At 37.4% G+C, this 144,179-nt stretch overlaps 1 protein-coding gene and 1 long non-coding RNA gene across 5 annotated transcripts; both read left to right on the forward strand.

Moving 5' to 3' along the window:
- The first annotated feature begins 518 nt into the window (after positions 1-518).
- RSU1 (Ras suppressor protein 1) lies at positions 519-92,578 on the forward strand. 4 transcript variants are annotated; one of them, XM_087947102.1, is made up of 10 exons: positions 575-651; positions 1,272-1,367; positions 2,297-2,432; positions 9,252-9,302; positions 22,529-22,649; positions 23,975-24,093; positions 26,501-26,583; positions 27,096-27,210; positions 50,035-50,167; positions 92,110-92,578. In XM_087947102.1, exons 3-10 carry the CDS (start codon positions 2,324-2,326, stop codon positions 92,210-92,212), a joined length of 834 nt encoding a protein of 277 aa, XP_087803228.1. In that variant the 5' UTR covers positions 575-651; positions 1,272-1,367; positions 2,297-2,323; the 3' UTR covers positions 92,213-92,578. The 4 variants fall into 4 exon arrangements, with proteins under 4 accessions (XP_026541986.1, XP_087803228.1, XP_026541988.1 ...); XM_026686201.2 differs by lacking the exon at positions 1,272-1,367 and having other exon boundaries at positions 519-651; XM_026686203.2 differs by lacking the exon at positions 1,272-1,367 and having other exon boundaries at positions 613-846.
- A 783-nt stretch (positions 92,579-93,361) lies between these two features.
- Positions 93,362-95,968, forward strand: LOC148128848 (uncharacterized). The gene is made up of 2 exons (XR_015745634.1): positions 93,362-94,837; positions 95,024-95,968. It is a non-coding gene; the product is annotated as an uncharacterized LOC148128848 (long non-coding RNA).
- Positions 95,969-144,179: the final 48,211 nt, after the last annotated feature.

A 144,179-nucleotide genomic window follows, 5' to 3' on the forward strand; every position in this document is an offset into this window, starting at 1 on the left:
TACGAAGTTTATTCTTAATTTTAGGGTATCTGTTTTACACCACCAACACGGATATACTAACCCAGTGTTCCTCAATCTTGACAGTTTGAAAACTAGCCTATTTTCTTATGCCAAGTACAATAAGCGTGCGCGTAAAGAGACAGAGACCGCGTTCAGTTTTGATTGCATTGCCACTTGCCCCATGTAACACCCCCGCTCCCTCCCCCGGATCCTACTTTCCTGCACGAGCCAAGCTTTCCTCAACTCGCCGCACGCTCTTGAATCACTTCGCACGGACTTCCAACTGCAGAACCGAGGGCACTCGGTTCCTCAACTCATTTGCCCGCTTTTGAGATCTTCCCGCCAATAGCCATCGCCCAAAGGCCAAGGAACTTTGAGGATTGGCTAGCCGCCGGCCTCATATTCCGAGAGATGGGCGGGCTTTTCGCTCTTCTCAGGCAATTCACCTTACTTGGAGCGGAGCGTCCCCGTCTCCCTCGAGCCCCCTCCTTTTCGGGCGCCGGGGTATGGAAGCGCCTGCGCACTTCGAGGGAGGCAATGACGGGACCCGACGGCGGGAGGCGGACCTTGTGCAGGGTGTGTGCGCTGAAGTCCGTGGGCTGCGCCGCTTCCGTACGCCTGGTGCCTCCGATCTTCTGGTCGCTCTTCACGGTGAGCTGCTGTGCCCTCCCCCTCCCCACCTCCTTTAAACCGGAATGCCCCCCCACGCCCGACATCATCTCCACCCCCCTTGGAGAAATGTCTTTTGGTGCTTTGGCCGCTTGGAAGCATGAAGCGGTGGCCTCGCCCAAGGAACAATTCCCTTCAGAGAAGAGCAAGTAGTCATAAGCGGGCAGTAGCCAGCAGGTAGTCCCCACGCCTGGCTCTTGTGATGAGAAAGAAAAGTTTTCACCTATGGATTTCTGTCGTTTGGCCCCATTCTTCAAAAAAGTCCTGGCGGTGCCATCTTACAAGTTGCCTCTTATCCCTTGCTGAGAATAAAGTTAGATATTCTGAGGGCTAAGGGTAAAGTTAGTTCCCATGTCTCTTCTGATAATGATAGGACGGATCATGGCCAGTTGATAGTATGAGGTATGGCCTGAGTGATCCTCTTCTTTGCTTTTATGTGTTGATGTATGTGGCACGCATTTACTGCTAAGACTTGACATGTCCTTACTCTGTTATAAATGCTTCTGGATCTGTCCCGAGATTTCACCTCTTCCAGCAGTTTTTCCTTTCTTTCTTTTTTTCTCCTCTATTTCCTTCTTTCTCTAACTATTCCTGCCCTGCAGTTGGACGTTGTCTCCTGGGAGAGATGAAATCAAAACTGGTGTGAGACACAGAAAAGTTATATCCCCTTTTATAATGGATGCTTGAGTGGCTCCCAGGTAGGTTTATGATATTTCCTCAAAATAGGTACTTTCATTAAACCTACCTTAGGTTTCTTCCCCCACCTAAAAATCATGCATACCTGTACATTAAAACCTATTTGCCATCCAACTCTCAAAAATTATGTCCACTCACTAAGAGAACTAGGTGAAAATACCACATGACTGGGGCCATACATCATGTTAAACCATATTTTAATTATTGTGCCTTATAGACTAATAGTTGACTGACTAAACTATATGTTTTGGGGCTGAAACCATTTCCTATTCCGGACAGTTGCTGTCAAAACACATAGAGCAGAAAAATGGAATTTTCTGTAGAAAAACTGAAAGCTGTGGAATTTGATTGTACCTTTGTAGATTCCATCTCTTGTTATTTGATACTTTAATTAGAAATGGAGGGAGCCCATTTTTATGGAAAGCAGATGGTCTCTTATTGTGATTTGCAGCCACTCATTTATAATCTGTACATTCAGGCAAGCAAATTAAGGTACTTGGACAACTTTAAGAGTTAAAATGAATTGATTATTGCACTTGTAATCAACTGCATTGATTACTTAGAAAAAATATGATTATAGAAAAAAATGTATGTTTTTTTTAGTATATCTGACTTTTTAGTACCTGAAAAATGCATATCATGAGGCTCCAAGATAATGTGTCAAAACCTTGGATGCAACTTCTCAACTTTGCTGCTATTTTTAAAATTACAGTTTAATCAGAGAAGGAACTTATTAAATGCATAAGACATAAACATGCATATGTAATTAATATACTTATATTTAAAGTTTTATTAAATCAAATTTCTTTTGCTTTGTCAAATGCAATTTTCAACATAAAAATCTTGCGCATTTCTAGGGTAAGTAATTGGAATTAACAGTAAAAATATCTGCTTCTTGCTGGTTGTGATAACTATATTTTTTATTCTACAGTGCACCCTGTTTGTTTCAGTTTAAACCATGTCGAAATCCTTGAAAAAGATTGTGGAGGAAAGTAGAGAAAAAAATATATTGGAAGTGGACATGTGTGAGCGTGGTATATCAAACATGTTGGATATACCTGGATTATGTAAGTATTTTGTGGCTTCTTTTGTCTTAGTGCAAGTTTAATAATTTCTGCAGGCATAAATATATTTCCATAAGGTTTTTGTAGGTAAGGTGCAGATTATCTTCCAGGGATAATATTGAAAACTATTTTGATTGTCTAATACATTTGAATAATACTTTCCTCTTATTGTGTAGTTTTGCCTCTTGATCACACTTTTAGTGAATCAGTCTCAAGAGCTGCTATTGCACAACAGCAAAGACTTAGGAAGTCTGAGTTTCAAAACTTAATTTGTTCAGAAATTCAACATGAGGTATAAATAAATCTTTTTCCTTCTAGGTGCCAAATGTGATATGGCAGTAAGTATAAATTACTGAACAAGGCATAAGGATTAGGTTATATTTATACAAATTTGTATGTAGATACATATTTATTGCTGTTAATAATAGTAATAAGAGTTGTGATGGTTTTATACCACATTTATACCACTCTTAGTAATAAGAGTTGTGATGGTTTTATACCACATCTAAGATTCAAGGCAGTATGTGCCCAGATTCTGGTTTCCAGCAAAATAGGAAAATAAGGCTTTTTGCATTGCCTTGCTTGTGAGTTTCCAAGGATATCTGGTTGGCCATTAAACAATGCATCAGACTAATTAGGTCTATGATTTCATTCCATAAATATCTGCTTGAAATTATTTTTTTAAAAACAATTCAAAGATTCACAACCTGAAGGCCAAGGTTCACACATATTACTTCCCTGAAAACCATCAAACATCTTTTTCCGTATTAGTTTTATAGTGAGATATGATGCACAAACTAAGTGTGACTTACAGCCTCATAAAAGATTTCAACCTTGGTCTAAAAAGTCTGTATAAATCCATATTATTAGGTTGAGTTAAATGACTTTTTCTTTTCTAACAAGACTTTCTAAGCTGAGTTTGGCTCAGTACACACTGGCTATGTACTAAATTGAGAATTTGTAAAGAAGATATATTAATTTGATATTACTGGATAGAAATAACTTCATCAGAGCTATTTTTTCAGGCTTAACTATAAACTCATGGGCTGATAGTCAGTGTTATGTAAACAGACTTTTCCGGTACAGCGTTTGTACAACTTACTCCCTAAACAACTATGACCAGATATGGAAGAGGAACTATTCCACAGTATGATGCTTTTTTGTCAGTCAGCATACACTATTGGAATCTGTTTGTGACTCACAACAGAATTAAAAAGAACATTCTTTGCTCTTTCCCATATTTTATAGCTCAATTTCTATATATATTTGAGCAATGCTTTTTGTGTCTTCTACACTGCCATTCTGTTGCTGACTTTGTGACTGACTTGAATATCTTGATATGAAGGTTGATTCCCTCCCCCCCCCCAAAAATGTATCTTTTAAATAAGACAGTTTCGTACATTTGTGCAGAATGGTATGAGAGGCAAGAATTTCTTAATATGACTTACAAAAGTAGTTCAAGAATTTTGAGATCTAAATATTGTAAAATAGATGACATCACAAAACTTCCAATTGATTAAAGTACTATAGTATTCTTTACAAAATTACATTAACAAAAGCTTTCTGAGAAAAACACTTCGAGTATACATACTGTCTCAGAATGAAATGCAGGACATATGTCATACAATAAAATATCAATATGTGATTTTCTGTTGATGTTTATATATGTTCATGAATACAGGTAATACTCTATTTACAACCACAATTAAGCCCCAGGATTTCTGTTGTTTAGCAAGACAGTTGTTAAATTTTGCTCATTTTATGATCTTTTTCTTTGGCCACGGTTGTTAATTACTGCAGTTGTTAGTCACCTGGTTGTTAATGAATCTGCCTTCCGCATTGTTTTTGCTTGTCAGAAGGTCACAAAAGTTGATCATACGATCCTGAGATATGCAAATCATAGTCATAGATACGTGTCAGTTGCCAATTGTGCCAGTTGCCAATTCCCGATCACTTGACCATGCAATCATAATTGTGAAAAATGATAGGTCGCTTTTTAAAGTGTCGTAATTTCGAACAATCACTAAAAAAATGGTTGTAAGTCAAGAACTACCTGCAATCTGATTAGTTGCTACCTTCTAAAGGACAGGAATGCATCAGTTGCTTGACAGAATAATTTCATGTTTTACTTCTATTGGTGCTAAGGATTAAAGGACTGAAAAATACTATTGTCTAAAGAACAGTTTATTTCATTGTACATTCTGTGAATATTACATAAATTAGTAACAATTTTCCTGATCGTAGAAAAATCAGGATGAAAAAAGTCTTTTGTGGATTACTAACCTATCCCAGACAAATTTTAACTCTATGCTAATTATCTTATAATTAATTCAGTGCTGCTGTAAGAAGCTTTCTTTTTCACAGTGTGACATTAGTAAAGCGCAACACCTGTCTCAGGAGTTCCCTTTGTTTGAAACATTAAATTATCCAATCAGAAATTATAATATTGTTTAATAATGCCAAAGATGTTTAAGTTATTTATTAGTTTAGTATAAAGCAGCTTATTAGGCAGCTGCTGCACTTCAGCCCTCCTTGTGGCATTTAGTTAATTAGATAGTTGTTGTAACCAATATTTAGACCACATGGAAAAAGAGTTCGCTCTTCTTGATCAAAAGAGAATTAAAACAGCATCAAATATTTTTCAGATGTTTAAAGAGAAATCCTAAAGCAGAAATACTGATTGGTTTTCAGGAACAGGTATCTTCAGCGTTAGCTGAAGAAATAGCAGAAATTACAATGCTTAGATTTTTATTCTATGGTTTAATTACTGTTGCAGTTTTAAGACAGGAAAGAGACAAAAGAAAAAAATAAAACTTAAAACTTTCCAAGGGATACATATGGTCCCCACATTTAAATTTTTTTTATCAGGATGTTAATATCTGAATATGCTAACATAGAATGTGCAATTTTATACACATTCATTGGAAAATCACAGCCATTGAATTCAGTAAATGTTATATCTTAATGAGAACATACAAGGTTATACTGATTATTTCAGCATAATTTAAAACATTATTTCTAGGGGCAAAAGTACATAAAATTTTCACATTGAAAATGAAGGTTAGATTGCATGATTTTCTACATCATGCAAACTTATTTCCGATACATAATCGACTGCAGCTTTGTTTAAAAGTAAAATTAAATAGGCCATAGATATCACATGTGGATTGTGGATTACATCCTGGATTGTAAAAATACATAATTCAGTTTCCTACAGCATGTGAAGCTAGTAAAGCTTACTAAATGGGGAAAAAGTTATAATTTATAATAAAACAAACACTAATTAATTGAAGCAGTATATTACTTATGAGAATTGGGATGTGTGAGAAATAGAAGCAAAAATGCAGTGTTTAAATGTGTGTTTAATATTTTGTATGTATATTCAATTGAATTCTATGACTAATGATCAAATAGAATAATAAATGGTGTAAATTAAATAAACAAAGCACATAAATAAGAAGTAAGTCTTCTATGGCATGCTTTCCTGGCAAACTTTTTACACAATTTCAGCAGTAAATAATTTATTTTTGCTATTTAAAAATTAATAAATAATTGCATTTGTAGAAAAACATTTGCTGGTTATGTTTTTTATCATCCTTGTCTCTAAATTACTCCAGAATAGTTCATGGATGCTGTAACTACCATTTTGAAATAAAGATCTGATTTGATTGGAAAACAGATTCAGTTTGGAAGTAAGAGTTTTATGCTCCCCTCCCCCTGCAAGTCCCATTTTAACGCAGTTCCTTTTTTAAAGACAACATGTGGCAAATGCATATCCTGGGTGTTAATCTCATTCCTGTTTGTTGTGGTTTGAGTAACCGCTTATTTTTATCAAACCTTCACATGGCTTTGTAATCTATAAAAGTTTTTTTTTCTAGCATTAACAGAGAAGACTGTTTTAAAGGGGAAAAAATGTCTAATGAGTCCTTCCCAGTCGCGCACCCCAAATGTAAACTCTAGGTCTTGCCATAGTGGTTGAGGATAATAGAGAAAATATTCCTCAGTAGAATGTCTAATAGAGATTATCCTTAGCCACTATGGCAACAGACTCATAAATCCAAGTCTAGCATATACTGATCTTTTCTCTTTTTTTTATTAATTTCTGTGATTGAGTTTTGAAATGGGTAATTCTCATTTTTAACATTTATTTTTGTTTATTTATTTTATTTATTTTATTTTGTCAAGCGATTGTTAGATAACAGGTATAAGTATAAACATGGTTATGAATACATGAAATGGATATGAATAAGAAAAAAAAAGAAACAATAGGACAGGGACGGTAGGCACTAGAATAAAATACAAAATAGAAAAATAAAAAAATGAACATTCAACACTAATAATGAAAAAAAAAAAAGATCTTGTGTGCCAAAAAAGGGAAAAGAAAAAAGCCAAATGTAAAATATATCAAACATTAAAGATAAAGAATCAACCCCAGCGGGATGCTGAAAAATAAACAAATTATAGATTCTTCTCCCTTAGATAACGAGTCTACAAATAGTTATAAGCTTTCCCATCCTTATTTGATAAAAATACTATACTAAATAAGTACATATTCCAGATTATCTAATAAGTAAAATAACCCAACATCTTACAGTAATATATGTGCTTGTTATTTTTGGCATAATTTGCATTCTCAAAAGAGATAGCTGAAAAGGTGGTGTATAGTGTCAGGGACAAGTATTTAAAGCGAAATAAAATCTTTGCAAACAAAATGGATAGAAACATTCTTTAACTCCTAGGAAGGAGACAGAGATTTGGAATGACATTTTCAAGAATGTTATTGTACAATGAGGTATAGTTTTCCGTGGAGTATGTTGCCTGATCTGGTCTACTTTGAAGGATTGTCAGGAGAATTGCATTCTGAAACCTTGCTCAACTCAGAATCCAGGAGATTAGTATTATTGGAAGAAATATTATTCTTTGCAATGGTGAGATTCAAAAAAATTTACTACTGGTTCTGCGGGTGTGGCTTGGTGGGTATGGCAGGGAAATGATATTGTAAAATCTTCATTCCCACCCTATTCCAGAGGAAGGATACTATAAAATCTCCATTACCTCCCCACCCCACTAACCTGCTTTCCAGCTCCGTTCTCCTGTGCAGGGAAACAAAAGAAGACCCAACCGATCAACTGGGACTTGAAAGGCAGAGAATAGATGGGGGCGGGACTAGTCAGAGGTGGTATTTGCCGGTTCTCTGAACTACTCAAAATTTCCACTACTGGTTCTCCAGAACTGGCCAGAACCTGCTGAATACCACCTCTGATTCTTTGATAACACACAAGTACTTACTTTTAAATGTGTGAATGGGCTATATACATAAGCAAAAACTGGGAAAAGCAGACATAGAGACAGTCCAGTAAGGCTGGATGTACTTATTGTATGTACTTATTTCATGATAAGGAAGGAAAACAAATATGCATTATGATGTGCCATTGAACTGGACATTTTTCAGTGATTTTTTTTCCTTTTCTTATTTAGGAAATTGAAAATACATTTTTTAAAATTAAAACAAGTTGTCACAGACTTCAGCTATACCTTTTTTTAAAAGATGGGAATATGCCATTTCCCCCTCTGTTTTTCCCCTGACTTACATGGGATTTACAGTTTCCTTTCTAAATGTTACGCACTGAATTAAAAATGAAGCTAGGATGCCATCTTGTGGATCTGAAAGCACAGTTTATTATAGTGTACCTATTAAAGAAGTTCTGCAGTAGTTCCAATTACATTTTTCTTCCTTATAATTCAGTCTCCCTGTTATTCTGTTTTTAGTCTTTAATTGAGAGTTAGTGGGAAAGATTTTTCCCCAAGGATGCAAATTCCATCTTCAAAAATGTTTTAAGTTGCCGAGAATGCAAAATAGTTCCTCTAATGTATATAATGCAATGGATAATGATAATTTATTCTTTTGTAATCTTGAAAAGCACAGATGTCAAGTTAACATTAAGTGAGGCCTGCTTAAGTATATGACCATATTAAAGCATCCTGTCTTTAATGTTATGTCATATATTTAATTAGTTTTTAAGTTGCTTCATAAACACATAGGTAAATCACTGTCAGCTGTTTTGTTATTTGTTACCATTATTATTGTTTTCCTCTTCATCTCTGTTCCCCAGAGTCTAACACAAATATGTGTTTCCTCTGAAGGATAGATAATTATTGCTACATTTAAGTTGATTGAGTTTATTCTTTGTGAACTAGTTGAATCTTTGAAATGTAGCCAAACTATTTTTTGTACTTAGTTGATCTTTAATATAGATAGATAGAATTCTTTATTGGCCAAGTGTGATTGGACACACAAGGAATTGTCTTGGTGCAAATGCTCTCAGTATACATAAAAGAAAAGATATATTCGTCAAGAATCAAGAATCATAAGGTATAACACTTAATGATAGTCATAGGGTACAAAAAGCAATCAAATCATACTAGGAAACAGTCAATATAAATTGTAAGGATATGAAATAAATCATATAAAAACCAATACAAAACATATACAAATATATATCTATACATTTTAATTAAATATGTTTTTTAAAAGATACCCAATTAAATAAAACTTGGATATTACTTGTGCAATGAATCATAATTCAAAACTTTAAAATGATATTTTGCAAAGCAATCTTGTTCTATGAAAAGTGTTATAGACTTATTCTAGTCAAACATACCTCACTAACAAGGTCTTTAGGGAAAGTCTACAATGTTTTGTATGTAAATCTTGCTAGGAAGCTATGTAAGAATAACTTCCAACCTGCTCTTTAGGTTTCTGCTTTGTAATTATAATGTGGGCTGTTTATTCATTCTTCATTTTTTTCTTTTTATTTACAGTCAGTCTGTCTCATATCACACAGCTGGTTCTCAGTCACAACAAGCTCACCTGTAAGTACATGTATATATATTTCTTTTCTTCCTCAATTAAATGAATTCCTGGCAATTAATTGATTTGAACACTGTCAAATATTACAGATTTTGTAAGTGATCTCCTGTATTGTTGATTGTTTCCATGCCATTTTATAGAATTTTCTTTCCATTCAGTGTTCAACATTTTATTGCCAAGAATAGTAGCACATTTCATTCAAATAATGCTATCAACACTGAAATAGCAAGTTAATATTTAATAGCATATTGCAAAAATCATCTTTCCTTTACAATCAATGTTTTATAGTCTTAGGGTAGAATCTAATTTTTACACTGATGGAACCTTTCTTCTCTCCACTAAATGAGAAGGGAGCTGAAGATTATATTTTCCTACATCTTACTACCTTTCCATGTCTAAGTTGGTAGATTGGCAGATTAGATCCAGAGTGGTCTGATATGTTTCATGTATTTATTTATTTGAATAGCTTGTGATAGTTTCTGAATTGTATGGTTTGTTGAATATATTTTCATATTTATATCACATTGTTATATATGATGACTTTTGAGGCTATTAGTATTGTTTTATTAGTACTTGAACCTTAAATTTCTAATTTTATGTAGAAAGTATTCTGTGATTAATTGATTATTTTTGTATGTTATTTAAACGTAATATACAGAATTTAGAAATGTATAATAATCACAATATTACGTTAACACAATAATGTTATTTTTAAAAAACTCAGACTATTGAAGTTGATGTGTGTCAGCCTGACTAGGTAGAGTAGACAAAGAAACCAATTCTTCAGGAAGTTTAAAGTTACCTTTATTGAAATTGGCTATAATAAATCAATATTGGATTGGTTGGATAATCTTAGACCTCCTCCAATTTATCGTTCTCTGAATGAGCTCTTCAAATGTTTTCTGTCTGTTGTAGACTTAAAATACGTTTTACCTTGTTCTGGTAACAGCTTGCATATATCTCTATCAGTGTCATCTTCCTTTCTATACATATACACAATTAAATAGAGTATGGTTCAGGATAATACAGAAGTCTTTGAGTGTACAGTGATGTACCATTTTATGCTACGTCGGAAGGCTTTTCTGCTGCAAGCAGTCATATTGTATTTGTGTATATTATATACGTGGGAGCATCTGTTCATCACTGCTTTCATAGTAAGCAGTACACATAAACACATGGGTTTTAGAGAAAGGTATTTTTTGATCTGACTTAGCAAAAGAGTGAGAGTCTAGTGGGATTATGTCATGGTTGATTGTGTGATACTTATTTTTTTACTTTCCAAAACAAGGAGATACTTGAATGAAAGGAATGTCTTCTTTCCATTTTCACATTGTTGATGTGGAAAACATTATCAGAGGTGTATTGGGTAGCAAAGATTATAGCAGCATGTGCAATCTCCCCTGCTCTGAAGGGGAGATCTCTGGAAATAATGGTTTTCACATGATAAAGAGATGTTGAGGCTAGAATAAGCAGGACTTGCCTCAAAGAAACTTTCTATTCATTGCTAAAAAGAAACATTTTGCTACTGCCTTTCAGCAGATTCACCATAGACCCTAGGTGTGGGAGGACCACAGATGAAATGCTAAGGTCATATGTTGCTGTGAGTTTCCCATTCCTACGCTATAATTTATTCAATAGTATCAGTGAATTTATTAGATATTCCCTATTTCCATTCTATAAGGATCCTCAAGCTGGTGAGCTCACAAAAAGGATCAAATATAAGTCATCCATGTAGATGACAAAAGTAATCTTAGTTCTACATTCCAGGTAAAAATAAATTTCCCAACATATTAAGACTTATGTCATGGTTTTTCTGTCATCTGATGAAATTAGTTGTAATGTTTCAATGTTTACATATATTTCATTCTAAGTCAACTTAGAAACTTTTTCTAGATAGTTTGCAATCCAGATAAATAAATAAAAATAAATAGTGTGTGTTTTAAAACCATTACTAAAAAACTGGATTTCAGTTTTCTTATTTGTCACATTTGGCATTCTTGACCTAATCCCTTAAAAAGATACAATTAATTGTCTGAGCAGATTGTTATCAAAATGACTTGGGAAAACAATGTCAGTGACATTTGATATGCTTCACTAAGGTCATATTAGCATCTCATACTAGTTTTCTGGCTTATAAATGAGCATGCTTGCTTTGTTGTTCCACTGTTTATAGTAAATATGTCTATTTTCTAGGGTGCTAAATTATTCATGAAAGGTAAGCAGATGTCCAGTGTTTTCTACAGTTAATGTTTGCAGCCTGACAAAAACCAACAAGCTTTATTACTACAATAAGTCATAGCTTCTTGCCTTCAGGTTATGCTACCACTTCACTATTGTATTTATTTCTAGCATATTTTTTTTACATTTCTATCCATAAACCTGTTAAAATTAGGTATACCAGTGGTCTATAGAAGTATGCATAAGGCAACAGTCTGTTCCTAAAGGTCTTTGGCTAGGGAAGCTTGTCAAATGAATGTGTCCTTCTCCTTCCAATTCTTAGCCACCCCAGAGCTTATCTGAGGAAAGACCGGAGTTATCCTGAAAGCAAAGGGGAATTTGACTTTGAAGGAGTGAGTGAGAATCTTCTTGTGTCGAATAGAAAACTGAACTCCCACTATCTATTCAAGCTGCCTTTTTCCTATTATTTCGTGCAATGAAATTGCCTAAGCTACCCCAGACAAGGAAGGAAATCTAAAACAGTGCTCAGGCAGACTACATGAGGGGGGGGGGGGACAACAAAATAATTTCTGTTTTCCCTCAAAAACTCTTGGTTAAAATGAAAATGTGGGAGAAACATTTTATTAGCAGTTTTAGCATTGGAAATGCTCTGTGTTGGAGCAGTGGGGCTATGAGCATGAGAATGGAGTGCTAGGTTAGGATTTTTTATGGTGCTGCAATTCAGTTCCAGAAAATTGAATTAAAAGACTGAATCATCCCATCTGGAGGAGAGGCAAAAACAGCCCTCTCTAAGCAGCACCCTCATGGACAAGAAGCAAAAAGAATTGCAATTGTTAAAAAAAAGTTAAGATTACAGGCCGCTGGAGAAACAGCCACTAATTAGATTACTATAATTATATCTTTTCTTATCTCTTCTCCACTTTCTGCTAGGTTATAGAGGAGGTTTTGTTTTGCATTCCCCATTTTGTTTATTGGGGGAGATTCCAGGCTGCAGACTTCAGAAGCAGTGGTGATTCAGTGTGTTGATGATTTATGGCTGTGTGCTGATGATATCCAGACACGTGCGCGGTTCACTATTTCTTGGTTGAATTTCTTCAGACAAACTGCAAAGTAAATCTGAGTAAAGTTTTAAACTTTTCAAGCACAAAGAAAGCTGCTGCAGCCTTCTGGAAATTAGAACAGAGGCTCACAAATCCCTTTCCTCATCTTCTAACAACAGATGACAGGCAGACATGGTGAGAGAGAATCTTGTAGTAGAGTCTGAAGAAGGAAACCTTTGAACGTAGGTAAAGTTGGGGCAGATAGAGGAGCAGCTTCACACACATGTCAAAAACTACATGCCAGATAGTAGGCAGAACATCTCAGCCATATGAATTTTGTTAGGATCATTCTTTGGGGAGGGTTGAAAAATGAATCTAGCAGATTTTGGTTTTCTCAGAAATGATGGATCCACTAATGGCAAGAAGTGATGGGGAGCAGAGAGAAAGCAGAACTTTTCAATCCCCTCTTTGCAGCTGTATTCACATTATTGGAAGAAATATCCTTCTGGGTTCAGTTCCAAATGGGGAAAAAGACACTGGAAACATGGAAGCTGTTTGGAAGGTTTAATGGTGGACAGCACCACATGGTCTGGAGCTCCAGAGTGAAAAGGAAGGATGATCACATGCTTCAAGGTGAATGAAGAGATCAAGACAGGGCTGAGGTGCTAAGAGTGCCTGGGTTTTATAACCTTTGTTGGGATTTGAATTGGAGCTTGTATTTTGATTGGTTGTCAGACTCCCAGGCACAACTCTGTAGCAGAGCAGGCACAACTCTGTAGGCTGTTCTGAGTTCCAGGCTTGGTTGAGCCTTGCTGGACGATGATGCATTGAAAGAGCTTTTGAGCAATTGCTATAGCTTTACCTGGAGATCTTTGTTATGTAAAGTAATCTGGCCCAGGCCTTAATGGCCCATCCATTAACAAAGGTGGGGGTGAGCTTCTGCTTCTGGGGTGAGTTTCTGCTTCTGAGTTTCTACTCTTTTTAGAGGAAATATTCTGCCTTTTAAATATTTCCCAGAATATTTCATTTTTCTAGGAGAGGGGTGGGTGCTAACTTCCTACAATCCCTCATTTTTTTTTTCAAACTTTCTATAACAGAGAAGGAAAAAAATAGTCCAGCTTACAAAAAACAGGAACACAGAAAATATGGGTACAGGAACACAGAAAATATGCAAGACATTGGTAAGAGATTCTAGATGAATTCAAACCTCCAGGATTAGAAAGATTACACTCTACATTGCATGAAGGAGTTTGCAGACGTGATCTCAGAACCATTGAATGAAGTCTTTCAAAGCTTCTGGAGCATGGGGAAACTGCAAGAGGATTGGAAAAGAGGTGATGAAGTTCCAATTTTCAAAAAGAGGAAGAAAGTGGATCTAGGAAACTACAGACTTGACACCAATGGCCAGAAAAATCCTGGAATAGATAAATAAGCAGCGGATTTATGACCACCTAGAAATGAAGAAGATTGATAAAAGCCAGCACGAGTTTGTTAAGAACAGATCATGCCAGACAAACATTATTGCCTTATTGTTGTGGTTAGCTGGCAGCAGGTGTAGATGGCTGAGGAGAGTGAGGACTCTGAGGCCAGGACCATCAGGGAGTGGACTGCTGCCTTCAGAGATTGTGGGGGCTGGCAGCAGTGACGAGGAGGTTCCTGAGGAGCCTGTGCCAAGTGCACGTGCACGAAGGATTGCTCGGAGGAAAGAACAATTACAGCAGCACAGGCGACTCGGGAGTAAGGCTGCAAAGTAATGGCCCTTCCCTCAAGAGGATAAAAACCAGATTTGGAAAAGTGTTCTTTGCAGACAGCAAAGAAGCTCTTAAACTCAACTGGTGGACATCTTAGTTCGTATTTGGAGAATTTTGTAAATTAGTTCTTATCTCTGGGTTTTTGGCAGCCTTGACAAACAACTTGGCAAGGCTCTTTCTTGTCAGAGCTTCGTTATTAAACCTTAAAAGGTGGGGGCTGCTGCCTTTGTCTGTGTTTGCTCTTTGGGAACCCAGTTGCGTCAGAACACTTATTTGATAAAGAGACTAAATTCATGAATAAGGAAAATGCTGTGGATATAGTATACTTGGATTTCAGTAAAGTCCAAAGTAGATTGTAGCCTACTTTTCGTGGGATAGAGAATACCACCAGCAGATGGATTCGCAGTTGGCTGACCAACCACACTCATCATGTAGTCTTCAATGGAACTACATTTACATAGAGGGAAGCTTTCAGTGGGGTACCTCAAGGTTCTGTCTTGGGATCAATACTTACATGTAGGCAAGAAAATGCATAGGTATATAATAGATGTATATTACATCAACAGCAGTACAGCAGAGAGAGATCTAGGTTTCCTAGTGGACAACCACTTAGATATGAGAGGTGCTGCAATTATCAGAGAAGCCAATGTAGTCCTAGGCTGCCTCAACAGAGGGATAATATCAAGATCATGTGAAGTGTTAGTATCACTAGACTATGGTTGGAATACTGCTTCCAATTCTGATTACTATGATAAAGATATCCTAGAAAGAGTACAAAGGTGATAAGGGGTCTGCTAAACTGTACAGAGGATGGTTAAAAGAACTATATCTAGCCTAGTGAAGAGAAGGACTGGGGTGATAATGATAGCAGTCTTCCATTACTTGAGGGACTGTAACAAAGAAGAGATGACTTATTTTCTAAAGTACTTGATGATAAGACAATAAACAATGGGTTGAAGCTCGTCAAAGAGATCCTACTTGGAACTAAGGAGAAATTTCCTGACAGTAAGAATAATTAATCAGTGACATAGCATGCCTCCCAGGATTGTGAGTTTTTTAAGAAAAAAATGGGCAACCATTTGTCCAAGATTTTATGTCAGGTAGGGGGCTAGACTAGACTAGACTTCCTAACTCTTTGTTGACAGAGGAACTGAGAAATATGCATCTGTGATGCAAGAAAGTAAAGACTGCAAAGTTAACACACACACAAAATGAACAATGTAGCTAAACAGAGTTTGAGATGTTTAGTCGATGATAGTTATTAGGAAGACTGTAACTTACAGTAATACTCTAAACATTGCTCCATGCTATAAAATTAATCCAAAATTACATCATGTTATAAGAATGAAGTAATATAATCTTCCCCAAACTGATAAACTTAAGATGTGGTTCTGAGATTCTCAGAAAGTCAAACTGCAAGCAAAGTTAATAATTTTTCTTCTCTCAGCTGCACAAAGTGTTCTGTTGATCTAGAATTATTTTTGTATATATGCATTTTTCTCTGTATTATTTAATGTCAGAAACCTTTTGCATTTATTATTTAAAATCTTTTAACTGAAAAATATCTTCCTTTTTCTGACTATTTCCTATTTAGTAGCTCTTGCTCACTGACACATGTTGAGACCAAGAACTGCTAAGTGACATAGTCATAGTGTGTGATGTTGTGTAACAGTACCAACTTCTAATGGCCATTTCAGTTGCTATTGTTGGGCGAATCCTGCATGTTGATAGCATGCTGTAATCAGGTGATCATCATTTGCAACTTCCTGCCAGCTTTCTCAATGAATTTCTTACTAGAAACTGGCCATGAAGGCACAAATGGCAATCACATGACTCTGGGATGCTGCAACAGCCATAATTCTGAGTCCCCCTTGTTCAGTGCCATCACAACTTAGAACAGTGGCTACCTATATCTCAGTAACAATGTACTCTTGCTTTGACTCTAATAAGAAATTGATAATTCTTGCATTTTGAATTTATATGTTATACTTAATAACACAGATCTCCCTAATTTACATTTGCTAGTTGTATCTACTGGTAAATATATGTACTGATAAATTAGACACGTAGAATACCAATTTGCAAAAAAAGCATCAATAAAAAGAGGATTAAATAAAAAGATCTGTAGGGGCCAAAATAACTCCTTTCTTTGCATTATTTGTCACCGGTAAATGCAGTATAACTTTAAAAATAGAATTATATATCTCTTACTTATTTAGAAATAACTTTTAGTTGACTACTTGAGATAGTTTGATATTATTAAAACAATATACTAACCTATAAATTTATTAAGATTAACAGTGAAATGTGGTTAATAAATACATTTTTAGAAGGCAATTCTTTATTTCTTCTAAGTTCTGATTGCAATGTAAAAAACAAAGCATAATTGCATAATTTATCCAGAGGAGGTCACTGCTGAGATATATTTTTACAGTTTGATTTGGTAACTTAGAAAACTTGTGAGTGGGTAACTGCGTTTGTTACACAATATTTGTGAGGAATAAGGTGAACCTTTGTATTTTCACAGCCTCTATTTGACATGGGGGGGGGGAGTTGTCTCTATACCATCTTCAGATAGCATTAGTTATATAATTAATTTCACAATTTTCTAGTGATTGATTTTGCATCAATATAATTTATCTTTTTATATATGTAACAAGGAATAAGCTGTGGGTGAAAGCAATACAACTGGCACATACATACATGCTATCCCATACATACTTATTTGGACACCATTTTGAAGAAATATGAAAATGAAAAAATTCGGAAAAACTAGCTTTGGGTCTATTTTCTGTTTTTAAATCACATATTTTCTACTGCTTATAGATATGTTTAGTATTTATTTTGGTGTGTGTTTTCTTCCCCAGGTGGTGTTCTGATTATGTGCTTTTCATATACTTCGTTCACAGTTTTTTCCCCCCCTTAGCTCTGTGAATCATGTTCTGTCCAAAAAAAGGCGATTTGTAAACATTCTTCATTAAACAAATAAAGGTGGCCTCTTAATTGTGAAATATCTGTTTGGAACCAACCCAAAATTTAAGCAATAATCCTTTTTCAAAAATACTAATTTTTGCCATTTTTATGCGGTACACCTTTATATATTTCAGTATAATAGCCACAAAAGTGGATAACTATGGGCTAAATAATTATTTTCTGGTTTGTTGGATCTGATATTTGGCATTTAGTTTAATGGAAATATTATAACTCACTTATACGTAGAATATTCCACATTCAGTTCTTGGCATTTCTAGTTTACCACTTGATGGGAAAGTACCTGGCGAAAAATTGAAATTTGGGTAACATCTGTCTCTTATTAACTAAGATAGATAAACTTGAAATAAATTAGCTCCCTCTTTTTACTTTCAGTCAAAGAGAATCAGGATGTTAATTTTAAAATACTCAATGTACCACCCTTTAGTGATGATATGAAAGAAGGTGTGTAACAAGTATTAGAATTTTAGAGGAAGTACTGGTGAAAAATGCAATGTGTAAAATATATTGTCATAAATCTGAAAGATAAAAGGTATAATCCCAAAGATGTCCTATAATAATAATTTACTTTTTAAGCTCTGTGACTTATAACACACACTATTATATTGTATTGTATTGTATCCTATCATGTATTAATATAGCTGCTTTTATAAAAACACAACCCAAGGCATTGTTCAAGCATCAAGATTCCTCTAAAAATTTTCACTGATTTGATCCTGTCAGTTTCTGGATTCTTTGATCCAAAAACATAGTGCAGTGACATTGTAAACCTCTAAGAAAATATTAACTGCAAGTAGTAGTTTAAAGTATTCCATAAATAAAGGAGTAAATCTATATGGTTATTTAGAGTCAACAACTACTTGTTATTGGTTGGTGGCACATAATCCTGGAAGATACAGAAATATTTTATATTGACTTTATAGTTAATACTGAAGCTTAAGTTCAAACTTTATACTTAGTACAATTTTTTGGAACCATAGTTTTTATTTGGAGAAAAATGGCTTAAAATTTTGACATAAACTAAAGTAGCTTAAAATGAAAGTTTGAAGTTAGATTAACAAAGTGAACTGATTTAGTGAGGACAGTAAAATAATCCTTTATCTTGTCAAAAATACCAGTATCTGCAGAAACCAAGAAAAGTGCAATTTTTTTTTGTTTATTTTGTTCTTGGACTGCAGCAAAAAAATTCCAGAGTCTTTTCCTTTTTCTCTTTGTATTCCTGGCACAGATTTCAGACAATATATATGGGTCATTGTATTTTATTTATTTAAAAGATTTCTAAATTATATTTTATTTCCCAGGATGATATATAAGGAGACTTGGATTAATGCTTTTCTCCTTTGTCATGATTCATAGAATAGCAAAAATATCCCCTTTGAAAATGCTACTAGCTATGCAAGCAAAACTGCTAGTAGCACGAAATGGAACAGAGTAGAGCAGGGGTGTCAAACTCGATTTCACCGAGGGCCGCATCAGGGTTATGCTTGATCTTGGGGGTGGGTAGGCGTGGCCAGGGTGGGTGTGGCCAGCTCGACGTCACTCGTGTTGAGGGGCACTTGTGGTGACCTGAATGCTTTGCCAGCGGCCTCCCAAGCTCCGTTTTCAGCTGCGACCACTTCCTGCAACCCACTGCCAGCAAAAATGGAGTGCTGGAGAGCCGCCCACATTTTTGCTGGCAGAGGCACCATAGGTCAGTCCATTGTTGTAAAGGCAGCCCTGTGGGCCAGATCTAAGCACTATGTGGGTCGAATTCATCCCATGGCCCTTGAGTTTGACACCCCTGTAGGAGAGGGTTTTAAAATGTCCATGCATCATTGCCTCAGTTAAATTTGTTGTGCCCATACTGATTATTAATGTACAAGGAATTTCAAGTTTAGAATTTTATTTAATTTCCCCTTGGATGTAATTTTGGCTAGATTGCTTGTGTTGTGCCTATTAATGTGTAATATATTTATGTTAGACAATTTCTTTAAAAAATTGGATCTCAATGGTTTATAAACTTCCTGTCCATATCTATCTTCTGTCTGTCTGTCTTACTATATTCTCTCCTAATCAATAAAGACTCTGAATAGAATACAACAGAATTATACAAAGAAAAAATAGTACAGTGCAGACTTATATACAAAACTATTAAACAAAAAGGAGGGGGAAAGTTCACAAAGATGCCCTAATACTCAAATTACCCTAACAATCACTGAAACAGCACTTTTTAGTATTTCATTTATGAAACACCAATAGGGTTGGGTCCTCTATACCTCCGGGAGAGATATTCCATGAGGGTAAGACTACTGAGAAACCATTTCAACTTATCCATGCCTCATGTATTTCTCAAAAAGGAAGGACCCACAACAACTCTGTGTAGTACAGCCAAGTGAAGACATGAGCTATTGTTGCTAGGTGATTTTGATCCATGTAAGGAGATCAGCCAATGATGGGCAAAATTTACCTTGACCATACTTTACCTGCTCTTCATGGAAAAGTTGAAAAGAACTTCCAAGTCATGAATCAAATCCTTTCTGGGGAGCATGTCCCTCTCCAGAGTTACTTTAAGGACCAATGTAACTAGCTTGCCCTCCTGACTTGTCTATTAAACATAAACAGTTTTCACAAGCAGAGATTTTCCCCCCCACAGAATTAAAATGTATGTCTATTGATTGAGATGAATGTGAAAAGATTTATGGGGGAGGGGTCAGTATAAAATTTACTGACACAGATATAATGATGGTAACTGTATAATGGGTTTTAAAAGATAAATTCAAGGTAGATATTCAGATATTTCCCTCAAAAGTAAGGTTTCCTTCCAATTGAGTTAAACTTCTCATTACTACATAGTACAACTTGTTCTCTCCAGGATGGTTTTTCAACTTTCCTTAGTCTACAGTTTGATATTATGTGGAAATCTTCCATCAAGGTACTACTCAGGTCCAGCTCTGCCTGGCCTCTACTTCAAGACAAAATCACTCAGATTTTATTATCTGTTGCTACTTTAAAAATTTATAATGCACTATATGATAATACAGGAGAAAGCTTTATCATATGTGATCACCTACCAATCCATAAATATTATTTGCTTGCTTAGATTTTGCTTTCATAAATAAAAGAGAAAATTAAGCCAATAAAGAGTTTAAATCTTTATCTGAACTGTAGTATTCATATCATGCATCAGGGCTTTTTTATATTTCTAGATAATAGCTCGACATTGATTTGTTGCTAATCTGATGTAACCTTTTTTGTGAGTATTGATCATAACAGTAGCCTCCTCGGAATTGCCTCAAAAGTGGCTTGGCTTGATCAGTTTATTATTTATTTCAAGATAATATCCAAAGTTTAAATGAAGATTAAGTTTAATTGAATTTTAAATTTAGATCAAATGCATATCATTTTGAATAGCCATTATTAATATTATAATTGTATTACTTACAGGAGAAATAGTCACTCCTCAAGATTAAATTCTGAAAAACCAAATGTTAAAGGAAAAAGCATAGGCTCCAGTTCTTAGAACACCAGCTGAGATAGAAGTAATTCTGGTAGTTTGATGGAGCTGGATCACTTAAGGATAAACCAAAGACAATTGGTCTTTCAAAAGATGATAGAATAGAATTGTTTCCTTTACATTCACATACCCTTATGAAATAACAGCTACCAAGTAAAGAAGGTGCTTCTTCATAAACATTGTTCATTCATCATGAAGCTATAGTCTGCCAAGGCATTAAGAGATTTGGGAGGCATGTTAGTCACAACAGAGGTGCGTTGCTGGAGACTGCAGGAATGCATGGCCTCAGACTCCCTCTTATAGATGCTACCAATTTGTAGTTTGAAGTATTGCAGAAGTAAATGTTCAAGTTGATTAAGCTTATGTTGGAAATTAATGGGATTAGATGTAAAGTTGCTCCTGCCTCTGCCATTTTTGAAGTGTAAATTCTGGTGTACTCATCAAAGGTTAAAGCCTTTACTAAAATGAATTATACACAACTCTCTTAGCTGTCACAAAGTATGAGCTAAATAAGACCTAAAACCATCAATATTTTTACTAACTAATATTAGCTTCATATTTGATATCTGTATTAGTTAAACTCTAGATAAATCAAGAAGTCTTAGTGATTGAGATTCGCATCCTCATCACAACATGACTAGATCACTATTACATGCTCTTGAGTGCCTCCTGTAGAATCTCTCCAATCCTTGTTTGCCTGTAGATAGGGGATGTTGAGGGTCCCCTCCACACAAGAATTCAGAGGTTGGGCCTGAAATATAATCCTCATGTGTTAAAATATCTTGTCCCCTGCCCTGTCTCCTTTCAATCTTCTGCAAATCAGTGAAAATGGTTTTGTAGAAAAAGCCATTCAGAATTTAGTAGAATAGCTGATTCTGAGAGCAAATCTTTTTTTCTTTTAACCCTGTTTTTGTGCTGTATTCTCTAACTATTTTTTTAATGTTTTGTTAGAAAGCCATGGCTTCCTTTCAGAGATATTTACTTACATAAATAGATAACAGAAAGACTTGAGGGTGGGCAAAAATACAATGAGACTGGGAGTAACTCCTGCTGGCTGCCTTATTGTTGTTGCTTATGGGAAGCTGGTAAGGAGTGTTGAAAATCATGATCATGTGACTGTAGCATTTGCAACAGTATTGTAATGACCACAACTTTATTAATACAATTGCTCTGAAAATGCTTTAAATTTCAAATCCAGGAATAAATCCCAGATTTTATACACATTCTTTAAGTTATTGTATTTAAGATATCTTGATTTTAAATTGTTGTACTATGATTCACAAGTTCAGGTAGTTGAAGATTACAAAAACAGGAAAGTTTTAGTAGTAAAATAGACATGAACTGTCATAAGTCATGTTTGACCCAACAAACATACTGAAAATAGAACGGATGCAACTAATGATGGCTTAAAATTGCTTTATAACTGGAAGCAAACCAAATATTATACTATGCTGAAAGAAATTGCTGCCAGAACATATTTATGCTGTGATTAGTATAAGTTGCATCCATCTATTGGATGCAAAATGCACAAGTTGCATCCATCTATTGGATGCAAAAATCACTTGAGGACCAACAGATTAAGCCAAGTATCAAAAGCTATTAACAATCCAAGACAAGATATTTTCCCCCTGAAAATGACAACATATCTAGCATTCACTGATTTTGCTATTGCCAGTGTGTTTGTACTGTATTATTTAAACAAATTTTCCATTAGTTGAACTGTGTGGTTTTTGTGTCCTATCTTGCTTCTGATGGTGTTTTCTTTCTCTTTGCAGCTGTGCCTGCAAATGTTGCAGATTTGAGGAATTTAGAAGTACTCAATTTTTTCAACAATCAGATTGAGGACCTCCCAACTCAGATCAGCAGCCTTCAAAAGCTGAAACACTTAAATCTTGGGTAAATAGCAGTTGTGGTCATTTGTTTTAACTTTTCTTAATTGCCTTTCCCAATCTAATGCTGTCTGGGAATTCTGAGAAGTATAATCTCAACAATCTAGAACACAGATATCAAACTTGTGGCATTACATTGCTGTCACATGACATTTTGTGACATTTTTCCCATTTGCGGAGCTGGGGTGGGTGTAGCTTGCATGTGACACATCTTGTCAGTGGGCTGCCAGTTTGACATCCCTGATCTAAAAGGTACCAGACTGAAAGAAGCTTCTTTATAAGATATAGTCGAATAAAATTATTCATTAGTTAGTTATTTTAAAAAATATTTACCAAATATTATTCATGTTCTAGCAATTTTATCCTGAAATAAATACAGAAACAAAAAGATTGTTTCTTTCAAATAGCAAAGTGTTCAACCTTTTGTATCAATCTGAAAAACAAAATTGTGTCTTAATATTGTAGATACCTTACAGCAGGAGTGTCAAACTGGTGGCTCACAGGCTGGCTGCATCACAGTTAGGCCACGCCCACCACAGCTCTACAAATGGGAAAAACATCACAAAACATCACATGACGCGACGAGTTTGACACTTGTGCCTTATAGTTTCTCAGAATGGAAATAAGATAGAAATTACACATATTCAACTCTGAGTAAGCACGAGAAAGAGATTCACTTTGTGTTAGATATAGATTGAAGTAGAGAGTGGCTTTAACAGATGTAAGGATACTATCATATTACTATACCCTGCTAAATTAAAGCACATTTCCTTAACCACTTCGATTTCCTGATCTTGTGAAGAGCTGACATCCATCTTGAAAGTCTTATCAAAGCCACTTACAATTTTGATTTTTTAAAGAATGCCCATTTATTAATCTGTCTATATAATCCTTCCTGCCTTTTGGTATCTTTGTATTTGATCAGGGTTTTTTTTTATTATAGTATTGTTAGCTTCTTGTTTGGGATTGTGCAAGGTATTCTTGAAAAGACAACTCAAGTGGTGTGGTGGCCTCACAATCAGGAGGCTGTGAATTTGACCCTAGCTAGAAGCAGATATCTCTGGGCACACTGACAATATATCTGTTGAAAAAAAACCTCAGCATTGGCAAGAGGAAGGACATCCAGCCAGTAAACACTCAGCTTCATTGAGTTGCCCAGACTCTTCCCTGCAAGGGGTTATGGTGTCATAAGAGGATGGTTATTGAAAAGACAGTCCATATGGATTTTAAAATATAGTAAAACTGATACAGGCTATATATATACCATGTAAAATGTCACTATTTCTTATGTATCAAAAATAATACCAATTTACAACCTGTATTCATTTTTAGGATGAACAGGCTCAACACCTTGCCCCGAGGATTTGGCTCTTTACCAGCTCTGGAAGTTCTTGATTTGACTTACAATAATTTAAATGAAAAGTCCCTGCCTGGAAACTTCTTCTATCTAAGTAAGAAATAGGTTGTTGTTGTTTTTTAAATAAAACTTTAAATCATCTTGAAAAGTTGGTTTGCTTTCTCCAACTGATTTATTTCAGAAAGACTGTTCTAAAAAGAATGTTTGAGATATATGTCCCCTCCTGCGAGTCCTCTTGAATATTTCTACATAGCTTGGTGATTTGTATTCTTTGATCTATAGTCACCTGATATTTTTGAAATAAATGGACAAACAGGTGTGTGTGATAAGCTGCGCTTCACTCATATTTCCTTTGTAAAATGAAATTTGGGAAATGCAGTACTCTGTTGGGACCATTACAGGAGCTGCTGTTTGTGTCATGGAACGCTAGCTAGCAACCAAGTTGTGATTTACTTTCTTTTAATAACTCTTAGTTATATGTATTATAAATATCATGCTCTCAATTAGGATTTGGTATCTTCAGGCAAATGCATTTACTTCAGTGATGCTTTCTTCTGTTTTCTAGATAGGTGCATATAGAGATAGACATAGACAGATATAGTGCAAGCACATTAAGCTTTATTTTTGAAAGTGCCATTCGCTAAGCATATCATTTCTGATATGGTGCTCAGTGAAATCACAGGATCTCAAAGAAATCTTCCCACACAGACATTGTTTTTTCTTTGAAAAACAATGATGAAACACTATAATTTCAATTTATAGTGAGTTTAGGATGGAAGATTAGAGCCCATTGCTATGTCCAATCACGATCTCAAGCTAGCCTCCCCTAATCAGAAATTAAGAAACATATAAAAATTGAAACAAAACTTGGTTGTAACAAAGGAACAGGTAAGGAAGCCATCTTTTTTCCCCTTTTCCATTATCATTATGTGGGGATTGTGACAGAATATGAAACTTTATTTATATTCAAAAACTCAATTTAATTAAAAATAAATAAATATTCTTGCAAAACCCTATATTCAATATATGGGAATATTTTGTGTAGATCTGATTATTTAAAAAAATACACAGGTTGGGACAGAAATGCAATGGAACAATTTGAAGCTTGAAAATGAGAAACTAAAATAAATTTGCTTTTCCCTAAGTATGAGTGGGATAATCTGCTCAGTTTTGAATATAATTACTGTTTTGGAAATGTGCTTAGACATTTCAAATGTCTAATGTTTCATTAATGTTCTATAAACTGTTTTCTTAGGGCTCTATCGCTAGAATGATTGAAATATTTCTTGAACTATTCAGTTTGTTTAAGAACTAATGGACAGAATGAAAAAAAAAATACAATTAATCTAAATTATTTAAATCTTTGTTCTCTTAAAATGATTCTACTTTCTGTTTCATTGTGGAAATAAAGAGATTTTTATGATACATAAACAGTTTTTTTATTTCTGTGATGTTCTAGTGCACCAGTTTCTCAATATTTCATATTTTAAATTCACCAAATGTTTTATCAAAGAATCTGATCAGGAAAAAAGACTGTTTCCCCTCCCCAAGAAGAAGATACAATATAGTGATTGTGTTACAATATTATCAATAAACATAATTAAGTACATAAAACATTGCAACAATATTGCTAACAATACTGCAAATATTCTGATATAATAAAAATGGTTGTAAATGCATGTTGATTAGCTAAATATTGTAAAATAATAATTGTTGGCTAATTAGAGGGGAAGCAATGCTTGCCACTACGGGGACTATATTTCCACAAGCCTCAATTAGGAAATACATCCAATTAATGAGTGTGTGCTAATGAGCTGAAGCAGTATTTACCAGTATATGCACAATCTTCCCTTAAGCTGAACCCTCAAATTTCACCCAAATAATTTTTGGGAGCTAACTAGCTCATAACGTTGTTTTATTGTATTTTGACTCAAGAAGCTCTCTGTCAGAATGCTCTTGGAGGCTTCAAATTGCCTTCATTCTTTGCTATTTTCTCTCTCTTGAGGGCTCCTTCCTCATGTGGGGAGAGGAATTGTGTCTCACTGATTTCTTCTGCATATTTGAGAAATAATATCCTAGTCTATTTTAAAAAAAAGATGTTATAGCTTCTTGTTTCACAAACCTAACAGATGTATACAAAGTAATCCTTTTAGGGAGATTATGGATGCTAATTTGAATAATGGTTAATAATAAACTTGGATAATTTCTGGCTTGACAAATTAATATTGCGGTGGTGTGCTACAACCTGCCAGAGAGCAATGTAGTAGAATTTGTTAATTATGTCGGCCCTTTTGGATATAGATGTTTTCCTGAGGAGAGCAATAGTACATAAGCCAGTAAATCTAAGTTTGACCTGCTTGTTATTATTGTGAGCCTTGGGTATGTCAAAGGCTTTTCACCAAGTCAGGGTTATTAATCAAACCTGACACATTTTCATTGATCAGGTCTCAAATGGTCGGGTTGTATGCCACCCTGTTTATATATTGCTGTTTAATTTGCAGCCACCCTGCGTGCACTCTATCTAAGTGACAACGATTTTGAAACCCTGCCATCAGATATTGGGAAGCTCACAAAGTTGCAGATAGTAAGTAATTTATCTAAATTCTTGGGGGGGGGGAATCAATTTATTTTTGCAGTCCTAGTTTGAGTAGAATCAAATCAATTTGCAAGAAGTCATGGGAGTTTGTAGGAGTTATCAGCTCCTGTATTGTCTATTTTTAATCAGAAAGTACTTATGCATATATCGGAAGAATGGGTGGAGTGAAGTAGCAAAAAGGAAAAGAGGTAGTTGTGTTTCTGGCAAGTCTTGATCTACTTCTTTTCAGCTGAGAATTGACCTGACAACTTCATCATGTAATACACTTAATCTCCTTGCTAAATTGACCTATTTTCTAGTTATATATATATATATTGAATCATAATTTGAGCAGTCCGGATTTATGCTACATGATAAACCATGTATTCAGTTCAAGCACAATTAAGTCTTAATTAAGCTTAGCATGTTGTACATATGCAGTATGTCCTGTTTGAGTGTATTTTGTACAGGCAGATTGTTTGTCTCTGATTAACTCTTTAACTCTTTTATTTTTTGTAAAGCTTAGCTTTAGGGATAATGACTTGATATCACTCCCAAAAGAAATTGGGGAACTCACACAACTTAAAGAACTTCATATCCAAGGAAACCGTCTTACAGTATTGCCTCCAGAACTAGGTAAGTTTGGTACTTTGTTGAAGTCTAAATAGCCAGAGTTCTGGAAAATATATAATTTTAGATAGCTTTTATATTTCAAACCAATTATTGTTGCTTCTCGTTCTTTCCTCTGGTTTTATTAAATTCAGAGTGGGTATTCAAAATTTAATAAAAATCGTTGCAAGTTGGGCAACATAGAAGTTTGAGGGAGGGAGCGTTGGGAAGCCAAAGGATATAAAGTTAGTCATCACATGACCAGACCCAATTTTACTATCAAAAGTCCAGCTTTCCCAATTGAGTTTTTTTGCTAGATATTAACAAAGAAAGGTCACAAATCACAATTGTGACTGTAGAACATTGCAGCTGGTTATAATATGAGCTGGTTGCCAAGCGCCCAATTTCAAACATATGGCTGTGGAATGTGCATTAATGGTAAGATTGTAAGTGCAGACTGTACACTTTTTCCAAGACCATCATAATTTTGAACCATTGTTAAATAATCATAAATTAAGGATTATCTATATTAGAGTTAGAGTTGTCAATTGGCATAGAAAATGATTGGGAAGAATAATTTGTACCTTGCATTTATGGTGTTCCTCTCCATTTTTCTTCAAGCACATGGGTCATTTTTCAGGTTTCTGTTTGAACCTCAAAAAAGATACTGCTGATTTAAGAGTTATATCAATGACACTCTGTTTAATGATACAGTTCACTGGAGCAACAGCATCTTTTTTCAGGCTGACCAGGAACTGAAAAAAAGATATATGTGATTTAATAAATATCAAAGAGATACTGTCTTCCCAGTCATTTTCTATATGTAAAGTAGATGATATTGCACCTTGGAATATTAGAATATGCATTTCCCCTTTTTTTCAATCAATTAATATCTCACAGTCATTTAAAATTGGCTAAAACTGGATTTGCACTTACAATAAGTTTGGTTATACCACGAATCAAAGGCGAATCTTAATCAGTTATTTTTGTTTTGCATTCTTGTACCTTGTACCCATCAAGTATTATTGATGTAGGCAGGCCTTAAGATTTAAACTATGGTGTCAGTATGATGTAATGAACTACTGAATAATGGGTGAATTAGAAGAGTATTCTAAGTGATGGCTCCCTCCCAATGGAACATTAGCCTACAGAAATAAGATTGCCCCCCCCACACACTTGGACACTCTTTCAAAAGGCTTTGAAGACATGGGTTTGCCAGTGAGTCTCTGGGCATCAGGGTAATACAGAGCCCATCAAATACTTGTTTGATTGTTTTTACCAGGAATATGTGGATTTTGTATTTGGAATTTTTATTTCTGTAAGCTGCCTGCAGTCACCATGGGTATGTTGGACAGCTATATAAGATTTGTTAAATAAATAAAAATGAATTGCTGAACTATCCATCCGTTTTAACTAACTTTTCCAGAGCTGAAATTGAAGTTCAGCACACTTAGTAGACCTTAGGCTACCTTGGACATAGTTTTTTGAAACATAGTTTTGAAAATCATGATAAATAAAGCTTTTCAGAGCTTCAGAGGAGTACTTCAGCTTGATAAAATCTTGGTCAAAATGCCCTTGGTAGCACTGCTTCAACTAATAAGGTAACAGTCTCACAGTTTTGATCAACACGCTAAAAGGGGTTTCTATGCATGCACGGCAAAGCAGCCAAATGAATTGAATTGGCCCACTTCAGTGCTTATATTTGATGCATCAGAAGAGCAATGTGATTTTCTGAGTCCAAGTAAATTAGACTGCTGTCATAGTTTGGTCTGACTCAGTGCCTTTGGGTGGAGCTGCTTTATATAGCCTTGTAATATGAGCCCTCATATGTAAATATAGAAGTTGGTATTGAAATATCCAGGATTTTAAAGTTATGCACTGAAGTTGAAGACAGCTAGTGATTTATTGCAACTAAAATATTGCAACCAGTTACACGAAATGCCATGAAGCACTAAATTTATGAAACATGCATGTATGTGTGTGTATATGTTTCTTTGTGTAAAGCATACATATATATACACGCAAATATATATGCACATCTACACACTAATTATTTAAGAATTGGAGTTTTGTTTTAGAAGCATGTGAAGAGGGAGGTAGAACTGAAACAACCGGATACAATTGGCAAAATCAGTAGAACATGTCTTAAAGTGCATTGCTTTGGCTTGCTTGGGTGCAATGGTATTTAAAAAATTCAGCAAAATGCATCGTGGCCTTAAGTAAGGAACTCATTAATGGTAGAAAATGGTGCAAAGTCATCAGAAAAAGCACAGCCATCGATGAAATAATGAAAGGAAATTACACTGCTGTAACAAATTTTGTGGATGTGCAAAAATAATCATGTTATCTAAAAACTGATGAGTGTAGGTTTTATTATTGCACGCCTTGTTTTATATATAGAAACAAGTGATTTAACAAAATGTCAAGAGGAGGAAAAGGAAGAATAAAACAAAGAAAATACGGTATTTTGGGTAACAAGGGTGGAGAGAGGAAGCTGCTTTTTGTTCAGCTTTTGCATTATAGAAAATTATGCTGCATTTATCATGTGGCTGTGATATATTGGGATTTCCAGAGTTTGGAAAGTAAATCATGGATAACTTAAACAATGTCTGTCATTTGGCACTGGTAGTTTTTACTTACCATAAAATTAGCCCTGGTGTCCATCATCAAACATAAAAGAAAGGACTAAACTCCTGTAACAGCATCTTGTTTGCCTTGTAGTGTAGCAACCTGAGAAAAGTACAGGGATTCATTTCATCCTCATATTAAGAAGTCAGAACCATCCGTAAGGTTTGCTTTCAGAGGAATGCTAGTCATGACACTCTACATGTCAGTTTACTAATTTTATGAATTGAGAAATGCTTGACAAAAGAGAAAACTATATTCACAAGGAAGAAGGGGTGTACCAGAATAATTTCTAACCTAGAATTTAAGCAGATTTGTTAATATCAGTTGAGATCAGCATTTGTTAGAAATACTTTGAATGTGGGGTTATTTGGTCTTTTTTTTTTTTTTTTGCCTCTCTCTCCCAACACTTTAGATATAATATTTTCTTCTCAAGTGCCAGTGAAGCTTGATGTCCACCCTGTTCTTATGAGAAATTCATCCCTGCCAAGACTTGCATATCAATACATCCTCAGCGGATTTTGTCATGTCTAAGGCCTTTCTTCTTTTCTTTGGGAAACAAAGCACGTGGTGTCAGAGTAATAAAAGCTAAGCTTTTAAAGCATATAGCAAAGCTGAAGAAAATCATAGTTGGCTATAACTGAACAGTTCATTCTGTTCAGTGGCATTATCCCATGATTAGCCTTTAATAAAATTGGATCTGGAAGTATTTATATCTAAATAGGAAAATAAAATTAATTTCTTTCTTCATAGTATTGAAGGAAAATATATCCTTTCTGCTGAAGTAAAAAAAAGCACTTGAATTTAAGTTTTGTCATCTGTGGCAGACAAAGAAACAGAATAAAGAATGGGCAATTGAGAGAAAAAGTGTTAATGGATTAATAGAATATGTCCTATGGAAGAAGCCAAATATTGGAATATAATTTTAAAAATACTTGAATGAAGAACTCTTACTTTAACCATGTTCCTACTTTAATTCTTTAAAACCTGTTTTTTTTTCTCAGTGGAGAGGGTTTTTTTAAAAAGAAGGTGTCTATATAATGAATATTAAGAATAGAGTGCCTGTATTCTCTTAAGCATTTCATATTTTATATTTTAAGAAGTATTAGTTGACAAAGTTGGGAGAAATCCATTCCTCTTTTCAGCGCAAGATGAAGCATCTTTAAATCTTCATTTTTGTATAAGTCTTTAAGCATCTCATGTATTTTATTTTGTTAGATAACTCCTCCTGAGTGAATTACTTTTTTGGGAATTTCCTCAAGATATTTTAGATCTTGTGACAGAAAATCCAAATAAAGCCCTGACAAAAAATAAAAGATAAAATTAATGACCCTAATTTTTCTGCCCTTTCTGTAATTGTCCCATTCTGCATTATGTATAACAGGCTTGCTTTTTTCCCACCAAAATAACACAGAGCTGGGGTCTCCAAATAGATATTATCTTTTTTCAGATATGAATTTATTTCATTAACTTTTATAGTTCAGCAATTCATTTGAAGTTTTATATCTAACGAGTGAGAATGCCAAACTACATGTGTATGTTTGATTTGGTATTTTCAACCCGTGCAAAATTAGAATCATGGGCTCTTCCCAGATGAAATTTTTGAAGTATGCGTTTTACTTATGTTGTGCAATTGCAGCAGGCTGATTTTTTTCCCTTTATCCCAGAGGTAACATAGCATTTGCTGAATTGTAAGGAGTGGATACTGAGTGGGTGGCTTTTAAACAAGTCCTGTGGTTCTTTTCAGTAGGTAATAAAATGAAAAATCCAATATGCAATTGCAGAATAAGCCTTTGAATGAAATATGATTTTCTCAGAAGCTTTGGTCAGAGGGTTACCACTAATCATAGTACTGGCTTGCTTCCCCAGTTCTTGTTTGAACTAGCTAGCATAGATTTTGACAACCCCAACTTTAGCTTATTAGGTTGTCTTAGTCATAGTGCTTAATCCCACTGCCTGATCCTTGTTAAAACGGAAACACTGTTGCAGTCTCTTGTAAAGGAGGTAGAGTGAACTAGGGGTGTTCTTGGAATTGTTCAGGGACTGAATTGCTTCCAACAAGTTACTTCTTAAGAGAAGATCTGATACTCATATATCTGGCAAAAGAGCATTACAGGTAGTGCTTGACTTATGAGCAAAATCGAGCCCAACATTTCTATTGCTAAGCAAGACATTTGTTAAATGAGTTTTGCCCTGTTTAATGACCTTTTTGCATAGTTGTTAATCACTGCAACTGTTAAGTTAGTAACACAGTTGTTAAGTGAATCTGGCTTCCCCATTGACTTTGCTTGTCAGGATAACATGACATTGAGAAACTACAACTGTCATAAATATGAACCAGGTGCCAAGCATCTGAATTTTGATCGCATAACCACTGGGGGTGCTGCAATGACCGTAAGTGTGAAAATAGCAGTACCAATAACACTTAGGCTTATATACTACTCTATACAACTCTCTCTGAGTGTTTTACAATGTCAGCATATTGCCCTCAACAATCTGGCTCCTCATTTTACTAGCCTCAATGATGGAAGGCTGAGTCAAACTTGAGCCGGTCAGGATCAAGGTCCAAACTGTGGGAAGAGTTAGCCTTCAATTTTGCATTCTAACCAATGGTCATAAGTCACTTTTCTAGTGCCATTGTAATTTCTAACAATCATTAACAAATCATTGTAAGTTGAGGACTACCTGTACTGGGATAATGGAAGCTATTCCTAGGGCAACATATTCTTTCTTTTTGCATGAGTTAGATTTTTTTCTAATTACATCAAGCTTGTTTTATTCATAATAGGGTATGTAGATCATGGAAAATATAAGTTGAGAATAGAGAGAATCATCTTACTGGGAAATTCTAATTAGAAATGGCTGTGATGATAGAACCATGCCTAAGCCTCTCAAATTTGCTTCCAAACTCAAAATAAAAATGATTTACATTAACTTCTAAAATCATTAATTAGAAGTTGTCTACCTAAGCAGATGTTAAATGCCAGCATGAGATTTTGTGCCACGGAGCAAAATATCAATAATAATGATAATAATAATATCAATCAGGCAGGCAGGCAAATATGTGAGATAAACGTTGTTGTAGCTTACACTCAGTAAAACAGATACACAGTGCTAGTTAAATAGTTTATTCCAGTAATGGTTATAGCATAGTCAAACAGTCCATATATCATACACTATTTCAGTCCGTCCGGGGATTATTCAGTTGCAAAGTCCAGTGTCGAAAAAGAGGTCGTTAAACTTACAAATATCAGTCCAGTAATATATCTCCTTGCAGTAGAGATATGAAGAAGTCAAACCTCCTTTCTTCCTTCAGCAACAGCAGAGAACAAGCAGTTAGCAAACCATCAATCCATCGTCGTCAGCAAGTAATCCAGTTAGCCAGCAATCAATCCAGTTCTCTTGCTCCCTCTTATGACGATTTACAGCCGCACCCAAAATTACATGCTTTGCAGTTAAAGTGACACACACTTAAAAACTCACTATCATAGTCTATGTATATTATTTTACCCAAACTACGTTAGGTAACCTATGTTATTTCTAACATTCTCCCCTTTTGGGTAATATAATAATATATATATATCTATTTACATTCTTAAACCATAGTTATCACAACTTTCCTTGTGTTTGACTGGACCTTGGGCTTTTGTAAACTGATCAGCAATATTTTCTTCAGTCATGCAATATTCCAATCTTATTAAACCATTTTTTACAGATTGTCTTACATTCAGATATCTAAGATCTGTATGCTTAGATCTCGTTTTTACAGCAATATTTGTAGCCAACCGTATGGCTGCTTGATTGTCCTCATAAACTACAATAGAATCATTAACAGTTATTCCCATATCTAATAACAACTGTTTATACAGAATTAAATCAGTACATAATAAAGATAGACATGAAAATTCTGCTTCCATTGTGGACATACTTATGTGTTGCTGTCTAATTGACCTCCAACCAATCAGTGCTTTTCCTAATAGTATAGCCGTACCTGAAGTTGATTTCCTAGTGTTTATGTCTGTTGCAAAACTTGCATCAGCATATGCACTTAAAATCAGATCATCTTTTGGCTCCAAGTACAATGCATAGTGCATTGTCCTTTTAAGATATCTTAATATACGTTTTGTTGCTTGCCAGTGTTGTTCAGTGGGTTCAGCGTTGAATCTTGCCAATTGATTAACGCCATAGGCAATATCTGGCCTTGACCAATTACTAATATACGATAAACTACCAATTAGTGATTGATAAATAGTCTTATCGAATTTTGGACTTTGAGCATCAGTGTGGCCAAATTCCTGACTTATTGGAGTTTTAGCCGGTTTACAAAGTTCCATCTTGTATGTTTTTACTAATTGATAAATCTTATCCTCTTGAGATATCTTATAGCCACTTTTGGTTTTATTTATTGTCAATCCTAGATACTGTTTTATCTCTCCTAATTGCTTTAATTTTATCCTTTTACCTAATAATGATATTATTTCAGTAGCTTCATTATTAGTTTTTGTAATTAAGGCAATATCATCTGTAAACAACAATAATAATGACACTATTCCATTTGTCTCTCTCTTAAATACACATGGATCAGCTAAACTTGCTTTAAACCCTATATTGTTTAACTCTTTAACAATATATTGGTTCCATTCATAACCAGATTGTTTTAATCCATAGAGACTCTTTTTAAGTTTCCAACAGTCATTATTAGTTTTATCATCCTTGATTCCTACAGGTTTCTTTAGGTATATGTTGTGCTGCAATGGTGCATGCAGATAGGCAGTTTCTACATCTAAGTGATTTATAATATAATTCTTCTTAGCTGCCCACACTAAAGCTGCTCTCAAGGTTGTTGCTTTTAAACTCGGTGCAAATACTTCATCATAATCACATGCAGTTTGATTAAATCCTTGAGCTACCAACCTAGCCTTATGGGTAACAGTCCCATTTTTACCTGTTTTTAATTTAAATATCCATTTACAGCCAATGGACTTTTCACCTGGAGGTAATTTAACATTTTCATATACTTCCATTTGTTTTAATGAATTTAATTCTTTCTCCATTGCTTTATGCCAATCTTCTTGTTCCTTTTCTGGATACATTCTAAGTTCTTCAACAGTAGTTGGAACTTTACTAACTTGGCAAACTACACTTGCTTGGTACCTGTCAGGTGGTCTGGTTTCACGTGTTGAACGTCTAGGTATTACAGGGCTTACAGGTGGACTTTCATGTACTACCTGTTCTTGGTTATCTATTTCTTCTTGTTCTGGTCCTATTTCTTCCTCTTCTGGTCCTATGTGCTCTTCCCGTACTTCCTCTTTAATTGTACTCTTCTTATTACTGATTTGTGATTTTGGTCTTTTGTAGGTTTCTATGATTACTTCCTTACTTGAATCTTGTTCCAGTTTTTCCCATCCTACATGTTCTAGGAATTGTGCACTAGCACTACAGTAAACTCTAGGTGTACCTTTTCCCCAGAATCTGTATGATTTGTGATTAGATTCATAACCTACAAAGAATAACTTTTTAGCCCTATGCTGACCCTTGTGTCTCAGTTGTGTAGGAATATGTACCCATGCTGGTGCTCCAAATGTGTGAATGTAGCTTAGGTCAGGTTTTCTACCATGCCACCGTGTGAATGGTAATTCACCTGTTGTTGAGTTAACAACATTATTCAATATATGATTACCACACATTATTGCTTCTCCCCACAAAGTTTCAGGTAATCCTGAATCCGACAACATAGTACGAGCCATTGCCTGTATTGTTTGGCCTCGTCTTTCTATAAAGGAATTATGTTGTGGCCTATATGGTGCAGACTTTTTATGTTCAACACCTGCCATCTTCAGTCTATTTTGGAATTTATTATTTATAAATTCCGTACCATTATCAGTTACAAGAGTTACTAATTTCCTTTTAGTTTTTCTTTCTGCAAACTTCAACCAATTAAAGAAATTCTGATATGTTTCCGTTTTACTTTTCATTAAATAACAGAAACTATATCTAGAATAATGATCCATTATACTTAATATATAACGAGCACCTCCCACACTTGGTTTTTTAGGACCTGTAATATCAGCAAATACGACCTCTAGAGGCTCCTTTGTCTTAAATCCATTTATTCTATTTGCTGGTATTACCTTGCTTTTTTCTTGACTGCAAGCATTGCAGTGCAAATACTTACTGCAAGGCTTTAGTTTTATACCTTCAGACAGTTCAACCGTTCGCTTGAGCATTTTAAAATTTATATGCCCTAAACGTCTGTGTAACAAATGTATGCATTCATCATGAGGTTTAACATTATTATAAACTGTGTTAGCTACCTCTAATGAATTATCATTTAACACATACAATTCACCTTTTAAAGTTGCAGTCACTTTTTTACCTTCTTTTCTATTATGCAGTTTTCTCCCCTAAAGGTAACTACATAACCTAGTTTAACCAAAACTCTAACCGAAAGCAAATTAAACTTAAGTTGTGGTACATATAACATTTTTACATTTTCTTTTATGCAAGAACAATGTGCAATACCTTCACCTTTTGCTTTCATTTTCCAGCCATTAGCTAATGATATATGCTGTGAACTCGTGGACATTTTAACAAATCTTTTCTTATCTTTCGTTATGCAATGCGATGCTCCACTATCTTCAACCCATAAATTATTATTCACAGTTTCGTTGCTATACATGGCTAACTCTAAGCTTTTTCATCCTTTTGATGCCTTTTAGCATTTTGGCTGGCATTGTATTTTCCTTTTCTTGCAGAATCTAGCCAAATGACCTTTTCCTCCACAATTAAAACATTTTCTAATTGTATAGGCTGTCGAGATTCTTTATCTTCTTGTGGTTCCCTTCTGAGTTGATCCCTTTCAAGCCTTCTCCTGGCTTCTTCAATTAATCTGCCAGTAATGTCAGTTAATGTGAGGTTATCTTTTGGCAGTACTTCCAGTGAAGTTACATACTCGTCATAGCTCTCATCTAACGAAGACAAAATTATATAAACCTGATGTAGTTCTGTGAAGATAAGTTCTTTTTCATGCAGTTCCTGAAAAATTCTCTTCATTGTGTTTATATGAGTCAACATGTCTCCATTCTTTTGAAGATGTGTTCTGAACAGTTTCCGTGTAAGATTTATATGTGCTCCTACAGTGTCTCGAACATAAATCTGCTTTAAATTCTCCCAACATTTCGCAGCTGTTTCTTCTCCACGAATATGGACAAGCTGCTGGTCACAGAGTGTCAGTCCTATTATACAGAGAGCTTGCTCATTCTTTAGTTTATATTCTTGTATTTTCTGGGCATCATCCTCATCCTCCGGATCCCAAGCATCTACCTCTGGTGGGTTTTGAATTATACTCCACAAACCTTCTCTGCGTAGAAGTAGGCTGCATTTCATAGACCATGAAACATAGTTTGTTCCATCCAGTTTGGATATTAGAGACAAACTTTGTAAATTGACTTGTGCCATCTTTTTCTGGATATTAAACTATAATTAATAAAACACAGCTGTCTGTTTACAGTATTGTGTAACTACACAAACTCTCACTTTATATATAAGCCTGTTATATCCTGGTTAGTCTGACTGTGTAGCTGGGCCCATAACCAGTGTTAGGGATATACACCCTAGCAGAACCTGCACGGCAGTCAGGCAGGCAGGCAAATATGTGAGATAAACGTTGTTGTAGTTTACACTCAGTAAAACAGATACACAGTGCTAGTTAAATAGTTTATTCCAGTAATAGTTATAGCATAGTCAAACAGTCCATATATCATACACTATTTCAGTCCGTCCGGGGATTATTCAGTTGCAAAGTCCAGTGTCGAAAAAGAGGTCGTTAAACTTACAAATATCAGTCCAGTAATATATCTCCTTGCAGTAGAGATATGAAGAAGTCAAACCTCCTTTCTTCCTTCAGCAACAGCAGAGAACAAGCAGTTAACAAACCATCAATCCATCGTCGCCAGCAAGCAATCCAGTTAGTCAGCAATCAATCCAGTTCTCTTGCTCCCTCTTATGATGATTTACAGCCGCACCCAAAATTACATGCTTTTTGCAGTTAAAGTGACACACATTTAAAAACTCACTATCATAGTCTATATATATTATTTTACCCAAACTACGTTAGGTAACCTATGTTATTCCTAACAGTTATTATTCTAAAATATTTAACATTCTGATCCTGAAATCTTGTTTACTTCAGTAAAAAGGGCTTCTGTCTCTCATGATAGCATGACCTATGCTTGGAAGCAGCTTAGCTACTGGTAGATTCAACCATACCTGGCAGATCTTGGTAGAGAAACCTGATGAAGTATAGTCAAAACACAACCGTGTTAATGGTAAACACACAAAATAAATAAAGACTTGTTTTTTTGCCTGATCAACAGGGATCAGGCACCATGGCTTCTGGACATCAATCCTAAGCAATCAGGACAGCCTGGGAAAAACAGCAAAGCAAATTAAATGGCCAGTTTGAAGAACATTGAATAATTATGAAATGCTGCTTCAAATAAAGTCCTGAAATTGAAGAATTTACTATTCTAATTACTATTTGGAAACACAATTAACCACTTTCAGAAACCAATGAACAGAAATTAATGGATCAAAAAAGATTTATCCTTAGAACAGAGCTTTTAGAGATATCGCATCGCAAGTGTTGGAACAATTAGCTACAAATATTAATAATACAGATATTCCTTGTGCAACAATAGAAGTTGGGATCAGAATTTCCATTGCTAAGCAATGCAGTGATAAAGCATGACCAATCATGTGACCAATTGCTTAGTAATGGCAATTCTCATCGCTGCCATTAACCAAGAATTGTGGATTGTTAAATAAGGACCTGATGCAACCATGACTTGCTGCTGACTTCCAATAAACAAAGCGAATGGGGAAGCTGGCAGGAAGTTGCAAGTCCCTCATTTGCAAGCAGCGTGTTCAAGAGTGCTATAGAAGAGTGCTAGCAGAGCAAGTGTTGTGGAGCTTTGCTGATGGTTGCAGCAGAATCTTTGAGAAAAAGCAGTGCAATTGACTTATTGGAAAAATATGCAACCTCCCTGCTGTTTTCACTATAGACTTTCCTTATAGGATAATAGCAGGAAAGGTTGCAAATGATGATCACACTGGAACCTGCAATCTGCAGAAGTATGGGTTAGTTGCCAACCATCTGAATCACAGTCACATAAATCTGCTGTGATGGAACTTTAAGGACTAGTTGCAAGTGTCTCTTGTTCAGCATCATTGTAACTTTAGACGATTATTGAGCAATAATGATTATTGATCATTATTTGTAGTATTGGTAGCCTTCCCAAATAGACCAGACTGGAAACAAAATCAGATAGGCATGTAGTACTTTATAGTAAAGCTACATTAACAGAATTTTAGACGAAAGTTTACATTTCTCACAGTCTTTACAATCTGAGAAGGAAGGAAGGGAGAGTATGGGGTGTGTGTGGTATTTAGAGAACTGTTTGAGCAGCTCAGGAAGGCCAAAGAGGAAGAGTGCAGCATGAGCACAAGGAGGCCAGAGGTGGAGGGCCTGGGATTTGTGCAAGCACAGGGAAAGAGTTTTCATGGTATGTGCAAGCATAGGAAACCTAGGGACAGAGGGCACGGGGTGCGTAATATTTGGTGAAAGGCATAAGCAGCTTCAGATAGAATGCACAGTATAACCAGCAATTGACTTCCATGAAAAAGTGGCAAATCATTTTAATAAAGTGCTTCAAAATGGAAAATTTGGAAAAATAGTATTTAAAGTTCTACTAGTTGTCATCTATTTTTGCATGCAATTACAAATCAATTCACTTGCCAACAATATTCAAACAACTAATTGGTTTATTTGCAAGTGCAAATTTAAATTACGGTACATATTCAGAAATTGTATCCACATGATCAAAAAATCAGAATTAATGAGATTAAAAGATTAATTATTGATTGAAATGATGGTAAAAATGTCCAAGGTAAACCAGTTTACAAAAAGAACTTGGATAGATTGTTAAAAGGGTTTTATTGCCTGCGCAAGTAGATACAGAAATTTTTGGAAATACCGTATATACTCGAGTGTTATGTCCCACCTTCTAAAAATAAACAGTTAAGGCTGAAAGCAGCAGTCCTTGTAAAGAAAGGCAGCAAACAGGAAAATGTTCACAGATAGCTCCAATAAGTAAAAGTTCCCACGAACTAAATCCAAGACTCAACAAGATTCTTCAGATCAAAATCCTTCACAAAATAATTCCAATAAGTAGAAGTTCCAACGAATTAAATCCAAATCCCAACAAGATATTTCAGATCAAAATCCTCCAGACTGTGCTCTTCAGTTCTCTCTTGCAAATAGACACTTTGTTCCGGACAAAGTGCAAAGTCATATCTCTCCCTTTATAGAGTAACTAATTAGTCTAATTGCTGGTCTGCCCTCCTACTGTATCCTCGTTGGTTCCTCCTTGTCAGGAGACGTCTTGTCCTGACATCTACCCAGCAATCATCCAAATTATCATCTTCTTCACCTGAAGATATCATCTGTTCCTCATTATCACCCGCTCCCCGGCTGACCACCTAATTGAAGGGTGGAGGAGTTTGAAGGTTCAAGCCGACCTTGCAAATCAAATGCATTCATCTCCTCCTCATCGTTAGAACTTGCTGATTCATATAAGTCCTCCTCGCTGGAGCTGTCATTCAAAAAACCTGTAGCAGATGCCGGAATCACAACACTCGAGTATAAGTCGACCCGAATATAAGCCGAGGCACCTAATTTTACCACAAAAAACTGGGAAAACTTATTGACTCGAGTATAAGCCTAGGGTGGGAAATGCAGCAGCTACTGGTAAATTTAAAAAATAAAAATAGATACCAATAAAAACTTTCACTAGGACAGTTGAAAATAAGTTTGATGTTCACAATTTCCTCTTTGAAAGAGACCAGTAAATAGGGAACAAGAAGATGAAGAAAAAGAAGTGTGTTTTTTCACACTTTTCACACTGCAGTGAACAAAAATGGCATCATAGGAACAGGCTTATTCTCAGTCCAAAGGTTTGTTTCTGATTTCTTCCCTGATTTAAGGGAAATTTGGGAAACGATCTCACTATCATGAAAGGTTTAATTGATTCACTAACCCAAAAGGAGATGATGATGACAGTGGGAGGCAGGAGTCACTCTCTCCCTTGCAAGAAAAAGCAAGAGCCGTTCTTATGATCTCTCTCTCTCTCTCTCTCTCTCTCTCTCTCTCTCTCTCTCTCTCTCTCTCTCTCTCTCTCTCTCCTCCCTCCTCCCTCCTCCCTCCCTGTAATACATGAAGTTCTTTCAGCACGCCATGCCGCAGCACTGTTGCAGAGACCTTGCAAATGCAAAATCTCGGGTTTTTGCATTTGCAAGGTGCAAAGCGGCGGGGTGGATCGCGCGACTGGAAAGGGCTTGACTGTATTACGGGGGAGAGATATCATAAGAACGGCTCTTGCTTTTTCTTGCAAGGGAGAGAGTGACTCCTGCCTGCCACTGTCATCAACATCTTCTTCTTTTGGGTTAGTGAATCAATTAATTTGGGAAATGATCTCACTATCATGAAAGTCAGTGTTCTCTGCCCGTGGGGCGTTTGAAGAAAACGCCCGCGGCATATCCACGCGCGTGTAAGGGGAATCAGAAATCCCTCGCGCTCAATGCCTAGCACGGCAGAAGAGAAAACGCAGCTGTGAGCAAATACTGGGAAAACCTGATTGATCAGAAGGAAGGAGGCAAAAGAGGGAGGGGTGGTGGTGGACGGAGGTCCCACTGGTATTTGTGAAACACTTGGTCGGCAGCGCTTAAAGTCAACGTCCTCGCCTCCCACCCACCCAAAGTCATGAAGTCCCCCAATTGCGCAGCCCAGAATCGCCTCCCTCAGGGGGCAGCAACGACGCCCGGTGTTTCCCGAGACAAGAAGCTCCGCCTGCAATGAAAGCGCCCTGGCTCTAGGCTCGCAGGCTCAGAAAACAACGCGAGCCGAGGTCACTTCGGCCCGCTCAGCTTCGCTTTCCTCAGCCCCAGCTGCTTTCAGTCCGCCGGGAGGAGGGGGAGGAGGTGGTGGCGGTGGCTCGCGTTGTTTTCTGAGTTTCTAGGCTCAGAAACAACGCGAAGCCGAGTCGCTGCTCCACTCAGCTTTGCTCAGCCCCAGCTGCTTTCAGTCCGCTCGGGGAGGAGGGGAGGTGGTGGCGGTGGCTCGCGTTGTTTTCTGAGCTCTAGGCTAAAAAACGCGAGCCGAGACGCCTGCTTCCACTCAGCTTTTCCTCAGCCCCAGCTGCTTTCAGTCCGCCGGGAGGAGGAGGAGGAGGAGATGGTGATGGCGGCTCGCATTGTTTTCTGAGCCCGCGAGCCCAGAGCCTAGAGCTCAGAAAACAACGCAGAGCCGCCACCACTTCCTCCCCTCCTCCCGAGCGGACTGAAAGTAGCTGGGGCTGAGGAAACGAAGCTGAGCGGAGCCGGCTTACCTCGGCTCGCGCTTGTTTTCTGAGCCTAGAGCTCAGAAAACAACGCGAGCCACCGCCACCACCTCCTCCCCTCCTCCCGAGCGGACTGAAAGCAGCTGGGGCTGAGGAAATGAAGCTGAGCGGAGCCGAAGCTACCTCGGCTCGTGTTGTTTTCTGAGCCCGCGAGCCCAGAGCCAGGGCGCTTTCATTGAACGGCAGAGCTTCTTGTCTCGGGAAACACCGGGCGTCGTTGCTGCCCCTGAGGGGAGGGTGATTCTGGGCTGCGCGATTGGGGACTTCGTGGCTTTGGGTGGGTGGGTGGGTGGAGCGAGGACGGACGGAGTCCGTGAAGTGGGGCTTGCCTGCCCTTGCTGGCTGCCTCTGCTTCCTTAGGGGCGGGAAGGGGGCTCATCTGGACCAAGGGTGAGTCTCCCCTCAGTTTCCCTGAAGGATCTTCCGTCGCTTTTGCCTTCTCCCTACATCTTTCCTCTGTTAAAATTACTCCCCCCACACACATACACTTATTTTCGGGCTGATAGATTTCGTGTCTGAGCATTCTCACATGGCGGTGGGTCTTTCCCCCCTAAAACAGTTAAAAAAAAAAGAAAAACAATATATCCTCATGCAAGAACTTTTCTGCTTCCGATTACCCCCATGCTTAAAAGTTGCAAAGGAAACACGGAAGTAGGGAAGCGGCTGCCCAGCCCGGAGCTCCACACCATTTTTTTTCAGAGGGATCTCACCGAGTATAAGCCGAGGGGTTTTTTTTTCCAGCACAAAAATGTGCTGAAAAACTCGGCTTATACTCGAGTATATACGGTAAGTGGCATTAGAACAGACCTCCAGAATTTGTTTTAAAAAAACTATAGAAAAATGGAAGATAATTTTGATGGTAAATAGTGAAAAATTAGAAATATGAACACTAAGAAAGATTTTTTTTTCAAGGGGAATTCTTTAATTCCATTGCTGCTTATGATCTCAGTAATAAATCTCATTCATATCCTGAATAAAATAAAATTTGAATATGAGCTGTAAAAGCAAAGTGGAAAATATTTCACTTGTTATAGAAAGATGATTTGAAGGTATATAGAGAATCAAAAAATGATGTTGAATCCTTACATAAGAATATATTGTACACTGAGGATATCAAAATAAAATTTGGATTTGACAAATGTAACTAAAAATATTCAATTATATTCCTTTAATTAAATATTAGTACTAATTTTGTAGCTTTCTGTAACTTAAAGGTATATGATAAACTTCTGATGATAAAAGTGATCTTATGCAATCCTTAGCTGATAGAATCATTTCTTGAATTTTTCTTGTTGACTTGTAGATACCTTGTAAGTTATATTTTTGTTCTTGTAATCCATTTCAGTCTATAACGTTTTTACATTTCATATATATATATATATATATATATATATATATATATATATATATATATATATATATATATATATATATGTGTGTGTGTGTGTGTGTGTGTTTTCTTAAGTTTTCCGGGTACTTACATGTATGGCCTTCAGCTTTGTTCGGTATTTTCCCACATCATTTTATAGTTGTGCTTTTAAAGTTAGAACTGTAAAGTCTGACTCACAGACGACACATAGAAGCCTGATGATGGCAGATGAGATTCTGCTGAATGTTGCTACAACCTTTAAAAGCACAACTATAATGATGATATATATATCCTTCAGCTTTGTTCGGGTATTTTCCCACGTCATAGTAGTGGTGCTTTTAAAGTTGTAGCAACGTTTCAGCAGAATCTCATCTGCCATCATCAGGCTTCTGTATTTTGTCCGCCTGTGAGTCAGACTTTTACAGTGGTTTCAGATTTAAATTTGGGGCAGCCTATTGCTGTGCCGGAATGGTTTTTTCTTCATCCTGATTGGTTGGGAGTCTTGGTCTGTGTTTATTGGTCTTGGAGTTTGCTGTGTTCTGCTTGATTGGTGTCTCTAATATCTTCTGTCTGTTTTTTGGCTCTTTTTGTATCTTGATTGGCTGGCAGCATTGTGTTACTTTATTGGAGGCCTTTAGTGCAGCTTGGCTTCGGGTAAATGGACGGCTATCATTAGTTAGGAAGCTGGGTTTCATCTGGGTGCCTGGTTGGGATGTGTTTGAGCTGGAGGTATCAGGAGGGATCTGTTTGTGCCCAGGTGTTTGCCTGGCTTGTGGTGTGGAGATTTTTTTGTTTGTGAGTGCAGGCTTCCAAATGATTGACAGCCTGGTGGAATCATCTCTTCTATTCATGCTTTCTGGTCTTTTTTCAATCTCTATGGCTTCCCTGATGATTCTGTGGCTAGGGTTTTCTATAGTGGCTAGGGTTTTGGTGCCATTGAAGTTGATGCTATGACCTGTGGCTTCCATGTGTTGGACTAGTGAGGAAGTGTGTTCCAGCTTTTTGACTGCATTTTTGTGTTCATCCAGGCGGGTGCTTATTCTTCTATTGGTCTGTCCAATGTATGTGGCCGGGCATGATGCACAGGGGACTTCGATATGCCTTGGTTTTCCAGGTCAATTTTGTCTTTGGGGTTTCTGAGGATGGCTGCTATTTTTCTGTCTGTTTTGAAGGCAGTCTTGATGTGGTGTCTGTATAGTATCTTACTAATTTTGTCTGTAGTGCCTCTTATGTAGGGCAGGACAGCTGTTCCATGGGTCTGTTCATCTTCTGGGTCTCTATTATGTCTCAGTGTGTTTTTGTGGATCAAGTTGGTGATTTTGCTTTTGTGGAAGCCGTATGGCTGTCAATATTTTAGTCAGGGTGCATAGTTCAGTCTTAATGTGTGTCTTGTCTGCCAGGCGTTTGGTTCTAGTAATTAGTGTTTTAGCCACGGAGTTTATCTGTGCTGGGTGGTGGTGGGATTGGGCGTTGAGGTAGCGGTTGGTGTGTGTTTTCTTCTGGTATATGGTGTGTCCTAGTGTGCCATCTGTTTTTTTGTAGATTAGTACATCTAGGAATGGTAGTTGTTTGTTTGTTTTTGTTTCCATGGTGAACTTGATTTTGGGGTGTGCGCTGTTTAGGTGTGTTAGGAAATTATATATATATATATATATATATATATATATATATATATATATATATATATATATATATATATATATATATATATATATATTCTGAGGTTCTCGGTATTTGTATGTGGATCTTTGGTTATTCGGGTTTCTCCTGCGTAAGATTGGAAGTATCTAGGCAACGTTTCGATGAAGTCTCATTCATCATCTTCAGGCTTCTGTCTTCAGCTTACCAGCCATTTGGAAACCCGCCCTCATGAACAGACGAGTACCTAACATGATGAATGACACCAGACCCACACCCACGAGGGCCACACAAGATGCCACCACCACACTTCCACGTAAAAAGTAGACTCACACCCACACAGAAGATGAGACACGACCACAGACCAGAAGCCGCACTGCAGCTGCATCACTACCCACTTCAAACCCCTCTGAGCCATACATGAAGCGAACTGACCCCCACCATGAAGATGCAGCACGACCACGAACTCAAGCCAAACAGCAAGATCACAGCTCACCAGCTCAAATCCCCCAGTAACTAAGACCAACCTGAGCACAACCAAGCCCCCACCTGAACAGAACACACCTCCAGCCAATCAGAACATGGCCAACCCCCAACCAATCAGAACACAGCCAAACCCCCAACCAATCAGAACACACCCCACCCAATCAGAACACAGCCAAGCCCCCACCCAATCAAGTCACACCCCACTAGCAGTTAAAAGGAAGAAGCAGCTGCAAGCTCACATCACTCTGAGAAGCACAGAGCTGAAGACAGAAGCCTGAAGATGATGAATGAGACTTCATCGAAACTTTGCCTGGATACTTCCAATCTTACGCGGGAGAAAACCCGAATAACCAAAGATCCATATATACATATACATATACATATACATATACATATACCCTGTTTCTCCAACAATATGGCCTCCCCCAATAGGAAGGCCCAGCATGTTTTATAGGCATGAAATGAAATTAAGCCCCTCCCCCAAATTAAGGCCTATATTAAAATATGCGAAATGGTGGGGGGGGCTTGCCGTTAGGAAGTACTTTTGTTGCACACCTGGATATGGTGCTGCCTGCGTTGACCCCAATACGAAGTTCCCCACCAACGCCGAGGTCAGCATCCAAGCTATCGCCGCCTGCCCGCCCAAAGATGCAAGGGCGGGGGAAATTAAGTCACCCCCAAAAAGACGGCCTAGCCATTTTTTCGGGGCTCAAAAAAAAATAAGACCCGGCCTTATTATATGAGAAACACGGTATATATATATATATATACATATACATATACATATACATATACATATATATACATATACATATACATATACATATACATATACATATACATATACATATACATATACATATACATATACATATACATATATATATATATATATATATATATATATATATATATATATATATATATATATTATTGCTGGATTAAATTACTTGTCTAACCTCACTGACAAAATAATGTGTGTCAAGGCATCTTTTTTCAATGGATAAGTTTTCAGACTCAGAAATAATAGCTAATTAGATCACATACTATTAGTTCAGAGGCTCATAATCATGGAATTGATGTTGGCTATAAAACCTTAATATAAAATATAGGAATCACAGTCAACCTCAATATATAAAACCTCAATATATAAAATATAGGAATCACAGTCAAAATAGATATTGAAGAATATATTAAGTCATTCTTAGTTGTTGGCACATTAAGGAGAATAACACATATATTTTTTAAAAATTCAAGTACATTTTGGCTATATCCACTATGGAATTGGAAAATATATCTACATTTACCAGGCACATATCATATCTTATTACATTGCTTAGATAAACACTTTTGGCTGGAACTTAAATTTCCAAAAAACATTGATCAAAAATATGATACCTTTTGTTTCTTCTTTGTATTGTGTTATTATTCTAAAATGGAATTCAGCCAGGGGTGGGATTCAAAAATCCCAGCAACTGGTTCGCTTCCTGGTTGCTCGGTGGGCGTGGCCTGGTGCACGTGGCTTACTTCCTGTTTCCAGCTTCTGGTGGGCCTCCAGAGCCCAGGGATGCCATTTTCTCCCTCCCAAGGGTCTGGAGGCTTCCCCTCAGGCCTCTGGGAGGGAGAAAATAGCCTCCTCCAGGCTCTGGAGACCCACTGGAAGCCCGGAAACAGGCCTATTCTGGACTTCCGATATTCCAAGATGGCCATTTTTTGCCCTCTTAAGGGTCCAGAGGCCTCTCCCAGGCTCTGGAGGCCCACTGGAAGCCAGAAACAGGCCCATTTCCAGACTTCTGGTAGTTCCGGCAGGGTCATTTTTCGCCCTCCCAAAAGTCCAGAGGCTTCCCTCGGGCCTGTCAGAGGGCGAAAATGGCCTCCCCTGGCCTCTGGAGGCCCTCCAGAAACTGGAACAGGCTTGTTTCCAGACTTCCGGAAGGCCCATTTTTCCCCGTCCCAGAGCCTCCATGCAGACCCTGCACTTACCTCCATCGAAAATGGGCCACGTGGAGACTCCTGGAAGGGGTGGGGTAGATGGGGCCAGCTCATTGGGTCAAAAATTGGTTTGGTGAACCAGATGTAACTTTAATATCCGGTTCGTCTGAACCGGTCTGAAGCAGTAGAATCCCACCTTTGTATTCTGATTTGAAATCTTGCTTGAAATCTCAATAAGTTTGCCAATTGTACCCACTTAAATATAGATATTCTGACATCTGAGAGTGCTATGAAGCTCTGGCCATCATGTAGCTTATGCTACTATCATGGTCTCAGACTACAGTATATGAAAGAAAACTTCTTTACATGTATTCTTAATCAAATCCTTACATCATTTTTTGATTTCCATGCTAATCATATAGTTAGTAGATATTTCATAGCAATCTTTCCAGCATTACTGGAATTGTATAATACCTTCTTTGGTGAGGTGTGTCTGGTGCTTGCTTTACAGATAATCCTCACTTAACTATGGTAATTGAGACTGTAATTTCAATCACAAAAGCAATATGATTACGAAGTGCAATGTCACGTGACTGCATCACTTAGTGATGGCAATCCCAGTTGTCCATATAATTAAGTGACAATTGTGGGTTGTTAAGTAAGCTCCTGGTGGTTTGTAAGCAGGCCAGCAGGCAGGTAACTTGCCTGTAGTGCAAAGTATATGGATAAGGGAAGCTGTGTGGGTGACCAGCACAAGCATTGTTGGGCTTGCCTGGGGTGGCTCATGCCGAGTAGGAGAAGTACACGGATTACTAATACCATGATTCAGGAGTGGCCGCTGCCAGGCAGGAGAATGTGTATAAGTAGTTGGCAAGGAGTAAGCACAGCAATAGATGTTGAGAGTTGTGATGACCCGGGGCGGCATGAAGGCAACCCAGCCAGAAAATAGGTATGAGTCCCTTTATTTGCTCCAATTTCGCCCCCAACGTCCCAGTTACTCTCCAGCCTGGAGAAAAGCTCTCCCACGAATCTACAACAGCCTCTGGATACAGATACTCCAAATGCTATAAGCAGAATGACTGCAATCAATCAATCCAGCAGGGTAAGATAATGAATCCAATAATTCCAGCAAGGTAGATAAGCACATAGAAGCATGGCAGTAATTCACACAGACAGAAGGAATGCCAGGAATGCAGGCTAAAACTCACAACATTAGATAAATTCACTGTTTGTCCCTGACAAACACCCCTCCCAGCTGCCTCTACTTTAAATTCCATCCCCAGGTGTGTCTTGTGAAGAGAATCGGGAGGGGGGGGGGCTTTTCCTTCCTCGTAAGCATGCAATCCACATTGTTCTCTTCTGCATTCTTCCCTGTGTGCCCTAGGATGAGGAGGGGGTGGGCCTTGTCTTCATATGAACCCCTCTCCCTTGTTCTATCTCTCCCCCTGCTCTGCCCAGCCCTTCCCCAGTTTCCTCCACAGCCAACGGAGTGACTCCCACTCTCTGTCAAGTGTTCTTCTTCCCCCTCAGATTCAGATTCCAACAGGGGCATGACAAGGGACAAGAGAATAGGGCCCACATCCAAAATTACATGTTATCAACCCTGGCTTACCTCACCTCTCACATGGTAGTTAACTCAGCATACCTTCTCTCAAATGAAACCTTCTATTTCAAATCACATGCAAGTATTTTCACAGAAGTCAATATACTTGGATGGTCCAAAAGACAAAGATGGTTTTCGGTTTTAGATGGCTTTTAGGTTTTGCATGGTTTTCATGTTTAAAAGACTCTAAAAGACAGAGTTAGAGACTAAAATTTCATATATTCATGAGCATATGAATTTTATGAAAATATACCAGTAAGCTATCCATGTTTCATATGTCTAGCAAATAAAGATGTTTTTAGAGGTTGGACTTTGTTAATTCAGCCTTTCAAATATTTTTATAAGAAGCAGGGGGTATCACAAGATTTGATATCTGTCCCTTCAGGACTTCATAGGAAGGTTCAATTTCAAACCTTCAAGGGCAAGGATAACGAATCTCCAATTTGCAGAGGTTTCCAACACAGCCCATACATACCTCAAGATCTTCTCCCTTCCCCAGAGTTAATTTATCAGGTGTTGACTAGATCATTCCAAGTGTAATACATTTTCACACCTCTCTTCTAGGTCACATATTGATCTACTCAATATGTAGGAATTTGCATACTCATGCTGCTCTTGCTGTTGTTGCCTTTTTTGCTTCCTCCTATTTTTTTCTCCTTCCTAGATAGTATTAAAATATTCTTCTTGTAATCAGATGGCAACTGTTCTTCAGCAATATTAAATTCCTGTTTTAATTTTTTCAGGAAACTTGGATTTGACAGGTCAAAAGCAAGTCTTCAAAGCAGAAAATAATCCATGGGTAACTCCTATCGCAGATCAATTCCAACTGGGTGTTTCTCATGTGTTTGAATATATTCGTTCAGAAACATACAAATAGTGAGTATTGCATTTTTGCATATGTTTTGTTCCATGGTTCCTTGCTCTGATATTTATTAGGACTTTTTGTTCTGTTATTCATCTCATAACCAAAGGGTCAACATTTCCCTGAATTTAAATTAATTTTCCCATTCTAATATTTTCAAAATATAGTGTTACATTTCTCATCAAGCCACCATAATTATTGTTAAGTTTTTGTTTCCCCTAATATGTGATAAGTGACAATAGAGGAGGTTTTTTTCCTATACACGTGTAGTATTTATTCCTTCCAGCCTACATTTTGTCTAAACCATTGCAGCTTATTTCAATTAAACCTTTGATGTGATTCAACAAAACTGTAAAAATTTTATAACTTTTCTGATGAGAAAAAAAAAAGAAGAATTTTGCCAATATTGTGTTGCATGTTATATTAGTAAATATATGCCTTAAATAAACATTAAATAAATAGAACATTATATATTACTGAATTATTGTTTGTAACCTTCGAGATTGGAAGATATAGGTCAACAATTTTTGAATCAAGGTAATTCCAGTAGAATAACTTACAGAATGTTGAGATCCATGATTCCCATAGGAATGAAATTTGGACAAGTCGTGGTGTTTCAGCATCATCATGCCTTGCAACTACTGTACACTTTCCAGAAATCCATAGGTTGTGTGGCTCAAGAGAAGATGGGAGCACCAAATGTTCACCCTCTTCCCACTTCTTCTGTACCCTGCAACCAATTGGCCGGCAACAAATTTTGACAGATGAACAACTATTGTCTATTTTGGAATTGAGGCTGAAAACTGAAATATCTTAATGATGCTGAGCAGTGAGGGAAGTATGAGGTATCAGTTCAAACCCCCTAGCCACAAAGTAGGGCTGGCTGGGGGTTGACAGGTAAGCCCTCTTCCGCTCAGTATAGAAGGGGCTCAGTATAGAGGTCGTGCTATGGTGGTGATACTCCCTGCTTGCTTTCCACAAGCAACATCAATTGGGATAACCAGTAGGAAGTTGAAAGTTGCTTCTGGTCCCACTGTTTTTTTGTGATCTTCATTTACAACATTCCATCAGTTTCCCAGCCAGGCTCATAATCACTCACAGAGGGGAAGGGGACGGGAGGGGGAAGGCAGGCAGACAGGCAGGAAGGAAAGGAAGGAAGGAAGGAAGGAAAATTTCTGCTCCCCACCAGAGTCCCCTAAGGAAACACAGTGGGGAAGCTGGGAGGAAATTAAAAGTTGCTACTGATCTCACTGCATTTTTGTCCTCTTTTGGTCATTCTTTTTTTCCTGTTTAGGTAAAGAAATATCTCTGAAATGATAATCCGAAGGGCACAAGTTGTCTAGTATCTCTCAGAATTAAAGTCATGTTTTCATATTCTGTCCCTGTTGGCTATAAAGGTGCATTTTTAAAAATTGATCATGTGACAAATTATTTAGTCAAAATTTAAGATATGTTGCTTTATATGGAAAACTGTTTACATTTGTGATAGTGCTTATGAAATTTCTTGATCAATTTTGTGAAACAGTACATTTCAACTTTTTCCATGGATGAATGAATTGATTGATTAATTGCTATCAAGTCACTTTTTAGTCCTAGTGACTACATAAATATATTTTCTCCATAATTTGCTTAACTTTCACTTAGAATTTATTGAGAAGCATTCTTTGCCAATTGGTCTAAGGCAGGGATATCAAACTCAATTTCATTGAGGACCACAGGAGGGTTGTGGTTGGCCTTGGGGACTGGTGGCAGCCTTTCGAGCCGGAACATAGTCAGCCTTAGATCTGTGGGGCTGCCCTGGAGCCAGTGAGAGGCCACCCTGCCACCTCAGCCTTGCCCCCTGGGCATGCGCACAGGAGGCAGCGAGTGCTGGCATCCTGGGTGAAAGGGAAGCTCTCAGAATGCAATCAGCCTGCGGGGCAAGACAGTTCTCAGTGACACTAGGCTCCACGCACTCGCTGGCCCTTGTGTGCGCCCCCAGGGGATGGGGTGGGATGGCACCATTCCATGGGCCAGGTCTAAACACATCACGGGCCTCGTGTTTGAAATATCTGGTCTAGAGTAACATAAAATGATTTGGGATTAGCAGAAGGTAAATGGAAGAAAATTCTGGGAGTGGTGAGTAGTGCAAGAGTTGGAATATCTTTTGCATGTGGGTGAGATACATCAGTGTAATTGATGGTGTGGTGGGAGGAGACTATTTCCTGAATATTCTGAAAGGAAAATTCAAGTGGAATTTAAAGAACATTTTAAGTCTGCTGTCTTGTTTCATTTTCAAAGGGTTTATATAGACATATCCAGACTAGGTCTAATCCAGCTGCTGAATATGTTTCCTTGTTTACATTTAAAATCACATTTCTAGGCCTTAATTAATAGTGTTGGTGGAATAAATATGCCTCCACACTGGCATAAACAAATTCTATCAGTAAAGCTTACTTATGTCCTCAGGACACTATTTAGATATGAATATATTGCTATCAATGTTACCTTTTTCTGATGGAACAGAATATTTGTGTAGTATCAGCCTGTAATATCAGCCTGGATCAAAACATCTCCAATTTCCTGTCATCAATCCTGTCTTTCTAAGTAAATAAACCCACTTACTTAGCCACTTACTTAGCCAAGTAGATTTATGTGATATCTACATTCCTACCAATTATTGATTATCTCACTGATTATTGATAATTTGTACATATAAAACAGAATCACAAGTTGTCCTAGAATGTTGTTTGTTTGACACATTACAAAAACAGAAGGTATTTCAGAGTAATATATCAGCTCTGTATTTGGAAGTGCCATAGCTAAGAAAGGGAATTAAAGTGCATAAATTATTGAAATAAGCTTTCACCTTCTGGTTCATGATGCATTTTCAATGAGGCCTTCAGTAGTGAATGAATTACCTTCCCATGGATTAGAGTATATGTCAATTGCAACCACCATATGTTAGGAATTATGATGAAACCATAAAAAAATGTCTGGCTGTGTTAAATGAGATGTAAATTCAGTAATATTGCACTGAGCCATTGTCTTAACAGTTAAGAAGTTGTAATTAGCCAGACAATGTATTGGATCCTTAATGGATGAGATTTTTTGATGCAATGTAGTTTTGAAAGATGTCCTTTTAATCCATGTTAGGTTTTCTTCCAGTAGTTTTAGGCTCCAAATTTTTGGGATAGAAGTGCTGTAACTCTGAGCTCTTTGTATGTGCAGCAGGGTTTTGTTTTGTTTTTTGTATCAAATAATACTTCAGAAAACTTTGTTTGTATTAAAAGGGAAAGTGTTATGGGAGATTATACATGAAAACACGAAAAGGTTATTTTTGATAGCTGTCCTTATAATAAAATAAACATCTAATAAATAATAATTCTGTATTAATTCTTGATTTTAAATTCCAAAACTAATATGAATATGTATTCCATTAAAATGCAGTATGTTACTTTTTGTAATATACTACATTGTGTTAAAGCAATTCTTTCCTTTGAAACAACAAACTATATATAGTGTATTTCTTTGATGCTTTTGTTGGCTTGGTTTTTGGTTTAGTTCTTAGAGGCTAGAGACATTATTTAGATGTTCCATATAATCCAACATTGTTTTTACTTGCTTGTTTGTTTATTCATAGCATTTTGAAGAGATATATCTGGTTAGCAAGCTGATAAACTGAAAAGACACAGAAAAGAAGTGTAATGGAAAAGATACAGAGAAGAGAGATGCATTCCTCAAATCCATAACAAAATGGATATGCCTTTCCCAAAATATAGTCAAAATATGTGGTTGGGAAAGCTAAGTTATATTCTGATCCATCCAGAGGGCTCCACCTTAGGAAAAAATAGGATGCCTATATTTAATTTAACCTTATTCTTCCCTTAGGAGAAAGACAAGATCTTTCCCCTTCCTCTAAGCCATAATGCTAAAGCCTCTCCTTTGAAAGTAATAACTATATCATTTTTATTGTGCTCCTAGTCACCTTTCAAAGTAACCTTTTATATCTGAAGTATAATTCTCCAGGGATCATGTATGTCTAGCATAGTGACATGATAGTAAACTTCATTGGTTATAATCAGTGGTAGGATTTAAATTTTTTTACTACCGGTTCTGTGAGCGTGGCTTATTTGGTGGGCATGGCTTTTTTATCATGTGACTGGGTGGGCGTAGCCAACTTGACATCACTCACGTCAAGGGGTGCCTTGCCTGGCTTCAAATTTTCCTCTCTATTTATTTACTATTACTGAACATCCAAAATACACTATTTAATCCTATGTATATATGCCATATGTGTACGTACATATTACATAGCATAGTGTGTGTAAAGGCACACAAAAAGATACATTATCTACTATACTGTATGTGTATGTACACACACACACACACACACACACACACAGAGAGAGAGAGAGAGAGAGAGAGAGAGAGAGAGAGAGAGAGCTCTTCTAAAGCTATACAGATTCAGTCTCACTGTGTTTGGAAAAACACACCCATAGTCCACTTTCTGCCACACATTTAACTATAACTCCTGTACATTAGAACATTGCACACACCTTCAGATTTACTTCCTAGCCTGCACATGACCGTTAGACCCAAAAGATATCACGGATTGAGTAAAATGTAAACTGAATAAAACTCACTTAACAACGCTCTTGCTTAGCAACCAAAATTTTGGGCTCAATTATGGTTATAAGTGAAGCACTATCTCTGCCTTCCTCTGCATGGCAACCTTGTCCTTGTAAACTCCTCTGCCAATTTTCCTCTCTGTTAGAGGCACCAAAATAATCCATATTCCACATGATATAAGGTTTCCTGCTAGAGCAGGGGGTTGGACTAGGTGGCCTCCAAGGTTCCTCCTAACTCTGCTATGCTATGATTCTGTAAGGATCTCCTGCTGGAGCAGGAGGTTGGACTAGATCAGGGGTCTTCAAACTTGACAGCTTTAAGGCTTGTGGATTTCAACTCCCAGAATTCCTCCTCCAGTCATGTTAGTTCAGGAATTCTGGGAGTTGAGGTTCACAAGTCTTAAACTTGCCAAGTTTGAAGACCCTTGGACTAGAAGATGACCTCCGAGATCCTTCCAGCTCTACATTGCTGTGCTATTTCAAAGAGTCTTCTGAAGCCAGGGTTTGTGTCCTTCCTTCCTCTCCTTTTTTCTCTCCCTCCCTCCCTCCCTCCTTCAATGTATCCATTCATCCATATATCTCATTCACTTTCTCCTCCCTCCCTCCCCTTTTCTTTCTCTCCCTTCCTTCCATCCATTTTTCTTTGTCTATCCCCTTTCTTCCTTTCTCTTTCTCTTTTTCTTTCTTTCACTTTTCTCCTTTTCTTTCTTCGCTCTCTCTCTCTTTCTCCATCTCTTTCTGTTTCCCTCTCTCTTTCTCTCTCTCTCTCTCTCTTTACCTCCCTCTCTCCCTGTCCTTCTATCCCTCCCCTTCCTCCTTCCCTCTCTCCTTCTAAAGCTAGGAGAGGAGACACACTTGAAACACACACACGCTTCCAAGCGCCCACCTGAAACAAACACACACACACAGAGTCACACACGCTTCCAAGCGCCCGGCAGCATTGCTCATAACAAGGGTTCTTCCCGGCCAATGTCTGGACAGGCAAGGCTTCTGGGTCCAACAAAGAGACGGCGGACGGGACTTCCTCCCCTCCCGCTTTTGGGGAAAGTTAAGGGCTGGGAAAATAAAGCTAGGAGAGGAGACCCACCTGAAACAAACACACACACACGCTTATAAGCACCTGGCAGCATCATTCATTACAAGGGTTCTTCCTGGCCAGTCTCCGGTCCTGCGTTGCCCAAAAGAGCCGGCAGGCAAGGCTTCCGGGTCCAACAAAGAGGCCATGGGTGGGACTTCCTCCCCTCCTGCTTTTGGGACTGGGAAATTCAAGCAAGGGTCTGCAACCTCACCCCCTCCCACCGGCAGTTCTGGGCTAGGCAGCTTTTCCGACTGCCTGAAACCTTACCTTATCTTCCTTCCTCCTGCACTGAAAAAAACACTGTATAGGCTATAGGCTTCTTGCAGTAGCGTTGCTGTGCTTCTCCAACACGCTGCCGCGTTCTAGGCACAAGCCACACAGGTCCACCCCATTGAGCCCACTGCGCTGAAGGGACTTGCCCAAGAAAGTCCGACGCAATGGTGCAGCACTCCGAAAGAGGCGGCTGGAGGTGACTTTTTTTTGGTCTCCAGACGCCCCTTTTTCAGCACAACCAGACGGCTGCTCTCCTCCTCCTCGGCCATACAGAACAAACAGGCAGAGAAGGAGGAGAACAGCCATCCAGTTGGGGGAGGCTTCTTGCACTGAAAAAGGGGCATCTAGACATGTGGCCACCTACTGGCTGGCCGGGCCGGGCTGGAAGAGGCGTGTCCACTGGGAGAAGGAAAAAAGCATGCTCCGGGAGGGCGAGCAGGTGGGTGGATGTCCCGGGGCCGCTGCACATGTGCACTGCATGTGTAGTGGCTGCACACACAGTGCGCATGTGCAACAGCTGTGCCCGAGCTACGCCGCAGTCATCATGTGGTAGGGAAAGCTAGGAGAGCGACCAGGGCAAGTGAGCGACCGGGGCAGGGGCGTGGCCAGCCAGGGGTCGCCACTGGTTCAGCGACCCATGACAAATCACCACTACTGGTTCGCCCAAGCCGGTGCAAACTGGTTGAATACCACCTCTGGTTATAATGTACTCAGCAAGTGCACATAGACATAAATATTTAAAGCAAAATGGCAAATTAAATTCCTTTGAATAATTGCAGTCCTGAAACACTATTCAAAATTGGTATAATGTAATTAGTAATCTGGTGGTAAGCTTAATGTGATAAGAAAGAAGGGATGTTAAGCTTTGCCTTGGTGGCTAGACCTCATGAAGCAAGATGATATTTTCTAAATATGTTATGCATATTAATTATGCTGTCCTGATTATTTCATTATGTGCAACCAATAGCTCTTTTTTTTTCTTAACAACATAGTATTTCAATGATCTCATTTATGGTCCTGATTTTGAGCTCACTATCTGATTACCTTATCTCAGCTAAACCATTATTACAGTGGTTGCAGTATTTTTCACTCTTTGCTTTTTTGTGTGTAACTGTTATACTAAACATACACTTTTTTCACACTTGCTTTGAGAGGTGCTGTTTCTTTCAGTGACCTTGTCATTTCACTTCATGCAGTTCTTGAGAAGTGTTTTACTTCATTACCATTGTGAAATTAACTTGTAGAATTAACCTTGTAAACCATAGCAATTCAGCAGCATGTTTGAAAAGTGGCCAGTCCTCAGAATGCTAAAATTGACCAAATTGACTATCAAAAGGCACTTTGTGACTATACTCCCAACACTCCTTCCATCCTGTATTCTTGCTCCCTGTTTATTAGAATGAGAATGCCATCTGTGAAGGTAGAATATTGGGGGAACCATCTTCCCAAATAAGGATCAATGGAACACAGGATGAACTTCAACTGTAAATAGAAAGCTACTGAATTGATCAACTTAATCACTGAGAAAGACCAATACACTTTCTTAAATTCAGTAATGTGAGATAGTGAATGTGTATTGTGGCAGGAAAAACAGCTTTTTAAATATTGCTGCAATAGTTGGGTTATCTTCTCAGCTATTATCTTCATGTGATGTCAAATGATGTTAATACAACAAATGAATTTTAATATTTAATAAGTGAAAAGACCTTTCCGGTAGGTAAGATAAGAAATAGGACAGGATGAGCTAATTCTACTTTATTGTAAGGCTACCAGAAATCTTGTAAATCTGAAAGTAAAAAATCTTGGTTTATGCCAAGATCCTAAGTAATTTTGAGACAAAATTAATTTTGAGACAAAATTAATTTTGAGACAAAATTAATTTTGAGACAAAATTACTTAGGATCAGAATTTTAGAAAATAAGTGGTTTTTAAAATGGCTATATGTTACCTTTGATTCATATCTTGTATATAGTCTTTTGTTTTCATCCAAATAAGAAATTTCTAAAATGTTGGGATGGCAATATACTGTGCAAGGGCTTGTCCTTTCAGGTGGATGCTTCTAGATATCACTGTCAAATATTGTTTCAGAAATAGTGTCTGTTTTATAACAAGTCAGTGCTGAACTCCAGAAAGAATTACTTAGTGACATCTAAAAAAAATTGAGTGAACCCAAATTTTTCAGAACATATTTAATATTTAATGCCCTGTTTGAAGTTACATACTGTTTTTATATCTCCCTTTAGATTATCCAGAATGGTTAACACTGTTCTATACCAATATAAGGATAAAAGTTCTATATTATAAAAAAAGAAAATTAATGACAATATCTGCAATAAGTCTCCTTGGTGACATCATGTCATTACGTAAAAGAAATCTTAAGATTGTGCTGGGAGATGTATGATCCTCCAGATATAATTGGGCTCCAATTCTCATTCTAGACTTACTTCAAGTGATACAGATGTTTGATCATTTGAATCTGCCATTGCTTGATTGATTAGATCAGCACAGGCCTTTTAAAATATTTTTTGGGTCCTTGTGGGCCACAGAGGTCTGCAGAGTGAAAAGTGAAATGCTTTTTCTGTTTTTTTAAATATGGGAGGTAGGGACACCTACACTAAACATGCCTGTACATTTGTCTCGAATTTTATTTTTCAATGGCAGGAATAAATCCTGGGGACTACTGAAATCTTCAAAATGGCATTGCACTTCACGGAGTGACCATCACAAAATTAAATCCTTTCTCAGCCAATGAAAGGTTTGTCTAGTTAGCATTCTGTTGTTGATGTGATTTAATGCACTATGGGATAACAGTTAATTGATGCAGCCTTTCTTTTTTTTTTTAAACAAATTTTATTAATTTTCAAAGACAATACACAAACAAAACATAAAATGTAAGAACATAAAACATCTTTTCTAAAAACTGCTTATTAAGTTTTAACAAAACAAATAAAACATCTTGTTTAAGTACAGCATAGTTCCAAATTATCACATTTCCATACAAACACAATTTAATATGCATCTTATGTATTCAACTTCATATCTTATTACTCTTTTTCCAACTTCTCACTATTTTTCCCTTTACTTCTATTCAATTTTATTCATTAAACTTATACTTTCATCTGACTTATTTACGATTTCATATGTTCTCATCCAACATTCTTAATTCTCAATAAACAAACATAAACAAACAAAACACGTAACATGAAAACATAAAATTTCTTTTTAGAAAGCGGCTTAACCCCGGGTTACCTCTTTTTGTACAGACTTAAATCAAATTCATGCTCACCTTATATGTTATTTCATATCTTATTTAACATTCTATATTTTCTATATGTCTTCTCCCCTCTTTTCACTCTCTTAATTCTATTTTATTTACTTCATCTCAATTTAAATCATTATACTTGTATCTTTTGTCCGTTCTTTTTCAGTTGTCTATTTATCTTTTCTCTTTAATACAAAATTTTTCCTGTAATCAGTGGTTGAAGTATGATGCCTTTCTATCTTTCCCCCAAATTTAACACTTAAAATAATACATAATTTCCATTCTGATTCTGCTTAGTACATTCTACGTAACATTTTAAAATAAAAAACATAATAAGCTTATAGTATAGTAAAAACAATGTTCCATAACAAATTAATTAATTAAACTCTATTATTAAATCTTAGACATTTTACACATTCCCTACAATTTTCTATTAACACATATAATATTCCAATTTTCTACCTCTATTTCAAATACAAATACTACGATACAATCTTATGTACTTTTGCAGAATCTCTTTTTAAATTGTATTTTACCCTTTGTCTCTAAAAACAACCCTGTTTTTTAACATCTTGTTTTAAGCCTTTATAACTTCTTTTCCCTTTTTCCCTTCCTTTCTTGTCGAATCTAGCCTCCCCCCCCCCATATCTCTTAATCTCCGCCCTCTTAGTCTCCCCTCTCTGTTGTATTCCTCTTTTCTGTTGCTTTCTGATATTATATCAATTTTTCACCTTATTTTTCCCCTTCTTGGTTGTTTTTTTAGATCTTGAATTCTCCATTTTCTTTCCCCTTTTTCCCTTTTCTTCATCAGCTAAAATTATGTGTCCATTAAAGATGGCTTCTTCTTCATCCCAGCTTTCTTGTTGCTGCATTTCCTGATAAGTAAAAATCACCATTTCTAAGAAGTGAAAAACAAATCCAGAAGAGCCCTTGCCTTCTTGTTCCTCTTCTTTTAGCTTTTTAAATTCCATTTTCAATTCTTCCACAGATAATGCCATTGTGAGATATATATATATATTTTTAAACAATCCAAATGTTTTTAGTCTTTCAAAAGATAATTTGCAAAAGTCCCAAAGTCATCAAGCAATCAAAATCAACACAAACTGTTTCATTTAGCACTTTCTTCTTTTAGTACTTTCTCTTCCTGGGGTAGAGTTCAATTACACCATTCCAAAATGATTTTTTAGAAGTCTTATTGCAGTTTAGTCTCTGATCTTATAAGCTCCAAGCAGTCTCCTCCAGCAAAATTTTAGTATAAATCATTTACCTTTACCTTCCCACTTATAGCAAAAAGATTTTGATTTTTAAGTATCAATGTTCAGAAATCTTTAATGTCCCCTTGGCTTTAATTTTCAAAATTGGTTACCTTCTATTGCCAAAGCGGGTATTTCCGATTTCCATCTGTTATCTCCGTAGGGAAGGAGAGTGAAGAAAAAAAAACTTTCCCTTTTCACTTTCATCCGCAGCTTTTTACAATCTTCTTGGGAAACAATGTATCCTTTAAAAAGCTAGATTTCCAGGGTATTCAGATGTTACTTATTGTCCCGGTTCAGCCAAAAACATTCACTTTCTCAACTTCCTCCTGCACAAAACTTGTCCGGCTGAGAGGTTCTTTGTGGCGGCCATTGCTCACCGCCGCTCCACCGTCTTTGGAAAAGGGAGTTAAGCCGGCTGAGGAGGGGGGTTGCGATGCCCCCGGACCCCTGCCCGGATCTCCCCTGTCTTCAGTTATCCCTACGGGATAACTATAGCCTCCAAATCCAGCTGGATCAGAGGCACTCCAGCAGCGAGCACAGCAGGGATCGCGCACAATCGCGAATTCCTGCCGCTGCCAAAGCCTGACAAACCGGAACTCATGCAGCCTTTTTATGTATAAGTAGACAAGTGGAATCAGAATTGCTAAGCAAGACAGTTGTTTAAGTTATATCCAATTTTATGACCATTTTTGCCACAGAATTAAGCTAATTGCTGCAGTTGTTAAGTGAATCATGAGTCGTTAAGCAGATCTGACTTACCTCATTAACTTTACTTGTTGGAAGCTGTCTAGGAAGATTAGAATGGCTATTGTATATCCCAAGGATGCCGCAACCATCGTAAATACATGCCAAGTGCCCAAATTTCAATCATGTGACTGTAGAGATGCTATAACGGTTGAAGTATAAGGACTGCTTGTAATTTTTTGTGAGTGCTGTTCTATCTTCGAATGGTTGCTAAATGAATCATTACAAATCAAGAGCTACCTGTAATCCACATAAAAATAAGAAAAAAAATGCTCTAATTCTACTTTATTGTAAGACACATTAACAGAATCTTAAAAGTCTTTAAAAGTGCAAATCTTCCATGTTTCTTTTACAGCCTTATAAGTTGTGGGGGGGGGCTCTTTTGTGAGTTTCTTTCTCTTCCCTTATGCAGACATTGCGGCTCCTAATCTGATTGTTCTTTAGCTAATCTTCTCCCATCTCCTAAGATCTTTCCCACATACCATTACACTAATGCTAGAAATGAAGCAGTTCAGAACTAAGCTAAGAAAGGACAGTACTAAAAATTGGTAAATTTTTAACTCCTTTATAATTTTAAAAATACTTGGATGGTTCATCATATTTACGGTGGGCAAGATGAGTTATTATGTACATTGCCTATTTCTATTTGAGACATAAATTAAAAAGCAACATTTTTATAATAAAAGAGAACACACTGCAGTTTCTATTCTCTACACAGTAATATCTTATTTTATTATGTGCTGGATTTTTACTGAGCACCAGTTTCTTATTTCAAGCTTCATATTGTGCAAGATTTTTATGTTATCCCAGGCAGTGTTTTTTTTAAACTTGGCTGCCGAGGACTATCTGGTAACTGAGAAGTCATTCTTGCATAGTGAACTTTTTATCTAGTGTAGTGATTAAGTGGATATTATTTCAAATTAAATTAACTAATTTGAAATTTAGCTTAATCCTTAATTTTATTTTAGTGAACAGATGCTACTTAAGGTTAAAATAACTACTTTCAGGCTACCGTGTAGTACATTGTATGTGTAGCACAGCGGAAGTAATAATATGAAGCCAGAAACTTTGGCTAACTATTTAAATGCTGTCCAACTACATTTTTAATTTGAAAAAAGGGAAACCAATTGACTTTCTTTCAGGATGTTGCTATATTTTTAAGAACATGTGATTTATCAATGACAGACATTCTGTGTAAGGGTGTCTGTCCTTTTATGCTGCAATATTAGTTTTTTTAGTTATTTTAAGAAATATAGACTAGTATTATTCTTACTAGTAAGGTTGTACATGTTCTTAGAATGCACCACATGCTAATACCACTCCAGCAGGATATTTTCGTTTTTCCCTAAAAATTAACTTCTAACAATATTTTGCCAGTCAGTTTGGTGTAATGGCTAAGGCATCAGGCTAGAAACTAGGGAACTATGAGTTCTAGTGCCTTGGGCACAAACCCAGCTGGGGACCTTAAGCCAGTTGCTTTCTCTCAGTCCTAGGAAGGAGGCAATGACAAACCACTTCTGCAAAACCTTGCCAAAAAAAACCTGCAGAAACTTGTGTGTGTGTTTGTGTGTGTGTGTAACATACATACACACGCACACATACGTACAAGATACGATGGAGACTGGAAGACAGCTGTAGAAATGAAGAATCTCGGTTGCTTAAACACACAAAGCTTTAAAGAGATTACATAAAGTTGGAAAAGACCCCCTCAGCTAATTCTCAAAGAAAGTTTAATAGCTCCCATCCCATACCTCTGATCAGACTTAGTTTGCTTTGATCAAGAATTCCTCAGTAAGAAATTCCCACATCTGCACTAACAGAAATTCATGCCAGAATGATTGATCAGTTTACAAAGAATTTGAAGGCTTGCTTGTTACATGGTAATGCAAAGTATGTAAATATATCCCAATTCTTCCAACACTTATCTCATTTTAATAGCAATAATACTTAATATATAGCTTCATAGTGCTTTACAGCATTCTCTGAGCAATTTACATTTGCTCAGCATATTGCTACCAAAATAATCTCTGGGTCCTCATTTTACTTACCTTAGAAGGATGGAAAGCTGAGTCAACCTTGAGCCGCTCAACAACTCCAAGCTGTAGGCGGAGTTAGGCTGCAACATTACATTTTAACCACTGTGCCACCATGGCTCCTCTAGTTATATTTTTGTAGCAAACCCTCATTACCCATTAAAATTATGCTCTCTTGAACCAATCAACTGTTTCAAAAATACACTCTAATGTGTATTTTACAAAACATCAAGATATTTGGCTATACTTTATCTGGGTCCATACACTGAACAGAGACTGGCCTCAAGAGTACTTGGGAGGAAAACCACCATGAAATATCAGGACTGAAGTATAGATTGTATCTCTCTACCTCCCTCCTGCTGGATTTTTCCCATTGGTTTATAGGATTTATCAGACGTTAATACAAGCTTTAAGTACAATCAGAAAGGTCTTCACAATATGGAAAATCTATTAGCTGTGTATATTCCTACTGACTTTCAAGCATGATTTATTGGGTAGAATCTAGAAAACTACTTTCCAAAAGTGATCTTGAATAAGCAGATTTCCTGATATTGGACTGAAAGTATAAACAGTACTATAATTTATTTTCCGCAAATGTTTGATATGATACAGTTCTCACGAGAGAATGACATGATTTAAAATATCCTTCCGTCAGTTTTCTAACTAACTTCTGAATATCATTCGTGTTACCGCATTTCCTCATAGTCCTGGCTGAATGTTTACTTAAAGTGGAAAAGAGTATATCAGATTTCACAATTAAGACCTACTGGTAAAACTGAATTAAATAAATGAGTTCAAAATAATTTTGTCAAATGAGCCCTCTTTTTATGCTGTTTATTATTACAGAAATTCTAATGTTTGGCAGTAATTTCAACTTTAACATATGAATTCCTGACAGTTTCAATTCCTCAGACTTATTAATCATGGCATCAGCACTGGTAGAATTTTATTGGACTTCCCTAATCATCAAAAATTTATTATCTGATAAATCAAGAAAAACAAGTAGCATTTAATAGTGAAACAAAGTGGCCTGTAAAAAATAATTTAGGACTGTATTTTAGTCAGTCATATTTTGCAATAATTGTTGTCATTAGCAACTTTGTTTATATATTATTGAAGATGAACAGTGTCAAAATATATATTTAAAATAATGTCTATACCTGGACCAATTGCTCCTATGTACAAGCTAAGTCTCCAAAATACAGCATAAGTTGACTGTCATTCAGTGTTAATAATGTAGCTTGTCCACCTGGAATCCACACTGTATATTGGACAGTAATACGATTGAGCGGGTTCAGAGGTATTTCTCAAGAAGAATACTCCACTCTTCTACTCACAATTGTATTCCCTATGAGTCCAGGCTTGAAATTTTGGGCTTGGACAATCTGGAACTGCGCCTCCTGCTGTCCGATCTAAACATAGTTCACAAAATTGTCTGCAATAACATCTTGCCCATCAACAGCTTCTTCAGCTTCAACCACAATAATACATGGGTGTGTATGTGTGAGAGTTTGTGTGTGTGTGTGTGTGTGTGTGTGAGAGAGAGAGAGAGAGAGAGAATTACCGCCAGCCCTCCGAGGTTAGATCAGATCTCTCTCTCTCTCTCTCTCTCTCTCTCTCTCTCTCTCTCTCTCTCTCTCTCTCTCTCTCTCTCCCTCCCTCTCCTCTCCCTCTCCCTCCCTCTCTCCCCCCTCTCTCCCACCAACGTCAGTAAGCCACCGTCAGTCAAAATTCATATTAGTCCACGGGATTTTGAGTTTGTTGGTCTCTGAGTTTGATGAATTATGAGTTTGATGGTCCCTGAGTCCAAAAGGTTGGTGACCCCTTCTCCAGAGGGTTAAAATCATTGCCCAGAAGATCATTGGTTGCTCTCTCCCCTCTTTGGAAAAGCATTATAGCTCCCGCTGCTTTAAGAAAGTTCAAAACATTCTCAAAGATCCATCTCATCCTGGGAACCCTTTTTTGAACTATTACCATCTGGCAGGTGGTACAGGATAATAAAAACAAGGACAAATAGGCTGAAAAACAGCTTCTATCCCAGGGCAGTAACTCTATTGAATTCTACTGTATAGTGCAATATCAAGGGTTTTCAATTCAATGTGTGGAGTGTGAGGGATGTGTGTTTATGTTTCACCTTACTTTACACAATTTGAATTGCATTGCTCAATGTAGAGAATAAAAGTATTCTGAATATGAATGTGGTATTATAATTTAGGATAAAGCATTGAACATTTATAGCTCTATGACTAACACATTGTTGACCTAAGAGCAGTTATAAAATTTCACTGAGTGAAATCAGTATATTTGTTTAGAATCATTGGGACTGTTTATCCATTAGACTTAAAACTAAATTGCAAAACTAAATATTACTCTGTGACCTTAAACTCATTTGGAGCTGATCCCGATATGTCTGGCTGTTTCTAAAATGAATTCTCATGGGTGCCAGGATTTTTCATTTCAGCTAGTTCTTCCTAGAGCACCAGGAAGTTTTTACCTCAACCCCTCCCCTGTTTTTCTAGCTCCCCAGGTAGCAATGAATGCTGTGTGATTTGTCAGTATCATAAAAAAATAGATATCCATTTGCAAAGCCTAGATATTCACAGTGAATTGGTGCTTGGAAAATTGAATTTCCTGCTCCCTTGACAGAGTTAGAAGTCTTGGAAATTCCTTTTCCCATGTTTACAGGGCCCCATAATAGTGTTTATTGACATTTCACTTTTGTAGATCAGATCCATACAAATGCTTCCATTCATTCTTACCAGCCCTTCCTTGCACACAGAAAATATACAGCAGATTAGAGTTTTAGTTTCACATTATTTTTCCACATAGCATTATTTTTTATGAAGCAGGAAGATTTTATGTTTGCATATATTTGAATGTATATTGAATTATATGTATGACTGTGACATGAGATTGTACAATAAAGGAAAACCTTAATTTTTCCACTTACATACCGGTAAAAGCAGAACAAAACAAATAACACATGAAGAACTTATGCTAGCTAGAAGGGTATTATTTTATGTTGTATTCCTGCATTTTTCAAACTGGTATAAGATGATCTACAACGATTGGTGAGAGATGCTATGGCACATTTTAAAATTAACATTGTAAGATTTGAACAGTAAAGCACTCTGGAACAATTATAACCTGATCAACCTTGGCTACGCTTGGAAGCTAAGTAAGCTCAGGCCTGGTAAGTATTTGAATGGTAGACTATAGAGAATTATTATGGTTGTTTACATTGTCGGCCAGATGTTTAGACTAGATGTGTCTATTTTTATCCACCTGTTGAGACATTCCTAAGCACCTGGGATAGGCAGATATAATTGTTTAATGCTGCTAAAACTATAATAGCAAGGTGTTCCAAGAAAATTGCCTTTTACAATTGACCATTTGTGATTTTGTCAATGGCAATGGTATTCAAGTGGTATTAGTATTGTTTTTGGATTGCACCTAAGGGACCTATCACTACTATTGGTACTATCTTTTGTTTCTTTTGCCAAATCATTTACTTACAAGTCTGTGTTTTGTGACTTTCTCCAGTTCTTTCTCTTCTCTTCTTCTGTCTCCAGGTACTGCCGCACCTACTTTCTAGACTTTTCTTTTTGCCTTTTTTATTGATAAATTACTACATCTGGGTTGTTCTGTGGCCTCTTTGTGTAAATTCTTAAGTCCTATAGTAATTTAGCTTCTTCATTTTCTATTAATTTATCTGCTTTATTGTTCCACAAGTTGTGCTTTCAGGCAAATGTATTTCTTACTGATATACCAATGCAAATTGGTTATGTTTTTGCTTGTAGTCAGTCTGTACAATCTTATTTCAGCTGCTAATTGGATTGCTTACTGTTTCTACAACTTATTTGCAGATGTGGCATATCTCTTCTCAATTCTGGCTGTGTATGCATTTGGGTGGTATAGGGTTTCCTGCCTAAGCAGGGGGTTGGACTAGAAGACCTCCAAGGTCCCTTCCAACTCTGTTATTCTGTTCTTAAGACTTGGTTTTATGCAATCATTGTATCTTTTTATTTCTTCATTTTTTTTCTGCTCTTTCCCACTGCCAGTTCTTGTTATCTGCTTTGCCTACTTTTTATGTATTGTCCATGTAATACTTTGCTTTACCCTGTCTTTTTATTAATTCACCTGGTTTTTCTTGAGGCAGTTTGGTCTCTCTTCCTATATAAATCTTCCTATATACTAAAATCTTCCTATACACAAGATTCTGCCATCTTCTTGACTGTCCTTCAGATAGGATTATTATTATAGTTCGTCTCACAGTCAGCCAGATGTTCAGGTTGGGTTTGGTATTTTTATATTATCATTTAAGATTTAATCTTCAATTTAATTCACAATCTGGGATTGGTAAAAAACCTAACCGTTCAAGTCCTAATCAAGGATCTAAGAGCTTTTAAGATAGTATCTGAGTATACAAGCAAGTCCAACTCTGGTGGTTTTTTGCAAAGTCAGAATGTTCAGGTCTAATAAAATTTCCATGTATCTAGGCAGCTCTTTAAGTATTGCTCCAATGACTCCTATTACTATTGGTACAACCACTGATTTCTTCTTCCATAGTCGCTCAACTTCAATTTGGAAATCACAATGTTTTGTTATTTTTTTCTTGGTGACTATTATTATTATTTACTTTATTAATTAAACATGAAACTCAGTCAACTAAACATTCAAAAATGCATCGCATTATTATTATTATTATAAAAAAGAACATGCAGAAGGATGTAATGGCAAAAAATAAGGGTCCCTAGAATGGATATATCCATGTGTTAACTAGAAATTATGCAAATCAAGGGCATATTTACTTTTCCCATTTATACATACTGCAATAGTTTAACAATCAATGAGTTTCCAGCTTATGCAGCTATTTATTTGTGTTGCCACACTTTCCTGAATGTCACTTTTTATTTTAGGTAGGTGGAACAAAATACAGTTGGATTCTATTGTCTTGGAAACTAGACAAAATTTAGATACTAATGGGCGAAGTGTTTTCACATTATAAATATGGCTGTAAAATAAAAATAGAAATTGGAGTTACAAGTAAGCATGTATCACATGTAGATTGATGGTATCGATAAAAGTCTATGGTAATCTAAATGAATAAAAACTGGTGCAAAATAGAGATATTAAAAATGTGGGCATGCATTCATAGACATGATTATTTAATTCTGAGAATTGGAATGTTATAGATGAGAATGTATTACAGGTTTACCACTGACTGGCCATTTTATGTGACAGAATATCATCATTCCATATTTATTAATAAAATTTTCATAACTGGCTGCTGGTTGGATGAACTATGCAGTTCATGTCTCTTGAGCCAATATATTATCTTGACCACTTTATCATTGTAATGAAAATCATGTAAATTTTCATCTAATCCATGGGTGAAAAATCCAGTGGCATTTTCAGTGGGCCATAAAACATGCCTGTCTTGGAATCTGCGTATGTCTAATAAAAAAAGAAGTTCAATAGACTTTAGTACAAATCAAAAAATAACCATCGAAAATAAGCAAATATGTAGAAAGATTTTAAAATGTTACAAGACTATTATTTTTTTCTGGCTTACAAAAAAGTAACAGTGTATGTAGAATTTTAAAGAAAGCAGAATTCTGCTTTTTATTTAAAACGTGCATATTTTACTACTGTTCTCAGATTGTGAAACTAACAGTAATCCGTATAGAAAGTTATTTTTGCAGTTATGCACTCAAAATTATTTTTCTTTTGCTAATTAGAACATCACAAACTGAACTCAATTACCTTTCTTACTAATTCACTTTGCCATGCCCCTTCTAATTGGGACATGCACAACTAATATGGTAATGTGGAATCCTTGAATCAACTTTTCTTAGTCTATATGCCCTCCAGAGTCTGGACTTAGAATTCCTAGACATCGCTAACCAATAGGACCATTTTAAGGCTATTGGGAATTGAAATTCACAGAATGTTCTGATTGTTGCAGGTATTTTAAACACATGTTCTATTCATAGCCCCTTCAATTTCCATGAAGCCATTTCTAACCAGATTAAAATCTGATGTAACTATATAGATAATTACATACAACTGTCTTTAAAATAAATAGAATTGTAGGTACACAGTTTCTAGGCAAGAAGCAAGAGAGTAATACACTTGCTTTTCTCTATGTATTCTCAATCAACTAAATATGTGTGCTTGACATTCATATTTTGCTTTTCAGCTTACTATTCTGGCAGAATGGTCTCCTGAGCACAGAAAGACAATCCCTTTAGAATTGAAGCTATGTGGAATTTACATGTTTTTGTAATGTATGGGAGCTAAGCATTTCCTATCTGTATTTATATTTATTTACCCAGTGGTATAATATGTCACAAAACAGTCATTTATAAAAATGTGTATATTGTTCACATTTTGGTGAAGAAATTACAAAACTATAAAGGCTAAATGGTTTGTTTCTTAATACTTCACAGGATCTTGTGTACACATATATGCCTACTAGCTGATTTAAAGTGAAGTGTAGCATGCATCCAGCAGACTCATGCTTAGATGATTTTGCTATTTGGAAAATAGCTGTCTCACAGAAATTGGGAGAGAATTTGCTTGAATTCACAGGCAAAAGAAACTGTGGAATTCATTATTATAAAAGAAAAAATGGCCAGTTATCAAGCCCAATGTCTAATGAGTGCACAATGTACATAAGTTACAGGAGGTCTTTGACTTACAACCATTCAAACTTACAATGGTACTGCAAAATGTTGACTTATATCCGGTTTTCACATTTAATGATCGTTACAGAATCTCCAGTCACATGATCAAAATTTGAGTGCTTGGCAACTGATATATATTTATAATAGTTGCAACATCCCAGGATCATACGTGTTGAGCCTGAAAGTTGACATATGTCTAGCCATTTTAGTTAGTGTGCTATTATAGTGTTTGCTATCCTTTCTCTTTTCTTTTTCCCTGTAAGGGAGGCTTCGGGCTTATCATATTTCAACGGATGGGAGGAGAGATTAGATAGTGGATGATGTTTTGGTTAGGTGACATTCTTTCCCATGGGATCAGGCGGTGTCCCTGCAGATGGCTGAAAGTTGAGTTTGGAGTCACCATAGGTACTGGATTGAATATTGATTGGGGAATGTGACTTTGGTGGGACGTTTCTAACTTTCAATATTATTGGGTGTAATTCCAGGATTGTGTCAGATTACAACACACTTTGCCAATTTGATATAGACCTAAATAAAAGGAATTTGTTTTGGAAAATGGACTTTGCAAGTTTCTTTTTGAAAAGGGAATTATCACTTGGAAACCTGACAATATGATTGTCATATGTGACTTTCTGTGAGGCTTCTGATAAACTAATAAAATAAATAAACTGATAAAATATAAGGAGTCAATGGTCAAAATGGATTCACTTAACAATTATAGCAAAAGTCATAAAATTGGGCATGACTCACTTAACAACAGAAACTCTGTTCTCAATCCTGGTCATAAGTTGAGCGCTATCTGTACTAAATATCATTCGCTCTCATATCCTTGTTTTTAGCCATAAGGATTTAGTGGAAAGTGAAATTCAGCAACATTTGGCAGATGTTACATTGTGCATTCATGTACTTGATTACACACCGATTCATTTCTCTATATAATATTTCTTAAAAGAAAGAAATGGGTGCTGTTCAGCTATTATTATATGAGGAATGGTTATCATAAAAAGGTTTCAGTTAAGTTTCTCCATTGGTGTATGGAATTTGTTCCATAAATCAATTTCATTCCATCAGGAGAAAGAGAGTGTATTAGTTTCCATGTGGAATATAGTATTGAAGTTCTGAAATTTTTGGCCCTTTCTACCCTCAGCAGCTTTTGATAGTCTGATACTCCATAATACTATATAGTCCCTTTTCCAAGCCATCCAAATGGATTGGCATCACTAGCATTGAAAAACATTCTAGGGCTTAACTATGCACTTTGTAAAAAAAAAATTAATGAGAGAATATTTACAAACAAATGTTAGCAGGATAAAGAATTTTAGGCTTTTTTAAATGGCTTCATTAACTATATTATTCTGAACAGCCAAAAAAACTGCTATCTGACTAATATGTGGGGGGGGTTTTTTTGGGGGGGGGGAGACTGAATACAAGCTAAAATAATTATTTTCTCAGAGTACAGTATGCCTTGCTACCCAAACCATTGTTGTATTTTGTACTATTACTGTAATTTACAAATTGTAGAACCAAGATTCCTGATACTCTGACATGGTGGAAATGTCAAGTTTATTTGCTTACCTAGAGTTGTCAGGATCTAAATTAAGAAATAAATTTCTACCCACACAGTACTTATTTTGAATTAAACTGTAGAGCCATGACCAATCAAGAATTGAGATGAAAGAATACTAATAGAATCAAAATAGTTAAAGCTTATTTGTGAAACTTGGCAGAGTCTTGCCTTCCCTAGCCTGGTGTTCTCCAGATGTATTGGATTATAACTCATAATCTGATGTCTAAGGGTGATGGCTTTTGAAGTGAAAACACATCTGGAGGGCAACAAGTAAGGGGATGTTGATATAATGAGCTAAACACAGCTTTGTTCACTTTCAGAATGAAAATTTGCAGATTATCCAGCATGCTTTCAATATGCATACCTGCTAATTACTATTGTTTAATCTGTTGAGTAACAGATGTTGTTGTAACACCAACTTTATTATGTCAGTATTTTGTTCTTTTGTTTCAGAGCTGCAAATAAACTTGAATTATGCTCAATTCATAAAAGGTCTTGCTGAATTACTTTCTTGACAAGTTTAAAATACCAGTCAATTTATTAACTTGTTTGTTAGGAAGTGTAGTTCAGTCTTTATAGATCAGTGAAAATATCTTTCAGGATGAAACATTTTGCTGCCTGTAAGTTGCCGAAGTTTCATTTTCTACCATGAGGTTTTTCAGTTAATTTAATATTTCTTCTTCTTTTTCCTTTTTATATTTTATGTCATTTATCAGGTAACTGAGGATTAATTAGAAACATATTCACAATGATACAGTTCTCTTTCCCTACTGACAATGTCTATGTCAGATGCTTTGTAATACCAGCAATTACAATCATATCTGTAATAATATTTTATATTTTAATTCTTTCTGGGATGCACCCTATAGAATTTTGGCAGATTAGTTAAATATGAACAAATTCCAAAAAATATTTTTATTTGTCCATTTTTTTCACTAAGTTTGCAAAATGAAAAGTGTTTGAAGCAAGGGATTTCTGTGAGCATATACAGAGACTAGCTTTCTAATACCCAAAAACAGAGCTTCAGCTGGTATTCAATCCTTCCCTTGCCAGTTTACTAACCAATCTTATAACTCCCAACTCTTGAACTATTAACTTGGTCATTCAGCTGTCAGCTGAAAGTGTACTCTACTTCCATAGTGAAATGAACTGTACATTTGTGACGTATCCCTCTTCCCTGAAATTTGTACTACAGTTGGAAAACCTCTCTTGTTTGTACCAGCTGGAAGTTACCTAAATTTTTGTTGGACTTTTACCTTCAAAGTATACAATATACTTCACGCTTCTCTCCAAAGCAAATGCATTGCTATTGATATGCTGGAGAATATTCCTGACAATGTTGTTTGTGCCCACAAATATTAGCAAGCAGAATTTTTAATCAGCTGATCTAATAGACTTTGGAATCAGTCTTCCTGTCACATCTCAGATTTCAATATTTGAGAAACAGCATACATACTGAGATTTTAAACATATGGCCATTAAATAAGAATTGTGCTCTCAAAAACATATTGTCCATAAAAACATTCCTTTTATGATTGGTAATAGGTATCTTTTGTAGTTTATTTTTGTGTCAGCTTTTTGCAGGCCAGAGACTAGAATCAGGTGTCAAGATCTAAGGGAATGTGCTGTATGGTGGCCATTTTGTTTCTGATAATAGCATATTACCAGAAACTTTATTCCTATATTTTATTATTCCCAACCATTCTCACACTCCATTCTGTAGTCTTATATGATTTATATTTTAGCCCCAAGTAATTATTATTGTTCTTCTCATCTTGAATCAGAAGAGGTGGAAGCAACCTGGGAAGTGTTCTAGACCAGCCCCTTTTTCAAGCAGGAGACCCTATACTATTTCAGACAAATGCCTGTCCAGTCTTTTCTTAAGAATAGACTGGACAGGCATTTGTCTGAAATGGTATAGGATCTCCAGTGATAAAGCACTCACAACTTCTGAAGGCAAACAGTTCCATTGATTAATTGTCCTCACTGTTAGGAATTTTTTCCTTAATTCCAGTTTGCTTCTTTCCTTGATTAGTTTCCATCCATTGTTTCTTATCCTGCAATCTCGTGATTTGGAAAATAAATTAACCTCCTCCTCATTGTGTCAGCCTATCTAAACAGGAATACTGCCACTATGTCCCCACTAGTCCTTCTTTTCTCTACACTAGCTAAACCCAAATCCTGCAATGTTTCTTCATATGTTTTAGTCTCCATGACTTTATCATCTTTGTTGTTCTTCTTTGTACTTTTTCCAAAGTCTCAACATTTTTTTTAATGTGTTGACCAAAACTGGATACAGTTTTCTAGGTGTGACCTTATGAAGGCTTTATAAAGTGGTTCTAATACTTCATATGATTTTGATTCTAATGCCTCTGTTTATACAACTAAGGATTGTATTAGCATTTTTGGCTGCTGCCACAACTGCTGACTCATGTCATCATCCACTAGAACTCCAAGTTCCCTCTCACAGTTACTGTTTTGGAGCCAGGTTTAACCTAATCTGAACTTGTACCTTTGGTTTTTCCTGCCCAGGTGTAAAACCTTGCTTTTCTATCCATTAAATTTAATTTTATGGATAGGGTCCATTGTTCATGTCTGTCAAGATCTTCTTGGATCCTGAGTTTGACTTCTGTGCTGTTAACTACTTATGCTAGCTTAGTGATATCTACAAATTTGATGAGTTTCCCTTCTATTCCATCATCTAAGTCATTTATGAAGATATGAAGAGTACTTGGCCTAAGACGGAACCTTGTGATACCCCACTGCTTACTTCCCTTCATGTAGATGTAGTACTGTTAAGGACTACTTGTTGAGAATGGTTTGTCAGCCAGTTACAAATCTATCTGGTGGTAATGCTGTCTATCCCACATTTTTCTAGCTTACCAAGAAGGTTGTGGTCTACTTTGTCAAAAATCTTGCTGAATACTATATCCAAAACATTTCACGGATCTACTAATTTAGTCACTTTGTCAAAGAATGAAGTAAGTTTGGTTTGGCATAATCTGTTTTTAACAAACCCATTTTGGCTAGTAGTTATAGCTTTATTTGTTTCTAGATGGTCACCGATCTGTTTTTGATTATTTTTTCCAGTATCTTTCCAAATATTAATGTTAGACTGATTTGCCTATAGTTTCCTGGGTGATTTTCCCTCTTTTTGAAGATTGGTATCACATCAGCTCATTTCCAATCCTTTGATAGGGTCCCCTGTGTTCCAAGATTTTTTAAAGCTAGGGTACAATGATTCTGAGATAACACCTGCCAGCTTCTTCAGAACTCTGGGATATAATCGATAGGTCCTAGTGATTTATATTCATCAAAGTCAGGCAGGTGTTGTCTTACCATTTTCTTGCTTATTTTAATTTTAATTTTTAATCTGTCTTTTACGGTTGTGTTTTTGGCAGTTTCTTTTTTGTGAAGACTGATGCAAAGAATGAGTTAAACAGCTCTGCTTTTTCTCTACTGCCTGTTACTTCCTTGCCAACTTCTCTCTTTAGTGGTCCAACTGTTTCCTTGACTTTTTTCTTGTTATTTATATGTTGAAAGAAACTTTTTTATTTTCTTTGACTTTTGTTGCAAGTCTTTGTTCATTCTGAGCCTTTGCCTTCCTGACTTCATCTTTGCAAATTCGGACTATCTGCTGATATTCTGCTTTAGTTATGTGTCCCTCTTTCCATTTTTTGTACTTACCATTTTTGTCTTTCAGTTCAGCAGAGATATCTTGGTGCAACAATACTGCTTACTTCTTGGATTTATTGTTTTTCTTTTTTAATAATATTGTGTTGGAACTACACAGATGTGATTTGCCATTGTTTCCCCCCATGTTGTTTTTATAAATTTCCAGTCTAAAGTATATAGACTTCATGCAGACTCCCATTACCTAATCTTCCACATTAATACAAATGAGGTCTGAGACTAGCAGATTTGTGATAATATACTATTTTGCTTCCTGGATGTTTATAAATCTTGAGCTTTAGAGTAGGGGTCTCCAACCTTAGCAACTTTAAGACTTGTAGACTTTAACTCCCTGAGTAGAATTCCTCAGCCAGCTTTGCTTTGCTGAAGTCCACAAGTCTTAAAGTTGCCAAGTTTGGAGACCCCTGCTTTAGAGAACTCTACAGCAGGGTTGTCAAACTCCCGGATGCATCACGCACTGGCCACACTCAGTTTAGCGAAAGCTTTCCCTCTTTTTCTAGTTGTCTCTTTTGGAAGGAAGGTAGGGATAAATTTATCCTGTTCTTTTTGACTGGTACTTTACCTGTTTTCCACGCTTACTTAAAAATCATGAATGGATATTTGGCCCAATCAACAAAGCTAATGCCCTTGAAAAAAGAACTCATTCTAGGTTAGGAACTATTGACTGAGTATATTTCTATTAAATCTAGCTAGAATCCTGATCCTTTAACGAGGAGACAACTTTTTGGAAATTTATTCAAAGGATGGGATAAGTAAAATTCCCCTTATTGGGACAACAAAAGTTGTTGATAAATACTACTTCTTTTTAAAAGTATAATTTATTTTACATGATTATCCATATTTTTTCCTTATTTAAGTGATTGCTAGTTGTAACCAACAACAATACTGTTATTATTCTTTCGTTCATGTTATTAAACTTTTATGTTTTCAACAGTGCCACAAAATTTATTCCCTGGATTTCTGTGCAGAAGTAGGCATTTTTAACAAACTTCTTTTTCTATTTCTTCAATTTTGTTGTAACATATTTTTTGATGTAGTCATATAATGAGAATCATCCCAATAGGTCTCAGTTATGCTTTTAAATCATATTTGCCTTCCTGTAGTATGAATTCAAGTTTATTTTGTTTATTTTCCATACCCTTTGCATTAGTATATAGAAAACAAAAGTGATGAATTGTATGAGTCGAGGTTCTTTCTGAATTTTCATTGACAGATTTAGTTTTAGATTTAGTACTACATAGTTAATTACTCCTAAAATGCACAAATCCTTGTGTGAAGTTCTTTGGGGTCTCTATCTTTATTTCTCACCATGGTTTAAAGATCTTTTGGAAAAATGTAATGCACTGTAGCCAAAGAATTTTTTTGATGGAGAGTGGTCTATCCTGTCCCACCTAGCATCACCCAATTAAGAAAGCTTAGATCTAGAATCTGTGCATATCAGTTCACATAACACATAAGCCAAGTTGTCATTTGACTGAATGACAAGGTGGGTTGAGCTAAGCAATAAATTTGTTTTACAGATAATTGCCTAGGGGCATAGAGCATATTCTGTATTCAAAACAAGGAAGGTATATTTTAATCTTAGTATAGGAAGTCATGGAATTGTGCAAAGCCGGACTGGAAATATATTTATAAAGTACATGTCCTCTGCCCGATGAATCAAGAGTTTGGTCAAAAGAAAGTTAAAGAGCTGGGCCCAGGATATCTGAGGAACTGCCATGCCCCACCTAATTGGCCAAATCCACTTGTTCCAGCAGAATGGGCCTATAGCAAACCTCACCAACCTAGAATTTTGGGTGATGGGTTTAAGAAAAGTTCCTTTTCTGCCATGATCCATGCCCTTTTGAACATCTTGCTGCGGAAGGGGAGGTTTGTCCGTCTGGTCTTCTGAACAGGCCTTAAGAACTCTTTCTGCTAGTTGGCATGTAACCCTAAGATCAACACTTAGACTGGAGGTGGTTGATGCAGTGTCAGGGAAGGCAGCACTTCCTCTCCATTTTAACTTATGCTTTTTTAATACGTATTTAATCCTCTGTAATTTTTATTATTTTTATAATTATAATTGTTTTATATTGCTATTTTTATTACTGTGAAAGCTATCCAAAGTTGCTTTGGAGAGCAAGAGAATATTAGAGAGAGAGAGAGAGAGAGAGACAGACAGACACACAGACAGACACACAGATAGACAGATAGATGGACGGACGGACAGACAGCCCAGACAGACATAGAGTGTCTGAATTGTGGGTGTTAGAAACAATAGCACAACTAACTCAGCTCCAAGGCATTGCACTTGCCTCCTCAGTAAATAAGCTTTATTTTGGATGCAACACTGATTGCAGACTATTGTATAGCTATAATATAAGGTAATGCAATGTAAATTCTTCTGAAATCAATATAATTTAACCATTTTGGTTTTCATGAAATCTGCAGAAGAGGTTTTCAGAAGGGGAGGAAAACAACGCAATCAAATTGAGTCATTTTCAGAATATTCCTCGGAGCAGAAAGATATATTTGTCAATCCATGAAATAAGCTTATAAGCTATTAACATGGGTTGGTTTCTTTTGATTAGTTTAAGAACATTCACCAAAACAAAGTTCATTTTAGGGGTAGCAAAGTCATTTGGTCATCATATTACACTATTTTTATAGTAGGTGGCTGTATCAATTCTGTTTAATCATCTTCTGCAACATTTCTTCCCAGGTTATTGTTTATTGTTATAGTTGCCTAATCCTGAAGACAGCTTAATGCTATCATAGAATATTGGGGGGGGGGGCGGAGAGGGTGTAGCAATAGCATTCTTAATATTCAGTGTTGCCATTAAGTGATTTTCCTGTGATAACAAAATTCTTTCACTAAAAATATCAAAATGGTCACCCTACCTTCTCTGTACTTGGGGATGGTAAAAAGAGTGTCCATTTTGCCTTGAATCTCTGCTGGATTATTCTTTGAATACCACATTGCTTTGATTTTTATTCTGGTATATATACAGTATATATACAATGTATATACAGTATATATACAGTGTGTGTATGTGTGCGTGTGCGTGCATGCATGTGTGTGTGAATGTGTGTATGTGTGTGAGAACTGTTCTCTGGAATCTCCTATGTTATGCTGCTTCTATTTTGCCTGCATATTTACAACTCCAGTCTTTTGGAGGCAAAAACCAACTGCCACTATTTGCTGTAAATAGAAGCATTTAATAATTTTCTGTTCTGCCACATTTGTCAGCTTTGAATATTCTGCCAGTTGAAAATATAAATAGCAGCAACATTCAGCAATATTAACACTAGAAATTTATCTGGTCACTGTGGAAAGTATCTACGGTATCTAGAAAGAATCAGATACAAACTTGACAAATGAGCAATTTACAGGTGTTCTTTCTTTCTCAACATACTATTTTACTGTTTGAGTTTAGTGGCAAGAAGAATAAGTAATATATAGCTTCATGTTACATAAAATGTGTGACCATTCAGTCAAGTTTCTCACAATGTGTTGCATGCAATCATGCAAAGGTGTTGGGGTATCTGTGTTTTAAATTGTACTCAATAATATTGACTCAGACTGAAGAAATGCACAAAATCACTCTATAAGTAATTTATTTATATCTCTCTATAAAGGTTGGAGAGATGTTTAATTTTGTAAAAACAAGTATAAAAGTGATATATGACTGCTTCTTATATTCCATTGATATGTCTAATGCTATCACTCTAATAATTACTATTATAATATATTATTACTCTTCATTTACTATCACAGAGTTTACATGATATACTTACATGTTATGTCTCACCTATATTCACAAGTGAGAATACAAAGTTCCACAGTTTCAAAACATTCAAACAAAACAGAAGCAGACCACAAAAGGGTTAATAATGCTATATTCCAGTCCTTGGCAGACTTCCCGGAATCTGTCTGGTAATTCAGAATGTCCATAAATTACAAAGGCCGCTCCTCACGTATCCTTTCGACACATCAAACACTTTGCTTCCAAGCAAAGTTTGAGAATCATCACGCCTCCTTAAATCACCTGGATTGGCGCGTCAATCTCCCTAATCAATGTCTGGCTTGACGCCTCCCCTCAGCTTGACGTTTCAGTCTCCTCCTAGTTCTGGTGTCAAACCACGATCTGTCAGCTTCCCCACTCGAAGCCTCTGATAATTCAGACTCCACATTCACAGCAGACTCCAGCCTTTCATCATCAGAATCATCAGAGTCAAAACTCACAGCAGGATCGATCCTTCCAGTCACAACACTTACACAAGTCAATTACTATTATTCATCACTATTACCTATTGTTCTTACAATTTCCTTCATACTAGGCTTTATGGTAAAATTAGTACATATAAAACTTTCCTTCTTAAGCCTGTCCTAAGTCGCCTCTCTGAGATTTCTTCTTTTGATTTCTGTTATTAGTCATCATGTAGAGTTCTTCCACCATTTTTGCATGGTGCTTTGTCTTGCTGTGCTGCTATACTTTGTTTGGACTATTCATTCCTTGTGAAGGGAAAAACCCCCCACCTCTTCTCATTTGGTTGCTGAACTGTTTGCCAATGGCTCCCAAGCTCCAAAATACAGAACTACTTCCAAGCTGTGTCAAATTGCAGTCTTATTGGCAACTCGGCCAGACTCCCATTAATGGGCTCAAATGGTAAGCAAATGGAGGCACACAGCACAATTCTTCTAGGCGGCCTGCTTTTCCACACAATGCTCATTCACTTGCAAATATCTCCTTCCCCATAATGGAGTGGGGGATATAGTATACACTGGAATATTTTGGGTGTATCTGCTCTGTGTGATTCTCAATTTTTATTGCTAAAAATTGAACCATCTTCTGTCCTGGCCACTTTTTATAGAGGCACAATTGAGAGTGTTTGCATCACTGTTTGGTTTGGTGGCAGCAGTGCTTCAGATAGAAGGTCTGATACAGAGAGTGGTAAGGACAACCAAAAGGATCATAGGAAGCTCACTTCCTGTTATTTGGGATACTCTTAACAAGCACTATGTGTTTAGAACTCAAAGCATTGTTAGAGAACCCACACACCCACTTTACAGTCTGTTTCTGTTGCTCCCCTCTGGGAGGAGGTTTCAAAGTATTTCTAGTGGGACTATCAGATTCTGTAACAGCTTCGTTCTCTATGCCATCCATCTGGTAAGCTTGCAAGATTCATTTTTTTTGTCATGTATATGTATATATTGGAACTAGATTGTATTGTTTCTCTGTGTCATATATGTGGATATATGCATAATTTTTATTTATTTATTTTGTCACATTTATGTAATGTATATTGGAGGTAGTAACCCTTTGAGAGCTACTGTAAATGTAACAAAATTTCATTTTAATGTATGCCAATTAGTGTACATACAAAGTGACAATAAAGTTTTTGTATCTATCTATCTATCTATCTATCTATCTATCTATCTATCTATCTATCTATCTATCTATCTATTAAGTGTGGAGTAGGAAACTATCTTGACCTACTGGATATTATGATGCTGAGCATGAACTTGGCCACTATAAGAAAACCATTAAGTTCCAGATTTTTAAATAGATTTTTACTTTGAGAAATATAATACTACCGTATATACTCGAGTATAAGTCGACCCGAATATAAGCCGAGGCACCTAATTTTACCACAAAAAAATGGGAAAACTTATTGACTCGAGTATAAGCCGAGGGTGGGAAATGCAGCAGCTACTGGTAAATTTCAAAAATAAAAATAGATACCAATAAAAACTTTCACTAGGACAGTTGAGAATAAGTTTGATGTTCACAATTTCCTCTTTGAAAGAGACCAGTAAATAGGGAACAAGAAGATGAAGAAAAAGAAGTGTGTTTTTTCACACTTTTCACACTGCAGTGAACAAAAATGGGCATCATAGGAACAGGCTTATTCTCAGTCCAAAGGTTTGTTTCTGATTTCTTCCCTGATTTAAGGGAAATTTGGGAAACGATCTCACTATCATGAAAGGTTTAATTGATTCACTAACCCAAAGAAGATGATGATGACAGTGGGAGGCAGGAATCACTCTCTCCCTTGCAAGAAAAAGCAAGAGCCGTTTTATGATCTCCCCTCTCTCTCTTTCTCCGTAATACAGTCAAGCCCTTTCCAGCATGCGCGATCGCGCCGCTTGCACCTTGCAAATGCAAAATCCCAGGGGTTTTGCATTTGCAAGGTGCAGCGGCGGGGCAGATCGCGCATGCTGGAAAGGGCTTGACTGTATTCGAGAGAGAGAGAGAGAGAGAGAGATCATAAGAACGGCTCTTGCTTTTTTCTTGCAAGGGAGAGAGTGACTCCTGCCTCCCACTGTCATCATCATCATCTTCTTCTTTTGGGTTAGTGAATCAATTAATTTGGGAAACGATCTCACTATCATGAAAGTCAGTGTTCTCTGCCCGTGGGGTGTTTGGAAGAAAACACCCCGTGGCATATCCACGCGCGTGTAAGGGGAATCAGAAATCCCCGCGTTCAACGCCTAGCACGGCAGAGGAGAAAACGCAGCTGTGAGCAAATACTGGGAAAACCTGATTGATCAGAAGGAAGGAGGCAAAAGAGGGAGGGGTGGTGGTGGACGGAGGTCCCACTGGTATTTGTGAAACACTCGGTCGGCAGCGCTTAAAGTCAACGTCCTCGCTCCCACCCACCCACTCATGTGAGAATGCTCAGACGCCTAGAGCTCAGAAAACGCGAGCCGCCGCCACCACCTCCTCCTCCACCCAAGCGGACTGAAAGCAGCTGGGGCTGAGGAAACGAAGCCAATTGGAGCCGAAGCCACCTCGGCTCGCGTTGTTTTCTGAGCCTGCGAGCCTAGAGCCAGGGCGCTTTCATTGCACGGCGGAGCTTCTTGTCTCGGGAAACACCGGGCGTCGTTGCTGCCCCCTGAGGGGAGGGCGATTCTGGGCTGCGCGATTGGGGACTTCGTGGCTTTGGGTGGGTGGGAGCGGGACGGACGGAGTCCGCGAAGTGGGGCTTGCCTGCCCTTGCTGACTGTCTCTGCTTCCTTAGGGGCGGGGAAGGGGCTCGCCTGGACCAAGGGTGAGTCTCCCCCTCAGTTTCCCCTGAAGGATCTTCCGTCGCTTTTGCCTTCTCCCTACGTCTTCCCTCTGTTAAAATCCCCCCCCCCGCACACACACTTATTTTCGGGCAGATAGATTTGGTGTCTGAGCATTCTCACATGACGGTGGGTCTTTCCCCCCCTCTAAAAACAGTTAAAAAAAGAAAAGACAATATATCCTCATGCAAGAACTTTTCTGCTTCCGATTACCCCCATGCTTACAAGTTGCAAAGGAAACACGGAAGCAGGGAAGCGGCTGCCCAGCTCCGGAGCTCCACACCATTTTTTTCAGAGGGGAATCTGACTCGAGTATAAGCCGAGGGTTTTTTTTTCAGCACAAAAAATGTGCTGAAAAACTCGGCTTATACTCGAGTATATACGGTACTTTCAGATTTGTAGATATTAAATAGTTAATTACTTCATTTGTCATTTACTTTATTATTCAAATCATTTCATTATTTCCCAAAACTTTAGCTTGGTAAAACATGATAAAAATATAAGAAGACCTGCAGGCAATGCTAACAAATTTGCATTTCATAAATAACTAAGCATATGTGATGTTAGGTACCACTGATACAATTGTTATGGTTTTTTTTGTAAATTGCATCAAATGTTTATTTGAAAGTTCTTCTGGCTTCAGCGAGAGTGACAGAAGCTTATTTCAGATTTAACATTTAAATAAGAGCAAGAAATCTTTTAAAAACTTCTCAAACCCCAAGTAGGCATGGTAGAGACACAAGGAGAGGCTGAAATTGTAGATGTTTGGGCAAGCTGTTAAAAAGAAAAAAAACAACTGGGTGCATGAAACATTGGAAATTTAATATGCCTTTTTTTTTTCTTACTTAGGTTAAAAAAACCCAAGAAAGTTATGCCCCTCAATTTCAGTATATATAAACTTATGTTGCTAGATTATATTGCATTCTCTTCATGATATAAAAATATCAGATTTTTTTTCAAAGTCAGGTCAGAGAGCAATCAACCTTCCCTCAATAGCTTATGCTAAGACACTGCTGGTGTATCAAGGCTACTATGATAAAGTAATACCATTCATCATTAGGAAACTGCTTTGAGGAATTGCTTTAAAAGGATTGAGACTGTCTCATTCCAATTACATAACCTATCCCACCAGCAAGAGAGAAATGTTGCAAGTCCCTTCCATGAGGCAGTATTATCTGACAGATCCCAGGAGGACACCTTTTCCTGCCACAATGCTTTACCTTTGGAACAGAAGTCCTCAACCTTTTTCCCACCAGGGATCAGTTTCGTGGAAGACAATTTTAGACAGACTTGGGGGATAGTTTCACTCACTCACCCAACACTCAACTGGTTTTGTGGCAGACAATTTTTCTATAAATAGAGGGGGGTTGTTTTCAGTTTCACTTGTTTGCCCACCACTAAAATGGTTTCGTGGAAGACAGTTGTTCCACTTGCTGTTCACCTCCAGCTGTGCAGCCCACTTCCTATCAGGCTATAGACTGAAGCTGATCCATGCCTTGGAGACCCCTGCTCTAGAGATCCAACACAAAAAATTCTCTTTTCCCATATATCTCTTAATATATAGCCAAACATCTCTTTGGAGATCTGTAGGCCATTCTCCTTCTCTCCATTAATTGTCTAACAATAAATGTAAGTGAACATGGAAAGCAGCTTCCTATATCTCATTGCTTCTGAATAAGTGGTGTGTCTTACTTCATCGAAGCTTGGAAATAGTTTGTTTTTAGTAGTGGAAGATTCTGTCAACTTCCAGGGGGAAATTTTATAGATATTATAGACGTTCAGTGTAAAATCACATTGTAGGGAACATGGTTGATGCTAAACTTCCTTTGGTGAGGTTGGATAGATAGAATGACATGCTTCAAAATTATAGCTGGCAAATATTATTGTTTTGATTCATGCTGAAATAAAACATGACCTGATATAACAGGGATGTCAGTGTGAACTATAGTTCAGCAATAAATATTTGAGCATTGACAGAAAGATAAACTAAGAAAAAAGTAGTGCCAAGTCAACAGTATTGTCACAAACTTTGCAGAATGAAATTGTTTGATTCCTTCCCTGGTGATTTGGCTGCAGATGAAAATGTCTTCAGGATTAAGATTTCATGCTTGAGTTTCCATTCCCTGTGATCATCCATCAGCAAATGAATGCATCAAAGATCATTTTCTTTCTTTCTTTTATGATTAGTTAGATATGTTGGCAGAAATATGAGAAGCATTTGGTATTCCTATACACTTATGTGCATATATTTTCTTTGAATGCATAAGCGAACATTTATTTAACCCTAATATACTGCAGCTTCAATTTATACAACTAATCAATAGCATCACAAAAACATCCAAGAATGTCAGTACAAAACTATAGCAAATGATTCTTAAGCATTTAAGCAAGGGAATTAGATGTAATACTTTTTAGTAACTGCATAAATGAATAGTATATCCTTGTAAGAAATGACAATTTGTTGTGGCTAATTATAGTTTTTAAAACATTTCATCAACTACATATTTACAATTTGTAGAACTTGCACATCATTTCTGTTATGTACTTAATTAAATTGTTCTGTGAGGTAAAAATGTTTTGGTAGCTATCTTGAGAAGTATACAGGTAGTCCTTGACTTATGATGACTTGCTTAGTGACCATTTGAAGTTACAAAGATGTCTCCAGGACCAAAAGTTACAATTACTGCACTCTCCCCCATGTAGTTAAAGGTAAAAGTTCCCCTGCACATGCGTGCTAATAGTTTCCTGCTCTAGGGGGCGGTGCTCATCTCCATTTCTAAGCCGAAGAACCAGCACTGTCTGAAGATCTTGGTCAAATGGCTGGAATGACTAAATGCTGAAGGCGCACAGAGCACTGTTACCTTCCCACCAATGTGGTCCCTAATTTTTCTACTTGCATTTTTTACGTGCTTTCGAAATGCTAGGTTGCAGAAGCTGGGACAAGTAATGGAAGCTCACTCCCATTACACGGTTCTAGGGATTCAAATAAACTGAACTGCCAACCTTCTGATCAACAAGCTCCGCGTCTTAGCCACTGAGCCATCGCGTCCCCTCCCATGCAGTTACATGACTGTATTTTATGCTCAACAACCAGCTTGCATTGATGGCTATTTGCAATATCCTGCAATCATATGATCACGTTATGCAATATTTCTACTAAAAATGGTATTTAGTTCTGATTTTCAACAGTCCTGACCATTGATTTGCTTAATGATCACAATGATTGCTTTATGATCATGGCATTTGCATAACAATCGCCTCAAAAAATGATCATAAAATAGGGTGACCCATTTTACAACTGTTGCAACTTATTACTATAATGTGCATATTCCATCATGTTGTAAGTCAAGGATTCTTGCAAAGAGATCCTAAGGCAGGCTTTTTAATCTGAATGAATTGGGATACAATATACATTCTGTTATTCCTAACTAGTAGCTTTTGCCTGCTGTTTATAATTTAAAGAAACTGGATATCACAGAGGCTAAAAGGCTGTTCTGGAGGCACATCAAAAAAGGAAGAGGTTTTGGATTTTCTCACATTCTGTATTCTGTAAAATCCAGTTGATCCAGTTATCCCCTCCAAACATCACAATCTCTAGCCCATTATGATGCAGTTGTCGATTTGTGATTTGGATTTTTACATTTACATCTGTATATATCTGTCACAGAAGTGCATTTCTGACCTAAATTTTAATTTTCAAAGAAAATTTTTGAGCAGTTGAAATGTAAGGGATGAAATTAACATCCTTATATGTATTTCTCCATGCTTTGTTGAAAAAAATTCTTTCTATATTTTAGACATTATTTGGAACTCCAAAAATGGATACCATCTGCTGCATGTTGCCCACGTTGGCTTAGATCAATTCTGAATGCTTTCAGAATGGTTTGCTTCCTTTTGTTTATTCAATGTCCTCATATTTTGATTTCAGTACAAACACCAAAGTAATTATTCTCTTAACAGTAGTCAAGGACTTATTTTCATCATGGAAGGGTCATTGTTACTTAGTTTAATGTCCATTTCATTTCATATATTTATTTATTAAACTTCTACGTGCAATTTACCATGTACAATACAATAAAAATACAATGAAGCACATGTTATAAAAATTAATTATAGCCCCATGTTAGACATAAATATTTGGTACTGTCTAAAATAATCTGTTTTTTAATAACTTGCTAAAGTACAATAGTACAGATGAGCTGAACAAATTTTATCAAAATCAGGAAGGCTGTTTCAGAGTACAGAGATATCAATAGGGAAAAAGCAAAATCAAGGAAATGAGGAATCTCAAGCATATTCTCCCAATCACCTGAGTAGTACAGGCTGAAAATGAATTGGAGAAAGTGGTCCTGCAGATACTAAACCACCCATAATCAGTTAGATGAGTTGGATGGGTAGAAATTTGATGAATAAATATATAAATTTTAAAAAGTAACTGCAATCTATATGTGTAATTTGGCCTTGACTTACTACCATAATGGAGCCTGCCCATTACAATTGTAAGTTGTGATGGTCATAAAATGGGTCACTATGTAAGTGACCCAATTTTACAACCTTGAAGGAGGTCATTAATTGAATGCTGTGGTTGTAAAGCAACCACCATGGTCATGGAAAGCTGGACATAAATGCCAGTTTTCAGCAAAAAAGCCATGAAACTTAGTTACGTAACTGTAGGATGTTGCAAACAGTCATAAATACAGGTCAGTTGCTGAACACCTGAAATGCTGCTATATGGCTGCAGGGATAGGTCACAACTTCGGAATAGAATTGTAAGTATCCCAGGGAGGTCCATCATAACTTTTGAATGATTGCTGAACAACTGGTCATATGCTGAGGTCTACTTATAAAAAGCTATATAGAGAATTGGGGGGGAGAGACTGATATTTCATGTCTTTTGAATGTAAAAGGTGAGCATTCAAGTTAATAAAAAATAACTGGATGTATCCTGATATAGATTATGGTATTTTCCTGTAGTCTGTATTTTGTACATAATTAGTGAATTTGGGAAGAATTTCTTTTGCTGGGACCCAACTCTTTAATCCTGCTGCAGGATTTCAAGGTCCTCTTGTTTTAATATTATTACAGCCCTTCCATTTCTCTCAACCTAATCTAGCTAGCAGAATTGTTGGGGTTATAAAATGGTCAGGAGAATCATGAGTTCCTGCAGAAATGCATGGGTTTGATTATTATTTATTACAAATATTTTTGTACCACCTAGTTGCATAATCCCAGGAGCCTTATTCTAAACATTCTTGAGAAATTAATTTTCAGAATTTAAGGTTTCTAATGGACTGCTGGATCTACATAACCTAATAAATGCGTTATCAACTAGTTATTAACACACTTGAGCACTCAGATTCACACACGCCTAGATTAAACAAATCCAGGCACAAATCCCACATTGTCTCTTGCCTGTCAAATGCATTTGTACAGATGTTGGAGTGGGTTTCTCTTTACTCTATTATGTTAGAGAATATAGCTGGTGGCTGTTGCTGTGTTTAGCAAAAGATTTAAGTGGAGAGGAAGGGAAAATTCATTCAAGATATTTTCCATATTTCCCAGTCCTTTTATACTATATTAAAGTTATAAGCCCCAATAACAAGATTTATAGCTAAAACGTGTAAGAGTTTCAAGTATGGTGATTTATGTTTTAAATTGTTACATTTAGCACTTCATACTTTAATTTAGACAGATCACCTATTTCCTTAAATGCTTAAGTAATGTTCCAAGCTGCAGTTATTGATTCTCTCTGCATTTATTACAAGCAGGTTGTATTTGCCCTGTTCTCTTGGGAATGCAGCTCCTGAACTGCATCTTTGCCACTGACAGCTCAGACCTCTGATACATAACCAAAGGCCTTGCCTAATACCCCTGCAACTGTTCAGGGAATTTTTATTAAGTAAAGGCATCATTAAAGTGGACAGAATGATGAAGTTTAATGAGCATCCTTCTCCCTTATTGTTAGTTTTGCTGTTGCAGCCAGAGTACTCTCATTTGTTACTCTCAGTGGGGCAGGATAGAGGATACAACAAGCTTCTTTAGCGAATTGGGTACCTTTTTTAAATAAAAAATAAAAAATAAAGATTTGCATATTTCATCTGGTTGCAGACTTCTCAGCATGTATGCATTTATAACCATTTCTATAATGAAGAAAAAAGCTTGAAAAATCTTACTTACCAAGATGTTCATTTGTAAAAAATATATTTTCAGGTTCCTTTTAAAATCTTCAGATTAAACATTCAGATTAATATTAAAATCTGGAAAAATGTACCCATTTCCATAACAAGAAAGCTGCATATCACTGTCTAGTGTTTTAGAAAGATTCTGCCAATTTTCAGTTGCAATTATAGAGTCAATATCTTTTAGTTTCTTATCTGAGAAACTTAGAGATGGATCCTAACTCCACAGAGAATTCCTGCTTCAAAAGATTTTAAAATGGCACATTTGAAAAGCATTTTGAATTTGTGTTGGATCACAAGCTGAATATGAGTCAGCACTATGATAAGACTGCTGAAAAGGCACATTGCAGTTTCAGGCTTCATCAATAGATGAATGATCTTTAAAGCTGTGCACATATTCCACACACAAAAATGCTTCAAAGATTTCATAGCAGTTTCCATGCATGCCACTTTCCTTGTGCATACATAAACTACTGGTAGCAGTTTCTCTGTATTCATGTGTATGCACAGCCACTTCCCAAGGGGAGACAGACATGTGCAATCAGCCAGGAATAGTTTTCACGAGTCTATAAAGTAACAGGGCTGCTTTAATAATTCAGAAAGAGGTGCTTTGTATTCATTGATCATTCCAAAGTACCTATTTTGAAGGATTTGAACAACTCTAATAATTTCTGGTTCATTAGGAGTAAAAGTTCCACTATATTTTGCATACAGTTTTACTAGACATTACTATGTACAGTTCTGGGCAGCAAACTATAAGGTTAAAAAAAAACAGATTTAGAGAAGGGTCACAAATATTAGATTTACAAAGTTCAAAAGGCATTAGAGATAATCTCATTCAACCCCCCTGCTCAATGCATGATTCACTAGATCACCCTAAAAGATGGCCATATGGAGCTTGTGACTTCATTTATCAACCTCATTCTGTTGTCTGATAGCTTAGGTGTCTTTCTGAACCAGTTTCCTTCTAATTTTAATCTTGAACTTTCGGTCCTGCCCTCTGAGGAATGAATCCATAAAGAATGAATCCAGATGAACAGATTCTAAGTCTTATAAAGAAATGCTGAGGGACCTGTCTGTTTTGTAGCTTTCACAAGAAAGAATAAAGCAGAGATATGCTAACCTTGTTCAAGGACCTGAAGAGATATCACATAAAAAAAAAATTGCCACGTGTAATATGAACAAAAAAGTTACAGGAAAGCAGATTCTAGTCATCAGAAACTTCTTATCAGCATAAATTCAGTTGCCAACATAGGTTGTAGGCTCCTATTCCTACCTGTGTTCAGGAAAAACTGATTTCTTCTAATTCTGTGCTTTGATACTGCAAAAAGCTATTACATTATTAGTGCAATGTAGTTAATGCACCCAAGCACTATAAACAATTATTTTTGACATTATTCTGTCATGTCATTGCAAAGGACGTTTTTATTATTGCAGCCATGTTATCATTGTCATCATTCAAAAATCTTTTCCCAATAAAATCACTGAAAGGAAGCTATATTTTATATTCTGAAATTTGCAGATAGACCTGGTCTATGGAGTCCTTTATTAAATTATTAACACATCCTTTTTCAATTTTGTGACATGCATAGTCATAGAAGAGAAGCTTGGGACAGAAACTATAGCACGGTGAGAACTGAACTTCCATGCTTCAATTAGTTTTGATTCAGAATCCAAAAATAGATCTATATCTCAGTCAGAAATCATGAATTGTGCTTTAAAACCACCGAGGATCATATATAGGTAGTCCTCAATTTAACAACCATTCATTTAGCAACTGTTTAAAGTTACATTGGCTCTTAATAACTGAAATGATTCTCTTAACAATCATAGAAAAAGGTTATAAAATCTGGGGCAACTCATTTAAGAACTGCCAATGAAAAATTGAGTCACCTTAAGTTGAGGTCTACCTGGATGGATGGATGGATGGGTGGGTGGGTGGGTAGGTAGGTAGGTAGATGATATAGATATAGATATATACACACAAATACACATTTGGTGATGCAGTGGTTAGAATGCAGTACTGAAGGCAAACTCTGCCCACAACCTGAATTTTGATCCTAGTGGGACTCAAGGTTGACTAGCCTTGCATCCTCACAAGTTTGGTAAAATATAAAACAATATTTTGGGGGTAATATGGTGATTTTGTAAACCAATCAGAGAGTGCTTTAAAGCACTATAGAGTGGTATATAAATCTAAGTGCTATTGTTATATAACTGTATCTCCTTAACATATACGGTAACAGGTTTGGTGACATTGGCTTCCCCAACACACCCCTTGCAAATGGTTGGGATATGGCCTTTCAGAATTCTAGGAGCCACAACGTAATCAGAGAATGACAAATTGGAAAAGACATTGGGATATCCCCCTTTTGCACCTTCCTGATTTAGCAAGTTCAGTACAGTTTTTAAACCTTAGATCCCAAGAACCCATGCTTCACTCCATTTTCTAACTTACATAATGAGCAATTTCTTTTAATTTTTTCCTAAGTGGTGTGTGTATGAGAGTGGTGTTCAACAAGATAGAGATCAACCTTTAGGGAAGGAATTATCAGAATAGGCCCTTCCTGTTTCCTTAAGCAAGTTTAATCAAAATCTACTAAACTAATTGGATGAAACACACATATGGTATGTATGAATCTACCGTATTAAGGTTTCCAGGTATTGTCCTCTCTTGATTGGTGATAACAGTTTCAATAGAAACATTTGTTTTGAAGGTTGAATGTGCTGCGCTTGGTGGCATATGCATGATATATACCAGATACCAGATTTTGCTTGCTTTTGTTACCATATTTTATTATTAGTATGGCTGTTTTCCAAGTAAAAAAGTTTAGAGAACCCTTTCTCTCTTGACACCTCAAACAACCTCTAAAAGACACTTTGTCAACAGAGCAAGTCTTACATTTGCATCCTGTTTGTTTTGAAGGCTTTTAATTTTAGTTTAAGTAGGAATTACTCATAAATTATCCATTAATTGCTCTCTGGTGTTCAGTGTAAATCCTTTCAGCCTTAGAGTCTATTTAGCTTTCTTGTGAGTGCCAGCAATCTTAATTGCAGGATACTTTGTCAACATTTAATCAGGGGGTCTGTATTAATGTGGCATTGATGTGTTGGTAGCTCTTTTCCAGCAATCCATCATGTGCGAGAAGCTGGCACTATTGCTTGGTGTCACTTTATCAAGCCCTTGAGTATTCTAGTTAGACTGTAAGCTCACTTTCTTTGATATCACCATTCTGTCTTATTAGTTTAATCCAATTTTTGTCAGTGTCTCCAAACCTTTAAGATTTTAAGAAGTTTTTCTTATTTTGCCTTCCCTGTTGTTTTTTTGTCTCCTTTTCCCTCCCAGCTATGATGCAAAAAATAAATAAAAAAATCAAGATTTGTATGTCATAGGAAATTTCAAAACTGAGCGATCTGTTTTTCATAAAATGACATTATTAGACAAAATGTTTTCCATGCTGTGCTGAAAGGCCTGAGTTAGTGATAGGGCTAACAGTGTTTTTTATGTAATCTCTTTTCAGCCTTTATGGAAGACACATGCAGGCAAACCCTGAACCTCCAAAAAAGAACAACGACAAGTCCAAAAAGATCAGCCGTAAACCTCTAGCAGCTAAGAATAAATAAAGTATCAGCATATGCCATCCTTCTTACATTCTGTCTTTTGCATGTGCCTAAATTTTTATGTTTTTATCATAGGAAACTCTTGTTTTATAAAGGAAAAGAAATAAATACCTCTACATCCATAGGAACCAGAAAAGTGAACATTGTCTAAGATAGTTAATCCATTGTTAGAATTATTAACCACCTATTGCTTAAGTTTTACAGACATTTTATTCACCAAAAACAACTTAATCTATTCTAAATACATATGCAAAACGCTTCTTTTAAAAAATAACTAATTCCCACAGTTGGCTACATTTTATTGCTGCATTACACTATGTATCATTCATATTTTGTTATCTGTTATTAATAAATACAGCTTTAAAAACATTTTTGGAAGAACCTGTGTTTTTTATTGTTTATTAGCCAATCTAAAGCATTGTAAAACTCTGGAAGTACTAGTATAGTTGTCCTCAGGTAGATCTCAGATAGATGAGTTGTCCATAATTACTATTTTGGACTTTTTAAATTAAGTTGATTGTCTTATATTAGTCTAGGATGCGGTGCTGTTTGTTGGACTCTTGTGAATATTTGTGAGCATAGCTAATGAAATCTATGAGTTAGAATCCAACTATAATGGGCAATCTGTAACTTTTCCATTCATGTTTTGCCTGAAAACCCAGATCCCTTTGCCTATAGAACAGAGTGATCTAATATCTGTGCCATTAAGTTTCACTGGTATACTTTCAAATCTTTTGGCTCTATTCTTGAGTTGAAAACCAGATGTCAATATTCTATGAAAAAGCAAAATTCTTTTTCCCCACTCCCATCATAGGAAAAGATACTTATGAATACATTGTGGAATCTCAGGCAGTCCTTTTTATATCTTGGTAAAGATAATGAATCCAGGCCCAGTCTTATAAGATTGTTGAAATGTAGGATTAAGGGAGCTCTCTTTCAATATTTTGTGTTCCAACATATCACTGGGAAAAAACACTGATTTTATTTTTAGTTTTATAACAAGCATATTTTCTAAGTCAGTTAAAATATACAGCAACCCTGCTGTAATCCAACCTTGGTGATTTTAAGATCTGTGACCAATTCTAGCTGGGGAATTCTGGGAGTTGAAGATCACATGTCTTAAAGTTAAAGTTACCAAAGGCACCCCTGGCATAAGAGTTTTTGGTATTAGAAATTATTTTAGACTCCTTTTTTAAAAAATTGATATGTTATTCTTTCCTTCTTGCTCAGTCCTTGCCATCTCCCAATTCCTCCTTCCTCAAGTTAGATGAACACCAAAAAGTTATCACCAGAAAGAGTGCATATAGATGTCCATACGGCTATTTGTTAACAGAAAAACAGAACACAAATAATTTGATTCTTTACTCTAAAAAAATGATGAAGTTAGGTGAGGGAGAGGAAGAAAACAGACCTGAAGCACCTTGGGGATAACCAAGTTAATTACAGTGAAAATGTACGTGATCATTTGTTTAAAAATCGCTAAACTAAGCCAGCATCTACTCCTTGGAAGTCCTAAGTACTCTTACAAAATATTAACAGGGCATACTTAAAAGGTTAAAAGAGAAAAGACTAATGATTTACAAGAAGAAATGGGAACTGGTAATTAAGGAAATGTAGTCTTTACGTATTTCTTCCATCAGATGTGAAGTGTATGATTCCCTTTACAAATTGTGCTAATGGGCAGAACAGAAAGGAGAATAATTTCCCAAGAACTGCACTTCACCATTCAAGAGGCTAGAGTGCAAACGCGTGTATAGTCCCTTCTGGGCGCTGGGTACACTAGAGCAGAATAGAACACTTTGCCTTTATTATTGACTTAATATATTGCTGCTTATTTAGAAAAATCCCAAAATGATACATTATCATTAAAGAAACTTAAAATAAAATGGAATTTAAGGTAAACCAGAACAACTTTCTCTTCAAAAATAAAAATAAAAATACATGTTACGTGTAAATGGGTGGTGGAAGTTATGAAGTTAAATGGTATCAGGGTTGGGACCTGACATATCACACAGAAAGGACCATTTCAGAAAAAACTCCATGTAGAGATATTTTTTTAAAAAAAATAGATAAAATATATCTAGACGCTTCCTGGCATCCTGCAAACCATGACGTAGCATATAGGACCTTTCATCACAGATACCCAAAGACAATGGTTTAGATCATCTGAGTCTGAGTTATTTAAGATTGTATTTTAATACTTCACTTTTTATCTCCTTGTCTCACCTTGATCTACCTTAAGAAACATAAATTCCTGCATCTTCTTGGAAAGTGGCACACAAATCTATATAGACTCATCTCATAACTGAAAGAAAGCCAGAAGTTATGACCAGAAGATAAACAGATGCTCGCCAGGCATGGGACCCCTGTAGTTCCCTGTTGGCATCCTGCCTAAGATCTGGAATGATGACTGCCCATTTATAGTCCCCCCCAAAGATTGGCAGAGGGGATTTTGACCCTCCTCTATACTGATCGTGGCTAGTTGATGGATAAGCTGCTCTCCATTGGGAGGACATTGCTGCAAGAAGAGAGAAGGAAGAAAGAAACTAAGCTGAGACCATAGCAAAAGAGGCCAAGTTTGGAAAAGTGAGCACCTCAACTTTAACTGTCCTGGATCATCTGCAATCTGTGAGCCAATTTTATTTTTAAATTTTAAATATTGTGAGCTATTTTGATGTTGAATTTTAATGTAATGTTAGCTGCTTTGAGCTTTTTTCCGTATGTATGTGTAACTAGAAAGTTTTGAAGTTAGTACTATCTGCCAAAGTTTGTGGATAAGATCTGGAAAACAGCACTTCTCTATCCTGCATGCAGGTACACCAAGCAAAAACAATCTGACAGCCCCATAAGCTACATGTGGGGCATTCTAAACTCTTTTTACTGCCTTCAACTACATTTCTATCATTCACTCAAAGATTGGGCTCAAAGTGAGAACAATCAAGTGGAAAAGCTTGCCTTCAGAAGTTGTGGGACCTTCATCACTCGAAACTTTCAAAAAGGGATTGGACTATCATTTCTCAGAAATGGTGTAGGGTCTCCTGCTTGGGCGGGGTGGGGGGAACGGGGTTGGACTAGGTGACCTAAAAGGTCCCTTACTAACTCTGTAAATCTGTAAACTGCCATGGCAAACTTCAGCAGAAAAAAAGCATTTTTTTCAAACTGAAAAGGGATTGTTCTGCAATTGTCATTTAAGTCTCCATGAGGGGGTGTTTTTAAAATTAGTATAGCAGAATTTTAAAATATTTTAAATAAATATTTAAATATTATGTTTTTTGAACAGAAAAAGAAGTGTTGCTCACCCACATTGAAAATACAGAAAGCACTGATACTTTTCGTTCAACCATCTGATAGTGTCATTGTTTCTCTATCCTGTCTTGTGCCCTCTGCTGGCCAACAGTTTAAAAAAAATAATGCAAATTGCAGTCACAAAACATTGCCTGCCTTTTTTTCCTTACTTCCTAGACATTATTAGCTTTTTAAAAGAATTTTATTTACTGTTCATTAAGAGGACTGCAGCTATTTAATATGTAGCTCATGTATCTGGAGCTCAATAGTAATCTATTTTAAATGTGGACACAAAAATCAAATATTTGACTTAACACTGGAGCCTTTACAACAACTTAATTGTCAGGAGGTCTATATTTTATGCATTATTAGAATGGGAAGCTGGGGAGATATCCAAAATGTAATATTTATCCTTCATTTGCCCTGGGTATGTTTCTGCTAGTTGGAACAGAAAGTAAAATAGCCGATATGAAACCTTGTCTGATTTTGTTATTTAAATTCCATTGCACAATATACCAATAACAGCCAAGAATTCACCTGAAGCACAAAGGTAGGTCCTGGGAAATCAGCAAGAATCCCCCCCCTCCCCTTTAACTCTTGTGTCTGTCCATTCAAAGTAAAATCAAAAGCAACTACATAACAAATATTTATAAAATATTATAAAACCCTTTCATAAAACTCTTCTTACAAAACTGCACTATGAATGATATAACAGATGGGTCAGCACAACACTCTAAGCTAAAAAAATCTGGTTAATGACATCTTGTTTTACATTTTTTTAATATCATTATGTTAATAAGATTCTTCAGTCAACATTTGTGCCTGCCATGTCCACTCATTCCCATTGTTTCCTAAGGGCCTCTATTTTGATTTAAGTTCTGCATTAAGTTCCATGTGTGGATTTATATTGCTCCTTATACCTGTCTGGTCATCTATATCTAAAGCAGTATTTTCTAGCAAAAAGATCTCCTTATAGCAATGTTTGTCAACTTGGCAACATTGTCTGGACCTCAGTTTGCCTTTCATCAGTTAACTTTATTTCCCCCCCCAAACTTATTTTTGGGAAAAGAAGAACAGTTCTTGAACTTAAATATCACTTGAGTCTGTTTTATAGTGAATCAGTCTGGTTTCCTGGCTGATATCACATCCAGGCAAATTTGCCTAGATAAGGTATTTCTCATCATTTGTTACCTAAGCTTTTGATTTCACTGCTAAAGAATGAACTTTATATAAGCATGTATTCTACCACTGAAGCATGGCTGTCTTGTGATATATATAGCTCTCTCTTGAACCAAATAAGAATTGTTCCTCCAATGTGGTTTTTTTTAAATTGATCACTTATCTTAATATCTCTAACTTTGAGCCATCTTTAGTAGAAATGAATGGAATGCTTCATTGTATCAAGAGGAAAGCTTTCAGCATGTGCTGAGCAATACTTTGATGAGTTTTATGCTTTCATATTTTCCAGAGTTGAGCCCCGGTGTTTAAAAGTTTCAGGGACTGAGTTACTGCTCAAATTAAGCTCATGCAGATGAGAGTGTTGTGCATCACTAACTTCCTTGCGTGACAATTAATCAGCCAAGCCTTTCAAGGAGGACAGGCACACCACTGAAGAGTCATTTTGAAATGCTGTCAAAATACGAAGTCTAATGCTGAACAACATCCAACTACCTCATTTGCCTACATAATTGTATTGACAGATACTTTTTATTGGCTAATCTTAAAAAAATGGTGATTGAGTCTAGTATTAACCATTAGGTGGTATGAAATTTCTGAGAATATGGTCCTTTAAAACAAAGGGTGTTTAAATGTTTAATGCTTTGATCATATTAAGATGGTTCTTTCAATTAAAAATATTCTCGGAAACCATAATGTACATTTGATATCAACTTTTCTAACAAGCAAGTTTAAATCCATTATATCGCATAACTAAATGGTGAGTATCAGCAGCTTGAATGTGGATGCAAATGTCAAAACTCTCCTCCATATATGATCCTACAAGACAAGGACCATTCACATTCATCTTTTCCACCCTCTTCTTCAGTATTCAGAAAAAACAATCAGAAAAGCCAACTTTGACACAATCAGTTAGTGAGACATGCATTTCTATAGACACTTGAGTCTCTAAAAGGTAATCAAGGCTGGGTAGGCAAGGTAGGTAAATCAGTTACAATTGAGGAAATTAAAGCAAAGACCCTCTGCTGAAGAAGATAGCAACTAATGGAATATTGGACAGCTGTGTGCCTTTATTAGGTTGATATGTATACTATTTCTAAACTACCGTATTTGCCGGCGTATAAGACGACTTTTTTGTCCTGAAAAAGATGCCTCCAATTGGGGGGGTCGTCTTATATGCCGGGTCGTCTTATACGCCGGCAAATAGTAATTGGGAAGCACTGCGGCTGCCCGGCTGAGGCACTTTTGTCTACCGTGGAAAGCGAATCCCGTGAAGCTGAAAGGAGCAGCCAGCCTTCTCCCAGCTCCCAAGGAAGCGAGGCTCGCACCGCCCGAGCTCCACTGAGGTATCCGGCTGGGGCTGTCAGGAGTTGTTACCGCTGGCGTGGCTCCGCGCGGCTCCAGTCCCGCGTTGCCTCGGGAAGGGAAAGGCGAAACCAGGAGCCGCTGCTGCCATTACAAAGCGCCGCCAGCGGCTCTTCCTTTTGCCTTTCCCTTCCCGAGGCAACGCGGGACTGGAGCCGCACGGAGCCGCGCCAGCGTAACAACTCCTGACAGCCCCAGCCGGATACCTCAGCGGAGCCCGGGCGGTGCGAGCCTCGTTTCCTTGGGAGCTGGGAGAAGGCTGGCTGCTCCTTTCAGCTTCACGGGATTCGTTTCACGGTAGACAAAAGTGCCTCAAAAAAAAAAAAAGTGCAAAAGTGGAAGGCGTGCGGAAGAGGGGCGAGTATATAACAAACTATATTTTGAGTGGAAATGTTGGGGGGTCGTCTTATACGCCGGGTCGTCTTATACGCCGGCATATACGGTATAAACTACACTAAAGCTAAACAACAGACTTCACTCACTTCAGAAGCAATAATGAGCCTCCTCTCAAAATAAAATGAATACAAAAAATCATTGACAGCTTGAAAATGTTTTGCAAGATTTAAAGTTTTTGTGCCTTACAATAGCAATAACACTTAGACTTATATGCCTCTTCATAGTGCTTTAAAGTTTATAGCCCTTTCTAAGCTGTTTGCTGAATCAGCATATTGTCTTCAACAATCTGGGTCCTCGTTTTACCAACCTTGGAAGGATGGAAGTCTGACTCAATCTTCAGTCAGTCAGGATCGAACACTTTCAGACACAGACAAAATGCATCATTAATAAATTATTTAAAAATTAAAGTAAAAACTTTATATTCTAATGCTATAATTAATAAATGGATAACTTTTATATTTCTTTGGTAGCATTTTAATATATTTTAAATACACTTTAATCAAATATGATTCCCTATATGTTTAGCATGATCAAATTCAAAATGCTAAGGATTATCAAGTGATAAGGAAATTGAATGCAGTATTAGGAGCAATGCAGTTAATTTCAAGTGATTTTTTTATATCAATTTGAATTTACTATTCTGAAATAAATCAGGGATTAAAATAATTGCCAGTTAGTTATTTCTTTTCTATATTAGCTTTGGTGTACAGACTTGCATCCTAAGATAATGTGGAGAAAAGTTATCCTAAGCTTCTCTCACCATTTTTAAAAAAATATTTTAACTTCACTTATTGTACAAATAAAGCTGCACAATGCCCTTGTCCTGATTCCTGAAATCTTCAACAGAGCAGTTGAGTTTCAGAAAAGTTGTATAAAAATGATGAGTTTTCATATTTTAAAAATGGTGTAATTCTTTCTTGTCTCTAGACTGGTGTTTTTCAACTTGGCTTTAAGATATCTGGACTTCAAACCAGAATATCAAGCCAGCATACTGCATTGGGAATTCTGGACATTGAAGTCCAAACATCTTTTTTTTTAGTAAAAAAAAAATTATTGGGTTTTCAAAAAACATAATAGAAATAAAACATATTTTTTGAGAGCAGCATGATTCCAAGTTATCACATCTCCATACAGACATAATCTCATACATATTCATCTTTGTATTCAATTTCATATTTTATCACTATTTTATCAATTTTTCAACAATTCTTTTCTTCCCTTACTTTCCTCAGCCTTATTTTATAATTATCTCATTCCTTTCTAATTCAATTAAATATCTTTTTCTAAATTTCTATATCTTTCTAGTCATTATACTTGTACTTTGTCTGTCCTACTTACAATTTCATAGATTCTTTTCCATCATCATCCGAAAAGGAAGAGAAAGAAGAAAATTCCCTCCCCTTCCAGGCATTAAAAAGCAAGGTTCCCTCTATAATTACCATCTATAATAATCACCTTTATATTTTAAAATTATTATCCTTTCAGATCTCATTAAACATTTAATTTATACATTATACAATTATAACATTCAATTTCTAATATCTATTTTATATCATATAACTCTTATCAACCAAATTCCACTTGGTACTTTCCCTTAACAATACACTTAATTCTAAAAAAAGAAAAAATATATAAAAATAATGAATAAAATGATTAATCCATTCAAATTCATCTGACAACTGATATTGATTTCATTATAAATCTTTCACATTTTTCTTCAATTGTATTTTATAAATCCTTAAAAACAATTAAATTATTTTCATTCATTCCTCTTATTTCCTAGCAAGCATTCCATTACATCACAATACCAGTTTTATCTTTTACTTTAATCACCTATGTTTCATATTTCCTAGCTCATTACTATTTCTAATATAACAACACTATCTTTTGTACCCTCACAGAATCCTCTCTTTTAATTTATATTTTTAACCAGAATCTCTATGTCTTTTAAGTAGGCTAATACCTTTAATCCTTGTATGTTTCCCCTGTTTCTTTATTTCCTGTTTCTGTCCCTTATAATTTCTTTTCCTTTTTATCTTTCCTCTCTTTTTCTCTCCACCCTTTTTGTCCCCCTGTCTCTCTGATTCTCCCTTCTGTAATCCTCTCTTCTGCTTCTTCCTAATGTTATATTTACTTTTCAAACTATTCTTTTTTTTAGTTGTTTCCCCAAGGCTTAAATTTTTAACTCATTTCCCCCCCTTTTTTCCATTTTACCCCACATTGCATTGTTTGGTCGTTAAAGTTGGCTTCTTCTTTGTCCAACCCTTCTTGTTCTTCAAGCATTTCTTGTTGTTTTTCATAGTTCAAAATCTCCATTTCTAAAAATTGAAGTGCGAAGCCAAAAGATCCTCTTCCCTCTTGCGACTCTTCTTTCATTTTTTTAAGTTCCATTTTTAATTCCTCCAGGAGTACTGCCATTTTAAACACTTTTAAACAACCACCTGATTGATTTTAATTCAAACCACTAAAAATCCAACACTCAAAATTCCAAAAATCACCAAGTAATCCATCCAAAGCTCTTCTTGCTTCTTTCTTCCATTTTTCCTTTCTGGGGGGCTCTGTTATATTGTAGCAAAGTTTCAGTTACAGTATATCCTTTAGAAATATTTTTAAAGTTTCACAGTTAATTCTTTTTATTTCCAGGTGATACTCTCTGTTATTTCCAAGTCCACCCTTCTTTTTCTCTCCACTTTCCTCCTTTTGAGGGCTTTAGAATGTCCAAAAAAATCTTTATTTTCCCTTTGACACTTTAATTTCAGTTTAGGATTAACTGTTAGTGTCAAAGTAAATCAACACAAATTTCTTAGTTGAGTCTCTTCTTTTTTAACTTTCAAAGCCGATTGCAGCTATCGATGTGAGAAAGAAAACAAATCTTTTTTCCTTTTCCCCTCTCTTCTCCGTCTCTTTAAAAATCTTCTTTTAGGAATAGCGCTATTAATAATTTTAGTTCCAGGGTACCTTGCATAGATGTTATCTCAGCTTAGCCCTGTCTGTGAAGCTCTCCCTTTGTCTTCCGTCCTGCTCAATCTTGTCCAGTTGGGTTTCTCTTTGAGGTGGCCATTTCTGACCACCACTGCAACCGCCTTCAGGAAAGGGAGTAATGCCAAGCCGAGAAGGAGAGATGCAGCTCCTCTCGACTTAGCTGGCAGTCTCCCCCCTCTTCGCCACCTCTACGGGGTGGCTTCAGCCCTGAATCCAAAGGATGCAGCGAATACAGATCGAAACCGCGCACAATCATGGATTTCGGTCCGTCGCCGAAGAAGCCCAAACCGGCCGACGAAGTCAAAATATCTTAAAGTTGCAAGAGTTGAGAAATAGTAATCTAGATTCTAATATCTAGAGCAGGGCTGTCAAACTCTTGGCTCGTGGACCGGATATGTCACATGCTGGCCATGCCCATGCCCAGTTTAGCAAAGGGGGGGAAGTCCCTATCCATCACATGATGCCGCCATAATGATGTGAATTTGACACACCTGATCTAGAAGAAGAAGCTATCAAAGAAAAGACACTAAATTCTATTAAAAGCCATTAAACATGGAGGTAAATTAAAGAAAACCCTTCTGGCAATGTGCTTTTGTTTATTTCAGATGTTCTTGGTATGTCCATTTTTAGACAGCAGATTTTCTAAACTTAAATATTAATTCAGTGCCTCAGTTTTTCTAGGTCCCAATAAAAGGTTTTTATATCCCATGTTCATCATGGTTATTGTGTTTAGTTCTACAATGTTACACAGAGAGCATTCCTGCTATGAATATGCAAAGCATTAACCAAATGAGAATCTTACAACTTTGGTGGGTGAAATAATAAAATCTGAGAGATGCAACAACTTCCAGGAATGGTCAACTACCAAATGTACTTCTAATGCAAGAAAGCACTGAAGATGTTGCTGAACAAATTTCCAGGCTCTTGGCCCATCTAGTCTGGCATTCTGTGTTGCATAGTAACCAACTGGATATACTTGGAAAGTTCACAAGCATTTCCCAATATATTTAAAGCATATTGCCTATTCTCTAGCAGATGCTAAACAACAATCAATATTATTAGTCATCAACAGTCTGATCTTTCATGAAACTGCCATTCCCCTTTTCATCTACCCCAATTGGCTGCCATTACCACTACTCCTGACAGCCAATTCCAAATGTTAACTCTTTAATTCATTTATTGATTTATTACTGATTTCATCAGTTGGGCTTAGATGTCATTCAAATGCAAGAGTGACTAAGTAGCTTGCAATTTCCACTATTTAAAAAATAGAAAGAAGAAAGAACTATGAGCTGTTGGGAAAAAAAGTATTTTTCTCTATTGGTCTTGAATCTCTTTGCATTTAATTTCAATAATTTTAAGTCCTATCACTGGAAAGAAGAGCAAAAATATTCTGTTTTTCTATATTACAAATGCCATGGATACATGTATATATTTCTGGCATGATGGCACCACCACTCCTTTATTCCAAGCAAAAGGACTTCAAACTGCATACCATATGGGCTCATCCCAATTTGATAGAAAATGCCTGCACTAACATGAGAATGCTTCTCACGCAAAAGGACATTACTACCAAAATACCTGGAAGAAGCTAATGCTTGTTTTAGAAGCTAAGGCAAATGTTTGGAACTTACGCTCCAGAGTTTCCTTGAATCTGATTCCAATAATCATTTGCACACAGTACAGCCAAAGGTCAGACAGGATGACTTTGCTTATCACCATCAAGGTCAAGATTCCCATACCAGTCCTTGTCTTATGTCAATATTAGTTCTTGTCCAGGAAGTTCCAAAAACATTGGTTGTCGAACAATAGATAAAGATTGATTTAGACATATTACTAAGCCCCAATATTCACAGGTCACATTTAGCTAAATAAATAAATGAATGAATGAAAATTAATTAATTAATTAATATTTCTGGAAATCCTGCAATTAATGGATCATTTGAGGAAAAAGGGATCCATTCAAGCCATTGTACACAATGTGGCCTGAATTTTCATCTTACATTATGTTTCTGTCAATATATATCTCCATAATCACGTAATTGATGTAATTACATCAGTTGCATTACCCAATAACTGCAATTGATAGCAATGGTGTAAAATTACATGCTTAAATTAAATCAGAATGGCCTTGGTCCCAAACTGGATTGGTCCAAATTTTTGCCAGTTTTAAACTCAGCCTCAATAGTTTTGTGTTTCTGATGACCTCATACTATCTAAAGCTTCCACTTCCATCTTAAGAAACAGCACTTTGCTTTGCTTCCCCAATCATTCTCCCTCCACATTTCATGGGTAGATAAATTTTAGCAGGCTTAGGGATCAGTTGGTCATGACAGCAGGGAGAACTACTGACAAGGCAACGGCCTTAAATCAGGGGGCAGGCTGCAGAGGGAAGTTTCCCTAAAGGTTAATTGTCAAGCAGAGTAGACATATTACCAAGAGCTGTTGGCTGAATCTTTTCTAAGCAGGAAACAGTCTGTAGGCTGAGTAAAATAAGCCATGCAGTTTATGCATGCTTGCAACAGAGGAAGAGCTACATTGCTTTTAAAGAGAAATACTAGAAATATTTTAAGGATGCATAGTGAAGCCAGTGGCTTTTTTTATTTCTTTAATTTGCATCTCTCCTTTTGTACAGAAGCTCAAGGCAGCACCAATAGTGTTCCCACGTCCCATTTTTCTCCACAGCAGTGAAGAGTAATAGCTATGCTGTGTCATTCTTGCAAGGAGTCCAAAGATGGTACTTTAACAGAATCTTGAAATCTGAAAGTACTTTTCTCTACATTGCCATTGTATTCAAGTAAGTAAGGTGGATCCCTTCTGATACATTTTCCATTCCTTCTGTGAGGTAAGCTGTCTCTTATCTGACCATTCCCCTGGCTGTGTCTCCTTCCGGACACCCAAGGTTATTTTCCCACATATTTTACAGGCTGGATCCCAGGCCCCCTAGGGAGCTTTTGTACCTGAAAGGGGACTAGAATTTGGGTTGACTTGCTCCCAGTCCAACATCTCTAACAAAACCTGACTTTCCAAAAATTTTAATGTATATGATTGTTTAGATTTGTATCCAACCTTTCATTCAGGAGCAAAAAAACAAAAAAACATGACATTCCCTTCTCCCATTTTTGCTCATAACAAAACTCTCTGAAGTAGGTTCTAGGGCAAGAATGGAATGTGGTGGAATGGAATGGAATGTAATAATAGAATAGAATAGAATAGAATAGAATAGAATAGAATAGAATAGAATAGAATAGAATAGAATAGAATAGAATAGAAACTTTATTGTCACTTTGAATGTATACTAATTGACATACATTAAAATGAAATTTCATTGCATACAGCTCTCAAGGGTCACCACCTCAAATATACATGACATGAGCATGACTAAATATATACCCACATATGCTATATCACACAGAGAAACAACACAGTCTAGTTTGGATGTATACATGTACATGGCAAGAAAACAAATCTTGTGATGGACAAGACTTTGGAGATGGTCCAAAGTCATTCAGAGCTATGTTGAGAATGGAATAGATCCTAGATTGACTCCTTACTGGCTCTTCTGGGTAATAGCCCAACGAGAAGGAGAAACCTTGCCCAAGAACTAATATTAGTTTTGATGATGGGGCCATACTTACTCAGCATCTGAGGAAAGCAAGAGTTGAACTAATGAGTCAGGTGCAGAATGTTTCAATATATTCCTGAGTGGAAGTAGGAATTTTTTATGTGGTACTCGGTGCAGTAAAAACATGATAAAGATCAAAAACTGAACACTTCTGTGAGTACAACTGATCTCAGTTTTGCTTTTTGTCTTTATTTCTCTTCTGCTCTTTCTCCCTTCCTCCTTGAAATATTTGCCCATGGAAAAGAATTACACCACCTTCATTTAAACATACATAGACTTTACTTATAGTTCAGTTTACTTACTATCAAAGTTCACAAACAAATGGGACAAAGAAGACATTATTCTATATAATCTTGCCAGGAAGAGGAAAAGAAAGGAGCAATAGAAAGGAACAATGAAAGAGTCAGGTCAAGAGAATCTTCCAGAACCTCACAACCATCAGAAGCCTTACCCATATGAACAAAGTATTAGTTGCTGCTATTAACCCTTTGATGTACATGTAGAACTGCTTAGCCCAACAGAGTTTTAGAGTTTCTCCTTTTATTTTAAACACTGTTAGACCTGTTTTGGCCTACAATAGGTTTCTCTCTCTTTCCTATGTAACAATGCTGGGAATTTGTACCATCACTTGTTTTAGGCAAGATCTGCTAGAGTGAACTCTAAAAACAATGTCAAAGTATCTGAAGGCTGTGTGTTACCCAGGGTTGCACATTGTTCATCTTGGGATATAAAATAGCCCCAAAATGGCTAAGTGGGGGTAGAAGTGGTCTGTGAACTGTAAAATCAAACTACACAAAGCTACAATGATCCCAGAGTATTGGTGGAGGACGGGACTCCAACTGAATCCCAAATAGATCTGTGTCCATCAGCACATTCACCAGTTCCACATCCTGTTTTTAAAACCCCAGCCTTCCACTTATACAAAACCACTTGTATAAAACCAGTTTCTCTGATCTCCATTATATAAATATACAAACTCCCCCCCCCATGTCTGTCATTTTATGAAAGGGCAGTTCTACATTAAGGTTAATTAATGCTGCAGTACCATTTGCAGCATTATTTAGAAACAAGCAAGCAGTCAATTATAGCGTTTAATTTTGCCCTTTTTTAAAATCCACAAATGGGAGCATGATTTGACATTTCTGTCCACCATATTCATAATAAGGTGTGAGGATCTCCCTTAGGCTCACTGGGAAACAGTGTATTACATAGTCATGCATAACAACGATAACCATAACAAAAAGAATCATAGCAAGATGCAGCTGACCTGAATCTTAGTGGCATGAGGCTGAAAAAGAGGACAGATTATCTATTGAATTTTAGGATCATACATCAGCTCAAAACAGCCCTTATATTTTGCTCTGGGATGTGGGAATACCGTAGCTAACAGCATCTCAGGGTGACAAAACGGAGGCTTTCCTTCTTTTGGATAGCCACATTTCACATTATAATTCTGCCACTAGCTTCCGTGTATTGTGGCTAAACGCTTTTGTTTCCACAGAGAAATACTGTCCTATATTTATCAGGAACAGGACAACAAATAATTGTGCGGAATCTCATAAGAGTCTAATTGGAGGTTTTGTAATTTCAATAATGCAAACACCTTCCCCCACTTCCTTGGCAATCAGAGTGATATTTTACACACTCGCATACAATAAATACGTAACATACACAACCATCCTCTCCCCAACAGCAGTTGAATCAATTTTTAATAAGGGGAGATATATCCATCTCTGCAAATTACAATTATTTTTAAGATGCCCATATATTTTAAAATGTTAAGCTTTGGCACCAGGAAGAGTAAAGAGTTGACGGTGGCTGAATTTCTTTTGGGATGGAATTTTAGGATGGAAACAATCATTCTGATGGATTTTGTTTTGTAAGTACATAATACTTACACCTGAAAAGGCTTCCTGGCATAATTTCAGCTCATGAATTGGGTCTTATGAAAGGAAGACTTTCCTGCATCTAGGCAACCCATTGGATATTGCTCCAAAGGCTCTTATTACTATTGATACAACAATTGCTTTCTTCCTCCATAGTAGCTTAATTTCAATTTGAAAATCACAATATTTTGTTATTTTTTTCTAGCTGTTTCTCTTTAATTCATGCATCAGCTAGTATTGTAATATTAATGAACCAAACTTTTTTCTTTTCTACAATAGTGATGTCAGGTGTATTGTGGGCCAGATTTCTGCTGTTTGTATTCAAAAGTTCCACAAAATCTTAACCACCTCCTCCTCCTCCTCCTCCTCCTCCTCCTCCTCTTCTTCTTCTTCTCTTTTATTCATTAAACATGAAACTCAGTCAACTGAACATTTAAAAATGTATCACAAATATGATTGACTGGTGCTAATTATTACTGTTTATAATACAGTAATAATAATATGGTATTATTATTATTATTATTATTATTATTATTATTATTATTATTATTATTATTATTATTATTATTATTATTATTATTATTATTCCTAAACAGCTTTCCTAATTCTTCAGAGAGGGAATTCAAAAGCACTTGTTTTATGACTATTATTAGAAATTTAGATAAGATATACCCTGTTTCTCCAACAATACGGCCTCCCCCAATAGGAAGTCCCAGCATGTTTTATAGGCATGAAATGAAATTAAGCCCCTCCCCCCAAATTAAGGCCTATATTAAAACATGCAAAATGGGGGGGGATGGTGGGGGGCTTGCCGTTTGGAAGTACTTTTGTTGCACACCCGGATATGGTGCTGCCTGCATTGACCCCAATACGAAGTGCCCCACCAACGTCGAGGTCAACACCCAAGCCATCGCTGCCCACCTGCCCGAAGATGCAAAGGGGGGGGGCGGAAATCAAAGTCACCCCCGAAAAGACGGCCTAGCCATTTTTTCGGGGCTCAAAAAAAAATAAGACCCGGCCTTATTATATGAGAAACACGGTAGTAGATATAATAACATAAATACCTTGTTTCCCTGAAAATAAAACCTGGTCCTATTTTCTTTGGGGCTCCAAACTAAGTGCTAGGGCTTATTTTCAGAGAAACACAATTTAAGGCTGATCAGCCTGACTGGTGGGCCTACCCTCCGGCACATGCAGAAGAGCCGGAAAGCACCCAGGGACCAATGGTATCCAGCAGCAGCCCGCTGGTCCCTTGGTTGGTGCACTCTTGGGCTGCACAGAGTGAAAAGCATGAAGGGGAAGACAGGTGATCCCGATGCACGAAATGGAAGGAAAGTGACCTTGATGCGTGGAGCAGAAGGCAGGCAATCCTGATGTGTGAAGCGGAAGGCGGGAGACCCAGATGCATCACACGGGCTGCAGGCAACCAGAGAGATGCAAAAATGAGCCTGTCCACCACTGCTCAGCTTTCCCGTGGCCCACGCAACATGTCTGGATCGTCTACCTCTCCCCATGCCTCTGCCTGCTGCCAGTGTTACTGCATGAAGATGATCTCCCACCACTTTGGCCCACTACCTCTCGGCTTTCCTGCAGCCTGCATCACGCACCTGGATCGCCTGCTTCACTCCTCCCCACCACACTTTTGCCTCTCCTGCTTGTGTCACTATGCGAAATTGAACCTTCCATAGCCGCCTGCCACTCCATCCCACTGTCACTTGGCTTCGCTACGGCCCGTGTGGCGCAACCAGCTCAATTACCTTCCCCTGTGCCTCTGCCTCTGTCTGCTGCTTGCACTCGTACTCAACTCACCTGTGCTGCATGGGCTACGGCTGCTACCAGATACCATCAGCTCATGCATGTTCACAGCCTACTATGCTGGCCACCCCCAGCCCCCCTTTACTAGGTCTCATATGGAGTAGGGCTTATATTAGGCTCACACATAAGAAAACAGGCTGGGTTTTATTTTGCGGGTAGGTCGTATTTTCAGATGGTATTTGTAAGAAATGTAAATAATAAAAACGGGAAACATATCATTTATTGAGGGGAAAACAAGGAAAAGTATTAGACTGGGACTGTCGGATGACTGATGAAGGTGGCACAGTGGTTTTAAACTCAGCAGAAGAAACACCTTTGAATCCCAGAATGTTAGCTGTGCATTTTCGGCTGGTGCTCATTCTTATCCTAATCGGTGTCTCTCCCTTCCATTAACACTAATAGGATAATAGCCTTCATATATCTTCATTAAGACTTGTCCTCTTGCAACTGCAGCATTCTCAGGATGAGACCATCACCTCAGCAATTTTGAAGCCAAATCTACTTGCTGGTCAGTGGACTATATGGAAACTTTGACTTTAAAAATGTAGAATTTTAAGAATTCACACATGTGGGCATATAATATTTCTAATATCAAAGAGCCACTGCATACTCAATGCTAGAACGAGAAGCCTTGGGCTGCTCCATGGAAAGAAGAAACTACATTTATGGGTCTTTCTACATTCCCTTCCTTTTCTAAAAAAAAATTAGGCTTCTTCTCATTATGACCAATGAGTGCATGCAGGAAGTAGCAGCTACTTCCTGAATCTCTGTATTAATGCTAGAACATCTGATGTGGGGATGTTCATACCTTCAGAGTGATTCCAAGATCAGATTCTCACCCTGCAGACACACATCCTTCATCAGAGCAGTGTTTCCCAACCTTGACAACTTTAGCATGTGTAGACATCAACTCCCAAATTTCCCAGTCAGCATAGGGAAATTCACACACGTTAAAGTTGCCAATGCTACTCCAGAGACTTGTCCCTTTCTCCAGAAAAAAAGTAAGCTTAGACGAGACTTCTTACTTGACAATGATATTGTTTCCTCTCACAACGCATAAGAGCTGTTCTATGTTTCCAATGCAAGCCAAGGCCAGATTTTAAAGGTTTTAGGTTAATCTTTATAATGGCATGTGAGAATGACTGTGGAAGCCAGGAGGAAGAGCCATAGACTATGCAAGGTAAGAGGCATGTGAACCTGCAGAAGTAATGGAACATAATAAACATCTCAGGAGGGATGTTCCCTAGTTTCTTGACTTGTAAAGATGGTGGGGGGAGACATATACTTTCAGACTTACGAGGTTCTGTTAATGTAACCTTACAATAAAGTTGGTGTAAATACTATGAGTTTTAAGAATGGCCTCTGATCCCCAAAGGATTTGTCAAACACCTAGTGGCACAATTGTTGCAACAACAGTAGCAGCAAAAAGTACAAGTGTCTAATTTGCAGAATGCCACGATTCAATTAACTGGGATGGAATTTGCCAGGCCCATATTCCTTTTGCAGACTCAGCTGACATTTGTCTGACCGAAAAGTCTAGTACCATGTTAAATATTCAATCAAAATAAACTTTGAAGATGACAGATCAATTATTTTAAAATAATATTCATATCATAAAACAGCTTTTCCCAAAGTGAGCTTGAGTGCAGTTCATCACTCCCAATTAGCCAGAATGAGGAATTTTGGTTTTATTGGCTGAAATGGCTTAAGCTAAAGTTTCCAGATTGGGAAAAAACATTTTTAAAACACTGAACAGTAGAAATTAACTCTAATATAATTTTAAGTTTCAATTGTATGCAATTGGCAAACCATACAGAGGGGCAGTATGTTAAAATGCTCTCTGTGGTACAGTGGTAGAAGGTCACTAGCAGTTTTTCATTCAGTTGTTTTCTGAGAAGTCTCAGGTAGTATAATCTCTGCTGGGCCCTTTTGACCAGTGCTGCAATGTGGGCACCCCAGGTCAAGTCCTCTTTTGGGGTAACACCCAGAAACTTAAAACTGGCCACTTGCTCCACTTGGTCTCCATTGATAAGCAAGGGCTGGATGTCTGATCTGTTCCTTCTATATAAGTCCTACTGAGAATCACTAGTCTATTTTCATCTGAATTAAATAAATTGATCCAATCCCATCTCTTTCCAGGATCCAGAATGATAGATGCTTTTCAACATCACTCTATGAGTTCAAACTTATGTAGAAACTCATTTAAAGGTTTGATGTGCATTGGAGGGGGGGGGATAGGCCAGGGGTGACAAACTCGATTTCATTGAGGACCACATCAGGGTTGTGTTTGACCTCAGGGGCCGGGGAGGTGTAGCAGAATGTGTGTGGCCAGCTTAATGTCACTCGTGTCAGGGGAGCCTGTAGCAGCCCAAATGCTCTGCCACCAAAAACAGGCTCCCAAACTCCGTTTTCACTGGCAGAGGGTTGCAGGAGGCTGTCACTAGTAGAAACGGAGCTCAAGAGCCCATTTTTGCTGGCAGAGGCATCACAGGCCGGTCCTTCACGTTTCCAGGGTGGGCCCATGGGCCAGATCCAGCCCCCAGACCTTGAGTTTAGGCAGAAAACCATAAGCCATTACACTAATTTAACTTTGCATAAATCACCATTGCAGGATTTATTTGCTGTGTGGATCACAGCTTTCTTTTTTCCATAAGAAATCACCCAGTAAGCACCAAAAGTTAATTTGGGGCTATTCTAAAGATAGTTATACCTTACATGTTGATAGATTTCATTGATTAGGTTAATCCTCCCAAATTATGTAGTGCTTAACACACAGTCCATGGATCTCTTATCTATGCTCTGATAAAGCTTCTGGTATGATGCAGGACATGTTGATAATGAAAACAAACAATAAAAATGCCTCACTATGAAAAAAAAAAACCATAATTACCTATAATTCTTGCCTCCATTTTTTGTGCTTTTGTAACAACCCAAATGCTTAGTCAGGCAAGACAATGTAACTGCAGCTATGAATGCTGGGTCCATTGAGGAATGGACAAAGTATTATTCAGAGTCTCTATAAAAGCAGTATTTTTAAAACTTGGCAACTTTAAGATGTGTAGGCTTCAACTCCCAGAATTCCCCAGTCCATCATTCTGTTGGGAAATTCTGCAAGTTGAAATCCACACATTTTGTCCTTGCCAAGTTTGAAAAAATATTGTTGCAGAGTGAGAGGTGTCCATATGAGAATTTACCCTAAAAGACCACTGCTGTTATTTATTAGGCAAAAAAATAAGAAATCTGAGCTGTAATTCAGTCTAGACTATTACTTCCAACATTATTCCAATGTACAGTTGTTTCAGTTGCTTTTCCACATATTGCATGTCAGGGTATCACTTTCTGAGTGAACTATTGGTGAAGTCATCCAACAATTCAAGGTATGGTATTGCTAGTGTGCTTATACTCAACTGCCAGGAGCGGCGGTAATGTAGTGGTTAGAATACAGTACTGCAGGCTGCTCCTGCTGACTTCCGGCTGACAGCAATTTGGCAGATCGAATCTCACCAGGCTCAAGGTTGATTCAGCTTTCCATGCTTCCAAGGTGGGTAAAATGAGGATCCAGATTGTTGAGAGCAATATGCTGACCCTGTAAACCCCTTAGAGAGGGCTGTAAAGCACTGTGAAGCAGTATATAAGTCTAAATGCTATTGCTATTCTGAGCGGTAGGGAAGATGCTATTGAGATATGGGTTTAAGGGTCTGGATAGTACAGAAGCTGAACCCAAACAAGACACAAATTCTATTTATCCATCAAGGTTCTCCAGCAACACCAGCATTATCTTAGGTCAAGCAGGCACAATTCCCCTTAAAGAGCAATTGTGATTTGTAGGTCTTTCTAAACCAGTGTTTTTCAAAAGGGCAATTTTAAAATAGCAATAGCACTTAGACTTGTATACTACTTCACAGTGCTTTTACAACCCTCTCTAAGCAGTTTACAGAGTCAGCATTTTGCCCCCAACAATCAGGGTCCACATTTTACTGATCTCGGAAGGATAGAGCCAACCTTGAGTCTGATAAGATTCAAACTGCCAAACTGCAACCAGCTGGCAGTCAGCAGAGATATCCTGCAGTACTGCATTTTAACCACTGTGCCACTGCAACTCCTAGATGCATGAATTTCAGCTTGAAGTTGAAACCCACACTTTAAAATTACCTGGTTTGAAAAACAGTGCTAGTTCAACAGGTGCGAGATGTGGTTAGACATTGTTCCCCATTGGCTGGTGCACTTATTGGAACCCTACCTTGCTAGAGTAACTCGTCCCACGAGAATAGACTATACTGTAGCACATTTAGTTTTAAAGTGCAATTTAAAGTGCTGGGCTTGACCTGTAAAGCCATTATGGCTTGGCCACTTGTTTTGACCGGAGTCAAACCAACCTAGTATGTCATAGTGAGAAACTGTTCTTTATACTTGAATTTCAGGAGGTAGAAGGAGCTGAGGCCAGGACCTTTTCTTGATTTTCTTCAGAATGAAGCTGAAATCAGAACTATCCCAGGAGACCATTCGCTTACTTATCAACAACTGAAAGAAAGATTTAAACTGGATAAAAAGTGCTGTGGATTTGACTTTGTTAAAAATGAATTGGAAATTTTATAATGTGGAAATGATGAACATATCGCTAAGATCTATAAAACGTTATTGAAATTGAATTTGGAAAATGAACATTGTATGATTCAATGGGGAATGATGCTTGAACAATGGGATGCTTGAACATGTGGATGAAGGTTATAAAATGTACATTAAATTATAATCTAAAAGAAAATTAAGATGATGTACCATTGGTATTTAACACTAGATAAGTTATCTAAGATATATAAAGGTATGTCAAATGAATGTTGAAAGTGTAAAAGTAAAGAAGGGACTTTTTATCATCTATGGTGGACATGTGATAAAGCAAAAAAAATTGGATTATGATTCATATTTTAATACAGAAAATTTTGAAAATGAGATAAAGATGAAACCAGAACTTTTCCTTTTGGGCCTAATGGAAAAAGACCTGGAGAAAAAAAAATTGGAACTTTATTATATATGTTGACAATAGCAAGATTATTGTATGCCCAAAAATGGAAGGACACTTCAATCCCTACCATGAACGAATGGTTGCAGAAGTTGATGGAGTTGGTTGAAATGTCAAAATTGACTATGTTGGTTAAAGAAAAAAATGCAAGTATTTTTGTTTCTACATGGAGACTGCTTCTGAACTTTGTGGTTGAAGTGGAAAAGTATAAAACTTTGATTTTGTTTTTTACCAATTAGATTGAGAGATCTCTATAGAAATGGCTTACTCATATTATTATGAAAAAACAAAAAGTTATGATTTGATGTTAGTGGCTTATTTTACTGCAATAGAGAGAGTCGGAAGTCAATGCTTCTTTTTCTTTCTTTTTCTTATTCTTCCTCACTTCTCTTCCCTTCTTCCTCCCCATTGCTTTCCTATTTACTTTTGTGTTTTGCATCCTATTTTATTTTATAACTCAGTAAAAAAATGTTAAATGATTTTTAAAAAAATGATCCCAGAAGGCATTTTAATTAGATTGGATCAACTCTGATTTATATTTTGAATTTATTTTTGAACTGTTATTTCATGGTTAACTTGTTTTGATTTTATGTTGACTTTAGTCTTACCACAGATATGTTAATTTTTTCCCTTTCTCTCTCAACACTGTGGTGGGATGTCCATTTAATAAATAAATAAGCAAATCAATCCATTTTCTTGTATCCCAAATCTTTCTGGTAAGATGATGTACGAGTGTACGTGAGTCTGTGGTTTTTCTTCTGAGACTTCCTATCTCATTGAATACTCATCTCAGGATGAATGCAATGCACACAATAAACCTAATATTTCTGCATAAATACTGTGAAAAAGTCATAAATTATGGCTTCCTGGCTATCTTGTCAAATGCAGCATCAAGGGCTAAAAGCAACAGTCTATTTCCTTTCCCAATTCCCATTCAGCTATTTTTATATTCAAGTCTCAACCTGAAGAAGCATCCATCTCTGGTGAAAATCAAAACCATAGATTTCTACAAGAAGCACATATTCATCCCCAATTGCTATTGGGTATTTCAGTCCAGACACAAATACTGCACTCCTCTTCCGGATTTAATTAAAAGTATCCACTTGACTATGTTTCTGTCTCGCTTTCCTCTTCAAGAAGACTAAAAATGACTCTCTCAAGTGGATTTTATCATGTATTTGCCAAAGTACAATAATATGATGTGTTTATTGCACATAACAACAAGAGCCTGTAAAAGAATCTAGTGGGTGCAGGAAAAGAAAACAAGTACAGAGAGTCCAGCAACATATATAGAGCTTGAAGTTCCAATTGAAGTATATAAGAAGGTCAGGCTGAACTAGCACCGAGAAACGAAGACATTTCATCAGCTTAGTGAAAGTAATATGCTGACCACGATCTGAATTTTTCTTCAGCTCAAGGGCCATATTTGGTCTTTAAAAAGTTGACAAACTTAGACTCAACTTTTTATACAGAAACTCAAGCTGAAATTGTGTCCCTTTTCTTATTTTTTCCTCACAACCATCACCCTATGAGATAGATTAACTTAAGAGAAGAAAGCTATTCCCTTACACTGTGTTGGTTTTCTATAGCACAGACTTGGTCATAACGATTTGGGTGGAGAAAAAATCCCCACTCACTTTGATTTAAATTAGATTTGTGTATTAAATATGGTTGTTACCCCTGCACCTAATAATTTTCCTCTTCTATCCTATTAAGAATTACCATTTGGCAGGCATTTTTGGGAGGGACTTCAGAAACCACAAGACTTCAAGGCTACAAATGTATGCTTGGGTATAAAAGAAGATAATTTCTTAGCAATGGGTATATTAAAATTTTCCAATAATGTTCATGGAGATAATGTTGCTGTAATGTATCCATAACAGAAGATTGATCTCTTTACACAACATCGTTCAATACAAATCTATGAATATATATTTAGATTGTATATTATTATCATTATTTCAAAGTGCGAACAATGTTGACATACTTTGCAACTATACTGCTTTACTTTCTAAATATTAGATTCACACTTCACTGTAAATCAGTTCTTTGCTTAATCAGTTTGCTTCAATGAACTATAATGCCTGAGTTCATACAGCACACAAAGTAAAAATACAATTTGGTTTGGGCTTAGTATAAACATGGGCATTTATTATTGTGTTGGAATCCATATAGGAGCCCAGTGACAAAGTTAATATTAAAATTAGTGCCATATTGCCATTTTAGAGGTCAGTGTGTCAGTGAGACATATTGGTTCGAAAACCATTTCCCCTATTTTGTGTATAGAACATAAGTGGACTATTTGTTGAATCAGCTCTGCTATCTGATTTGAAATGATAGGAAATCAGTCAATTTAGGAAATAAAGATGGAAGATAGACACATCATCCAGCATAGCCATTTCCTCATCTTTTTCTTCAAAAGAAGGGCCAACTCCAAAAGAAAATGATTCTGATTTATGAAAGAGACATTTGAATTGAAAATTTGGAATTTAAATATTAAAAGAGAAAGCATGGAGCCACATGGGCGCAGTGGTTAGAGTGCAGTATTGCAGGTTACTTCTGTTGCCTGCTTGCAATTTGACAGTTCAGATCCCACCATGATCAAGGTTGATTCAGCTTTCCATCCTTCCAAGGTTGGTAAAATGACGATCCAGATTGTTGGGGGCAACATGCTGACTCTGTAAATCGCTTAGAGAGGGTTGTAAAGCACTGTGAAGTGGTATGTAAGTCTAAGTGCTATTGCTATCTCTGGCAGGAAGTGTTCCATAGTGTAGAAACTCCTGTAAGGTAATGGCTGTGGCCAACCAATCACCAGTACTTGGTTCCTAAAATCCTTTACATCATATCACATATAAAAACAGGCAGAGCTTTGATCACATAATGCTGGCCACCATTCTGATTTTTTTAACCCTTCACTACAGAAACCCTGAAACTTTCATTAAAAAGTTATTAAAAATAGAATCCCTGGTCTCTTCTTTCACTTAAAATTGTATAAAGCCCCTCAAATTACAACCACAATTGGGATTGGAATGTCCATTGCTAAGCGATGTGGTTGAGTCACACCCAATTTTATTACCTTTTTTCAGTGGTGGGATTCAAATTTCTTAACAACCGGTTCTGTGGGAGTGGCCTAATTTGTGGGTGTGGCTTGGTGGTCATGTGACTGGGTGGGCATGGCTTGCTGACAGTGGCTAGGTGGTCATGTGACTCGGGTAGGCATGGCTAGGTGGTCATGTGATGGGTGGGTGTGGCCAGGTGGCCATGTGACTGGCAAACCAAATATAAGTGGTCCTCGCTTAATGGTAGTTGCTTAGCAAGTGTTCTAATTTACTACTGACCTCCACAGAGCTACCCGACCTGTTTTTGGTGTTTTGACAGCGATGCATGCACAGACACTCACACACACACACACTTTTGACCACTTACAACATCCCACACAGTCTGTGACTGAGGTTTTCTGTTTTTTGACAGTTTCCAAGGCCTGGGGAGCCCTGGAGAGGACAGAGAGAGGCCCGGGCAGCTACGAGGAGGGCTGGGCGAGGCCCAGGCAGCTACAAGGAGCTATGAGGAGGGCAAGGGGAAACCCGGGCAGCTACAAGGAGATACGGGAGGGCAAGGCGAGGCCTGGGCAGCGACAAGGAGCTATGGGTTGAGCAAGGTAGGGCCTGGGCAGCTCAAGGAGGGCTGGGTGAGCCCTAGGCAGCTACAAGGAGGTACGAGGAGGGCAAAATGAGGACAGCTACGAGGAGGGCTGGGCGAGACTCAGGCAGTAACTAACTAACAAGGAACTATGAGGAGGGCAGCTACAAGGAGCTACGGGGAGGGCAAGGTGAAGCCCGGGCAGCTACAGGGAGGGCTGGGTGAGACTCAGGCAGCAACGAGGAACTACGAGAAGGGCAAGGTGAGGCCTGGGCACCTACGAGGAGCTACGGGGAGGGCAAGGCGAAGCTCGGGCAGCTACAGGGAGGGCAAGGCGAGGCTTGGGCAGCTACGAGGAGCTATGGGGAGGACAAGGCGAGGCTCAGGCAGCTACGAGGAGCTACAAGGAGGGCAAAGCAAGGCCCGGGCACCTACGAGGAGCTATGGGGAGGGCAAGGTGAGACCCGGGCAGCTACAAGGAGGGCTGGGCGAGCCCTAGGCAGCAACAAGGAGCTATGCGGAGGGCAAAATGAGGCACGGACAGCTACGAGGAGGGCTGGGTGGGAATCAGACAGCAACAAGGAACTACGAGGAGGGCAAAGCGAGGCCCGGGCAGCTACGAGGAGCTACGGGGAGGGCAAGGCGAAGCCCAGGCAGCTACAGGGAGGGCTGGGTGAGGCTCAGGCAGCAATGAGGAACTACGAGAAGGGCAAGGTGAGGCCCAGGCACCTACAAGGAGGGCTGGGCGAGCCCCAGGTAGCAATGAGGAGCTACGAGGAGGGAAGGCAAGGCCCAGGCAGCTATGGGGAGGGCAAGGCAAGGTTTGGGCAGCTACGAACAGCTATGGGGAGGGCAAGGCGAGGCTCAGGCAATTATGAGGAGCTATGGGGAGGGCAAGGCGAGGCCTGGGCAGCTACGAGGAGGGAAAAGCAAGGCTTGGGCAGCTATGAGGAGCTACTGGGAGGGTAAGACGAGGCCCGGGCAGCTACAAGGAGCTACTGGGAGGTCAAGTCGAGGCCCAGGCAGCTATGAGGACAGCCGGGTGAGCCCCAGGCAGCAATGAGGAGCTACAAGGAGGGAAAGGTGAGGCTTGGGCAGCTACAAGGAGCTATGGGGGGAGGGCAAGGCAAGGCCCGGGCAGCTATGAGAAGCTACAGGGTGGGCAAGGCGAGGCTCGAGCAGCTACGAGGAGCTACGGGGAGGGCAAGATGAGGCTCGGGCAACTATGAGGAGGGCAAGGCGAGGCTCGGGCAGCTACCAGGAGCTACAGGAGGGCTGCAGAGGGCTGGGCGAGGCCAACTCAAATCACTTCTGATGGAGTCAAAGACCAGTCATTTGCACCGTGCCAAGATGTCTGACTGCCTTTCTAATGGTTCCTGATGGTTCAATTTGGTAATTCTTCCACTCCTTAGCTCCGTGGACACTTTTTTCTTTGATTGAAATTTCAAATCTTCTGCAATGCTTGCAACCTAATTTTTTCTTGGAAACTTCCAGTCCGTCATATTTTTCCCTAAAATTATTGTACTGCTGCAGTGTCCAGCAGTCAGGAAGGTCCTTTCAATGTCTGATTCAGTTCTTCCAGTACCTGATGATGTGCTGGCACTGCATTCCCCTGGTTGAGATGTGGATGATGTGCTGGCTCTTTCCTCTGGCCGCGGTGTGGATGATGTGCTGGCACCGCTATCCTGAGACTCCAATGGTTGTGGTTGTTATTCTTTTGGATCTCCTTTTGTTTTCTTGCCGAAAAAAGCAGCTAAACTCATTTGCCTTTTCATCTTGGTAATATGCTGCAAAAAAAATTCAACAATGTAGTGGTTTGGACTCGATTGTTGTTGTAAGTGGAGCGGTAAAGGTAGTGGCAAGTGAAGAAAGTAGGCGAGGAACAGAAATCAGTAATATTCAGTTACTTTTAAGAGTCCCTGACACTATAGCTAGTTAGTGTTTAAAAGATGTTATGGAAGAGGAACAAGTTTCACCAGACAAGACTGAGATGGAACTGAAAGTGGATTTGAAAATAACAGTCTATAAAACAGATGTTGTACTCTGTATATAAAAGAATGGCTGATATTTTCATAATTACAATTCATTAATTGAAAAAGAAACACTTAAAATGGAAATACTATTAACAAACCAAGGGAGTTTGTTATTTTGTGCCAGTAGTGGCACAAAAATCTTTCCTAGCCAAGACTACTTACCTGGACCAACAGCCCCTAATGGAATGCTCTCTCTATAGCAGAGAGAGAGAGAAGCCAGGGGAAGCCATGTTTGGTCACCTAACCTTTTTAGAATGCAGCTTAAAAATGTACTGAAGCTTTTTACAGCCTTATGCAGATATATATATAGTACAAAAAAAAGATAATAGTACAAAATCATCTAAGAAGTTAGATTAAGAATGGAATTGATAGGCAGATTCACAGAGCAATACTGAATTCTTTTTCTGAAATTTATTCCTCAGTTTAAAAAACTGGAATATATGAATTTGATTCAGTATTGTGCTCTGCTAGTACTCAAACAGATATTCAAGATTATGTCAAGGTTAGCAAAAATGGTAAGGCAACATATAGATTTAAATTTTGAAACCAGAAATATTTTTGTTGGTATCCACATAAATAAAGGGTGTACAATACATATTTAATGTTACATGTGTTACATGCGGCTAGAATTATGTTTGCACAACAGTGGAAAAACGAAGAGATCCCTATAGATGAAAATGAAATTAAAAAATTACAATGTGCAGAAATGGATAGAGATAAGAGGTAGAAATTAGGTGGAGAATGATCATTGCTATGTATGAATTAAAAACAGAAGGTTGATAATTATAAACATGTTGATATAATTAACAAAACTAGAAATAAACCAATACAAAGAAATTTAAATAATTTTTTGTTACACTGCTGTTGTTACGTATTGATACTTAGGTTTCCGCTTTTGCTTTTTGTTGAAAATCTACTAGATACTGTTTCTACTAGACATACTGAAAACCTGCATGCATAAATAAATAAAAATGCTGAAAAGCAAAAGCAGAAACATAACTATCAATATGTAACAGCAGTATAACAAAAAAATTCATTTATGAAGTATTTTATAATACTTTATAATATAATATAAGTATAATAGAATTACAGAGATAAGGTAAAGTAATATATTATTATAGAATAGATTGGTGATGATGAAATGAACATTATAAAGTAAATTAAGAAAAAATGGTGATTTGCTCACATACAATTATGTAATATTAGTAAAGTCTAGTAAGTAATTAATAATAGTAATAATATAAATATATATAGTGTATTTATGATATAAGGATTAATGCAAATTGGAAGGGAAAGACTGCAGAGATTATGCACAAGTGATTTGTACCAACCGACACACTGAAGATGGTTTATGTTTTATGTTTGTTTTGTTTATGTTTGTGTTTAAAAAAAATAAAAAACTTTTATTAAAAAAACATTTCCATTTATGTATGCATGCAGGTGTTTGTTACATTGCTGTTGTTACATATTGATACTGATGTTTCTGCTTAAATCAGCAATGTAACAAAAACATTTCAATTTATTTATGTATGCATGCAGGTTTTCAGTAGGTCTACTGTTTTTATCAGTCATAAAAACAAAACCCACACATAAAAATATTATTAAAAAATATTGTTTTTATGATTGATAAAAACCAAAACAGATACTAAATAAATAAATAAATACATACATAAAAAAGCAATTACCAAAAATGAGGCAGGAAACTTGGCTAGCCAGCTATGCTGGGGTCCTCCTCAGTCTCCTTCGAGCTTGCTGCGGTGAGGACGGCTGGGTGGCCGTCCTGGGAGTTGGCACTCAACCGGGGTTGGTGGCAGCGGTGGCAGGAAAAGGTAGGCAACTGGCAGGGCTTACTGCCTTGCCTCCTCACTCACCAATCAGTGGTGGGAAGCCAAGGCAGCAACAACAGTGCGGTGGGCTGCAGGCGGGTAAAGATGGTGCCAGCCTAGCCAAGATGGTGGCCAGCCAAAGATGGTGGCTACTGGCTGGCAGAGGCTGGTAGTCAGGGTGGCTGGGGCAGCACTCGACCGGGGCTGGTAGCGGCGGTGGCAGGACGAGGAAGGGGACTGGTGGGGCTTGCTGCCTTTGCCTCCTCACTCACCAATCGGTGGTGGGAAGGGAAGGCAGCAACAATGGAGGCCCGCGGGCAAGATGGTGGCAGGCGAGGCAGGCAGCATTGGCGAGGGCGGTGGGCAGCCTGGGAGTTGGCACTCAACTGGGGCTGGCGGCGGCAGGTAAGCTACCGGGTTGGAGGTCTCATTTACCAATCTGCATCTTTGGAGGCCAGGGGAGGCACTCCAGGCAAGGCAGGTGGTCTGGGCAAGGCAGGCAGCAGGCAGGCCTCCCAGGGACTGGGAGGCAGGCTGGACAAGACATGGCCTGGGAAGCAGGCCAGAGTGGCGAGGATGGCTAGTGGCTGGGGCTTGCTTGGAGCTCGCTTGCCGATCTGCATCTTTGTTAGTGGCAGCTGCAGGAGGCAGTCCAGGCAAGGCCTGGGAGGCAGGCCTGGGAGGCAGGCCAGGCAGGCGAGGGTGGCTAGCGGTGGTGGTGATCCAGTGGTGGCTTGCCCTCACTCACCCAGCTGAAGCAGGGCAGCAGAAGGCAGGCAGTGATGGCTGGCTGGCTGGCTGGCTGGCTGGCTGGGATGCTGCTGCTGCTGCTGCTGCTGTTGCTGGTGGGAGCAATGGCGCTGGGCAGGGAAATGTTTGTAGGTAATGCACATGCACTATAAGTAGGGGTGGGGCAGGGCCAGCGGGGGAGAAGGCAGTCAGCTATTATTGCAAATGCGCATGATGTCGCGCATGCACAATAATGGCTGACTGGGCCAGGAACTGCAGAGCAGGGCTGGATGCAGGGGAGAAAGCCATCCCCAATTGTTGCGCATGCATGCAATGTCGCAGATGCACAATAATGAATAACTGGGCCGTAAAGGGAGGGGCAGGTGGGGGAGAATGAGGCAAGGATTGTCATGCATGCACAAAAAATGTTGCGCATGCACAGTAAAAAACCCAGTTTTTGAAGCGGAGGAGCAGCGTTTTACTGGTTCTTAGAACTACCGGTAACATTAACAACCGCTTCTATAGAACTGGTGCGAACCAGTAGAATCCCACCTGTTATATATTAGCAAACTTTCCCACCGTGGTGGCAGGAAATTCAATGAGCCATCACTGGCCACAGCCACAAGCAGCATGACTGTAAAAGGGCTGCCACGGTTTCTTCGGTGAGCAGTTCTAGATAGAAATAAAGATGGCTGGTCATTATGCTGGCTCCTTGAGTCTCATTCCTGTGATCTAACACTGGTGACGAGGATGGGATCCTGAAACAAAGGGAACCAGCGAGCATGTGGCAACCGAGGAACACTGGCGACCCATCGAGACGAGATGGCCAGAAACAACACATCACCCACACCGTTCGATCCAACAACCGAAGACTGGGAATCATACATCGATCGATTTCTCATGTTCCTCGAAGGGAGCGACCTCAATAATATCTCAGAACATAGGAAGAGAGCCATATTCCTTACACATTGCGGTCCTGCCGTATTCAAAATGGCCAAAGCGTTAGCAGCACTCATCGATGTGAAAACAATGGCTTGGCCAGACCTGGAGAGAATACTGAGGGCTCACTACACCCCAAACATATCCTGCCTCATCAAACGACATGAATTTTATCAGCGTGATCAAAAAGAAGGCAAGAGCATCAGCAATTCTGTTGCAACCCTGAGGGACATCGCCGGAGCATGCGAATTCTTAAACATGGATGAGGCTTTGAGAGACCGAGTGGTCTTGGGACTGAGAGATCTAACACTGCAAGGCAGATTATTAACGAAACCCAAGATAACACTCAAAGAAGCAATAGAAGAGGCACCGCAGCAGAAGCAACCCAGAAATTGGCAGCCGCCATGCGAAAAATGAATAAAGCGCCACTGGAAACCCCAAAAAACACCACCATGACCCACCACAAGGACATAGAGTCTGCACTGGAAGATGAAGAGGAAGATGAGGGGGTAAATCAACTCAGTTCAGAACATAGCAGAAGGGGCCAAAATGGAAAAAGGAAAGAATTCTGTTGTGCCGGTTGTGAGGGGAACCATCCACGTTCAGAGTGCTGTTTCCTAGATGCAATATGCCAACATTGTGAATGGTGGGGACATATTGCAAGGGCCTGCCGAGCATGGAAAAACTACATCCCCAGACAAAGACCAAACACCACCACCCCCCTGAGATAGGGAGAAACAAACAGGAAGCTGCTGGAACCAAGACAACCGAAACAGGTGAGGGAAAGAGGCCACCAATGGAAGAGATGAAACACACCAGACAGTGACCATCAGACACTCAAACATGACAAACACCTGGAAAGTACATGTCCAGGTCACCATAGAAGGCCAGCCTTGACGGATGGAAGTGGATACTTATCAATGGTATCATGGGACACCATAAAAAGACTAATACCAGACATAACCCAGGAAGGACTCGAAAGACAAACACTAATGCTGAAAGACTACCAGGGGACCAAAATCCCCATAGACAATTCAGAGTGCCATTCAAAAAATACACCAGAGTCCTACCACTAACCATAGTCAACCGGAATGGACGCAGCCTATTGGGACTCAAATGGTTTGCACCATTGGGAATCAAAGTCACAGGAATAAATAGCATCACCAAGACAGATTGGGAAGAGAACCTGATGGAAGAATTCCGAGATGTCTTCGACGGAGAGCTGAGCAAGTACCGGGCGTCCCCAATTTCCTTTAACCTAAACCCAACCAGAACCCCTATAAGATTAAAGGCGAGGTGGGTCCCTTTCATGCTTAAACCAAAGATCGATGAGCAATTGGATAAACTCATCGCACAAGGGGTCCTAGAGCCAATTGAACACACAAAGTGGGAAACCCCGATTGTCACGCCAATTAAACCAGATGGGTCTGTGTGCATCTGTGGAGACAACAAAGCAACCCTTAATGACGCGCTCAAACAAAGCTCATACCCTGTCCCAGTGGTACAGCATTTATTACATTCCCTTGGTGAGGGGGGAATCTTCACGAAACTAGACCTCGCACAGGCCTACCAACAATTACCAGTTGACCCTGAAACAGCAGAAGCCCAGACGATCGTAACACACAGGGGGGCATTTAAATGCAACAGATTACAATTTGGAGTCAGCGTCGCCCCAGGGGGTGTTCCAGAGCTTAATGGAACATCTATTGCAAGGGATAAAGGGGGTGGTGCCTTATTTTGACGATGTCCTAGTATCAGCCAAGGACAAAAGACAATTGCGTGACTACCTAAGGGAAGTCCTAAGTAAATTCAAGGAGGCGGAACTAGTGAAAAAGGAGAAGTGCCAATTAGTTGCCAGCAAGGTTGAATTCCTAGGATATCTCATAGACAGTGAAGGAATCCACCCCACAGAGAAAAAAGTCAGAGCATCCAAGGAAGCCCCCAGACCCGCAAATAAAAATGATCTGCAAGTTTTCTTAGGCCTCATTAACTTTTATAATATAATCCTACCACAGAAAGCAACTATTGCAGAACCACTACATAGGTTTCTTGACAAGAAAGCAACCTGGGCCTGGGGGCAATGTGAAGAAACGGCATTCCAGGAAATATAAAACTTGATCACATCAGACTGCATGCTAATACAATATAGCAAAACACTCCCAATAACCCTAACCTGCGATGCATCACCTTTCGGCATTGGTGCTCTCCTCAGCCATGTATTACCCTACGGGAAAGAAGCACCCATAGCATTCTACTCAAAAACTCTGTCAAAGCCAGAGCGGAACTACAGCCAACTAGACAAAGAGGCATTGGCCGCTGTCACCGGGATCAAGAGGTTCCACGAGTATATCTATGGGAGGAACTTCACCCTAATCACAGATCACAAGCCACTCCTGGGTATCATTGCAGGAAACAAAGCTACACCAAACATACTGTCACCCTGGATGACGAGGTGGTCAGAATTCTTGGCTTTATATAACTACAAATAAATATACCGACCCGGAAAGGACATAAATCATGCAGACACACTTAGCCATTGCCCCCTACCTGACATAGAAGAAGACCCAGTACCAACCACATCGACCCTCCAAATAGAGACATTAGAAAACCTACCAATAACAGCAGCCAACATTGCTAGGGAGACGACTAGAGACAAAACCCTGGCGCACATTTTAAATTGGATAGGAAAAGGCTGGCCAGAGACTGAGATCAACAAGAACGTCAAACTGTTCCGGAACAGACAAACAGAACTCTCAATGTTGAAGGGGTGTGTACTATGGGAGGAAATACTAGACGTTTTAAGGGAAAGCATACTAGAAATGCTAATGAGGAACACCCGGGTATTGTAAAAATGTAATCCCTGACAAGGAGTTATGTGTGGTGGCCAGGGATGGACAAGGAAATAGGGGACTGGGTGGCAATGTGTAAACACTGCCAGGAATCTAGGCCAACACCCCCCACAGTACCAAAACATGAACGGGAAACACCAAGGAGACCACGGTCAAGATTACACATTGATTTTGTGGGCCCAACCAAAGGACACACATTTCTAATAGTCGTAGATGCTTACTCCAAATGGCTAGAGGTAAGCATCATGCACTCCACCATGACAGAAGCCATCATTAGACAGTTCAGGACACTTTTTGCAACACATGGGTTGCTGGATTTAATTGTATCCAACAACGGGCCACAATTCACGGCAACACCATTCAAGGGATTTTTAGCACAACATGGTATAAGGCAGTGATCCCCAACCTTTTTACGGCGCGGCCCGGTACCGGCATCAGCTGGGCGCCGCCATCTTTTTGATGAAAAAGTGCTTCCGGTGGCCTCACCGAAGCACTTTTCATCAAAAAGATGGCGGCGCCAAGCGTTGGTGAGCTTTTCCGGGTAGAAATGGCTTTCTACCCAGAAAAGCTCACTGGAAGCGCATGCGCCTTATCTTTTTGATGAAAACATGCTTCCGGTGAGCTTTCACCCAGAAAAGCTCACCGGAAGCACTTTTTCATCAAAAAAAGATGGCGGCGCCCAGCAAGCCAGCGGCCTGGTAGGACTTGTTCCGCGGACCGGTGGTTGGGGACCCCTGGTATAAGGCATGCACTAACAGCACCAGGACACCCGTTGATGAATGGACGGGTGGAACGCATGGTACGTTACATGAAGGAAACCTTACAAAAGCTAGGGTCCGGGGACACACAAGAAAAGATAGATAAACTACTAAGCATACAGCACATAACACCCAGTGCCACAAGGAATAAAAGCCCAGCTGAATTACTAATGGGGAGGAAACTGAGATCACACCTAGACAGACTACACCCCACATATAACCCAGAAAAAACAGTAGACTCCTCCAGTAAATGCCACACATTTCAAACAGGGGACCCAGTATACGCAAAAAACCTTACGGGGGAACCCTTGTAGATACCGGCAAAAGTGACCCAAATAATTGGACCCCTTTCTTACAGGGTAGACACCATGGATGGTAGGAGCTGGAAGAGACACATAGACCAGCTCAGATGTAGAGTTACAAGGGGTGACACAGACCGACCCATGGAAAAGGAGGGAGATACCACACACAAACATAACACAACCAGGGAAGAGGGTGGAAACCCCTCAAACAGACAAAACACAAGTAGAGAGGGAGGAGGTGACCCTCCACGAGCAAGAAAAACAACAGAATAAAACCTGACAACTAAAAACAGACAACCTCCACTAATAATAGTAGCCCCGGTCGGAAAATGCAGGCACGTACCTGAGACCAAGGAAGAAGGCAGCATGGGGAGACAGGAACAGGTCCAGAACAATAGTGGGAAAATGGCCCCTGGCGGGAGCAGCCTGCCCAACTCAACCAGCCAGGAAATTCCTGGGGGGAGCAGCATGGCCAACTCAACCTTCCAGGAAGTTCCAAGAAGGATGGGAGGAACAACAGATCCGTCCGAACAGTCCAGAGACCAACCTGCAATTGAGCTGCACAAGTCCAGTCACAACCATAAAAGGCCCCCCTACCTACGTGATTACGTATGGTAGGCGAGGCCAGGATTGGTTAGACTGGACCAGGTGGGGAGGAGTGTTATGTATTAGCATACTTATCTGTGAATGGTTGGTCCATGGTGGTAGGAAATTCGACGAGCTGTCACTGGCCACAGCTGCGAGCAGCATGACTGTAAAAGGGCTGCCGCGGTTTCTTCGGTGAGCAGTTCTAGATAGAAATAAAGATGACTGGTTACTATGCTTGCTCCTTGAGTCTCATTCCCACGATCTAACACCACCCCTGCCATTTTTGTAATGTTCCTTAAGGAAATCACACAGTTGTTAAGCAAATCCAGCTTCCCCCATTAACTTTGCTTCAGGAGCTCCCTGGGAATGTTGTAAATGGCAACCACATGACCCCAATATGCGACAGCCATCATAAATATATGCCAGTTGCTGAACACCTGAGTTTTGATTTCATGACGATGGAGTCATTGTAATAGTTTATTTTTTATTTATTTTATTTTTATTTATAAATTTCTTGGCTTATAAATTTCTTATCACAGGGTAACTCTTAATTGCAAGTGAAAGGATTCATAAGTCACTTTTCAGCACCACCATAACTTTGAATAGTTGTTAAATGAATGGTCATAACTGTCAGCTGTCCAACTAGTGAACCCAAACAAGGAAACACTCTCCGGGGAATTTGAATTCCCAACAGTAAAATTGTATTGGGTACACCATATTGGCACTGAATAAACAAAACCAGCTCTGGTTTTCCCATGAAAATACTTGCCTAGTTAAACAATAGCTTCCTCTTTTTACACTCCTTGGGTGATCACATTGTACAATTATGAGATATCCTCTTGTTTTGGCAACAGTCCATCTCTTTCTCAAGCACCTGCAGTGGTGACCTTGATAGTTTCCATGCTCTCAAGATTTCTGCATACATCCCTGGCATTCCATTTTCCCCTTCCCTCCTCCCAGTTTATTGGCAAGTTGAAAAGCATTAGGGTTTGAAAGATGCAAAGCGATTCAATCTTTACAATAAGTCAAGGACTACCTGTATTAGATAGCCGAAAGACTTATTCTTTTCTTGATAATTGTATCAATAGGTTTAGATGGCTAGCTTTTTATCAAGGTGTCCTTAACTGAGGTGTCTGCAGGGAATAGTGACAAAAGCCAAAAATAGTGACAGTCAGATTAATGTGTTCAAAATTCCATTCATTTTTATCTGTGAACTAAAACACTGAAAGTTAGATAAGACAGAATCCTATTCCATAATATAGCTATAGCAGGGGTGGGCTTCACAAATTTTATCAATGGGGTTCTCTGCCTGGTTGCTGGGTGGGTGTGGCCATGGTGCACGTGTCCTAGTCGGACTCCTGAACCATGGTGGGGAGGGGTATTTTTGCTCTCTCTGGGCTATGAAGGCTTTCCTCGAGCCTCCAGGAGGGCAAAAATGGCCTCACCAGGCTCTAGAAGTTCTCTGGAAGCCAGAAACGGGTCCGTTTCCAGCCTTCCCGAACTTCCGGGAGGCCCATTTTTCACCCTCCCTGAGCCTCCGCACACTCCCTGCACTTACCTGCATCCATAATGGGCTGTGTGGGGACTTCTGGGAGGGGTAGCGTGGGGTGGGTGGGCCAGCCAGGAGTGGGATTTGGGGGTGCTCTTCAGAGAGCCCCCAAATCCCTGTAAACCCCCAGCAGCCCATCCGTGAGCTATAGTGTATATGTATATAACATAGAAATAGATTTAGATAAGTAGAAAGTCTAGAGAGCCTTTAAGTTCTTTCATCAAGTCACACATAAGCATCATCTACATATCATGTGGGCAACATTCAGTAACTGAAACTTTGCAATAACAATACTTTTTTTTAAAATAGCAACATCGAAAGCTCCAACAAGGAGGTATGTAAATTATCTTGGATGCAGTTCCCTGCCAGTTTTTAATCAAAGCATACAGAAGCAATTATTAAAATTAATGCAATTAACCATGTGCTTTACTTCTTTAAAAAGCTATTTTTGGATCTGTCCCATTCAGAATGATCAGCTTTGGATTTTTTACTCTCCATTCTGCCTCCTACGAGTCCCAGGTATAAGTCTGCAAACATATCCATTTAAAAGAAATATTGGCACGGGAACAAATCTGACTTTACTGAAATTGGCACAGATAAGCACAATGGAAGTCAATTGCCTCTTCCTATACCTATCCCCATATAATAGGGCAAATTCTTACCTCTGTGTATTTATATATTTATTTTAGAGGAAATTTACTGGAATTTTAAAGAACATATCTAATGCAAAAAGTAACAAGGTGCAGCAAGGTGTATCTGACAATGTGTGGTTTATATTGCCACATTTATAAGAATAAAGTGAATGAAGTTACTGATTAGAGCAGTGATGGCTAACCTTTTTGTCTTTGTGTGCTGAAAAAGCATGTACGTGCATGTGCATGTATGCCTGCACCCATAATGCAATGCGTGCATGAACCCCCCCCCATACACATGGCAGATACCCAACAATCAGCTGGCTGTCAGGAGGCACGTGTGCATGTCCAATACATCTCTTCCGGGCAACGTCTCGTGTGCTGTCAGAAATGGCTCTGCGTGCCACTTCCAGAATGTATGCCATAAGTTTGTCATCATGGGATTAGAGCATACCTCCTGTAGCAAGTTCATCAATATTATTATGGCTAGTATTAGTTCTGATGCTATTCTGAAAATACAATGGATCACACAAGTCTTTGTCAATTATGCATTCTTTATGGCTTAAGAAGATAAACTCAATCCCAAGGGTCTGGATAGAAAGAGGATTGTGTATATATTTATTCATTTATAACATTTACCACAGGATAACTCTGTGAGAGTTACAGTTACATAAAACCTTTTAAAAAAGAGTTAAAAACAAACATTAAAACCAAAAACACATGGGGGAGGATGGGAGTGGAGTGGAGGGGGGAGGTGGGATCTTTAATTACTCAATCAACCGCCTCCATTGTGCTAATCCCCCATTAGATCCCCAAGCTAACTGGCACAGCCAGGTCTTTAAGTCCTTATGAAAATAGTGGAGGGTCAGGCTCTCCTTGGGAGCAAGATGATCCAGAGGGCAGGAGCAACATCAAAAATGTTACCAGCCAGAATACTCAGGCTGACAGGACCCACAGCATGCCTCCTCTGCTGGCACAAGTGGTACGGGTCAATCCCAGTAGGATGAGATGGTCCCTCAAGTAACTTGTACCATGAAGGGCTTTAAAGGTGACCACCAACACATTGAATTGTGCCTGGAAACAGACCAGTCTCGCAGAGCAGTGCTGTCACAGGGGTTAATAGCCACGATGATGCAGTGGTTAGAGTGCCGTACTGCAGGCTACTTCTGCTGACTGCCGGATGACCGCAATTTGGCAGTTTGAGTCTCACCAGGCTCAAGGTGGACTCAGCCTTCCATCCTTCCAAGGTGAGTAAAATGTGGACCCAGATTGTTGCAGCCAAGATGCTGACTCTGTAAACTGCTTAGAGAGAGCTGGAAAGCACTGTAAAGTGGTATATAAGTCTAATTGCTATTGCTATTCTTGGGTTCCCCAAATCTACCCACAACACCACACTAGAATATAGAAATCCTGTTCTATTATTTGCCTAGTAATAGAAATTACTAATATACTAATTATTAATAGAAAGTAGGTTTTGTTAAAGAAAACTGAATATATAACATAGACTCTTATTGACTATGATGTTTGTGCTTTCAAGGATCTACACAACTCATTTTTTCTAAAATCTGAAGATGTTACCACCATGGGTGAAATTAGTAGGAAGTAAAAGTATGACCAGTGGAAGCTTCCATTATATGAATAAGAAAGGTTTACTTTTTTTCCAGTTTTTTATTTTTAAAAACAAACATACACATACAAAACATAAAAACATAAAACCATCTTCCATTTTATATACATACAGTGTGCCAGTTGGTTATGTATCTTTTGTGCTATCCTTTTGTAGTCATTTACTCACAATTTATATCAGTCTTCACATTGTCAAACTAACATATGCTTATATATTTATCAATTATTAATCATCCATGACTAAACTATTTATTCCATCATTTTATACGAGATGTTCCAAGTTTTGTCTTAGTTTATGTTATACTTTCAACCAGTGATTATATCTATATATCAATCTATTAACTTTCTATCACAAAATTATCTAGTCTATTACATTATCATGCCTTTTTATCCAACCATTGATAAAACAAATCCCATATCATATAAAATTGCTTGTCTTCTTGTTCTCTAATTTCAAATGTCAGTTTACTCATTTCAACACTTGATAACTTCGTCCTGCATAGGTATTTTGTCATTTTTCCAGTTCTTCGCAAATACAATTCTAGCCGCTGTTAAAACATTTACAATCAAATATTTCAGTTCTTTATTGTATATATCCGGTACGACTCCTAATAAAAAGATCTCTGGTTTAAAGTCTATATGTTGTTTTATCATTTTTTCCAACCATGTGTGGATTTTAGTCCAATATTTCTTTGCATCTGGACATGTCTACCACATATGGTAATATGAACCAGGTATCTGATGACATTTCCAGCATTTATCCGATTATTCTTAAACATTCTTGCAAGTCTTGTCGGGGGTAGGTGCCACCTGTAAAACATCTTGTACAAATTTTCTTTATATGCAGTTGACATTGTCATTTTATAATTTTGAGACTACAATTTTTGCCATTTTTCTAAATCAATCCCATATCCAAAATTTTTCTCCCAAGCAATCATCGTTTCTTTAACTTGTTCCTCCTCCAATTTAAATTCTAAGAGATGTCCATAAAGTTTTTTAATTACCTTTTCATCAGTACCCATGAAAATTTTATCTAAGTCAGTCAACTTATCATAAATACCCTCTGCCTTAGAGTCTTTATCAAACCTAGATTGTATTTGCAAATATGAAAACCAATTCATTTTTATACCTTGTTTTTCTAACACTTGCATAGATTTAAGTTCACCCTTTTCATTCAATATCTCCCCATATCTAACTGTTTGTTCCTTTTTATATATTATTGGATAAGAAAAAGCTTCGACAGTTGATATCCATGTTGGAATTTTTAAATAATATTGTCTTTTTAATCTTCTCCCAGTTCAAAAACAATGCCTCACGAATATAATGTCTTCTAAAATACCCCTGTGTTTTAGTTCCCTTATACCAGAGAAAGGCATGCCACCCCAGTAGCAAGTCATGGCCTTCTAAAGACAATAATCTACTGTTCCTTAGTGTTATCCATTCCTTTACCCACATCAAACTTGTCGCCTGGTAATATAACTCCCAACTGGGCAAGGCAAACCCTCCTCTTATTCTTGCATCTTGTAACAGTTTTAATTTTATTCTTGCTTTTTTACTCTGCCAAATATATTTCAACACAATTCTATTTAAATCTTTAAAAAACTCTTTCCCTAATCGAATAGGAATTGTCTGGAATAAATATAAAACTCTAGGCAATATATTCATCTTAATTGCAGATATTCTCCCAATTAATGATAGTTGCAGTTTTTCCCATTTCATCAAGTCTGTCGCAATCTGCTGTTTGAGTTTAATATAGTTATCTTCCTTCAGGGTACTACATCTTGGTGTAATATGAATCCCTAAATATTTAACCTTATTCGTGACCTGTATTTTTAAGGTTTCTTCCAACTCTTTCTTTTGTCTTGCTAACATATTCTTTAGTAATATCTTTGTTTTGTCTTTGTTTATTCTCAAACCTGCTACTTTCCCATATTCTTCTATTTTTTCTATTAATTTAGGTGCTGTTTCCAATGGATCTTCTAATATAAGTACCAGGTCATCTGCTAAAGCTTGCAATTTATACTCCTTTTTAATTTTCATTCCTTTTATTTCTTTTTCTTTTCTGATATTCCTGTTCAACACTTCCAATGTTAACACAAACAGCAGAGCCGACAATTGACAGCCTTGCCTTGTCCCTTTTCTTATATCTATGGATTCTGTTAAATCTCCATTCAACATCACCTTTGCAGTTTGTTCATGATATATTGTTTCAATGGCTTGGATAAATTTCTTACCAAAGCCCATTTGTATCAGTTGCAGTAAAATAAATCGCCAACTCACATTGTCAAAGGCTTTTTGAGCATCTAGAAACATCAAGGCCATTTGCTTCTCAGGGTGTGCTTCATAATATTCCAGAGTATCCAAAATGATTCTCACATTGTCTTTGATTTGTCTCTTTGGCAGAAATCCATTTTGATCAGTATGAATAAAATTATTTAAGTATCTTTTAAGTCTTTCTGTCAAAATTGAAGCAAAGATTTTATAGTCTGAGTTCAATAAAGATATAGGTCTATAATTTTTAACTTGCTGCAGGTCTGTACCTTCCTTCAGTATAAGTGTAATGTATGCTTCTGACCACGTTTTTGGTATTCTTTTCTTTAACATAACTTCATTCATAACTTCTAAAAGATGAAAATTCAATATTTCCTGAAAAGTCTTGTAGAATTCCACTGGCAAACCATCTGGACCTGGTGCTTCCCAGCATTCTGTTTTTTTAAAGACTTCTGTTAATTCCATCATTGTTATACTTCCTTCTAACATTGTTTCAATGTTTTTGGGTATCTGAGGTAGGTTCGCATTCTGAAGATATTGTTTAACTTTTTCTTCTCTTGAAAGTATAATTTCCCATAGTAGTCTTGTATAATTTTTTTCTTCTCCTCATTTCCATAACAAACCTGTCCTTCTCTATTTATCAATTGACTAATTCTTCTTGCTTCTCTTTCCTTTCTCAGTTTATAAGCTAGCCATCTGCCTGGTTTATTTGCATCTTCAAAGTAATTCTGTTTCACATTTTTATTTTTTTTGTGCTAATTCCTCTTTTTCCATTAGTCCTATTTTATGTTTAATTATATCCATTTTATTTTTAATGCCTTTTTTTGTGGGGACATCTGTAAATCTTTTTCCAGTCTTTTGTAGTCATCCTCTAATGTCTTAAATGTCTTTTTCTGTTTTCTGTTTCTTCTCCTAGTATAATCTATTATCAAGCCTCTTGTGTAGGCCTTCATCGTGTCCCAGGGATTCTGTAAAGATGTATCCTCTTTTCTATTTTCTTTGAAGAAGAAAACAAGTTATTTCTCTATTTTCTGTTTAAAGTCTTTTTCTTTCAGTATCATATTATTTAAATTTAAATTTTTCTAAATAACTGATACTGGATTATGATCTGCCTAGGTGCTTTTTCTATTTCAATCTGTCGTACATTAATCAATAATTCTGCTGACATCCATATCATATCTATTCTAGACCAGGATGTGTGTCTGTTTGAATAAAAAGTATATTGCTTACTTTCCACATTTCTCTCTCTCCATGCATCTTTTAAATTAAATTCTTCTGTTATTCGAAGGAAGGATTTTGGTAGTATCTTTCAACTTTCTTTGGTGTTTTCTGTGTTTTATAGTCCAACCGGTCATTAATTATTCCATTAAAATCTCCCGTCATACAAATATTAACATAGTCCAATTATTTTTGTATATAATTTCCTATAGAATTCTTCCTGTTTATCATTCAGGGCATAAATTGCAATTAAAAGTGTTTTAACTCTGTTATCCATTATTTCCACCATCAAAATTCTTCCATCATCATCTATATAAATTAGTTCTGCCAAAATTGTTTATTTAATATATTATAATACCACACCTCTTTTTTTAGATTGTGCCAGCGACATAAATAATTTCCCTAATTTTCCTTGTTTTAGTATATATTCATGTTGCTTTTTAATATGTACCTCTTGTAAGCAGATTATATCAAATTTTAATTTATCTAATTTGTGAAATACTTTCCTTCTTTTAATAGCCAAATTAAGTCCATTTATGTTAATCGTAATCAGTTTTCTTTCACTCATGTTAAGCTTTATAAGAGGGTTTGATTGCTCTAGTAGATCTCAATTCTCGTTGTTCTCTGGGTTCACCGCCTACTGCATGTTCTTCTTTTTCTTTTTCAATTACTGCTATACACTTCTCTTGGAATTCAATTAGTGACTCTTCCTTTCTTTCTTCTTCCTCCTTTTCTCTAAAGTATTCTAAGTAGAATAACTCAGCTTTTCTTTCATTTTCTTTTTTTAAAATTTTTTATTGGTTTTTAAAACAAACATAAACAAAACATAAAAACATTAAATCATCTTCCATATATGTACACAGAGTGTGCCGGTTGGTTTACAAATTGTTTTGTGCTTCCATTTCATAGTCTTCAATTATAATTACATTGTATATAATCTCGCATTTTCAATCAATATATTAAATACATTAATATCATTATTAATCAATCATTTGACTATACTTTTATTCATTCATGTTTTCCAAAATGATCATATTTTACTTAATTTGTTTTATGACAATTCATATTATCATCCCAGATCTATCCTAGAATCATTTTGTAGATATAATAAGAAAAGAATACATCTTTATATGTTTATTATTTTCTAAAAGTCTACATATTTCATTACTATATTTTATTGTCTAACCATTGATAGAATAGATCCCAAATTTTATAAAATTGTTTACCATCTTGTTCTTTAATTTCAAATGTCAATCTACTCATTTCAGCACATTCCAATATTTTCTTAATGATTTCCTCCTGTGATGGTATTTTCTCCTTTTTCCAGTTTTTAGCAAATACAATCCTAGCCGCTGTTAATACATTTACAATCAGGTATTTCAAGTCTTTACTATATATTTCAGGTAAAATTCCCAATAAAAATATTTCTGGTTTCAAATCTATATGCTTTTTCATCATTTTTTCCAACCACGTGTGGATTTTAGTCCAGTGTTTTTTAGCATCCGCACAAGTCCACCACATATGGTAATATGAGCCAGGTATCTGATGACATTTCCCACATTTTTCAGATTTATTCTTGAACATTCTTGCTATTCTTGTCGAGGGAAAGTGCCACCTGTAAAACATCTTATACAAATTTTCTTTATATGCTGTTGACATTGTCATTTTATAATTTTGGGACCACAATTTTTGCCATTTCTCAAGATGAATCCCATATCCAAAATTCTTCCCCCAAGCAATCATAGTTTCTTTAACTTGTTCTTCTTCTAGTTTAATTTCTAATAAATATCCATACAATTTTTTAATCACCTTTTCATCAGTATCTGTCAAAATCTTATCTAAGTCAATCAGTTTATCATAGAAACCTTCTGTTTTAGAATCTTTATCATACCTTGAATGTATTTGTGCATATGAAAACCAATTCAACTTTATACCTTGTTCCTCTAGTTTTTATATAGATTTAAGTTCACCCTTTTCATTCAATATTTCACCATATCTAACTGTTTGTTCCTTTTTGTATATTATAGGATAAGAAAATGCTTCAATAGTCGATAGCCAGACTGGAATTTTCAAATAACATTGTCTTTTAATCTCCTCCCAATTTAACCACAGAGACTCCCGTATATAATGTCTTCTAAACTACCCCTGTATTTTAGTTCCTTTATACCATAAAAAAGCATGCCACCCCAACAACAGGTCATGTCCTTCTAATGTCAACAATCTAGTATTTCTTAATGTTATCCATTCCTTAACCCACATCAAATTTGTAGCTTGGTAATACAATTCCCAATTAGGCAAACCAAATCCTCCTCTTATTCTAGCATCTTGCAAAAGTTTTAACTTTATTCTCGCTTGTTTACCTTGCCACATATATATTTTAACACAATTTTATTTAAATCTTCAAAGTAGTCTTTTCCAAGCCTAATTGGAATTGTTTGAAACAAATATAAAATTCTGGGTAATATATTCATCTTGATTGTTGATATTCTCCCTATTAATGACAGTTGTAAATTTTCCCATTCCGCCAAATCTAGCGCTATCTGCTGTTTAAGTTTAATATAATTATTCTCTTTTAGTGTACTGCATCTTGCTGTCAAGTATATCCCCAAGTACTTGATCTTATTTGTGACCTGAATTTTCAATAGATCTGCCAATTCTTCCTTTTGTCTTGATAGCATATTCTTTGTCAAGATCTTTGTTTTATCTTTATTTATTTTCAAACCAGCCTCCTTTCCATATGTCTCTATCTTTTCTATCAATTTTGATGCTGTTTCTAGTGGGTCTTCTAAGATAAAAACCAGATCATCTGCAAATGCTTGCAACTTAAATTCTTCCTTTTTAATTTTCTCCCCTTTTATATTCTTTTCATCTCTAATATTTCTGTTTAGCACTTCCAAAGTTAACACAAACAACACAGGTGATAGTGGGCACCCTTGTCTTGTTCCTTTTCTTATATCGATAGATTCTGTCAGTACTCCCTCTATCATTACCTTAGCCGTCTGCTTATGATATATAGCTTCTATTGCTTGAATAAATTTTCTAGCAAAGCCCATCTGTTCCAGCAGTAATAACATGAATCGCCAATTCACATTATCAAATGCCTTCTGTGCATCTAGAAATATCAAAGCCATTTGTTTTTCTGGATGTGCCTCGTAGTATTCCAAAGTGTCCAAGATTACTCTCATATTGTCTTTGATTTGTCTCTTTGGCAGAAATCCATTTTAGTCAGGATGGATAAAATTATTTAAATATTTTTTAAGTCTTTCTGCCAATATTGAAGAAAAGATTTTATAATCTGCGTTTAGTAAGGAAATAGGTCTATAGTTCTTGATTTGTAATCGATCGGCCTCCTCTTTTGGAACAAGTGTGATATAAGCTTCTGACCATGATTTGGGTATCCTCTTCTTTAACATAACTTCATTCATAACTTTTAGCAGTGGAAAATTCAATGATTCTTGTAATGTTTTGTAAAATTCTGCCGGAAGTCCATCTGGGCCTGGTGCCTTTCCATTATTTTGTTTCTTAAGTGCTTCAGTTAACTCCATCATCTTTATATTGCTTTGTAACATTGTTTCAATCTCTTTAGATATCTAGGGTAAATTAGCATTCTGTACTGTTTAACTCTTTCCTCATCAATATTCTCTTGTGTGTATAGTTTCCCATAATAATCTCGAAAAATTTCCTTCTTCTCTTTACTACCATAGCAAACTTTGCCTTGGTCATCTATTAATTGCGATATTTTCCTTGATTCTTTCTCCTTTCTCAATTTATATACTAACCATCTACCTGGTTTATTTGCATCTTCAAAGTAGTTCTGTTTGGCACCTCTATTTTTTTGTGCTAATTCTTCTTTTTCTATTAGACCCATTTTATGTTTGGTTATATCCATTTTTAACTTAATGTCCTTTCTCTGTGGCATTTTCTGTAGCTCTTTTTCGAGTCCTTTATACTCATCTTCTAATGCCTTAGAGGCTAATCTTTTCATGGTATTTCTTTTCCTTGTATAGTCTATTATCAAGCCTCTGGCATGTGCCTTCATTGTATTGCATACATTCTGGATTGATGTATCTTCTTTTTTGTTTTCTCCAAAGAAAAAGACCAATTCTTTCTCCATCCACTGTGTGAAGTCTTTTCCCTTTAAAATAGTATTATTTAACGTCCATCTGGATCTTCTTCTTTGTCCTTTCCATTTAATTGTCATTGGATTATGATCTGCCCAAGTACTTGTTTCAATAACTCAGCTTTTCGAACTGTGTCAATTCTGTGTTTTTGTTCCTGCCAAGTGAACAAAAGGCCTTCTGGCATCAGCCATCTGTAGTTTACTCCTCTTTTAAGTAGCTCTTTAGTCAAGAATAAATATTCTCTTCTCATCTCTCTTACTCTTCTTGGTATCTGTTTCAGCACCACAATTTCTTTATTTTTATATTTTAGTGTTTTCTCTCTTGCCACCTGGAGTATCTGTGTCTTAATAATCTTTTTAGTAAATCTAATGTGAACTTCTCTTGGTAATCTATTCCTCATTGCACAAAACACTTTGTGTAGACACGAAACACTTCGTCCATCTCATCCATCATCTTTTCTTTAGTTATTTCCAGTGCTTCTGCCAATATTTCTGCCATTATTTCAGCAAGGTTTTCACCTTTCCCTTCTTCTATATTTTGAAATCTTAAATAAAATTCTGATTTGTCTATTTCCCATCCTAATGGTTCACACCTACCCTTCTCGACATCGCTCAAATGAATATCAATATCTCCAATTTTCTTATCTCTTTGTATATCTTCTTCAACTTTTTTGAATCTGTCTTCATATTTCATCATCATCTCTTGAATATTTTCCACTTTTTCATCTGCCTTTCCATTTTTTTGCTTGATTTTCTGAATTCCTTGCATAATTATCTGTAATGTCATTTCCTTCTCTTTCTCTTTCTCTTTTTCCTGTTGTAATATTGTCTGTATAGATCATTGTCCTCCAGATGGTGAGGGAGTTGGTATCGAAGAAGCTGGGGCTGTTGTCTTTCTACTCATCTTGTAATGCTTATCTGTAAAGAAAGAAAGAGAGAGAAAAACGAAAAAAGAGGAAAAAATAATGAAGGCAAACAATTGCCACTCAAAAGGAAAAAAGGAAAAAGAAAATCTTCAGGCACTTGTATACCTTAATCCAATTAGTTGCAATGGTAGATGTAAAAAGTAAGAAATCAAAGATAAAAAGGGGAAAAAGGAAAAAAATCTACATGTTCCTCTTAGTAAACAAAAAGAAAACCAAAATAAATGATTTACATTCTAGTTCCTGGTTTCAAAAATCAAAATCCAATTTAAGAGAGAAAAAAAAGAGCCCAACTAGTGGGGGGGGGGGGGCGGGGTAGAAAGGGAGGCAAAAGGTAAAAAGCAATTCTAATATAAACAAGCCTCTGCCGCCAAATATCCAAGGCTCTTTGATAAATCAGCTCAGAATTTTTCAAGGTCACTTCAATCTTCTTTCTTTCAACTTCAGCTCCAGACTCCAGCTATCTTTTCACAAATGAGCACCTGTGTAAACAAACTACCATGCTCATCTATCTTTTCCAAAACAAAGCTCGGAGTCCTTGACTGTAACATAAGCTAGTAAGAAAAAAAAGAAAGAATGTATCCAAGCCTCTGGGTGGCACTTCACTTTCACTTCACCCTCCTCAGTCTACAACCAGGAAGTAAAAAAAAAAAAGTAAAATCTTTTCCCCCCCTTTTTTTTAAAAAGGAGAAAAATAAACCTTAGTCAAGCAGAAGAATCTTAATCAAAAAGGGATTTTCAAAAGGGTTGTTTAAAAAAAAAGGAAGAGAGAAATACAAACAAAAATAAAAGGATTAAAAAGTACCAGTCCAGCTTAAAGTTAAACAGCTTTGCCAAATTCAAAGTTGCAATAAAAAGGGAAAAAAGAAAAAAACTTTCACTTTGATAATTAATCACGCCGCTTAAATTATTTTCTCTTCACTTTTAGTCCACCTTTTTTTAGGGTGTTCTCTCCAAGAAATAATAAGTAAAAGTTCATCTCACCAAACTGACACACTTTCTTTCCGATCTCTTCCGTTCTGGAGCTGTCCCAGCTTCAGCAGCTTGGAAGGCTGCCTCTCTGCCACTGGCAAAAAGGGCTTTTCCTGGATCAACCAGGGACTTTGTGATGTCCCTGGGATCAACAGGACGTGCCTTGTCAATCACTGTCTCTACGGGACGGTTTAGGTCCGTCAGGACCATCCAGCGGCTGAGATATCGACAGCGATCTTGGAGGATCAAGATCGCCCGTCATACCGCCACAACACCCTCTCCGTCCTTTCCCCCAAAAATAAATAAATTAAAAAAGAAAGGTTTACTTGAGCAATCCTGTTATGGTGCAGACCAATGCTAATTAAACCCATTGGAATCTGTAGGTCAAAATAAGTGTGATACAGGAATGTATCACTAATGCCAAACATTAGCAGAAGATATAATGTGTCAATATTTGCTGATTTTAAAAAAAAACTTTCAGAGCATAGCCTATGATCTTGCCCATCTAAACAACAAACAGGCAGTTTTTATCTCTGACAAGGAACATCTAATTTAAGGTACCCAATTCTACCTCCTGTAGAAATTTAGTAGATCTGAAAAAAGAGGGGGGAAGGGTAGATTAGTGCGCTTAGCCAGAACAATGCAGGGATTTTTCTGACCTAGTAACACTTCCCCAAGGGGCCTCCTGTCTAAGCGAGGTCAGTATCTGCATTGAAAAATGTGTTCCATTTGTTTCAATGGAAGGGCTGTGTTAATCTTTTTTTTATAAAAAAAGAACTGGGGTGGGTGGGTGGAGAATCATGTAGAAATGTTGTTGTTCCCATCTTTCTCTCCTAATGGCATGGGCCAAGGAGGACTTTGTTTCTTTCTTTTTAAATTTTTTTTAAAAATAAACTTTATTTACAAGAATTAAAAACATACAAATTTGAAAATACAAAACCAATAATGTATACATAGTACATTCCTCTTTACATTTGATATCGAATTTGATACGTCCTGATAATCATTACTAATACTTCTCACATTTTCATTAACTATCAAATCTTAATCACTACATAACATGCAATACTTTACTAATCTTCTCATTGGATTATAACTATTTATTAATTCATAATAAATAATAATATATTCATACTTTTTAAATAATAAATAATAAAATATAGTGAATATAAAATGCTAGTAATAATAATGTAGAAGAAAAGAATATTTAACACCTTTGTTATTCTTGTACATTTCATAAAGACAGTTGCATATAATTTGTTTCTAGGGTTCATTTATGTGTTTTCCCTTTACAGTCTACCCAGTTGTCCCAGTTGTCCCATACCCTATAATAATCTGTGTCCTTCTTCCCATTGATTTTGAGTGTGAGCCTCTCCAGTTGGGCACACTCATATGTTTTTTGAATAGTAATATGTATCGGTGGTACATTTGGATTCTTCCAATATTGTGCTAATGAAATCCGTGCTGCTGTCAATAAGTGGATGGTCAGATAACTTACTTTAGGGGTATAATCCCCTTTAATCATTCCCAACAAGAACAGTTCAGGTTTCCACTCCAGCCCACACTCTATAATTTCTTCTATCCACTCTTTTATTTTTAACCAATATTTCTTTGTCTCAGGACAGGTCCACCATAGATGGAAATAAGTGCCAAATTTCCCTTTGCATTTCCAACAGCATGGGTTTGCTGTCAGAAATATTTTGGCCAGTCTAGAGGGTGCCAGATGCCATCTATGCCATCATTTTGTACAAATTCTCCTTATGTGCCACTGATTTAGTTAATACAAGATTTTTTTTGCCAGATTTCTTCCCAGTCATCCAGATCTATACTATGACCAAAAATGTTTTCCCAGGCTAACATACATCCTTTTACAATTCTCTCAGCCATTTCATGTTCTAATATATAATTATATAGTTTGGAAATCAACACTTTCTCAGGACTTGAGAGTATTTTGTCTAAATGCATATCTTTTGCCTCAATTCCGTATTCCTTTACATCTTTATTATATCTCAATTTTACTTGGAAGTATGACCAATTATCAATGACTATCCCTAGTGCTTCAAGTTCCTGTATCGTTTTAATTCTTCCCTCTTTATCTAATATTTGGTGGTACTTCAGTTTTTTACTAATAGCCATCATTTATGATATTTATGATATTCATTTAAATATCATTTACTAATATCCAATGTTTAAGTGGAACATTGCCTCCATCGTTGAAAACCACCTCGGGATTTGGGTATAGTGGTTTCTTTTAATGTCAGCCCAAATTTTAATTAGTGACTTTCGTAATACATGTCTAGTGAAGTATAGATTGTTTTGGCTATTCAAGTTCCACAAAAATGCGTGCCACCCTAATTGTCAGTCGTGGCCCTCCAATTTTAGAATTTTATTCCTCAAATTGATCCAATCTTTTATCCATACTAATGCCTCCGCTTTATAATAGATCTCCCAGGCAGGGAGTCTAAATCCACCTCTGCTTTTGTTATCTTGTAAATATATTTTTTTATTCTCATTTTTTTGTTTGCACAAATAAATTTCATCACAATTTTATCTAATTCTTTAAAAAAAATTTATCCAATAATATCAGAATTGTTTGAAATAGATATAGTATTTTAGGTAAAACATTCATTTTGATTGTTGCTATTCTGACTAATCGTGAAATTTGCATCTTATTCCAATTTTCCAAGTCCTTTTCAATCTTTTTCAGTAATTGGGGGTAGTTGTCCTCCCACGGATTTAATGTTCTAGCTCTTAACCAGATGCCTAAGTATTTGATCATATTTACAATTTGTAATCCCATCTTTTCTTCCAATTTTTTTTGTTTGCTATTTAGTAAATTTTTAACTAGCATTTTAGTTTTTTCCTTATTAATTTTTAATCCCACTAGTTTACCGAATTTATCTATTTCATTTAGCAAAGCTGGTCCTCAGTCTATTGGATCTTCTATAACAAAAACCATATCATCTGCGAAGTCCTGTAATTTATACTCTTGACTTTTAATTTTGGTTCCTTTGATTTCTTTATTTGATCTATTTCTATCCAACAAGGTTTTTAGAATTGTTATGAAAAGCAGAGGTGAAAGAGGGCATCTCTGTCTGACACCCTTCCTTATCTTTAATGATTTAGTAATTTCTCCATTTAATAATATGTTAGCCTTTTGCGTTTCATAAATTGCGTTTAAGATTTTTACAAAATTACCTCCAAAGTCCATCAAGTTAATCTGCTTCTTCATAAAGTCCCAATTTAAGTTATGCAATTGGAGGTCTGCAATGAGGTATTACTGGAAGCAAAAATTTCAGAATCATGGAAGGAAGCTTACATAACATTGATTCCAAAAGAGGGTGCAGATGCCAACCAAATAAAGAATTATAGACCAATATCTCTTTTAAATTCAAATTATAATTTTTTTATGGCGATAATGGAGGAAAGATTAAAGGAAGTATTTAGCA

The sequence above is a fragment of the Notechis scutatus genome, chromosome Z, assembly GCF_049901735.1.
Source record: "Notechis scutatus isolate UNSWTSFEM ecotype Mainland chromosome Z, rNotScu1.2, whole genome shotgun sequence".
NCBI classification, from domain to species: Eukaryota; Metazoa; Chordata; class Lepidosauria; order Squamata; family Elapidae; genus Notechis; species Notechis scutatus.

What these genes read in the sequence shown, in the direction of transcription:
- RSU1 (XM_026686201.2), top strand. Translation starts at nt 2,324, where the DNA reads ATGTCGAAATCCTTGAAAAAGATTGTGGAGGAAAGTAGAGAAAAAAAT. An exon ending in TGGAAACTTCTTCTATCTAA is followed by an intron (nt 24,094 to 26,500) that starts GTAAGAAATAGG and finishes TTTAATTTGCAG; the next exon opens with CCACCCTGCGTGCACTCTAT. An exon ending in AGCTCACAAAGTTGCAGATA is followed by an intron (nt 26,584 to 27,095) that starts GTAAGTAATTTA and finishes TTTTTTGTAAAG; the next exon opens with CTTAGCTTTAGGGATAATGA.